Source organism: Salmo trutta, chromosome 16 (genome assembly GCF_901001165.1).
Source record: "Salmo trutta chromosome 16, fSalTru1.1, whole genome shotgun sequence".
NCBI classification, from domain to species: domain Eukaryota; kingdom Metazoa; phylum Chordata; class Actinopteri; order Salmoniformes; family Salmonidae; genus Salmo; species Salmo trutta.
Window position 1 is genome coordinate 32,584,602 of NC_042972.1, and position 142,877 is coordinate 32,727,478.

Here is a 142,877-nt window from a genome sequence, read left to right on the forward strand (position 1 = left end):
GGTCAGGGAGGTGACAAAGAACCTGATGATGGTAACTCAGAGTTCTATAGTTCATCTGTGGAGATGGGAGAACCTTCCAGAATGACAACCATCACTGCAGCACTCCACCAATCAGGCCAGATGGAAGCCACTCCACATTAAAAGACACGACAGCCCACTTGGAGTTTGCCAAAAGGCACCTTAAGACTCTCAGACCATGAGAAACAAGATTCTCTGGTCTGATGAAACCAAGATTGAACTCTTTGGCCTGAATGCCAACCATCACGTCTGAGGAAACCTGGCACCACCCCTACGGTGAAGCATTGTGGTGGCAGCATCATGCTGTGGGGATATTTTTTAACAGCAGGGACTAGGAGACTAGTCAGGATCTAGGCAAAGATGAATGGAGCAAAGTACAGAGAGATCCTTGTTGAAAACCTGCTTCAGAGCTAAGAACCTCAGACCGGGACGAAGGTTCACCTTCCAACATGACAATGACCCTAAGCACAGCCAAGACAACACAGGAGTGGCTTCGGGACAAGTCTCTGAATGTCATTGAGTGGCCCAGCCAGAGGCCGGTCTTGAACCCAATTGAACATCTCTGAAGAGACCTGAATATAGCTGTGCAGCAGAGCTCCCCATCCAACCTGACAGAGCTTGAGAGGATCTGCAGAGAAGAATGGAAGAAACTCCCCAAATACAGGTGTGCCAAGCTTGTAGCGCCATACCCAAGAAGACTTGAGGCTGTAATTGCTGTTAAAGGTGCTTCTTTTTTATTCTAAAGAAACAGTTTTTGCTCTGTCATTATGGGATATTGTGTGTAGATTGATGAGGGAAAAAAAAGAATTATTCACTTTTAGAATAAGGCTGTAACGTAACAAAAATCTGGAAAAAGTCAAGGGGTTTGAATACTTTCCAAATGCACTGTATGTTGTTCTCTAGAGTGCATAAAAACTCTGATGATTTATGCATATGTACTTTGAAGGATGAAGTGTTCTTTTGAAAAGCATATTGATGAGTTTGTTATGAAGCTGAGAATAAAAATGGTCTTCTATAGAAATATAGTAGAAAGCAGATTATTCAGTCGATGTTTCTATCGTCACTGCATTCTCTACCAGAACGTTGGCTGGTCTTCTTTGACGTCACGTAGGTTGATACATTGCTATGTTTTCATTTATAAAGCCCATTAACAAAATGTCCCACTGTACCTAACATCTTTACTAAACTTTAAACATACGAGTTAACACACCCAGTCTCAGGGATGGCTAACTCCGGAAATTCCATTGGTCACTAATGAGTTAGGTAAATCAGCTTTTAGTTTTCTTACACCTTATTTGTGGAACAATCTTCAAAATGTTCTTAAATATGATGTTCTGGTGCCTCTAAGGACAATTCAGAAAGCTGATTAAGGACTTTATTACTGATTCATGTGTTTGTTTTTTATGACCGTGTTTTTCTTTCTGCTTGCATTTTGTATTTATATTGATGTGTGTATTTTCTGTCATTTATGTAATTCAGGGCTCATCTTTAAAAGAGACCTTGGTCTCAGTATGACTCCCTGATAAAATTAATGTTAAAAAAGAGAGGTGGGGGAGAAGGAATGAGTAACAAATGGAGAGATATACACTATATGTACAAAGTATGTGGAAACCCCTTCAAATTAGTCCATTTGGCTATTTCAGCCATACCCGTTGCTGACAGGTCTATAAAATTGAGCACACCGCCTTGCAATCTCCATAGACAAACAGTAGAATGGTCTTACTGAAGAGCTCAGTGACTTTCAACGTGGCACCGTCATAGGATGCCACCTTTCCAACAAGTCAGTTCGTCAGATTTCTGCCCGTAAGAGCTGCCACCGGTCAACTCTAAGTGCTGTTATTGTGAAGTGGAAATGTCTAGGAGCAACAACGGCTCAGCTGCGAAGTGGTAGGCCACACAATGTCACAGAACTGGACCGCTGAGTCCTGAAGCTCGTAAAAATCATTGTCTATCTTCGGTTGCAACACTCACTACCAAATTCCAAACTGCCCCAGGAAGCAACGTCAGCACAACAACTGTTAGTCGGGAGCTTCATGAAATGGGTTTACATGGTTGAGCAGTTACACACAAGCCTAAGATCACCATGCGCAATGCCAAGCGTCGGCTGGAGAGGTGTAAAGCCCTCCCCCATTGGACTCTGGAAACGCGTTCTCTGGAGAGATGAATCACGTTTCACCATCTGGCAGTCCGACAGACAAATCTGGGTTTGGTGGATGCCAGGAGAACGCTACCTGCCCGAATGCATAGTGCCAACTGTAAAGTTTGGTGGAGGAGGAATAATGGTTCGGGCTAGGCCGAAGTTCCGGCCTAGCCCGAACCATTATTCCAGTGAAGGGAAATCTTTATTCCAGTGAAGGGAAATCGAACCATAGTTCCAGTGAAGGGAAATCTTTATTCCAGTGAAGGGAAAGCGAACCATAGTTCCAGTGAAGGGAAATCTTAATGCTACAGCATACAATGACATTCTAGACAATTCTGTGCTTCCAACTTTGTGGCAACAGTTTGGGGAAGGCCCTTTCCTGTTTCAGCATGACAATGCCCCTGTGCGCAAAGTGAGGTCCATACAGAAATGGTTTGTCGAGATCGGTGTGGAAGAACTTGACTGGCCTGCACAGAGACCTGACCTCAACCCCATCGAACACCTTTGGGATGAATTGGAATGCTGACTGCAAGCCAGGTTTAATCACCCAACATCAGTGCCCGACCTCACTACTGCTCTTGTGGCTGAATGGAAGCAAGTCCCCGCAGCAATAATCCAACATCTAGTGGAAAGCCTTCCCAGAAGAGTGGAGGCTGTTATAGCAGCAAAGGGGGACCAACTCTATATTAATACCCATGATTTTGGAATGATGTTCAACGAGCAGGTGTCCACATCATTTTGGTCATGTAGTGTATCTTAGATTACATTCATTATGGCCATGCCAATGGAATAAAATGAGAGTAGTTGGCTAAGTGTTAAGATAGAACCGAACAAGATAAAAGCGATGCAGACCAGAATCACAACTAAAGAGACACAAGCCAGGCACTGGAGCTGTTACAGTAGCAGACAGTGGTGGAAAAAGTGCCCAATTGTCATATTTAAGTAAAAGTAAAGATACCTTAATAGAAAATCACTCAAGTAAAATCCCTTTCAAATACTACTTGAGTAAAAGTAAAAAGTATTTGGTTTTAAATATACTTAAGTATCAAAAGTAAATGTAATTGCTAAAATATACTTAAGTATCAAAAGTATAAATCATTTCAAATTCCTTATAGTAAGCAAACCAGATGCCACACACACTCCAACACTCAGACATAATGAGGTAAAAGGTACAGTATTTCTTTAGGAACGTAGGTGAAGTAAAAAGTTGTCAAAAATATAAATAGTAAAGTGCAGAATTTTTTTAAACTTTAAATACGTCTCCCAGAGGCCAGTCACACGCCCAGTATCCACTCTCTCTGGTTAGCCCCTCGCTGGGCCAGCATATGAGAGCTACAGGAGGCTACCAGGAAAGCACTGACCAAGCCAGCACACCGCGTTGCACGTGTACCTGTATGCCTACAACACACACAGTGCAGACACACACGTTAAGTCCACTCACATGCTCACCAATTATTGGAAATGACGTATGGATACTTGGTACAGAGTGGATTCCTGCCATCCCTTTTCTTCCCACATTTCCATTGTCACTCTTTTTCACTTTTACCCCATTCTGTCTAAAGTTTTTTCATACATGCTGCATCTATAGCTGTTGTTTCTGTCTGAGGAGTGCCTGGTGTTCCTTAGTTGGTTACAACAGTGAAGTGAGAAGAGTGTCTACTAGCTTCTAAAAGTCCTGCTGATTCTGCTGAGATGGACTGCAGGAACATGTGCACCTCCACATATGCCAAATAACAAACAAGTATGCTCCTTATTTTCATTTGAGCTACAGCAGAACACTGAAAGCAGGGGCATTAGTGTATCAGACTACACACAGGGCTGCCCAATTTCGGTCCTGGAGAGCCGAAACACTTCAGTTTTTTTGTTTCTACCTGGTAATTAATTGCATTCACCTGGTGTCCCAGGTCTGAATTAGTCCCTGATTAAGAGGATAAAAAACAGTTTGCCTCCTATCGGCCCTCCAACACCACTTCTTGCAGCATCTGGTCTCCCATCTAGCCCAACCCAGCATAACTTCAGAGGCAAGCCAGCACTGGGATGCAGGGTAATATGGCTGCTGAATAAAAATTGAAGACCAATCATGTGTTCACCAGCCCTGTGAGACATGGTCCTATTAGTCATCCCCCATGGTGATGGTTATTGTCCCTTACACTGTATTGACCTTAAGCAATCTGTCACCAGGGGCTGCCACTGAGGACACAAACCAATACAAAAGGACAGTAATTTATTAATACCTGTAGATACACACCACACCACACGCACCCACACATACAGTACGCATTGAGGCATATAGACATGTCAAGACGTGTTTGTAGCTAAACGTCACAGATGTTACCGCCAACGGAACAGCAGGACACACTGATGTACACTACCGTTCAAATGTTTGGGGTCACTTAGAAATGTCCTTGTTTCCATGAAATCATACATGAAATGAGTTGCAAAATGAATAGGAAATATAGTCAAGACGTTGACAAGGTTATATAAATAATGATTTTTAATTGAAATAATAATTGTGTTCTTTAGTCAAAGAATCCTCCATTTGCAGCAATTACAGCCCCGCAGACCTTTGGCATTCTAGTTGTCAATTTGTTGAGGTAATCTGAAGAGATTTCACCACATGCTTCCTGAAGCACCTCGCACAAGTTGGATTGATGGGCACTTCTTACGTACCATACGGTCAAGCTGCTCCCACAACAGCTCAATAGGATTGAGATGTGGTGACTGTGCTGGCCACTCCATTATAGACAGAATACCAGCTGACTGCTTCTTCCCTAAATAGTTAGGGAAGAAGCATAGTTTGGAGCTGTGCTTTGGGTCACTGTCCTGTTGTAGGAGGAAATTGGCTCCAATTAAGCGCCGTCCACAGGGTATGGCATGGTGTTGCAAAATGGAGTGATAGCCTTCCTTCTTCAAGATCCCTTTTACCCTGTACAAATTTCCCACTTTACCACCACCAAAGCACCCCCAGACCATCACATTGACTCCACCATGCTTGACAGATGGCGTTAAGCACTCCTCCAGCATTTTTTCATTGTTTCTGTGTCTCACGAATGTTCTTCTTTGTGATCTGAACACCTCAAACTTAGATTTGTCTGTCCATAAAACTTTTTTCCAATCTTCCTCTGTCCAGTGTGTGTTCTTTTGCCCATCTTAATCTTTTATTGGCTGGTCTGAGATATGGCTTTTTCTCTGCAACTCTGCCTAGAAGGCCAGCATCCCGGAGTCACCTCTTCACTGTTGACGTTGAGACTGGTGTTTTGCGGGTGCTATTTAATGAAGTTGCCAGTTGAAGACTTGTGAGGCGTCTGTTTCTCAAACTAGACACTCTAATGTACTTGTCCTCTTGCTCAGTTGTGCACTGGGGCATCCCACTTCTCTTTCTATTCTGGTTCCATTTCTCCCATGGAAAAGCCTTCATTTCTCAGAACAAGAATAGACTGATGACTTTCAGAAGAAAGTTCATTCTTTCTGGACATTTTGAGCCTGTAATCGAACCCACAAATGCTGATGCTCTAGATACTCAACTAGTCTAAAGAAGGCCAGTTTTATTGATTCTTTAATCAGAACAACAGTTTTCAGCTGTGCTAACATAATTGCAAAAGGGTTTTCTAATGATCAATTAGCCTTTAAAAATGATAAACTTGGATTTGCTAACACAACGTGCCATTGGAACACAGGAGTGATGGTTGTTGATAATGGGCCTCTGTACGCCTAGTGCTGACTGGAGTACGGTACTACGCTCTGATTTTACACAATAGATCAGTTTCTAAACCTTTTTCATACCAAGCCACCTGGGGCTCCTTTTCTACTTGTTTTCTATTTCCACTAATCCAAGGTTCTTCTTCAATGGCATTGTCTCATCTGAAGTGTTACCAACTGGTATACCAAACAAATAAAAAATAATAATAACAATCCTGAAAAAATACAATCTCAGTCGTATTGTAGAACATTTCTTATTGTGCAGAATTACTTTGCTCAATTGTGATAATTGAACTGAACAAATCAATCCTGTTTTACATGGTTATAAAATGGAAATACATGGCTATGGGAGAGGCAAGAGTGTTGAGGTTCTACATCACTGACACAGTCGAGGTGGGAAGTGTACATACAGCATAGCCAAATACATTTAAACTCAGTTTTTCACAATTCCTGACATTTAATCAGAGAAGAAATTCCCTGTCTTAGGTCAGTTAGGATCACCACTTTATTTTAAGAATGTGAAATGTAAGAAAAATAGTAGACAGAATGATTTATTTCAGCTTTTATTTATTTCATCACATTCCCACTGGGTCAGAAGTTTACATACACTCAATTAGTATTTGGTAGCATTGCTATTAAATTATTTAACTTGGGTCAAACATTTCAGGTATTCTTCCACAAGCTTCCCATAATAAGTTGAGAGAATTTTGGGCCATTCCTCCTGACAGAGCTGGTTTAACTGTGTCAGGTTTGCAGGCCTCCTTGCTCACACGCTTTTTCAGTTCTGCCCACAAATGTTCTATAGGATTGAGGTCAGGGCTTTGTAATGGCCACTCCAATACCTTGACTTTGTTGTCCTTAAGCCATTTTGCCACAACTTTGGAAGTATGCTTGGGGTCATTGTCCATTTGGAAGACCCATTTGCGACCAAGATTGAACTTCCTGACTGATGTCTTGAGATGTTGCTTTAATATATCCACATAATTTTCCTCCCTCATGATGCCATCTATTTTGTGAAGTGCACCAGTCCTTCTTGGAGCAAAGAACCCCCACAACATGATGCTGCCACCCCCGTGCTTCACAGTTGGGATGGTGTTCTTCGGCTTGCAAGCCTCCCCCTTTTTCCTCCAAACATAACGATGGTCATTATGGCCAAGCAGTTCTATTTTTGCTTCATCAGACCAGAGGAAATTTCTCCAAAAAGTACGATTTTTGTCCCCATGTGCAGTTGCAAACTGTAGTCTGGCTTTTTATAGCGGTTTTGGAGCGGTGGCTTCTTCCTTACTGAGCAGCCTTGCAGGTTATGTCGATATAGGACTCGTTTCACTGTGGATATAGATACTTTTGTACCTGTTTCCTCCAGCATTTTCACAAGGTCCTTTGCTGTTGTTCTGGGATTGATTTATACTTTTCACACCAAAGTACGTTCATCTCTAGGAGACAGAACGCGTCTCCTTCCTGAGCGGTATGATGGCTGCGTGGTCCCATGGTGTTTATACTTGCGTACTATTGTTTGTACAGATGAATGTGGTATCTTCAGGCGTTTGGAAACTGATGAACCAGACTTGTGGAGGTCTACAATTATTTTTCTGAGGTCTTTGCTGATTTCTTTTGATTTTCCAATGTCAAGCAAAGAGGAACTGAGTTTGGAGGTAGGCCTTGAAATACATCCACAGGTATACCTCCAATTGACTCAAATGATGTCAATTAGCCTATAAGAAGCTTCTAAAGCCATGCCATCATTTTCTGGAATTTTCCAAGCTGTTTAAAGGCACAGTCAACTTAGTGTATGTAGATTTCTGACCCACTGGAATTGTGATACAGTGAATTATAAGTGAAATAATCTGTTTTTAAACAATTGTTGAAAAAATTACTTGTGTCATGCACAAAGTAGATGTCCTAACCAACTTGCCAAAAATATAGTTTGTTAACAAGAAATTTGTGGAGTGATTGAACAACAAGTTTTAATGACTCCAGCCTAAGTGTATGTAAACTTCCGACTTCAACTGTATATCAGACCAGAAATTCCATAACTGACTGGTTACTTAAAACTTCTCTAGGATAAGTGGGACGCTAGCGTCCAAATTCAAACTACACATGCAATATGTCAAAATAAAGCTTAACTTCTTGTTAATCCAGCCAAGGTGTCAGATTTCAAAAAGGCTTTACGGCAAAAGCATACCATGCAATTATCTGAGGACAGCGCCCAGCACACAAATGCATAACAATCATTTTCAACCAGGCAGGTGGCGACACGAAAGTCAGAAATAGCGCTATAAAAAATGCCTTAACTTTGATGATCTTCTTCTGTTGGCACTCCAATAGGTCCTATTTACATCACAAATGGTCCTTTTGTTCGATAATGTTCTTTTTTATATCCATAAAAACTCAGTTTAGCTGGCGCGCATCAGTCAATAATCCACTCAGTTTCCCTCCGTCAAAATGCATACAAAATTAATCCTAAACGTTACTAATAAACTTTTCCAAACAAGTCAAACAACGTTTAAAATCATTCCTTAGGTATCCTAATACGCAAATAAACGATGAAATTTAAGACGGAGAAATGTTATTGTCTTTTCCGGAGATAAACAACAAAGGACGTGCTTTCTTCCACACGCTTGGAAACACTAAAGCCAAAATGGGAGCCACCTAGAAAAACAAACATTTCCAGGTCATTTTTCTAAAAACCAGCCTGAAACTCTTTTTAAAGACTGTTGACATCTAGTGGAAGCCCTAGGAACTGCAATTTGGGAGGACTTGGGCTTATAATTAAAGTTCTGGCCTTTGAAAACAGTGGTAAACAGAATTTTTTTGGGGGGGGATGGTTTGTCCTCGGGGTTTCGCCTGCCATATCAGTTCTGTTATACTCACAGACATAATTTTAACAGTTTTAGAAACTTTAGAGTGTTTTCTATCTAAATCTACCAATTATATCCATATCCTAGCTTCTGGGCCTGGGAAAAAGGCAGTTTACTTTGGGCACGCTTTTCATCCGGACGTGAAAATACTGCCCCCTATCCCAATGAAGTTTTAAGATACCATTTTTTACAAACATGAGCCAAAATAACTTTGTACATCGACAAGGAATACAATTCTTAACTTAAAGGAAATATATGGATATAAACTAAAATATAGTTATTCAGGTAACTTGCGTTATGATGTTGCCATTTTTAACGAAGACAGTTTCATTTATACAATGTCCCATTTAATTGTGTGGCTCACTGACATAACAAACAAACAAGACATTGATTTGGACCATAGGCACTCCATCCAGCCATCAACATCACACATAGAACCATGGTGACTGACAGATTCTCTGGCTCCACTGCTTTGTGCCCTGCTTTCCTCAAGTCTACATCCGGCACCAATCCAACTCTAGTCTTCACTGACCAGAGGTACTTCAGCGGCACAGTGTCTTGCAGTTAAATGGGCCTCCATCAGTTACAAAATAGAAACGAGTATCTCTACATGTATACTACATATATGTTTTTAGACAATGTGAAATTATGAGAAAACCAAATGATGAATATATTTGCAAACATGTCAAAATTCATGGCAAAATAAAGCAATTGCTCCCCTATTCTACTTGTTCAGATTCCTCCATTCTATGCATTCCTTTCATGTGAAAATATAAGCTGTTTTACACTTGACCGATTGATCAAAACATCTCGCACATGAAACAAAGGCATGATACATCCTTGTAAAAGCAGCATACTTTCACATATACAAACACCCTCTAATCCTGGATTTTACATGGTCTATCTCTCCATGAACCGATCCAGCTGAAATTAGGTTCTCTGAGAAACACATCAACAACTAACGGTGACCTGAATCCCAAGTGGCTTTCTATTGATTGGTTTGTTTAGAGATTATGTGGACCAAACGTCCTCTTGATGGGCGTCTATAGCCCTATACACACCTAGCTGGATACTGCATGCAAAGTCACACCTATGTTTTAGAGCAGGTGGATAGTATGGCAATGCACTAGTGCGTGCCGTGTCTGTGACAGATAGTATAGGAGCTAGATAGAGACAGCAGTACAGACAAGTCCAGAGTAGCATGCTATGGGGAATGTTTGCCCGTGTTGCTGTCAATATGCAACGCATTCCACCTCCAGTGTCACTGCACTCAGGAACAAAACACCTCTCCATCCTCTCTCTCTCTCTGTGTGTGTGTGTGTGTGTGTGTGTGTGTGTGTGTGTGTGTGTGTGTTAGAAAGTGCCATTCAAAGGCAGAATGACCATATATGAGGGATTTGCTGCCATGGCTGTCGGAGATTGGGTGGGACACCGAGTACTAAGGAGAGGCCCTCGCCAGTGGACAGGGTGTGTTGACGACATGGGTGGCGGGGAGGTCCTCATGTTGTCACAGGCAGAGCAGGCGGGAGCCCTCGTCCCCCTCCTGGCCACCTGTCTGGGGGATGCGGGGCAGCATCGCTGAGCGGGTCAGGCCCCAGAAACGAGGAGGGGACAAGTCCGTCTTGGTGGACGTGAACTTCCAGCCCATGTGGGAGCCACAGATCTGACACTGAGCGATCGTCCAGGCATACCTGAGGGAGGGGGGAGGAGCGAGAGAGAGAGGCAGAAATAAATTCCATCAGTCCTTAGGGATTTGTGCAGCATGCCTCACTTCTTATTGTTGACATAAGGCATCTGACACAGAAACGAATACCCTAGTCTTCCAATTCCCCTCATCACACAGTATATGGCATACCAGACAGCATTGCTAATAGAGGCCTGGGGCTTTCTGATGCTCTCATGCACAGATATTACATAGAGAAAGAACACAGACTGTGTCTATTCAATTACAATTCCCTCTCTCATCGCCTCTCCATTTTCTCCTCAGACTAAAGCCCTTACTGGCTGTCACGTAGGAATGGTGGCAGGCCAGGCAAAGGAAGGAAGGCACACAGACAAATCACACCACTCTCATCTTTTCTCTCCCATCTGACACCTGTTCAATTAAGACTTTTCTCAGGGTTCTCTTCCTGACAACAACCTACCATTTGAATAACAATTATCACACAGAAGCACATGCAATTAACAGATGAAAGACACCAATAAACAGCCTAAATCTGTCATGTTGTGTGTCTGTTGCTCTCTCCACAACATGTCTTCTCAGAACAACAGGCTGTAATAGCACGCTTCACCAGAAGAGCAGTGTGGCAGAGAGGTTTCTTCCTCCTCCATAGCTCCCCACAGAGGACTTGAATAAGACTAATCTTGACCAGTGCCAGCCGATGGGGAGGATAAGTGGAGGAAGTTATTGCTGTCATTATTACAGGCTAACACAGGAGTGCTGAGGACTGACGAGTGGCTTTGGTTGAAGATTCCTTACGTAACATAACAGAATCACTGAGAACCCAGGGGAGATCTCCACAGCTCTCCAAATAGTTCAGGCTCTATGTCAATACAGTCAAGCAAGCCTGATGTTACGCATACACGCGCACACACACACCTGGTGTATGTGTATATCTTCACAGAGAGAATGTAAAAAAAAAATACAAATAAAGCTCAATGAATACAAGGCACCTCATATTGGGCTCCCGATACGGCGCAGCGGTCGGAAGTGCTTGAGGCGTCACTACAGACACCCTGGTTCGATTCCAGGCTGTATCAACCGGCAGCGCACAATTGACCCAGCGTTGTCCGCGTTTGGCCGGTGTAGAACGTCATTGTAAATACGAATTTGTTCTTAACTGACTTGCCTAGTTAAATGGTTAAATAAAAAAAATATTTAAAAAATGTATAATAATTTAAAAAAATAAACAAAAACAAACATTGACGACATGATGCAGAAAATGACAAACGATGCAAAAAATGACAGTATACCAAAAACGCTGAGACTTTTGCTTTCAAGTCTTTGGCAATCTCTTAAGGATTGGACTCTTTTTCTCAATTTTTGCCTAAAATGACATACCCAAATCTAACTGCCTGTAGCTCAGGACCTGAAGCAAGGATATGCATATTCTTGATACCATTTCAAAGGAAACACTTTGAAGTTTGTGGAAATTAGAAATTAATGTAGGAGAATATAACACATGAGATCTGGTAAAAGATAATACAAAGAAAAAAACGTTTTACATTTTTTTTTTTTAACCATCATCTTTGAAATGCAAGAGAAAGGCCAAAATGTATTATTCCAGCCCAGACGCAATTTAGATTTTGGCCACTAGAGGGCAGCAGTGTATGCGCAAAGTTTTAGACTGATCCACAAACAATTGCATATCCGTTCAAAATGTTGTATCAAGCCCAAATTGGTTTATTAATACATTTTCAATAGTGCACTCTCCTCAAACAATAGCATGTTATTATTTCACTGTAATAGCTACTGTAAATTGGACAGTGCAGTTAGATTAACAAGAATTTAAGCTTTCTGCCCATATCAGATATGTCTATGTCCTGAGAATTTTTTTTGTTACTTACAACCTCGTGCTAATCACATTAGCCTACACATTAAGCTCAACCATCCCACGGGGGGGACACTGATCCTGTAGATAAAATTATTAACGGACCAAATATGGTATTAATGTGTCCAAGATCACACAACCTGGGTAACGTGACAGGTGTTGATCATTTCTTATATTATTTTCTTATATTATCATTATGAATAATTTCTTATGAACGCCTTAAAAGTACAGTACATTTCAATAGTGTAATGTATGTTTACATCTGTCAGTGTGTATGTGTGTCTGTCACTTGAGAATATAATTTGTGAGTGTAAGGCTGTGGGTGAGTTTGTATAGTGTGGGGAATGGGTTAGTGTACATCTAAATGTGTGAGAGCGAGGGAATGTATGTGTGTGAGGCATGTATAGAGAGGGGTTACCCTGGAAACCAGCTGTGGAGCGTAGACGGCCTGCCGACCAGGTTGAGGTTGCTGGCTTTGTAGACAGTCAGGGTCTCATGGACGTAACCGTGGGAGTTGACATAGGCTGCCATGGGGCCGTACAGAGTCAAGCTGCAGGTGTGTGTGTGTGTGTGTGTGTGAGGGGGGGGAGGGGGGGTAAGAGAGGAGACCAGGGTAGAGATAATGTTTTTATTATCTGAACCACATTGTACAAAAAACTACCGAATTGGGTGTACAAATGACATGCAAATATTAAAGTATACGAATACATTAAACTACAAATATTCTAGAATGACCCAGGTCAAATCAGACTGTGTAGACAGACCGAATGGGACAGTAGCCAGAGAGATGGTTATGAAACTTAGCTAGATGAATGTCAAACAAGAGACACCAACTTGCTTAACCCTTCCTTACGCACGCACGCATACACGCAGTATCCATGCCACTCTGATGACCCCATAGATAAAGTGTTGAGTGTTCAGGGACACTGATGAGAAACTCCAAATTATTTGAGGTTTTATAGATTCAAGTTATTGTTACATTTAATGGGTCTTTGAGACAATCCTTTAAAGATGTAGAAATCCCTCCGCCATTTCTTGGTTGCTAAAATTCTATTTCCTTTTACATTTTTGATTTATTTAACCTGGCAAGTCAGTTAAGAACAAATCTTATTTACAATGATGTCCTAGGAACAGTGTGTTACCTGACTTGGGGCAGAACGAAAGATTTTTACCTTGCAGCTCAGGGATTCCATCTAGCAAAGTTTCGGTTACTGGCCCAACGCTCTAACCAATACGCTACCTGCCGCCCCAAAAACTCTAACAGTTAGCTTAAGCAAGTATATAGTTTAGAGAATCATTGTACCATCTAAACTGCTGTGAAATAGCCTGTGTTGCATGCACGAGCGTTGCAAAATAAATGTATTCAATCATTTCATCCAAACTGCTTCTGCGCGGGTCAACGAGTGTCTGCGTTAAAATAGAACTTGGTCCGATTTTAGACGCCTGACACACTACAAGTCCCTCCTCTCCCATCTCCTCATTGGTTTTTAGGAGCAAATACCAACATGGATGATTGAAAGATGAAGGAGGTCCATACGCCAGTCCAGTTGGTTACAGGAATGCACCTTAAAGTTGGTTGCCAACTGCCATATAAAATCCACAGAAGAAGAGAAGACTAAACAAGGAGAGATTACTAGAAACTAACTCGGTTTCCCCTTTTATCTGTGGACTAATTGTCGGAGTAGAGAACACACTATTTTGCGTGAGTTAAAATGGGTCAAAATTCTACTAATATCCAGCAACAACAAAAAAGGACCTTGTACATTTCAGGTAAAATAACAACCAAATGTTTATATCCCAGGACAAATTAGCTAGCAACAACAAGCTACAGGTGAAGTTTACATACACTTAGGTTGGTGTCATTAAAACTTGTTTTTCAACCACTCCACAAATTTCTTGTTAACAAACTACAGTTTTGGCAAGTCGGTTAGGACATCTACTTTGTGCATGACAAGTCATTTTTGTTTACAGACAGATTATTTCACTTATAATTCACTGTATCACAATTCCAGTGGGTCAGAAGTTTCCATACACTAAGTTGACTGTGCCTTTAAACAGCTTGGAAAAGTCCATAAAATAATGTCATGGCTTTTGAAGCTTCTGATAGGCTAATTGACATCATTTGAGTCAATCGGAGGTGTACCTGTGGACGCATTTCAAGGCCTACCTTCAAACTCAGTTCCTCTTTGATTGATATCATGGGAAAAGAAATCAGCCAAGACCTCAGAAAAAAAATTGTAGACCTCCACAAGTCTGGTTCAACCTTGGGAAAAATGTCCAAATGCCTGAAGGTACCACGTTCATCTGTACAAACAATAGTACACAAGTATAAACACCATTGGACCACGCAGCCATCATACCGCTCAGGAAGGAGACGCATTCTGTCTCCTAGAGATGAACGTACTTTGGTGCAAAAGTGCAAATCAATCCCAGAACAACAATAAAGGACCTTGTGAAGATGCTGGATGAAACAGGTACAAAATTATCTATATCCACAGAGAAACGAGTCCTATATCGACATAACCTGAAAGGCCGCTCAGCAAGGAAGAAGCCACTGCTCCAAAATCTCTATAAAAAAGCCAGACTACAGTTTGCAACTGCCCATGGGGACAAAGATTGTACTTTTTGGAGAAATGTCCTCTGGTCTGATAAAACAAAAATAGAACTGTTTGTCCATAATGACCATTGTTATGTTTGGAGGAAAAAGGGGGAGGCTTGCAACCCGAAGAACACCATCCCAACCGTGAAGCACGGGGGTGGCAGCATCATGTTGTGGGGGTGCTTTGCTGCAGGAAGGACTGGTGCACTTCACAAAATAGATGGCATCATGAGGGAGGAAAATTATGTGGATATATTGAAGCAACATCTCAAGACATCAGTCAGGAAATTAAAGCTTGGTTGCAAATGGGTCTTCCAAATGGACAATAACCCCAAGCATACTTCCAAAGTTGTGGCAAAATGGCTTAAGGACAACAAAGTCAAGGTATTGGAGTGGCCATCACAAAGCCCTGACCTCAATCCTATTAAACATTTGTGGGCAGAACTGAAAAAGCGTGTGCGAGCAAGGAGGCCTGAAAAACCTGATTGAGTTAGGAGGAATGGCCCAAAATTCACCCAACTTATTGTGGGAAGCTTGTGGAAGACTACCCAAAAACGTTTGACCCAAGTTAAACAATTTAAAGGCAATGCTACCAAATACTAATTGAGTGTATGTAAACTTCTGACCCACTGGGAATGTGCCGAAAGAAATAAAAGCTGAAATAAATCATTCTCTCTACTATTATTCATACATTTCACATTCTTAAAATAAAGTGGTGATCCTAACTGACCTAAGACAGGGAATTTTTACTAGGATTAAATGTCAGGAATTGTGAAAAACTGAGTTTAAATGTATTTGGCTAAGATGTATGTAAACTTCAGACTTCAACTGTATCTGCCAACATGAGATTATTCACTACTCCTACTGTCATCCTCTCACAGCGTGAGTCTGTGTGTCTGGTTGGTATAGTTCAGCAAATTAACTTCTAGTCATTAACTGCTGGGTGACAAGAGACCTGGCCGCTCCAGGGGGGTCAAGTGACAAGAAGACAGGGAGGGTGGAGGACAGAAGGGTAGGGGGAGAGGGGTGGATAGTGAGAGGGGCATGGGAGAGGAGTAGAGAGTGGAGGGGAGAGGAGTCGGGGTGGAGGCACAGACTTGTCTGCAATCAAAGGCTTGTCTGCAATACCTCAGTCAAAAGAGACTGAGGGAGGGAGGCGGAGGGAGCAAAGTAGACACATGCAATCCCACTGCCCACACACGATACGAGCTCATTCTGACTCACTGACAACCAGTGTTAGACTTCTCTACAGACACACACACTATTGGGACAGTCTAGATGCATCTCTCCCTCATCTCCTCTCCCTCACCTGAAGATCTCATTCTTGGTGGTGATCTCCGTATCTTGGCACTGCTTGCAACACAGCGAGGTGCACTGTGGGAGAAAACACAACATATGTGACTTCATGTTTAATCCACCAGACTTTTGTAGACGTAACAAACATAATTATAGTTTTTGCCTGTGCTATGAGGTTATGTAACAGTCTATAATTGGCAACCTCAAAAGGGCTAGAGGTGTGTGTACGTGTGTCGGGAGGGGGGCTCGGTGGATCTTCTTTGTAGCCCTCATTCTCCATGCAAAAGCATGGGCTTACATACATCTTAAAATCAGAGTTGGAGCTAGAGAATTATCTCACATATCGATCTATCCAGCAGAGGTGCTACTTCTCCCCCTGATATCCTAGTCATCCACCTTGGTGGAAACGACTTGGGATACACCAACGGGACAGCACTGGTGCGGCAGATGCGCGGATTTAAAGATGGTCATCCAAATGTCTCCCAGGACAACCGTGGTCTTCTCTGATATCTCTCAGGGGAGGAGCTAGATGTTCCAGTGGGATCAGAAGATAACCAAGTACATAGAGAGGGCCCTGCGCCCTGTCAATCAGCTGGTGTACGCATTTTTGGGAACACAATCTGCCACCCTGCCAGTAAGCACTGTGTCCCTGGGATGTACCGTAGGGGTGGAGAGCATCTGACGGATGAGGACAATGACCTACTCCTTGAGAGTTGTTCACTCCAATCTCCACTGGTCTAAGACGGAGAAGGGTGCAATTGCGGCCTGCATGTGGGCATTCCTGCATCTGCAGGAACACGTCTTTTTTCTTCTATTGGTCCAATTTTAAGCTAAGACTCCAGTAAACGGACAGGAGCACTCCAGTACAGTAGGTGGCGTTACTGCAGCATAATGTTGGATGCCAACTGCCGATAAACCCCACAAAAGAAGAGGCGAGGATGACAATGCTGGTAGCTAACTAGCTAGGACAAATGTAAACAGTGTCCTTCATACAGTCTGTCGGGCACTGTTTTCCTGCAGTTCTGTTAATGATGGCGAGGGCAGGTGTTCGGCAAGACTCGCACAGTAGTAAACACACCATAGTCCCTGTCCATTGCCACTCGATAATTGAAAATAAGCACACACCGTGCACGTGTGTTTGGGCCGGTGTGTGTGTTGGGACTAGGAAGGCGGGGTCAAAACTATACATGAAAGAGAAAGGCCAAAATGTCTCCTCCGAGGGGAGAACCCAAGACTTTCAGATTCCATGGTGGTGACGTTAACGCTACAAACCCAGTAATGAATGCATTATCTTGACACTATTTAAACATTTAAATAACTTTTTTTAAATCAAAACTGTTGCTGCTACAAACTTAGTCAGTCCGAATGGTGGCAAGCCTAATGGTAAATTTTTTACGGACGCTGTATTCTCATTCTTATCCGACTCCTACATATTGAGCTAGGTCAGGGCAAGAAAGTATTTTTTTCCTAATGCTAACGACCCTGTTAAAAATCCGGTATTGTGGTTATCGGTAACGGCTGGATGGCTCATGACCAGAGGCGGGGAGTGTGTTCAGTACCTCTAATCATGTTCACTTGCACATTTCCATAGAATTGTGTGTCATATTGGCTTAGATTTGATTGTAGGGAGATGTGAATGTAACATTGAGCTTCAACCAATGCATATACTATTGCGGGTGCTGTCACCCCCACATGAATGTATGGAATCTCTATTTACTACCCCTCACTCGCTCTATCCAGAATGAACAGAGAGAGGGAAGGAAGGGAATTAGGCTTCACATGTTAGTCACATAATTGCTGTTATGTTTCTATTGGCCTAGGGAGCTTTTTTATTCACCACCTGAGGAAGTGGGAATTCAAAACACTTCACTAGATTGCTAACTAAATATGATATTGTTGCTAGATACTTTTTGGAGAAACGTCCTCTGGTCTGATGAAACAAAATATAACGGTTTTGCCATAATGACCATCGTTATGTTTGGAGGAAAAAGGGCTTGCAAGCCGAAGAACACCATGTAGCATCATGTTGTGGGGGTGCTTTGCTGCAGGAGGGACTGGTGCACTTCACAAAATAGATGGCATCATGAGGGAGGAAAATTATGTGAATATATTGAAGCAACATCTTAAGACATCAGTCAGGAAGTTGTTCGCAATTGGGTCTTCCAAATGGACAATGAACCCAAGTGTAACAGTATATTGCTTCCGTCCCTCTCCTCGCCCCTACCTGGGCTTGAACCAGGGACCCTCTGCACATATCAACAACTGCCTCCCACGAAGCATCGTTACCCATCGCTCCACAAAAGCCGCAGCCCTTGCAGAGCAAGGGGAACAACTACTTCAAGGTCTCAGAGCGAGTGACGTCACCGATTGAAATGCTATTGTTGACCAAATAATGTTTTTTAGAATAAGAACACTTTGCAGCAAAATCACAGAAAATTACCAACATCAGCAAAATGCTTCGATAAGAGCAAGGCAATATCAGCGTCTGTAATTTTCGGTTTATCGTTCCAGCTCTAGTAAGAGCGACGATGAGGAGGGAGGGATGGATTAGAGAAGAGGTGCTTTAACACTTGCACAGCTCTCAATGCATGGGAGAGCTCACAAAAGAAGGCAGCATCTCCGACCCACCACCTCAAGAGAGGGGAAATTATCATCACCTTTATAGGTGGTGGCTAAATATAACACTAGCACATTAGAGTAGAGGAAAGAGAGGAGAGAGAGAGACGGGAGTCTGCCACAGAACAACAAATCAAAATCAAATGTATTTATTTATATAGCCCTTCGTATATCAGCTGAAATCTCAGTGCTGTACAGAAACCCAGCCTAAAACCCCAAACAGCAAGCAATGCATGTGAAAGAAGCACGGACAGGGAGGAGTAGGGGTAAGAGGTTAGACCAGATCAGTTGGGGTACAGTGGGTACAGCTGGATGGATTCGTGGTGGGTGTAGGGGTACATATCAAACAGTGTGTGGATAAGGCTCTGTGTGTCTGACAGATGAACAAGTCCTCGCCTGGTTCATGCGTTGAGCAGTGTGCTTGGCCTTTAAATTGTAAGGTTTAGTGACGTTTATTTATGGCTCTGTGTGTGTGCACATGTCTGTGTCTATCTGTGTGTGCTCACCCGGTCCATGATGTCCAGCTCACAGCGCAGCCTCTGGATGGCACTGCCTATCTTCAGCAGCTGGAGCCGGAGGGCATCGTCTATGGGCAAACAGGCTGCCACTCTGTAGGAGAAATCTGATAGGAAGGGGGGATGGGGAGATGGTATGTTACAGTTCAGGATTTAAATCTGTGAGGTTGGAAGAAGTACCTAAAAATATTACAGTTTTGGTGGCAGAAATATACAGTAGCCTTTAGGGCAGGCCAAGGAGTTGTACCTATAGCGTTTGTGGAGAGGGAATCATCCTTCAGGTTCTCATCCCATTCATGGAGCTGTCTCTTCACTCTGTTCATCAGAGTCTCCTGTGGGACAAACACAAGAAACAAGGTTACAAACAGGATGTGTGTCGTAAGTCACTTAACTAGTCAACTATTTTTCTAAAACACATTATGGAATAAATCAGCTCAAATCAAGTTCCATTGGCAATGTTCTGTCTGTGTACACACAGTAGTTACATTGCATTCAGAAAGTATTCAGACCCCTTGACTTTTTCCAAAAAAAATTTACGTTACAGCCTTATTATAAAATGGATGAAATAGTTTTTTCCCCCTCATCAATCTACACACAATACCCCTTAATGACAAAGAAAAACATTTTTGCTAATGTAGAAATAATGTAGAAATATCACATTTACATGAGTATTCAGACCCTTTACTCAGTAGTTTGTTGAAGCACCTTTGGCACCAATTACAGACTCGAGTCTTCTTGGGTATGACGCTACAAGCTTGGCACCTCCGTATTTGGGGAGTTTCTCCGATTTTTCTCTGCAGATCCTTTCAAGCTCTGTCAGGTTGGATGGGGAGCGTCGTTGCACAGCAATTTTGATATTCGGTCGGGTTCAAGTCTACGCTCTGGCTGGGCCACTCAAAGACATTCAGGGACTTGTCCCAAAGCCACTCCTGCATTGTCTAGGCAGTGTCCTTAGGACTGTTGTCCTGTTGGAAGGTGAACCTTCGCCCCAGGCTGAGGCCCTGAGCACTCTGGAGCAGGTTTTCATCAAGGATCACTCTGTACTGCTGCGTTCATCTTTTCCTCTATCCTGACTAGTCTCCCAGTCCATGCTGCTGAAAAACATCCCCACAACATGATGCTGCCCCCACCATGCTTCACCATAGGGATGGTGCAAGGTTTCACTCCAGACGTGACGCTTGGCATTCAGGCCAAAGAGTTCAATCTTGGTTTCATCAGACCAGAGAATCTTGTTTCTCATGGTCAGAGTTTTTAGGTGCCTTTTGGCAAACTCCAACCGGGCTGTCATGTGCCTTTTACTGAGGAGTGGCTTCCGTCTGGCCACTAAACCATAAAGTCCAATTGGTGGAGTGCTGCAGAGATAGTTGTCCTACTGGAAGGTTCTCCCATCTCCACAGATGAACTCTGGAGCTCTGTCAGAGTGACCATCGGGGTCTTTGTCACCTCTTTGACCAAGACCCGCCTCCCCCGATTGCTCAGTTTGGCCAGGGGACCAGGTCTAGGAAGAGTCTTGGTGGTTCCAAACTTCTTCCATTTAAGAATGATGGAGTCCACTGTGTTCTTGGGGACCTTCCATGCTGCAGAAATATTTTGGTACCCTTCCCCAGATCTGTGCCTCGACACAATTCTGTCTCGGAGCTCTAAGGACAATTCCTTCGACCTCATGTCTTGGTTTTTGCTCTGACATGCACTGTCAACTGTGAGACCTTATATAGACAGGTGTGTGCCTTTCCAAATCATGTCCAATTAATTGAATTTACCACAGGTGGACTCCAATCAAGTTGTAAAAACATCAAGGATGATCAATGGAAACAGGATGCACCTGAGCTCAAATTCTAATCTCATAGCAAAGGGTCTGAATACTTATGTAAATAAGGTATTTCAGTTTTTATTTATTTCCAAAAATGTCTAGAAATCTGTTTTTGCTTATCCATTATGGGGTATTGTGAGTAGATTGTAAGAGGGAAAAAAATGAATGTAATCCATTTTAAAATAAGACTGAAACGTAACAAAATGTGTAAAAAGTGAAGGGGCCTGAATACTTTCTGAATGGACTGTATATCTAGCCCTGAGAGGTTAAGATACTAACCTATAGAACAGTGTTGAGTACTCACAGAGTCATAGAGGGCGTAGACCCAGGGAGGCCACGATGTCATGTTGGCACAGTGGAACTTCCTCTGATGAGAACACAGGCAAACACACAGAAAACATCACCTCAGCAGGAGAACATCTTCAATCATATGCATTGTGTTGCACAAACAACACTGGGTTGCCAGGTCACATTCAGGAGGGAGCAACTATATATAGAGGGGACATTTTTCCTTTTCCACATGACAGAGAAGCATGTCTGTTCTAGACAAAACAAGTTTATCTGAACACTCCATAAGATTGGGCCTTCAGTTGAACATGCGTCTCATGTTCCGTGTGTCTCGCCCCTGAAGACTGCCACCTCTACCTCTGCACGTTAAACATCCAAACATCCCCCTAACAAACAATTAACCTTCCCACCGCTCCTATTCTCCACGCCCTGTCACTACCACCACACTCTGTTTGTTAACTTCAAGAGCGTGCGATAACAGACGGTGCATGACTTCACCATCAATAGAAACAACATATACAGACATATAATGTCATATTTTAAAGCAGGGGTTCTCAAACTGGGGTCCACGGAGGTACTGCAGGGGTCCACGGCTAGATCTCTTTTTTTGGACAGTACATTTTTTTTTAAGGAATATTACTAACAGATTAAACAACTTTTGGCCTAGGGATCTGTGGAATAAGTTTAAAGTGTGTCATGCAATACAATGTAATATTATTAACCTACAATGGATGTTCTTACCCCTGGGCAACATGGACCTGGGAGGCTCACAGGGATATTGGTATCCACAGTACTCTGTTCTTAACCCTGGGCAACATGGACCTGGGAGGCTCACAGGGATATTGGTATCCACAGTACTCTGTTCTTACCCCTGGGCAACATGGACCTGGGAGGCTCACAGGGATATTGGTATCCACAGTACTCTGTTCTTACCCCTGGGCAACATGGACCTGGGAGGCTCACAGGGTTGTTGGTATCCACAGTACTCTGTTCTTAACCCTGGGCAACATGGACCTGGGAGGCTCACAGGGATATTGGTATCCACAGTACTCTGTTCTTAACCCAGGGCAACATGGACCTGGGAGGCTCACAGGGATATTGGTATCCACAGTACTCTGTTCTTACACCTGGGCAACATGGACCTGGGAGGCTCACAGGGATATTGGTATCCACAGTACTCTGTTCTTAACCCTGGGCAACATGGACCTGGGAGGCTCACAGGGATATTGGTATCCACAGTACTCTGTTCTTACCCCTGGGCAACATGGGCCTGGGAGGCTCACAGGGATATTGGTATCCACAGTACTCTGTTCTTACCCCTGGGCAACATGGACCTGGGAGGCTCACAGGGATATTGGTATCCACAGTACTCTGTTCTTACCCCTGGGCAACATGGACCTGGGAGGCTCACAGGGATATTGGTATCCACAGTACTCTGTTCTTACCCCTGGGCAACATGGACCTGGGAGGCTCACAGGGATATTGGTATCCACAGTACTCTGTTTTTACCCCTGGGCAACATGGACCTGGGAGGCTCACAGGGATATTGGTATCCACAGTACTCTGTTCTTACCCCTGGGCAACATGGGCCTGGGAGGCTCACAGGGATATTGGTATCCACAGTACTCTGTTCTTACCCCTGGGCAACATGGACCTGGGAGGCTCACAGGGATATTGGTATCCACAGTACTCTGTTCTTACCCCTGGGCAACATGGACCTGGGAGGCTCACAGGGATATTGGTATCCACAGTACTCTGTTCTTACCCCTGGGCAACATGGACCTGGGAGGCTCACAGGGATATTGGTATCCACAGTACTCTGTTTTTACCCCTGGGCAACATGGACCTGGGAGGCTCACAGGGATATTGGTATCCACAGTACTCTGTTCTTACCCCTGGGCAACATGGACCTGGGAGGCTCACAGGGATATTGGTATCCACAGTACTCTGTTCTTACCCCTGGGCAACATGGACCTGGGAGGCTCACAGGGATATTGGTATCCACAGTACTCTGTTCTTACCCCTGGGCAACATGGACCTGGGAGGCTCACAGGGATATTGGTATCCACAGTACTCTGTTCTTACCCCTGGGCAACATGGACCTGGGAGGCTCACAGGGATATTGGTATCCACAGTACTCTGTTCTTACCCCTGGGCAACATGGACCTGGGAGGCTCACAGGGATATTGGTATCCACAGTACTCCACCAATTATACATTTTTCAACCTCACACCAACAACAAAAAAAGTGTTGACATAAATGCACTGTATTTTAAGCTTTGAAATGGCAAAGTTTTCTATCTGCCTCACGGCAATTATTTTAGAATTGCAGGATATTAGCTTTAAAGCTGCAAAAAGAAAACATCTATCTGCCCCATGACAAACTGTTCCTTCCCAGGGGCCGGGCCGTGGTTCGTCCGACCATGCACTGCCAAAGTCATAGTAAAACACCCGTATGCTATTTATCTCACTCGAGTTGTGATATGAGGTGGTCCCTGGTGAATTTGCTATCACAAAAGGGGTCCCCGGCCCCAAAAAGTTTGAGAACCCCTGTTTTAAGATATGTGATGTCTCATTTAAAGCTAGTAGAGTATGTGCAGTATATCATGTGAATAGTGGTACATACACTGACTGTACAAAACATTAGGAACTCTCTCTCCATGACATAGACTGACCAGGTGAAAGCTATGATCCCTTATTGATGTCACCTGTTAAATCTACTTCAATCAGTGTAGATGAAGGGGAGGAGACAAGTTAAAGAAGAATTTATAAGCCTTGAGACAATTGAGACATGGATTGTGTGTGTGCCATTCAGAGGGTGAATGGGCAAGACAAAAGATTTAAGTGCCTTTGAACGGAGTACGGTAGTAGGTGACAGGCGCACCGGTTTGTGTCAAGAACTGCAACACTGCTGGGTTTTTCACACAACAGTTTCCCGTGTGTAGAGAATGGGCCACCACCCAAAGGACATCCAGCCAACTTGACGCAACTGTGGGAAGCATTGGAGTCAACATGGGCCAGCATCCCTGTGAAACGCTTTGGACACCTTGTAGTCCATACCCCGACACATTAAGGCTGTTTTGAGGGCAAAAGGGGGTGCAACTTAATTTTAGGAAGTTGTTCCTAATGTTTTGTACACTCTGTGTATGTGTGAGTGAGAATAGCTCTATGTAAGTGGTGGTAGGTGTGTCTTAGTGAGAGTGGGTAGGTCTGTCTGTGTGTGTCGGACCTGGCGGTAGGTGGCCCACCAGCACTGGGCCTGTCTGCAGCTCTGGGCGGGGGGTCTGAAGGTGGGGTGCATGTGGAGGCGAGACAGGGGCGTGAGCTGCACTGCAGTCAGGGGATCCGGGAGGATCTGCACATTGGCCTGTTTGATCCTGAAAGAGATTAGACAGAGAGAGAATTGGGTGCTAGAGTTCACAGGTAAATACAGACAGTGAATAAACCCATAGGTACATACTACGCATTTAGTTCACAGGTAAATACAGACAGTGAATAAACCCATAGGTACATACTACGCATTTAGTTCACAGGTAAATACAGACAGTGAATAAACCCATAGGTACATACTACGCATTTAGTTCACAGGTAAATACAGACAGTGAATAAACCCATAGGTACATACTACGCATTTAGTTCACAGGTAAATACAGACAGTGAATAAACCCATAGGTACATACTACGCATTTAGACTACAGATCAAAAGCGTCCTTCATGATGACAGGGAGAGAGAGACAGAGAAAGGAGATAGAAAGACAGAAATGACAGAGACAGTCGGCGACAGAGAGAAACACGGAAAGAGACAGAGAGATGTATGACTTGACACCATGAATGGGAAGAGATACCACTTTCCTTCCCCATCAAATGTATCAAAAAAATGTAAATAATGACTGGGCATTTAGTGAGAGATGTGCTCCGAGTAGGCTTGGGTGATATTATGATATCATTGTCTGTCGACTATGATTGACAGCCATTGTCGATGATGATGACATAGCGATGAGACAGACGAAGGTTTCGCATATTTGAACTTCACTGGCACCATGCAGTAAAACATTTAGTGTCGCAGAGCACAGCAGGGCAGCACGCAAGTGACATTCCGAGTAAGTTGACTATTCCTATAGCCTGTTCCAATAAATATGTTATATAGCAAGAGAGGAATGCAGGCCAGAGAGAGCAGAGAATTCACCAAAGCAGCGCAAAATGCCCAGTCAGAAAATACTTTCTCTGTCAGATGCATGGGCATAATGCTATAGTGTGTCTATAGTGTCTTCGGTCCAGCTGTTTTAAAAGAATGTAGCCTATATTCCCTTCTCTCCATTTGATAGCCTTCAGTCATATTGATAGCCTAAGTTTAATAATGTTATGAATGGCTTTCTCCCGGTCAAACAATGAATATAACAGAGTTCTATCTCAAAAGTTCATTGAATGGCATAAGGTAAAAACATAAGGTAGCCAAAGGTCTAATAATGAGAGAACAAACAATATCAATAGCCTATAGAAAAATCGAATGACAAGTTTAAGCTTATTAAAGGTGCACTATCCAGAATTCGCTGCGTCATTTCCTGGTTGCTAAAATTCAAATAGTTTGCCTAATTTCAGTTTATGTGACAAAACAAGCAAGTATTGTGTAGAATCTAAACCGCAGTGAAATATATTTTCAATAACGAAAAGTATTGTATTTTCAGCTTATCTAATCAGTTATTGTTTTCTTGCTCAAGCCGCGCGCAACATCTGTCAAACTCAGACATTTCTCCCAAAACACAGGGATGTCGATTTGCACGGGACTAGCATTATCAAAGGACATTGGAGTTTGGTCGTTAGGCTGTTGGTCGACCGAGATTGTTTTAGTGAAACATCTTTATTTTTACTATTTTCTACATTGTAGAATATGCCAAGAGTGTGCAAACCTGTCATCAAGGCAAAGGGTGGCTTTTTGAAGAATCTCAAATATAAAATCTATTTAGATTTGTTTAACACTCTTTTGGTTACTACATGATTCCATATGTGTTATTTCATAGTTTTGATGTCTTCACAATTATTCTACAATGGAGAATAAGCTCAGACTGAGATGAAGGTTCACCTTCCAACAGGACAACGACCCTAAGCACACAGCCAAGACAACACAGGAGTGGCTTCGGGACAAGTCTCTGAATGTCTTTGAGTGGCCCAGCCAGAGCCCGGACTTGAAACTGATCGGACATCTCTGGGGAGACCTGAAAAAAAGCTGTGCAGCGACGCTCCCCATCCAACCTGACAGAGCTTGAAAGGATCTGCAGAGAAGAATGGGAGAAACTCCCCAAATACAGGTGTGCCAAGCTTGTAGCATCATACCCAAAAAGACCTGAGGCTGTAATCAATGCCAAAGGTGCTTCAACAAAGTACTGAGTAAAAGGTCTGAATACTTATGTAAATGTGATATTTCAGTTTTTTTATTTGTGATACATTTCTAAAAATCTGTTTTTGTTTTGTCATTATGGGGTATTGTGTGTAGAATGATGGGGGAAAAACTATTTAATTAATTTTAGAACAAGGCTGTAACCTAACAAAATGTGGAAAAAGTCAAGGGGTATGAATATTTTAGCACCAGTAGTACATTTACCATTAATTCCTATAATTTTTAATCTACAATGTTTGTTACTTTGGTTACGGTCATTTATTTTAATGCATTCAATATTATTATTCCAGTCTTCCCATTATTATTGTCGGAGTGGACATATTGTTTGCAGAGTGCACAACCTATGCTACACTTGTGAGAAACACGTTTTGGTTTGTTTCATTCCATTTATGAGTTTTGTAAATGTAGTCATTGTCTTTTGTTTGGAGCGCTTCTGTGAATGTTGAGTAAGGACGCGCACGCATAGCAGTGGGCCTATAGGCTACCTGGCCTGCACGCAAATGTAGGAATATAAATGTGCCCATTTGGGGATCTGATTGGCTTAACGCACCATCACTATTGACCTGTGGAGCTTCTGAAAATAAGGTTTTCTTCACCTCAAACAGCAAGCAAACAAAGCCTGTTTTTACATCCATTGAGAATAACAATAGTTTCTCAATGTATTTAAAAAATCTTTCCAGCTCTCTCCCTTTCGATAACCACTCAGCGTGAAAGGGAAAAATGTCATGCTCTGATCCAGTGGAAACATGATAAAATAGGCCTACCTGATTACTTCTTATCAGTGCTTAACTTGGACTGAAATAGGTTCCAGTACTCATTTTGGGTGCTGGTACTGTTTAGATTTATGTACAGGAGCTCCACAATAATTTTTAGCTAATATTCTATAAGAGAAACAGGAGCTCAAGCAGTAGAACATTTGAGGTGATGGTACTCAGCTCCGATGAGCTCCTGCCCAAGTCAAGCACTGCTTCTTATCCCTTGCGCAAATAGCCTACAGCTGTGTCTGTCCCAAGCTCACTGGCATGGAAAACTCTGAGGGCCCAGAATATTTTATACAATGTTGAAAGACACTAAAGTAAGTGCAAAAAATTTGACAACACAATTAACTTTTTGTCTTGAATACAAAGTGTTATGTTTGGGTCAAATAACAACATGACTAAGTACTACTCTCAATATTTTCAAGCATAGTGGTGGCTGCATCATGTTATGGGTATGCTTGTAATCATTAAGGACTATGGAGTTTTTCAGGATAAAAAAAGAAATGGAACTAAGCACAGGCAAAATCCTAGAGGAAAACATGGTTCAGTCTGCCTTCTACCAGACACTGGGAGATTAATTCCCCTTTCAGTAGAACAATAACCTAAAACAGAAGGCCAAATCTACACTGGAGTTGCTTTCCAAGACAGTGAATGTTCCTTAGTGGCCGAATTACAGTTTTGACTTAAATCTACTTGAAAATCTATGGCAAGACCTGAAAATGGTTGTCTAGCAATGATCAACAATCAACTTGACAGAGCTTTAAGAATTTTGAAAAGAATAATGGGCAAATGTTGCACAATCCAGGTGTGGAACGCTCTTAGAGACTTACAGCTGTAATCGCTGCCAAAGGTGCTTCTACAAATTATTGACTCAGAGATGTGAATACTTACGTAAATGAGATATTTCTGTAAACCTTTCCAAAAATATGTTTTCAGTTCATCATTATGGGGTATTGGGTGTAGATGGATTAAATGCATTTATTTCTTAACCATTTTGAATTCAGGCTGTAACACAAGAACATATGGAATAAGTCAAGGTGTATGAATACGTTCTGAAGGCACTGTATGTGCTTTTGTCAGTATATATATTGTTTAAAAGGCTAGTATATTATATCACCTCCCCATAGTGTCTAATATGCTTTTCTACCAAAATGATAAAAATAATGAGTTTGCCATCTTGTGGAATAACATGCAAAATATTTGTTGCTCATTCATACTGTACATAAAGGCCATATCCGAGTAGCCATACTTGCATTCTAAATAGTAGGCTTTAGGGTATGTGAAAATAGAACGTTTTATAGTATGTGACATTTTTTTCATTGAGTATGTTTTAAATGCCTGGATGTCATACTAATTTCAGCTTTTCATCTAGTAGAATTTGCTGCACACTATTGAGGAAGAGAATCGTAGTTTTACACCCACGTGTGTTTGATAACAGCTGATAATCAGAATAAGGGACGCGCTCTACAAAAATGTACAAATGGCGGGGAACAAGTGCGATTGAGCAATAGATGACACCTTCTCAGTATGGATGAGTAGTATGTTGATATTTGTTGCTTAATACATGTGTTTTTATTAAACAGTAAGATCTAGTATGCAGTATTATTTGTACACTGTATGTAGTTTTAGTAAGTAGTAGGCAAGACGGATTTCGGACAAGGACCATCTCTACTTATAAGGCCATGAAGATAATAATGCCTTTATGAAAGTGAGAATGATGATTACATTTAGAGATGAGGCTCAACTGACAGACAGATTGGATAGATTTTGGTCTTCTGTCTATAAGCTGTTTTCCTCATTACTATGCCCAGGTTCTACGAGGTTTCAGGTGGTTCTGTTCAGTAACATTTAGTTCCTCTCACCCATCTGCCTGGGTTCTGATCTCATGGACCTTGAACCGCTGCCGTCCAACTGCCTTCACTTTGACAGTCTCGATGCCGTACTCCTGCTCCTCCCGATAAGCATAGATTTCAGCTGTCGTCCCAAACTCTGCATGCACCTCGCCTGTGTCACTGGAGGGTGAGGTGAGGGGTACAGACAGCCACACACATCTAATTAAGAACACCCTACTGTGATCACACACACGACACCAGTCCAATGCATTCAAATCAGTGGTGTAAAGTACTTAAGTAAATATACTTTAAACTACTAATAAAGTAATTTCTGGGGGTATCTGTACTTTACGATTTATATTTTTGACAACTTTTACTTCACTACATTCCTAAATATAATCATGTAATTTTAACTCCATACATTTTTCCTGACACCCAAAATTATTTGTTACATTTTGACAGGAAAATGGTCCAATTCACACACTTATCAAGAGAACTTCCCTGGTCATTCCTACTGCCTCTGATCTGGTGGACTCACTAAACACAAATGCTTCGTGTTATAGTGTGCCCCTGGCCATTCGTCAATAAAAAATAAATTATGCCGTCTGGTTTGCTTAATATAAGGAATTTGAAATGGTTTATACTTTTACTTTTGATAGATACGTACATTTGAGCAATCCATTTCCTTTTGATAAGTATATTTAAAACCAAATACTTTCACTCAAGTAGTATTTTTACTTCTACTTGAATCATTTTCTATTAAGGTATCTTTACTTACTTATGACAATTGAGTACTTTTTCCACCACTGATTCAAACATGGGACTGTGCATTATCAGGCTGAAACATGAGGTGATGGCGTTGGATGAATGGCATTCAAATTGCCATCGATAAAATGGAATTGTGTTCGTTGTCCGTAGCTTATGCCTGCCCATATCATAACACCACCCCCACCATGGGGTACTCTGTTCACAACATTGACATCAGCAAAGTGCTCAAATTTGTTGATAAAATGTGGGACATGATTGTTTGGTTACGGGACAAAGGGCCAAAATGCAGGGCTGTCCGGCATGTGATCACCCTAAACAGAGCCCATTCCCACTCTCTCCTCCTCCTTCTCTCCCTCCCTTCACTCTATACCTGTGTGCGAGCACAGCAAAGGTGCGGTCTCTCTGGATGATGTTGCGCATCATGCTGACCTCCTGCGGTCTGAAGAGCTGCAGCGGCAGGGTCTGTCCAGGGATAAGCATGACAGCTGTGAATGGAAGCACTGGGATGATCTGGCAGCTGTCGTCATCGTGCACCGTACGTCCATGAAACTCCTCCATGTCTGAACCCAGGTACTGGGAGGGGGGCCGAAGCATTAGTGCAGTGTAGAAAACCAAGAACTGTATACTCAGTGATACAGCTGAACAATACTTTGTAGATGTAAATATGAAACCCACAGCATGTGAAGTTGGAAGACTCGGGTCAAAGTTTATGCTTGGTTTTTCTGCATCCTCTGTCTCCATCTCTTCATTTTCTGTAAGAATAATAGTCAAAGTGGCCATAGGAAAGCAAATATGTACTTTCACTTTTAATTGCCCCATTGCAAAACAATTTCCTGAGTCATTGCGTTGACAATAACCTGTTGGACATGAAGCATTTGGAAGATAATCACCTTTGATCACAGACCAGAAAACCTAGGTTTGGCAAGCTAGTATTAGTAGACTGACATTACTAGCAGCTGGGAATTAAATTACATTAGCATGTATGGTAGCTAGCTAACGAGACATTTTACACAGTTATGTAACAAGCAAGATATATTTTAATGAAACAAGCAATCAATCCGTGAAGATAAAATTAGCTTCACTGCGACAGTGATTGAATGAGCTCATTATGCTGTCACATTAAGTATGGCCTCGTTTCTTTGAATACAATACAGATGCGTTTAAGGTCCTATTACAATAACCAACGTATGCTTCAGTACACTAATCTACCAATGCAATTAAAGACGTTTGTACCGGGTAAGAGTTGTAGCCGATTGCCCATGTTGATATTGTCGCCTCCAACCTGGTCGTCGGCCATAGCCTGTGGTTTTCTATAGCAGGGTAAGCATCCAAAACGACTCACTGTCGGGCCCAAGTGGATGAAGTTAATCTTCCCACAATTATGCATTTTGGGCCTTGGAATTAGTTTAGTGCTAGACATGTTCCCATTAGTTTGGCCCAGAAGTCCACTAGATAAGAGCTCCGAAACCGACTGTTCATTTGATCTAAACCCCTAAGCAATTGTATTTTTTCATAGTACTATTAAATGACATTTGTGCAACTGAACAGGCGCCATTGTTTATATCCATACCCAAGGCATTTCATACTCCACAGCTGTAGATAGTTTGTCAACCTAAGTCAGCTGCAACAGGGTTTCAAGAGTTTCCTCGTGTTCTCATAACATAAGAATTTTACTGTAGGTCTAACACACGTGGTGCATGTGGCTTGAAAGACATGACCAATAAATCAATTAAAAGGGAGCAATGTAGTTAGTAAACCAAAGATTTATTATGGTCTTTACAACAAATCAGCTGTGCAGGGCAGATGGTATAAGGCCAGAATTAAAAACGACTGAAGATTCAATTCTCAAGTCTTCCTCGCCATTCTCCAGTGGTCGTCAGCCAGCAGCCATTTGATGAGTTGAAGACTTGGTAGCCGGGATCTGTCCTTTACACCATTGCAACATTTGCTTCAGACGACCACGTTCAGCTCTTGGCACATCATGGACTGCAGACTTCAGTCACCAGAGAGGGCTTGGAGATCACAGCTGTAGGGTATGGATGGGCCAGTCTACTTAGATCTCTGCCTCATCTTTCGCCTTTTACGCTTCAGCCTACAGACAAGAGTTTCAATGAGTGAACAGCACTACATACCAAACTACTCAGCCATATCAGTTGAGATTGTTAAAGTCCCTACAGTTAACTTTGCACTGATCAAGTCTCCACCTGTACTCAATGAGAAAAAGTGTACACCCAGAATTGAACTCAATGAGCCTGAAATTGTGCTAAGCATGATTCTCAGTCAAACTCAAGTCCAGCCAATCTTGCAGTGTATCAGTTGCTCTGTACACTCAAAGCATCATGTTTGGCTAATGAGAACTTGTACCATTCATATCCAATGTATGAATTAAGGCAATGAATGATTCTTACCTGCGCATACGCTTCTTCCTCCACTGTAAGAAAACAAAAATACAACCTTGTCAAGTGAAAAATTGACATTCAAAACAAGCAAAGTATTTTGTTAACATACTGTTAACAAACAGTGAAGTTAAACATGGCACTGTCCCCACGTTTCATGAGCCAAGAATTAACAAAAAGCTAATTGCTCTCATTTTGTGGACAAATGTTGACATTCGTTGCGAGCATTTCTCCTTCGCCAAAATAATCCACTTGACTGTAGCATATCAAGCCTATTAAACATAATCAAACATGTGGGCGGGCAAGTGCCCCTGTCCAGTCATGTGAATGCCAAAGTTTTGGGCCTACCTCCATAAAACGTGTTGAAATTGTTGCATGCCGCGTTAACATTTATGTTCAGTAACGTTATATATATAACGCAATAGACGAGGCTAACCCTGAGACAGACTATCCTACTAGTACACCAGTTAAGTTATAAAATAAAGGAAGCTAGAGAAAGGTTCGTCTGGCGTTAGCTAGCCACTGACGAGTACTGACAAAGAGCCAAACAAAAACCCGCCAATAAGTTGATATTCATCAATTTACCTTTGCTCTCATCTTGTGGAGATGTGTCTGCAATAAAATATATAATAAAGTTGTTAGATGCAATGGATGCCAACAATTTATTCCACATTCGTTTGGATTCGTTTCGGGATAGCGTACAATAAGACTTACCACTAAAGCGAGGACACCAACTTGAAAGAGGATGTGACGAAGAAAGGGGAGGGGCTTTATAGTGCCAACGCAAAAATAACGTCATATTAACTTGCCCCTTGCTCAGCTCAGTGCTTTCTGGGAGATGTAGGCAGAAACGGTTGAACATAAACTAATATTTTATGTTGGAATTATGCACCTGTGCTCAGGTATGTTTAGTTTGTCTACAACCGTGTAAGTCTATGGGTTCAGTTTGTAATAGAAAGATGTGGCAGACTTAAGCCATAAGACTAACAAAATGGCCACACAAACTATCTATTCCCATAGATTGGAAAGCAGCTGCTGTCATCCCCCTCTTCAAAGGAGGTGACACTCTTGACCCAAATTGCTACAGACCTATATCCATCCTACCCTGCCTTTCTAAGGTCTTCGAAAGCCAAGTCAACAAACAGATTACCGACTATTTCGAATCCCACCGCACCCTCTCCGCTATGCAATCTGGAGCTGGTCATGGGTGCACCTCAGCCACGCTCAAGGTCCTAAACGACATCGTAACCGCCATCGATAAGAAACAATACTGTGCTGCCGTATTCATTGACCTGGCCAAAGCTTTTGACTCTGTTAATCACCACATCCTCATCGGCAGACTTAGTAGCCTTGGTTTCTCAAACGATTGCGTCGCCTGGTTCACCAACTACTTCTCTGACAGAGTTCAGTGTGTCAAATCGGAGGGCCTACTGTCTGGACCTCTGGCAGTCTCCATGGGGGTACGACAGGGTTCAATTCTTGGGCCAACTCTTTTCTCTGTATACATAAATGATGTCGCTCTTGCTGCTGGTGAATCTCTGATCCACCTCTACGCAGACGACACCATTCTGTATACTTCTGGCCCTTCTTTGGACACTGTGTTAACAACCCTCCAGACGAGCTTCAATGCCATTCAACTCTCCTTCCGTGGCCTCCAACTGCTCCTAAACACAAGTAAAACTAAATGCAAGCTCTTCAACCGATCGCTGCCTGCACCTGCCCGCCCATCCAGCATAACTTCTCTGGACGGTTCTAACTTAGAATTTGTGGACAACTACAAATACCTAGGTGTCTGGTTAGACTGTAAACTCTCCTTCCAGACTCACATCAATCATCTCCAATCCAAAGTGAAATCTAGAATTGGCTTCCTATTTCGCAACAAAGCATCCTTCACTCATGCTGCCAAACATACCCTCGTAAAACTGACCATCCTACCAATCCTCGACTTCGGCGATGTCATTTACAAAATAGCCTCCAATACCCTACTCAACAAGCTGGATGCAGTCTATCACAGTGCCATCCGTTTTGTCACCAAAGCCCCATATACAACCCACCACTGCGATCTGTATGCTCTCGTTGGCTGGCCTTCACTTCATAATCGTCGCCAAACACATTGGCTCCAGGTCATCTACAAGACCCTGCTAGGTAAAGTCCCCCCTTATCTCCGCTCACTGGTCACCATAGCAGCACCCACCTGTAGCACGCGCTCCAGCAGGTATATCTCTCTGGTCACCCCTAAAGCCAACTCCTCCTTTGGTCGTCTCTCCTTCCAGTTCTCTGCTGCCAACGACTGGAACGAACTACAAAAATCTCTGAAATTGGAAACACTTATCTCCCTCACTAGCTTTAAGCACCAGCTGTCAGAGCAGCTCACAGATCACTGCACCTGTACATAGCCCATCTATAATTTAGCCCAAACTACTACCTCTTCCCCTACTGTATTTATTTATTTTATTTATTTTGCTCCTTTGCACCATATTATTTATATTTGAACTTTGAACTTTCTTTGCTTTTACCTCCCTTATCTCACATCATTTGCTCACATTGTATATAGTCTTATTTATTTTTTTCTACTGTATTATTGACTGTATGTTGTTTACTCCATGTGTAACTCTGTGTTGTTGTATGTTGTCGAACTGCTTTGCTTTATCTTGGCCAGGTCGCAATTGTAAATGAGAACTTGTTCTCAACTTGCCTACCTGGTTAAATAAAGGTGAAATAAATAAATAAATAAATAAAATCTGCATTGACCCTTCTATTTTATTTAGTAGGTTTGCACTGACTCCATGTACACTTAACTTTATGTAAATAGAGCCAAATATATTTATACATTTAATTTAGTTTAAAAATTGATAAAAGTCACATTGTCCAAAAGATTTACATGGCTATCAAAACATTATGCCAGGGTAAGTCTACATGAAACAGCCCTTATTTTAAAGGTTTCTAAAATCCAGAGAAAACGTTAGTGGAAAAATGACTGGAACAATTTCCATTTGACGCTAGATTTTATGGGTATTGTGACACCTCCACTATGGGGCTCTATTGTAAACAGTATTGTCACTGACCTATATCTTACTTACTTTGTGTACTTATTTCTATTTCTCATGTTTTTTCTTCTACTTGACTTTTTAATGTATTTTTCATAGTAATACTGATACTGATTACTGCATTGTTGGGAAAAAGCAAGCAAAAAATAAATTTTACTGTACTTGTGCACAACTTTAAAAATGTGAAACTTTCCATCCATGTAACTTTCCTTTAAAATCTCATCAAGCAAATCCAACACAGGTTTAAAAATTCTGTGAGCAAGTTATTTTTCACCACACTAAACATCTGCGGTCCTCTTTACAGATATATAATCAGAAAAACTCTGATCATAGTGAAACTGAAGATCCAGGGAACCCGTAGATTATATAGGATTTTCCTCTGTGCCCTATACAGTCCATGAGTTGTGCTCTGATGGTAGAATTGTGTTCCATTTTGTTTCATAGAGCAAAAGCATCAATAGAAGAATAGTGGAAACTACTTTAAAAAATAAATAAAAAAACACACACAAGGCACTGGTATTATAAAGTTTATTGAATGTTTTCTTAATTTTCTGAAAATAAAACAAAAACACAGGGGATATGTATGTTGACTTACATGAAGTCTCTGTGCATGTCTGAGCTGACCAAATTAGGCTACACGGGGAGGTTATTCTGGTGGCTGGCTTCAAAAAATACTTGTATGCAATTACATAAAAAATGTGTGCAAAGTTACCACAGAAAAGTAAGCTAACTAATTACCTGTCACTAAAATCATTCTACTACAACTGTTGTCAATGTAGCTTTGCCAGATAATGATATGATATCTTACTTAGCAGAATAATGGGTTTGCATAAAATATGATTTCATGCAGTTCTGAATGAAGACACTGTTTAAAAGCTCCACTTAAAAGTTTCATATGTTAGTAGATGGTTGATAAAAATTAGGTATCGTTGAAAATAAAAACATATTTCTAAAATTGTTTGACTGAAAACAGCGCACTATTTCCTAAAAAAATCCCCTACCAGGAAAGAAGGGGCTGGCAGTAAATGTAGCAGGGTTCGTTCCCATAAAGTATTCAGGTGTTGGTGCGAGAATTCTGTTCTCTAAATTCTGTGCTCTAACCGTTCAATTCTGTCATGTTTGAATAACTGTAACACTTTAACCAAATAGGATTCTAGGCCAAAAGATTTGAGGGGCTAACTCAGTCTCCTTCATGTACAATGAAAGTACCAAGTCAGCTTATCAGGGTTTGGAATTATTACAAAGTGTGACTGGCACCCCAACATTATTTTACAACAAATATCATCCAGTTTAAATTAATTAAAATAAAACTTGTTTCGTTTACTTTTTTTTTTCAAGTTTATAAAACTTCACCTATAGATGGCAACCATCCTGAAGTCAGGTAGCTACATCACCTAACGATATGATGTAAAAACACTGCTACAAAAGGTTATTTATCCATCAGATTCCAAAAATGTGTTTCCCCAATCTCATATTCCAGTTAAGTATCAACGGCAAATATGCTGTTTACAACAATGTGTTACACAGGTGTGACCCTTATTCAGAATCAACTGAATGATGTGGGACACAAAATTGTATTTTCAACAGATTTGAGATATATCAAATGTATTCAATGGGCCATATGCTAGAAAAGGGCATGAGGGTCAAAAACAGCTAACAGTTGGGGAATATTTAGATTCACTTTTTATGTTTCCATTCTTTGGGGGGGTGTGAGTGTGTGTGTATGCATGTGTCAGGGTGTTGGAAGACAGGTAGCCATCTACTCTGCCGCTTTTTTGCTCTCCTCAGTTGGCTGTCCAGTAGCGGTTTCCACAGTCTTGGAGGCCTAGGAGAGAGGAAGGAGGGCACCGATAAGAATGGAGGGAGCGAAGAGTGTATCGACTTAATTCAGTTTTCATATCAAATACCTTCTTTTTCTTCTTCTTCTGTGTTTTGCGACTAGCTGAGCTCTGCAGTAGAGTCTGAGGGAGAGAGAGGGATTATTTTTTGTCAATCATGAGATTTCTTCTATGGAAGCCACAACAGAGCTGGCCAGTGTGGAAATATACCGGTCAAAACCTCAGATGCCATCTCATAGTTATCTAGTTTAGGCTCTGAGGTGCAAATCCCTGTTCATTAATAGTTATTCATGTAATATGAGCAGTGAAGAGCCTTTCAGGTTGCCTGGGGGCTCTGGGCTGGGATCCTTACTTACCCTAAGCTCTGCGTCCTGCACTTCGTGCTCTGACTTGTAGAGCTCTGGCTCAAAGGGTCCACTGGTGATTCTATGGGGGCCGTTGGCCATCAGCAGCACTGTGAACTTAAACTGGGCCACAAACTCTCCTGAGAGACAGAGTGAGAGATGAGACAGGTAACTCAAAACAGAAGGAAAGTGCACAGAGGATAGGAAAAGACAGATGCAGAGACTCACCCTCCTTCTCGTTGAGCACACTGAAAGGCTGTAGCAGCTCGTGTTTGGCACACTCGACCACGCCCAGGCGGGCTTTGGCCTCATCCTCAAACGCCCTGAGAGGAGAGCAACAGGACAAACCCGTTAGCTGAGGAGGTTTCCAACATACATTCAAAGCACCTGACTCAGCATCAGAGATGGTTGATGATTTTTATTTTTAAATAAGAGTATGGTCTTGGTTATAACATCTCTCTGACACTTCTAATGTGCTTCCATTTGGTGTCCTACCTGAGAGTGAAGGGCATGGCATCGAAGCGTCGCTCCACCTCACTGAAGAACATGCGGGAGGTCTTCATCTTCAGCCCGTACTGCTTACTGGGGTCCCTCTTGTAAATCGTGGTCCTCTGGCCTCCATCCCTGGCCTGGGCATAGGAGCATAGAAACATTGGACAGTCACATTTAGCCAGGTAAGAAATGTAAAGGAAAAAGATTAGTATGGGGCTTCTTAGGACAGTTCATTGGAGCAGTGAACAAAAAAAATAAACATCTCCCTCTCTCTTACCTTCCCTTCACCAGTGCTGATCAGGACATCCACAGCGTAGACCTCGTGCACCTCAAACTCCGCCTTCTCATGGTCCTTCCTGCAGATCGGCATCAACAGTAGCCAATCAGAGCAACTTCCACACAACTCAAAGCTTTCAGTTTTCATTCAGTCTTAGTGTCCTCCTGTCTGTCTTTGTGGTATTGTACTTTGTCAAAGCACTATTCTCCACAATTCTCTGGGGCGGCAGGAATTATTACAAAGTGTGACTGGAGCGGCAGGTAGCCTAGTGGTTAGAGCGTTGGACTAGTAACAAGTAACCGAAAGGTTGTAAGATCGAATCCCCGAGCTGACAAGGTAAAAATATGTCGTTCTGCCCCTGAACAAAGCAGTTAACCCACTGTTCCCTGGTAGGCTATCATTGAAAATAAGAATTTGTTCTTAACTGACTTGCCTAGTTAAATAAAGGTAAAACAAAATAAAAGTGTTCAAGTGCTTGGAAATTAATGTACCTTTGCTGGTCTGTGGGGTTCTGAATGATGGTTTTCTCTCCATCGATGATGTGCTGCTTCAGCTGATGAGATAACATACCTTAAACAGAAAGGTACAAAAAAAAAAACATTGCAACGTTTTTCTCCCTACATTTGACTGTTGTCACACAACAGTAAAGTTCATACGTTAAAGGTCAGATAAAACTGTTGATTCACTATCTTAGACCCATGAACCAGAGTCAACTTAACTAGTAAAGGCACTCACCCTCGATGGCCGTGCATTTGAATGACTGAGCAATCTTGTTCCATGCCTCCGTCACCTTTGAGTTCTGATTGCCAGGCTTGACAAGGCGTAGGGCTGCCTCCGCGCACATGTGAGCTGCATTGATCACATCAGCTTTCTTCCCCGTCACTGGAGCCTCCTACATACACAGAGCAGAGGTGGAAACTTTAAGCCTGTTGCGATGAGGGATCAAAAACCAAGTCATAAGGTCATACAATGTACATACCTTAGTAGCTCCCACAACAAAACTATGAGCTACATTAGAGATGAAGCCGTCAACATGGACTCCAAGATCACTGCAGAAATAAAGGGGGCAGAGATGGAAAGGAAAGGGGGAGATGAAGTCATGAGGACAATAGAAGTGCTTCAGACATTCAGAATTCTTTCTGCCAGGGGTGTGAATACTTATGTAAATTAGATATTTCTGTATTTCATTTTCAATAACTTTGGAAACATTTCTAAAAACATGTTGTAATTATGGGGTATTCGGTGAAAATAGGTGAGAAAAAAATCTATTTAATCAATTTTGAATTCAGGCTGTAACACAAACTGTGGAATAAGTCAAGGAGTATGAATACATTTTGAAGGCACTGTATGTAATTGTGTAAAAGGACTAGATGAGATTATTATTTCAATGTTGTGTTCCCAAAGATCATATGGGAAAGATGTCAACAAAAAATACAAGGTCAGACAAATATGAAAGAATGGAATGTGTGTGATTATATTACGGTGAGTGAGGATATGCTTTGTTACTGGTTTGTTCATGTTCACCTACAACAATACTGCAGGGGGCTCAATGTATCTCAAAGAGAGCAACACTAGCAATTTCATTGTCATGGTGGAAGGACACACACGGGATTTTGTTACAGTAATGAAAAAGGTTACTTTTCAGATTCTAAGAATGGCACAGCCATACAGTACCACAGCATAAGCTGGCATTTAACCATTAGTTGGGTCTTAAACAATATTCCAAACAGTGACATTCTTATATATTGACACAAAACAGGAAAGGTAGGGTCAGACAGATAGATGAAGACAAAGGTGGGCAATTCAACAAGTAAGATGAAGAGGCTTGCTCAACTATGCAATGGCCAAAGTGACAATTGAACACCAATGCCAGATGAACATGACATGTAATCCAATCATTACTTAGAATTTGCCACATGACAGATAGACATAAGGCACACAGACATACAGAGAGACGAGACCTAACAGAAAATACAAGCCAACAGCCAAGCATCAGATGCATGAGAACACAGCCCACAAGATGACAGACGAGAGGGGTACTAGAGACACACAGAGTGATGGGGGCCACGTTACTACAGATGGAGGTTCCTACATTTTGACCAGGTCCCCATCTTTAAGTGTGTAGTCAGGGTCACTCTTCAGGGGAGAGAAGTGGCAAACACAGTTATTGACTGAGACGCTGGTAGGGAAGGCAATGCCTGGAAGAGGGAAGAGAGAACCACCAAATCTTTAATTTAAAATAATCTGTAGTGTTTGTGAGAGAGACCTGACTGATGTCAAATTACGTCCCTATTCTTGCCCCATATCACTCTTCATAGTTCTGTCATCTCACTGGCATATTCAATGACCCATCCCACGTTCAGGCCCATTGTGAATGTGTGGCATGGACACATGCAGACTCCTGCCAGACTGAACTGATCTGGTGATGTTTCTAATTTGGAGACAGTATGACAACACACTGACCCACTCACGAGAACAACCACTGCTTTGAACCACCTGCCCTACATAAACAGCGATGGGAGACAGGGCAAACAGTCTTATCAGTACAGTAAATAGCCCCATTCCTCTTGCACTTCTCACCCATCCTCATCTCCCCTCTATCCCAGCCCCTCACCTTTCTTTAAGTCTTTCTCCTTCCTGAAGACCTTGCCAGTCTCGACCATGATGTGGGCATCTCCCTTCTCACACAGGTTGACGACAGACACCCCTGACTTGGCCGCCTCAATCACCACACGCAGGGCCTCTGGATAACAGACGAGAGGGCAGTCAGGGGACTAGGAGGTGGAGCGGTATCAGACAGATGAGGTCAAAAAGATGAGTGTAGAAGTGAGACCAAAGATGTCATTATTACATTCAATCGCACCATATGCATTCTCCATGAATAAGACTACCCATTATGGTTGTATTATGTCATGATGAATCAGCAGCCATTTAACTAGTTTCAAAGTCGGGTTATGAATCCTAACCTAGGGACTGAGGCCAGTCTCTGAAGTCCATAGCTGGAAACCAGCCAAACATCCAGTGCTAAACATTCAGAAAGTATTCTTACCCCTTGACTTTTTCCACATTTTGTTGTGTTAGAGCATGAATTTTAAAAAAAATATAAAAAATTGAGATTATGTGTCACTGGCCTACACACAATACCCCATAAAGTCAAAGTAGAATTATGTTTTTAGAAAATGGTACAAATTAATTAAAAATGAAAAGCTGAAATGTCTTCAGTCAATAATTACTCAACCCCGTTGTTATGGCAAGCCTAAATAAGTTCAAAGGGAAAAAATGTGTTTAACAAGTCACATAAGGTGCACACTTACTGTGTGTAGTGTTAACCATGATTTTTGAATGACTACCTCATCTCTGTACTTCACACATACAGCACCTATTAATACATTTTTATATGTAACCTTTAACTAGGCAAGTCAGTTGAGAACAAATTCTTATTTACAATGACGGCCTAAACCGTCATAGGTTAGTATTGTGGAGTAACTACAATGTTGTTGATCCATCCTCAGTTGTTTTCTCCTATCACAGCCATTTAACTCTAACGGTTTTAAAAATCACCAATGGCCTCATGGTGAAATCCCTGAGCGGTTTCCTTCCTCTCCGGCAACAGAGTTAGGAAGGACTCCCTGTATCTTTAGTGACTGGGTGTATTGATACACCAGCCAAAGCGTAATTAATAACTTCACCATGCTCAATGCAGTGTCAGCTATTTTTACCCATCTACCAATAGCTGCCCTTCTTTGCGAGGCATTGGAAAACCTCCCTGTTTTTTGTGCTTGAATGTGTGCTTGAAATTCACTACTCGAATGAGGGTCCTTACATGTAATTGTATGTGTGGGGTACAGAGATGGGTTGATCATACATTTTTCTTTAACACAATTATTGCACACAGAGTGAGTCATGCAACATATGATTTGTTAAGCAAATATTTACTCCTGAAATATTCAATACTTAGGCTTGCCATAACAAAGGGGTAGAATAATTATTGACTCAAAACATTTCAGTTTCTTTTTTTATTACATTTGCAAAAGTCTCTAAAAACAAAATTCCACTGACATTGTGGGGTATTGTGTGTAGATCAGTGGCACATGTCAATTTAATCATTTTTAAATTCAGACTGGAACACCAAAATGTGGAAAAAGTCAACGGGTGTGAATACTTTCTGAAGGCACTGTAGCTAACAGTATATCAGTAAGACCTACATTTCAGTTCACTTGGAACAAGTAGCTAACGTTAAATAGCTACCTACCCACACCACCACCCACACAGCTGGCTAACTATCAAACTCTGTTGTTCCAATTAATCTGTTAGTCAGGCAACATAAATGCAGTTATCCCCAAACTATGAACTAGCTAGCTATGACTTATAGAATAGCTAGCCAACTAGCTACATCTAGATAACTAACAAATAAGGTGGTTGGTTAGCTAGCTTGCGTGCTAAACTCGACAGCTAGCTGTCTGATGTGACTGTAGATGATATAACAGTTAACCTACGTTCTTGACAAAATAACCGCGTTAACATTGTTCACAAAACAACGTTAACGTGAAGTCAGCTTGCTAGCACCAACAGTTACAAGACAACTAGGACTGGGCCCCATTTCCATTCCACACGTTTCTAAAACTGCGACTAGCATGTCAAAGCACATGGCTGTTGGACTGTGCCTTCTTAGTCATTGATTGGGCTTGTTCGACATTACAAACGACAGTACATGCGACTGCCAACTGGCTGATGTCCAACATCACCTTGCATCATAAATAACGACTCATTATTATTTGTAGATCAGTCAGTCAGTCACAATTTACCCATGGACATTCACTGTTTTGACGCTCTCGAACAAGGCCATTGGTATGTGCCTACCTGTTATGGTGACTACCACTGTCACTACGGGCTGTGTGTACGAAACGAAAGGCATGCAGAGTAGGTCACCTCATTTCAAGTCCCTCCGATCGGACACTTACGGTTGGCGATGTCACCTCCCATTTTGTACTTAGTGACAACCAAGTCCTCCGCGATGGTCTGTTGTTGTTCTTCGTTGTCAGACATCTTGACAACGGCTCTCTTTACAACACTTTTCCTGATATGTCAAGCTCCAAGACCTATACACACACATCCAAAGCTCTACTCCGCTGCTAAAGCCCAGCCTCCTCGTCCCAGATTCTCCTCCCACCTTCTTCCTACGTAAGAACAAAAAACGTCCCAACAACCATGCCGCCAAAATGAGAAGTGAAGCTTCATGGTTTAGATTGTAGTTTTTAATCCCCTTCTAGTTACTATACATATACACTTAGCACCACATAATAAACTACATTTCACACATTCATCTACATCCACAACATGGGTTGCGTTCCAGGTCGTCTTTTTTTGGATTGGCACTGTGACGGAGCAGCACCTAGCACCAGGTGCTGTTCCGTCACAGTGCCAATCCAAAAAAAGATGAGTACAACATGCGAGTACAACATGCCAAGAAAGGTTCTAATCATTACTGACTCAAGTAGTAAATATTGTGCAAAATGTGGGTGACACATCCTCATCATCATATTCTCCGGTGACTCTGGAGCAGTCGATGCTCTGGAGAAGAGTCCTTTAGATACAGACGGAAAATGATTAGGCGGTTATCGTCAATCCAGACAACACTGATCACTGACTCACTGAGCACGATATACGGAGAGAAACCCCATCCCAACAGGGGGCCTTACTGCCTTTGTCAAGACAAGTTGTTAATTTATAATGTGATAAAATACAAATACCACATGATCATCTGTTTTGAATTAAGTTTGTGTTAATCATGGAAATATCAGCACTGTGCCATTTCTTTTGATGCCCTAAGGGGAGAGGAACATTTGAGTGTCTTACAAGTAGGCTAAACATTTGAAAACATTCTGGTTTATTCGATATTCGAATATGGTCAAAACTGATTTGGTTTCTGAAAAGATAAATGAATGAAGAAGCCCTGAACAGGAGAGCTAGGACAAAATTACAGTAGGTGCATGCACACTGCCCAGGTGAGGAAACGGTCAGCCTCAGGCATGGATTTCAGTACCAGAGTGCATGCTGCGCTTTTAAGCATGGATGTTGTTTCTGGTGTTGAGCTCCAGTAATCCGCTCAAACCAAGTGCAATAAAGATGACATGGAACGTGCCCATTCATTTCTCACTTACCCCAATAAATGGGACTGTCAGAAGAAAACAGCAAGACCAGCACAATAGCACTAAAGATCTAGTATCAACAAACTGAATGAGAACTATGTCCCCCTGATAAATAACAATTATGTACATTCTTCAAAGATTTTTATTATTAAAAAAGCAACAAAAAAAATCACTAAAAGGTAACATTAACATATTCAAAACATGAAAATACAAGAGAAAAAGGACATTGTACAAATACATTTTTTGTTCTTATAAGTAAACACAAATACAAAGCTTGTAATCTGGCCATTTCATTCAGTGCCTCCCTCACTCACAGTGCCTTCCACTTGTAATACAGAAAGAAAACATCCCAAAGCTTATGTTATTATGGATAAAAACATGATCAATGTAAACCTGTAACAGACACATTAAAGATACAAACATAGAGATTCTGGGTTCGAGTCCAGGCTCTGTCGCAGCTGGCCTTTACCGGGAGACCCATGGGGCAGCACACAATTGGCCCAGCGTCGTCTGGGTTAGGGGAGGGTTTGGTCGGCAGGGATGTCCTTGTCCCATCGCGCACTAGCAACTCCTGTGGCGGGCCGGGCGCAGTGCATGCTGACACGGTTGCCAGGTGTACGGTGTTTCCTCCGACACATTGGTACAGCTGGCTTCCGGGTTAAGTGGGCATTGTGTCAAGAAGCAGTGCAGCTTGGTTGGGTTTCGGTGGACGCACAGCTCTCGACCTTCGCCTCTCCCGAGTCTGTACGGGAGTTGCAGCGATGAGACAAGTCTGCAACTACCAGTTGGATACCACGAAATTGGGGAGAAAACGTGGTAAAAAAAAAAACATAAAATAAAATAAATTACATATAGGTATAAACATGCCATACATATTTTTAATAATGGATGGCTTTCTCCCCTCCCCTGGTCCTTCATTGATTTCAATTGGCATGGAAGAGCTACAGAGGCGGCTATCCTCTTCAGTGCCAGCGAGGGAGGTCCACTTCCCTACGTGTTCACAGCATTAAGCTTCAGGAACAACCTGCTCTGCCAATAGTCTGGATTGTCAAAGGAGCAATCTCCGCCACTAGGTTCCCCTACCCCTGCACACACTTTTACAAATGTCCCCATCCCTGTGTGCTGACCCTCCATGCCTCCCACTGCGCCTTCACCTTCTCTCTGCACATTCTCATACTCCACTGGGTCCCCAGCTCCAGGGGCGGCCAGGGAATCCATGTCCTCGTACTCATCCACCTCTCCCTCTCCTCCTCCTTGCATCCTCAGACCCTCCCTGCCTCGCAGAGCCTGCCGCAGCTTGGGCTGCCTGTTAGTGTACTGATAGTCATCCTCTTCTACGTATTCGTCATCCTCCTCTTCCTCCACCTCTCTCTCGCCTCTCATCCGCTGTTTAGGCATAGCCCCAGGATGAGGGACATCTCGTGTTGGGGGATCGTCTGGTCTTTCACTGGCCTCTGGTCCAACACCTCGAATGTCCATGTACTTGTATTCCACATCACCAGAGCCATGTTGCTCTGTGTTGTCTGAATCAGAGTTGAGAGCAGGGAATTCATAGTCCTGGTGTTCTTCATTCTTGGTTTGGCCTCCCCTGTTCTCCCCAGCTGATGTCCTGTACCCCATGCACTTTGAGTACTCTGTGTCCGGCACAGAAGAGCATTGCCTCTTGTTCATCTTCAGCCGCTGTGGGCCATCATCGGAATGTCCAGGTTGCTGCCTGGGGGAGAGATACGTAATGGACGCCTGTTTGTTCATGTACTCATATTCCTCACAGGCACTGTCATGGTCCTCCGAGGGTCCTGATGGGTATGAGGAGACCTTGGATTTCTTCCCGTGAAGCAGAGTGACCTGGGAGCTAAACAGTATGGTCTCTGTGGAGAAGAGTGACAAGATAAAAAGGAGTGAGTAAGGTGATCCAGGGATCTGAAATGATCTGAGTACTCTTGCAATTAATACTGACATTCATATACTCAGAGTTATAACAATGCCATGCAACCATCCCCAAACACATGTCATGCAAAACCATATACACTTTTTATATGGCTTAATGAACATTCATAAATGCAACATGTTCAACAGACAGAAACTCAAAGATAGATGTTTCTATACATATTGTGTGGTATGTTGGTTTGCGTCATCTATCTCTGATATATCACCTCTCTCTGGGCTGTCACCCAGTCCGGGGAGCATGTATCCGCTCTGGTCCTTCTCCCCCTCTGTGTCAGGGGAGGGGGTCTCAGACGGCCCCCCTGACATGCTGTCCCTCTGGGACATGTAGGCACTGTCCTCCCGATGCCGCTTTCTCCGCATGCTGCCAGTCAATAAAAAGTATTCGCTCATCTCCAGCTCCACCACAGTGCCCCGCCCTTCGGAACTCTCTGACATGGTGCGGGCGGAATTGAGGCGAGAGCGGGACGCTGATGGCCACACCATCTATACAGGGGAATGGGGGTATAATGCAATATGAGTGATCAATCCTATAGGATTGATATAGGGTGGAAGAGGTGTTAGCATGTTCACATTTTCATGTACACTACTGTTCAAAAGTTTGAGGTCAATTAGAAATGTCCTTGTTTTTGGAAAGAAAATCTATTTTTTTCTCCATTAAAATAACATCAAATTGATCAGAAATACAGTGTAGACATTGTTAATGTTGTAAATGACTATTGTAGCTGGAAACGGCAGATTTTTAATGGAATATCTACATAGGCGTACAGAGGCCCATTATCAGCAACCATCACTCCTGTGTTCCAATGGCACGTTGTGTTAGCTAATCCAAGTTTATCATTTTAAAAGGCTAATTGATCATTAGAAAACCCTTTTGCAATTATGGCAGTTAGGCAGAGTTGCAAAGAAAAAGCCATGTCTCAGACTGGCCAATAAAAAAAAAAAAGATTAAGATGGGCAAAAGAACACAGACACTGGACAGAGGAACTCTGCCTAGAAGGCCAGCATCCCGGAGTCGCCTCTTCACTGTTGACGTTGAGACTGGTGTTTTGCGGGTACTATTTAATGAAGCTGCAAGTTGAGGACTTGTGAGGCATCTGTTTCTCAAACTAGACACTCTAATGAACTTGTCCTCTTGCTCAGTTGTGCACTGGGGCATCCCACTCCTCTTTCTATTCTGGTTAGAGCCAGTTTGCGCTGTTCTGTGAAGGGAGTAGTACGCAGCGTTGTACAAGATCTTTAATTTCTTGGCAATTTCTCACATGGAATAGCCTTCATTTCTCAGAACAAGAATAGACCGACGAGTTTCAGAAGAAAGGTCTTTGTTTCTGGCCATTTTGAGCCTGTAATCGAACCCACAAATGATAATGCTCCAGATACTCAGATAGTCTAAAGACGGCCAGTTTTATTGCTTCTTTAATCAGAACAACAGTTTTCAGCTGTGCTAACATAATTGCAAAGGGTTTTCTATGCCTTTTAGATCATAAACTTGGATTAGTTAACACAATGTGCCATTGGAACACAGGAGTGATGGTTGCTGATAATGTGCCTCTGTACGCCTATGTAGATACTCCATAAAACAAATCTGCCGTTTCCAGCTACAATAGTCATTTACAACATTAACAATGTCTACACTGTATTTCTGATCAATTTGATGTTATTTTAATGGACAAAAAATGTACTTTTCTTTCCAAAAACAAGGACATTTCTAAGTGACCCCAAACTTTTGAACGGTAGTGTATCTTTGTATGCAAAATGGTCATGGTTCATCTCCAGTGACTGACCTGAGGGTTATCCAGTCCTGGGGTCATAGGCAGGTATCCAGCCTGACTGCTGTGAACACCCTGAGGGGAATACAGAAATGGGACAGGATGGGGATTAGAGGAAAACAGGGTAACCAAAAGGTGGTTCGATCTGCCCATGTTACATAGATACGGGCCAGGGGTTTTCCTAGATAGGTCACATGGTCCGGAAAAACTTGTGGCTCCTTGTATAGTGTATGAATATGGAGAGATGACTAATATGAGCCCTCACCCTGTGACTGTCCATTCCTGAAAGTCTCGAGAGACTCCTGGCCTGTGACCGGTAGAGAGGGGGCGTGCCGTCCTCATCCTGGTCCTCCTGCCCCGCCTCCATGTCATCCAGCTTTGTGTTTCGTTGGTGAGATACATCTGAGGGAGAGTCCGACGGGCTGCATTCCCCCTGGTGGAATGCAACTTCAGTCATCATAATCATCATCATCAAATTCTCCAACAACATCATTATTATCCTCATGAGCTGACATTTGGTTTGGATGAACAAGAGTGTAACTGTCAAGTAAACGGCACAGTCTTTGGACTGTAATGACTGGCATTTGGGAGTGGAAAAGCACATTCTTAGCATATAGATATGTAGGGCTACTGATAACTGATTTCTTAGTTTTGTCCCATGGAATAAATGTTGTGGATCTTAATGTTTTTCCTCATACAATTGCAACAAATAATCTGCTCAGACCCCAACCAAGGAGCATTAAAAGTCATGCTATAAATTCTCAGACAACCCAAAGATTCCTTGATGCCCTTCCAGACTCCCTCTGCCTACCCAAGGACGTCAGAGGACAAAAATCAGTTAACCACTGTCGTGTCTTTGGGTACCATTAAACTGAAGATAGGTTTATCAATTAACTCCCTGTAATTATTATCACGCGATTAAACTGATTAATCGTTTAATTGTAATTAACTAGGAGATCGGGGCACCAAGAAAAATATTCAGATTACAAAGTTATAATTTTCCTAATATAACTTTCCTATATTATTAAAATATAGGCCGATTATCTTCTGGTTTGAATGGTGTATTTTACCTCGCGTCCAGTCTCATTCCAAACGTCGTAAATTGTTGTATCTGCACGAACCCAGTCTTTACTAAAATCATCCATACATCAATTGTCTTCAAATCATTTATTTACTACACTAAGTAATTAACAGAAAACATACAAACAGTAATTATCGTCACAAAGGATTGGTATAGTAATGTGCCCTAATGGCTAACAAGCATGGCTGGTCTGTTAGACAATGGGTCATAAACGGTCAGCTGAGAAGTTACACAGAGTTCATTAATATTAACAATTGACAATTGAAGGCTCACTCATTCGGGAACAATTGCAATCAATATATATTTACGTTCATGTGTCGTCGGGATTCTTGTTGGAGAGTTCTGTTGAGGAGTTTTGTCCGCGTTCTCTCTCTCTCTCTCGGTTAGAATGGATCTTTCAGAGCGACATTCATTAATGTTGTCATAGAATGGATGTTTCGTTGGTCTTCGCGTTCGATGATATAATTTACTTAGCTGCAGACTAATAATTAATATCAAAGACTTGTTCTTATTCTGTCGATATCGATAGTCTAAAAGTTAACCACGTGGTATGGTTCACTTTCAGTAGAGTACTTGGATGATAAAACCTAATGGCCATGGAGTGCAGGCCTGGTCTGGAGAAATGTAAATCAGGGGGTGTTTTATAGTGCCCATAGAACAGGCTTGTCAAATGACGCCTGGTCCTGTCTGTGTCCCTGGGGGCGTGCCTATGACTGAGTTAGACTTGGTTACAGAAATACAATTCTATCACATTAACATCAGTACATAGCATCTCAATGTATTACAAATAGCTTTATCCTTATTAATACATTTTATACAACCATTATGATGCCAGTGTCATCGCTGAGGCTATTATATAAACAGTTTTATGGTAATATGGCTATATTGTCTCTCTATGAAACATGTGGTAGTAGATTCTCCTCTTGGAATTTTTACAACCCTGGGTTGGGGGGAAGGTAGGTTGGGTGATGGTACAAAGGGGAGGGGGTCAACTGTCCTTCCTGTACCCAAAGAGGCCAACATCATGACACCACCTAACCGAGGAACTCAATTTAACCTTGCGCAATACCCTAGATGCAGTTGCACCCCTAAAAATTAAAAACATCTGTCATAAGAAACTAGCTCCCTGGTATACAGAAAATACACGAGCTCTGAAGCAAGCTTCCAGAATATTGGAACGGAAATGGCGCCACACCAAACTGGAAGTCTTCCGACTAGCTTGGAAAGACAGTACCGTGCAGTATCGAAGAGCCCTCACTGCTGCTCGATCATCCTATTTTTCCAACTTAATTGAGGAAAATAAGAACAATCCGAAATTTCTTTTTGATACTGTCGCAAAGCTAACTAAAAAGCAGCATTCACAAATGGAGGAAGGCTTTCACTTCAGCAGTAATACATTTATGAACTTCTTTGAGGAAAATATCATGATCATTAGAAAGCAAATTACGGACTCCTCTTTAAATCTGGGTATTCCTCCAAAGCTCCATTGTCCTGAGTCTGCACAACTCTGCCAGGACCTAGGATCAAGGGAGATACTAAAGTGTTTTAGTACTATATCTCTTCACACAATGATGAAAATAATCATGGCCTCCAAACCCTCAAGCTGCATACTGGACCCTATTCCAACTAAACTACTGAAAGAGCTGCTTCCTGTGCTTGGCCCTCCTATGTTGAACATAATAAACGGCTCTCTATCCACCGGATGTGTACCAACCTCACTAAAAGTGGCAGTAATAAAGCCTCTCTTGAAAAAGCCGAATCTTGACCCAGAAATTATAAAAAACTATCGGCCTATATCGAATCTTCCATTCCTCTCAAATTTTTTTGAAAAAGCTGTTGCACAGCAACTCACTACCTTCCTGAAGACAAACAATGTATACGAAACGCTTCAGTCTGGTTTTAGACCCCATCATAGCACTGAGACTGCACTTGTGAAGGTGGTAAATGACCTTTTAATGACGTCAGACCGAGGCTCTGCATCTGTCCTCGTGCTCCTAGATCTTAGTGCCGCTTTTGATACCATCGATCACCACATTCTTTTGGAGAGATTGGAAACCCAAATTGGTCTACATGGACAAGTTCTGGCCTGGTTTAGATCGTATCTGTCGGAAAGATATCAGTTTGTCTCTGTGAATGGTTTGTCCTCTGACAAATCAATTGTAAATTTCGGTGTTCCTCAAGGTTCCGTTTTAGGACCACTATTGTTTTCACTATATATTTTACCTCTTGGGGATGTCATTCGAAAACATAATGTTAAATTTCACTGCTATGCAGACGACACACAGCTGTACATTTCAATGAAACATGGTGAAGCCCCAAAATTGCCCTCGCTAGAAGCCTGTGTTTCAGACATAAGGAAGTGGATGGCTGCAAACTTTCTACTTTTAAACTCGAACAAAACAGAGATGCTTGTTCTAGGTCCCAAGAAACAAAGAGATCTTCTGTTGAATCTGACAATTAATCTGGATGGTTGTACAGTCGTCTCAAATAAAACTGTGAAGGACCTCGGCGTTACTCTGGACCCTGATCTCTCTTTTGAAGAACATATCAAGACTGTTTCAAGGACAGCTTTTTTCCATCTACGTAACATTGCAAAAATCAGAAACATTCTGTCCAAAAATGACGCAGAAAAATTAATCCATGCTTTTGTTACTTCTAGGCTAGACTACTGCAATACTCTACTTTCCGGCTACCCGGATAAAGCACTAAACAAACTTCAGTTAGTGCTAAATACGGCTGCTAGAATCCTGACTAGAACCCAAAAATGTGATCATATTACTCCAGTGCTAGCCTCCCTACACTGGCTTCCTGTTAAGGCAAGGGCTGATTTCAAGGTTTTACTGCTAACCTACAAAGCATTACATGGGCTTGCTCCTACCCATCTTTCCGATTTGGTCCTACCGTACATACCTACACGTACGCTACGGTCACAAGACGCAGGCCTCCTAATTGTCCCTAGAATTTCTAAGCAAACGGCTGGAGGTAGGGCTTTCTCCTATAGAGCTCCATTTTTATGGAATGGTCTGCCTACCCATGTGAGAGACGCAGACTCAGTCTCAACCTTTAAGTCTTTATTGAAGACTTATCTCTTCAGTAGGTCCTATGATTAAGTATAGTCTGGCCCAGGAGTGTGAAGGTGAACGGAAAGGCTGGAGCAACGAACCGCCCTTGCTGTCTCTGCCTTGCCGGTTCCCCTCTTTCCACTGGGATTCTCTGCCTCTAACCCTATTACAGGGGCTGAGTCACTGACTTACTGGTGTTCTTCCATGCCGTCCATGTGAGGGGTGCGTCACTTGAGTGGGTTGAGTCACTGACGTGGTCTTCCTGTCTGGGTTGGCGCCCCCCCCCCCCCCCCCCTTGGGTTGTGCCATGGCGGAGATCTTTGTGGGCTATACTCTGCCTTGTCTTCGGACGGTAAGTTGGTGGTTGTAGACATCCCTCTAGTGGTGTGGGGGCTGTGCTTTGGCAAAGTGGGTGGGGTTATATCCTGCCTGTTTGGCCCTGTCCGGGGGTATCATCGGATGGGGCCACAGTGTCTTCTGATCCCTCCTGTCTCAGCCTCCAGTATTTATGCTGCAGTAGTTTATGTGTCGGGGGGCTAGGGTCAGTCTGTTACATCTGGAGTATTCTCTTGTCTTATACGGTGTCCTGTGTGAATTGAAATATGCTCTCTCTAATTCTCTCTTTCTCTCTTTCTTTCTTTCTCTCGGAAGACCTGAGCCCTAGGACCATGCCTCGGGACTACCTGGCATGATGACTCCTTGCTGTCCCCAGTCCACCTGGCCATGCTGCTGCTCCAGTTTCAACTGTTCTGCCTGCGGCTACGGAACCCTGACCTGTTCACCGGACGTGCTTGTTGCACCCTCGACAACTACTATGATTATTATTATTTGACCATGCTGGTCATTTATGAACATTTTAACAGCTTGACCATGTTCTGTTATAATATCCACCCGGCACAGCCAGAAGAGGACTGGCCACACCTCATAGCCTGGTTCCTCTCTAGGTTTCTTCCTAGGTTTTTGGCCTTTCTAGGGAGTTTTTCCTAGTGAGTTTTTCCTAGCCACCGTACTTCTTTCACATGCATTGCTTGCTGTTTGGGGTTTTAGGCTGGGTTTCTGTACAGCACTTTGAGATTTCAGCTGATATCGAAGGGCTATATAAATAAATTTGATTTGATTTCTCCCAAAGATGGCATTTTGTCTTACCTTGATCACAAGGTACCTCGGCGGGTCCCTGGCCATTCTGGTAAACTCATTGGCCAGTTCCTTGAAGGTGGGACGGACATTCTCGTCAATCATCCAGCCTGTAAATTATAATAATGCCACGTGAGTCCCATTGAAAATAAAGTGCCAGTTGTTTGTGCATTCTTTATCAACTATACTTTCAGATCAAAACTAATTATTTCAATGTAATACATCCAGTGTACTCTAAGGACACGTGGGTGAGGACATGTGCAGCACAGTTCTGGACATATTGTAGCCTGTTTAGGCACTTGGCAGATGCGCCAACAAAAATGGTGTTAGAATAGTCCAGACGGGATGAAATAAAGGCGTGTATGAGTCGCTCAGCTGCAGGTTGTGATCGCATAAGTCTTAACCTGGCAATGTTCCGTAAATGGACATTTTAAACTTTGGTCATACTCTTGATGTGGGCATCAAACGAGAGCTGACTGTCAAATATCACACCCAGGATGTCAACCTGACTGGAGGGGAAGACCTTGACACCATCAATATTGAGGCTGAAGCTGCTGATGATAGTGCAAGTGCCAATCAGGACGACCTCTGTCTTTTTGCAGTTTAACTGCAGGAAGCTCAACTCCATCCATGCCTCGATGTCCTGCAGGCAGCTGACCAGAAGTGCAGTGGGCATTGGAAGTAGGGGTGCTGAATTAAAAAATATATATTAATAAAAAACCCTTCTAATTTAGTGTACCCTGCGTGCACAACCCATGTGGAATTCTGGGTCTCTGGCAGCGTTTCAAACTGCCGATCTGAGGTCATGAACACCGAGTTAATCTCAGCCTATGCTGCCCTTCAGTCCCTTGACATTTTGGCCCTGACGGAGACATGGATCACCCCAGGGAACCCTGCTACTCCAGCTGCTCTTTCTTTATCTGACTATGTTTTCTCTCATAGTCCAAGAGCATCTGGTCATCACGGTGGTGTCACAGGTCTACTAATTTCTCCTAAGTGGAGATTTTCCATCTCCTCATTTGAATTCCATAATGTCACTGTCACTTGTCCACTCAAGCTTAACATTATTGTAATCCATTGCCCACCAGGTGCCCTTGGAAAGTTCCTCAATGAGCTTGACACCTTGATAAGCTAATTTCCTGACGATGGCTCACCGCTCTTCGTACTTGGCAACTTCAACCTCCCAACGTCTGCCTTCGATTAATTTCTTTCCAACTCTGTTTTCGTTTCTCTTTCCTCCAACCCTAACCACAGCCCCTACCCAGATGGTCATGCGCCATCGCAATCCTTACTCTCTCTCTCCAACTACTCTCTCCTCTTCTATCCTATAATCTCTCCATTCTGCTAAATCCTTCTCCCTCCTGTCTCCTGATTCTGCCTCTTCATCCCTACTCTCCTCCCTTTCCACATCCTATGACTTGCGCTGTCCCCTTTCCTCCCGGCTGGCTCTGCCCTCACCTCCTGTTCCGTGGCTGAGTGACTCATTGCGAGCTTACAGGACAGGGCTGCGGGCAGCTGAGCGAAAATGGAGGAAACTTAACTAATCCTTTCACTCCCTCCTCTCTACCTTCTCTTCCTCTGTATTCACTGCTAAAGCCACTTTCTACCACTCTACATTTCAAGCTTCTGCCTCTATCCCTAGGAAACTCTTTTCTACCTTATTCTTCCTGCTTAATCCACTACCCCATCCCTCCTCTTTCTCTGTAGACGACTTTGTCAACCACTTTGAGAAAAAGGTTGACAACAACAACTAATCATTCACTCAGCCTATTGAGTCCACTGATCTCACTCACACAGAACTACCCTACAAGGTGACGTGGAGAGGATCTGTGTCTGCACCACGTAGTCTCACTAAAGGTGTCCCCCAGGCCTCGGTTCTAGGCCCGCTCCTCTTCTCTCTATACACCAAGTCACCAGCTCCGTCATATCCTCACATGGTGTCTCCTATCATTGCTATGAGGATGACACTCAACTAATTTTCTCCTTCCCCCCTTCTGACACCCAGGTGGCGACGCGCATCTCTGTGTGCCTGGCAGATATCTCAACTTGGATGTCGGCCTACCACAGGCTCAATCTCAACAAGACGGAACTGCTCTTCCTCCCGAGGAAAGTCTCCCCGCTCAAAGACCTCTCCATCAAGGTTTACAACTCCACAGTGTCGCCATCACAGTGCAAAGAACCTTGGCGTGACCCTGGACAACCCCCTGTCATTCTCTGCAAACATCCAAGCATTGACCTGCTCCTGCGGGTTCATGCTCTACAACATCCATAGAGTACGACCCTACCTCACACATAAGCGCCACAGGTCCTAATCCAGGCACTTGTCCTCTCCTGTCTAGACTACTGAAACTCACTGTTGTCTGGGCTCCCTGCTTGTGCTATCAAACCCCTGCAGAACGCTGCAGCCTGCCTGGTTTTCAACCTTCCCAAGTTCTCTCATATCACCCCACTCCTACACACACTCCACTGGCTTGCAGTTGAAGCTCACATCCACTACAAGACCATGGTACTTGCCTACGGAACAGCAAGAGGAACTGCCCCTCCCACCTTCAGGCTATGCTCAAACCCTACACCCCAACCTGAGCACGCCATTCTACCACCTCAGGTCTCTTGGGAAGCTCCGGCTCAGCTGAGTCCAAGCTCCTCTCTGTCCTGGCTTCCCCCTGAAGCTAGGACAACAGAGTCCCTGCCCATTTTCAAAAAACATCTGAAACCCTACCTCTTAAAACAGTATCTTAAATAATCGTCCTCCTCACCTCGAACCCCCCCCCCCCCCAAAAAAATACATAAAAATTAAATAAACTTAACCAGCACTAGCACTTGAGGTACCCCCTGTCTGACTACAACTGTGTGTGACCTACTAGGACCAATGGCTACAAACTTGTAGCGATCAGTGAGATAGGACCTGAACAAGTTCAGGACAGTGTCTGACAGGCCAAGGGGCTTCTCCATGCAGTTCAGCAGGATGGTGTGGCTGACCGTGTTGAGTGCTGCACCGAGGTCCAGCAGTATGAGGATGCTGGCAGCCCCAGAGTCAGCATTCATGAGCAGGTCATTAGTGGCCATTACCATGGCAGTCTCAGTGCTGTGTCTAGCTCTGAAACCCAACTGGAAGGGCTCAAGTAGGTTGTGAGTGGCCAGATGGTTTTGGAGTTGGCCAGAAACAGCTTACTCAGGAAGGGCAGGTTGGAAATAGGCCTGTAGTTCTGTAGGTTGTCAGGGTCAGATCCAAGCTTTTTAAGTACTGGTGTGACTGCGGCCAGTTTGAGCTGAGGAGGGACACATCCAGTGATAAGAAACTTGTTGATCATTTCTGTGAAGAAAGGCTCCAGAGCAGGTAAGCAGGTCGTCACAAGGGAGGTGGTGATAGGGTCAAGTGAGCAAGTGGTGGGCTTCATTGTCCTAACCAGCTGACTTCATCAGCTGCAGTGACTGTGGTGAAGGTGGAGAACCTTGACTCAGGGAGGGTAGGACTCAGTAGCTCAACTACCGGGGCTGGAGAGGGCAGGATGGTGTTATTCATGTTTTACATTTTGCTTTGGAAGAAGCCCAGGTATTGATTGCACCTTTCTGGGGAGGCTGAGGTAGAAGAATTGTTCACAGGTTGGAGGAGCTTGCTCACAATAGATAACAGCACCCGGGAGTTACCACTGTTTCTTCGGCAGAGTGGGTAGAGGGAAAGCTAGGTATATTGGTATTGAGGGTGAAGGAGAGAGGGTGGTCACTCACACTTGACCATGACCATGTAGACATCTATGGTGCAGATGGCTGGCTGGGAAAGACGCTCGCCCTTCTCCAGAAGGTCTGGCACTTCCTGTGGACGTATCGCCGAGTAGGGCTCCGCCCCGTATGACATCATCTCCCACACTGTCACTCCTGCAAGACGGAGAAATATAATAGACAGTATAAAATTATGGTAACTCAACATATACATACACACAAGTACTTTGAACTTTCTTACCGTTGATATAAAAGTCTATAAAAGCACATGAAACCAACACACAAACACACACACAGTGACTCACCATAGCTCCAGACATCACTTTGATGTGTGTATCTGCGGAACAAGATGCTCTCCAGAGCCATCCATTTAATGGCCGTCTGTGGTGAGAGAGACAAGACAGGGAACTATGTCACCATGAATTACACCGAGTTCAAAGCCTGTGGCCACTGGAAAAAAACATATATTAGTTAGTGTTCATGGCAGCAATACAAAACACGTATAGAAACAGGGCATTTATCTAGTCAACATCTCACTTAAGACAAATGACAGCAGATGCTTCTAGACAATTTTGAGCAGAAGATAAATAATAGGCTGAGACATTATCCATGTCTAGTTTTTCCATGTGACCTAACGAGGAAGTCAACACACTTTCACCTCATTGTAGAAGTACTTTTTGTCATCGGGGTAGAGCAGATCTGTTATGCCGTAGTCAGAGATCTGGACCATGTAGTCACTCTTCAGGAGCACGTTACGGGCTGCCAGGTTTCTGTGGACCATCATGTGTTCCTCCAGATAGTACATACCCTGACAGGGGAGAGCACACACACACACACACACACCTCGGTTACATACACAATCCCACACACACCTTTATCACATACACTTCTGTCATATACAGTGCCTTCAGAAAGTATTCACACACACTTGACATTTTACAAATGTTGTTAAGTTACAAAAGTGGGATTAAAATGTATTTAATTGTCCTTTCTTTTGACAACGATCGACACACAATCCTCTGTAATGTCAAAGTGGAAGAAAAATTCAATGATTAGAATTACCTATGGCAGCGGTTACAGCTGTGAGTGTTTCTGGATAAGACCCTAAGAGCTTTCAATACCTGGATTGTACAATATTTGCAATAAATAAATTCTTCAAGCTCTGTCAAGTTGGTAGTTGATCATTGCTAGACAGCCATTTTGAAGTCTTGCCATAGATTTTCAATCCGATTTAAGTAACTGTTGCTAGGCCACTCAGGAACATTCAATGTTGTCTTGGTAAGCAACTTCAGTATATATTTGACCTTGTGTTTCAGGTTATTGTCCTGCTGAAATGTGAATTTGTCACCCAATGTCTGGTGTAAAGCAGACTGAACCAGGATTTACTCTAGTATTTTGCCTGTGCTTAGCTCTTATCTGTTTTATTTTATCCTAAATAACTCCTTAGTCCTAGTCCTAGTCCCTAGTTTATCAATAAATACAGCATACCATTAAAAACGATTGACATTTTTCGCAATCACGTAATACTAACATACATTATTCCTCTGAAGCATACTCATAACATGATGCAGCCACCATCATGCTTGAAAATATGATGAGTGGTACTCAGTGATATTGTGTTGGATTTTCCCGAAACATAAAACACTTTGTATTCAGGACAAAAAGTTAATTTCTTTGCCCCATTTTTTGCAGCATTACTTTAGTGCCTTATTGCAAACAGGATGCATGTTTTGGAATATTTTTTATTCTATACAAGCTTCCTTCTTTTCACTCTGTCATTTAGGTTAGTATTGTGGAGTAACAACAATGTTATTGATCCTTCCTTAGTTACTGGCGTGATTGGGAGTCCCAAAGGGCAGTGCACAATTGGCCCAGCATCGCCTGGGTTTGGCCGTTGTAGGCCGTCATTATAAAAAATAATTTCTTCTTAACTGACTTGCCTAGTTAAATAAAGGTTAAATATATGTTTTTATCACAGCCATTTAACTCTGTAACAGTTTTAAAATCACCATTGGCCTCATAGTGAAATCCCAGAGCCGTTTCCTTCCTCTCCGGCAACTGAGTTATGAAGGACGCCTGAATTTTTGTAGTGACTGGGTGTATTGATACACCATCTAAAGCGTAATTGATTTAAAAACAAATTGTTGCCCTTCTTTGCAAGGCATTGGAAAACCTCCCTCTTCTTTGTGGTTGAATCTGTGCTTAAAGCGTAATTGATTTAAAAACAAATTGTTGCCCTTCTTTGCGAGGCATTGGAAAACCTCCCTCTTCTTTGTGGTTGAATCTGTGCTTAAAATGTACTTTGACTGAGGGAACTTAGAGATAATTGTATGTGTGGCGTACAGAGATGGGGTAGTCATTAAAAAATCATGTCCATGCAACTTATTATGTGACTTCTTAAGCACATTTTTACTCCTGTACGTTTTTATGCTTGCCATAACAAAGAGGTTGAATACTTATTGACCCAAGACATATCAGCTTTTCACTTTTAATTAATTTGTAAAACATTCAGGCTGTAACACAACAAAATATGGAAAAGGTCAAGGGGTGTGAATACTTTCTGATGGCACTGTACATAATCACTCACCCGCTCACCCAACCAACCAACCAACCAAACACACACGGTATCTCACCTTGGCAATCTGCACACACCAGTTGAGCAGCCTCTGTGGGTCCAGGCTATCCCTGTGGTGCCTGATGTGCTCCAGTAAGGACCCCTGATTGCTTAGCTGGGTGACCAGCTGGAGACTAGCACCTGGACAGACACCTAAGAGCCTGACGATGTACTGGTGGTCCAAGCTACCCATCACCAACATGTGCTGCAGGGGTTATCATCAAAACATCTAACAGCATTAATAAGAGTTAATTTTTTTCTCAGAGATTCAGTGTTTAATAGTTACATGTACAGGGTTGCAGGTGTGATTGCAGGGCAAAATGAAAATCTTAGGCCTCGAGCTCCAACATGCAGAACTAAGTGAAATAAAATAATGAAATGGTAATAAAAAACAACAATATCAATATAAATAGCACTATATACAGTACAAGTCAAAAGTTTGGACACACCTACTCATTCAAGGGTTTTTCTTTATTTTTACTATTTTATACATTGTAGAATAGACATAAAAAAATAGACATCAAAACTATGAAATAACTCATGGAATCATGTAGTAACCAAAAATGTGTTAAACAAATAAAAATATATTGAATATTTTATATTCTTCAAAGTAGCTACCCTTTGCCTTGATGACAGCTTTGCATACTCTTGGAATTCTCTCAACCAGCTTCATGAGGTAGTCACCTGGAATGCATTTCAATTAACAGGTGTGCCAACCTCTTTGGGATAGGGGGCGGTATTTTCACGTCCGGATGAAAAGCATGCCCAAAGTAAACTGCCTGCTACTCAGGCCCAGAAGCTAGGATATGCATATAATTGGTAGATGTGGATAGAAAACACTCTAAAGTTTTGAAAATTGTTAAAATAATGTCTGTGAGTATAACAGAACTTATTTGGCAGGCGAAACTGTGAGGACAAACCATCCAGGCATTTTTTTGTTGTTGAGGTGACTGTTTTCAATTGGTTTTCTATGGGAACCTAGATTTCTGTAGCACTTGGTTGCAGTTCCTATTGCTTACACTAGATGTCAACAGTCTTTAGAAATTGGTTGATGTTTTTCTTTAGAGAAATGAAGAAGTACGGCTCTTCAGAACGAGGGTCCAGCCTAGTGCTCTCTACTGTTTTGATGCGCGCTCCAGGTCACTGTCAAGGGGTGTACTAGAGGCAAAGTCAGAGCAGAGTAATGATAACAGGCACACTTTTATTTTTGTTCCAAAACAAGAGCACTACATAAATCAAATGCGCTCAAAACATGGAACATAACAAAAGTAAGGCGCGTAACAAAACACCACAATAACATGAAACAATTACACACAAATACATGATGGGAAACAGAGGGTTAAATACAAGTAGATTGATTGGGGAAATGAAAACCAGGTGTGTATGAAACAAGACAAGACCAATGGACATATGAAAAATGGAGCGGCAATGGCTAGAAAACCGGTGACGCCGAACGCCGCCCAAACAAGGAGAGGAGCCGACTTCGGCGGAAGTTGTGACAGTCACGCGCTTCACGTTGTTTTTATCCAGTATTGAACACAGTTTATCCCGTCTTAAATTTGATCAATTATTTACGTTTTAAAATACCTAAAGTTGGATTAGGAAAGTTGTTTGAAATGTTTGGTCAGCGTTTACAGGTAACTTATTAGATATTTTGTAGTCATGCAGGGCGAACCGGTGTTTTTCTGAATCAAACGCGCCAAATAAATTGACATTTTGGAGATATAACGACGGAATTAATCGAACAAAAGGACCATTTGTGATGTTTATGGGACATACTGGAGTGCCAACAGAAGAAGTTATTCAAAGGTAAGACATGAATTGTATCGTTATTTCTGAGTTTTGTGTCGCGCCTGGCGGGTTGAAATGTGATTGTCATGTGTTTGTTTGATGGGGTGCTGTCCTCAGATAATTGCATGGTTTGCTTTCGCCGTAAAGACTTTTTGAAATCTGACACGCTAGATTAACGAGAAGTTAAGCTTTAATTTGGTGTATTGCACTTGTGAATGTATGAAAGTTAAATATTTCTTTTTTTTATTTCTTTTTATTTTGAGCTCTGCAATTTCACCGGATGTTGTCGAAACGTTCCACTAGCGGAACCCCTAGCCATAACAGGTTTTAAAAATTCATTTGTGGAATGAGTAGGTGTGTCCAAACTTTTGACTGGTAATAACATACATATTAACAACTGCAACAGTGATGTATGTCGGTGGGGTGCAGCAAGAGTCAAGATAAGTGGGTATTAGGTCAGTATGCTTTAAGGGGCAGAGGTTCTTGAGAGTGGGCATGTGAGAGTGTTTTCTTACCTCTGTGATCTCATGGAAGGTATTTTGCCCCATTCGATCATGAATAGTCTTTATGGCCACGGGGATCTTCACTGAGTCTCCCTCAGGAATCCAAATGCCCTGAGAAATATGGAGGAAAAGAGAGGGGGAGAGGGGTTACCTCACAATGAAATGAAGACAAGTAAGGTAAGTAGCACAATACATGTAGGGCCTACGGGAAAATCAGAGAGGTGCAGGGTGATGATGATAATAGGGGCTTTAAGAGGGTGACGGTTAATGATGTAAACACCTTGTGGACGGAGCCAAACACACCGGTGCCCAGTAGCTTGATCTTACGGAGTTCCGTGACCTTCAGGATCCTGGCATGAACTTTGACCACTTTCTCACCAGGGTCCAAAGGCTCAAAACTCTACAGACACATACACGTCATGCACACAATTAATATCAACACATATCAAGACAATAGACTACACATGCACATACTCTTATTAAGAGATCCTAATTCTCTCTCGCTCTGGCTCTCTCTCAGACACACACACACATACACACTCCCCTCCCACCTCACCTCGCCACTCTCCAGGTATCTCCTCATGGCTCTCTTGCGCCGGATGGCAAGACCTCGGCGGTACAGAACACTCATCACAAAGATGGAGAAGCCCACTATCACTGCTGCCAAAACTCCCAAAACAATTCCTGTAATGGATTGGCTGGAAAGAGACACATGTATCAGCCAATCAGCACCTGATATACAATAATGAATAATGCTACATTCTAGACTAAACAAAATTTACAGTGAGGATAAATCAGGTTGTCAGTCACAGGTAGAAAAAATATAGAAACTACACTCACCTATCAGTTAATCTGGTGGAGTCCAAACAGTCCCCAATTCCTGGGCCTGAGCAACTGAAAACACAGAGCAGAGAGATATTTAACACACACACACACACACACACACACACACACACTAGCCCCATTCTCTAACTCGTCTCTCACCCCTGGGTGCAGTTGAGGTGGCAGGGCTCACAGCGTCTCTGCTGGTTGGGGTATTTAAAGATGAGACCCTTCTCCCCCATCACTCCTTCAGGGCATGAGGACACACAGTGAGGACCGTCCCTCAGACTGGCACACACCACACACTCATTAGCTCCCTGCCGAGAGAAAGTGAGAGAGTGAGAAAGAAAGAGAGCGAGCAAGCAAGAGAGGGGGAGAGAGCGGTAGAGGGGGATAGAGAGATGGAGACAGTTGACAATATCTTTGTAATTGTGGTCCAAAATATTATCCACAAGGTGGCAGTGAAGCACTACATTTTGGATGTACTTTGAGAGACACTTTTCAACTGATCACTCTGAGCTCATAGAACCGTCTTTTTAAGATGCTTTGAGAGAGGTCTATGGGCAGATGTCAGAGGTGAGCATACCAGTCCTATGCAGGTGGGCTGTCCCTCCTGGACCTCACACTCCGAGTGACAGGGCATACACTCGCCCTTCGGACTTGTAAACTCACGCCCCTTCCTGGAGAAAAGCAGAGATTGAGATTGAAAAGTAGGTTAAACACATAGTCACGTACACACATTGAGACATACTGACAAATCTACATTATAATAAAAATGCATTGTTTTGAATGAGTACTGACCCGGTGAGAAATCTGCACTGATTGACACAGGTTCCCCCCCGGCTGTAGTTCTTACAGGATAGACACTGGTCCGGCCCAGGACCCCAACACCCCTCCGACGAACACAGAGGGTCACACACGTGCCCCTCCGCAACTACACACACACACAAAAAATATGCAAAAAAAACTATTAGTAATTCACTAGTGTACCCGCAAAACAATTAAATTTACTTAATGATTTTGAAGACTTCACCCAATCTCTCTCCTCTATCCCCCGTCTCACCACATTGGCTCTGGGGTCGGTTGTCCTTGACGTCGATGTTCTTCTGGTGGCGCTGTGGGCGGGAGCTACTACTGAAGTGGCGTGTCCAGTTGACGGTGTGCTGGTAGCATAACTTCCTGTTTCCTGTGATGTAGACGCCGCCGTCATTGATGCTCTGCAGTGAGCGCAGCCCCAGGTAGGTCAGTGACGGGATACGCATTACCAGCAGGGCGTAGCCCCTGAAGAAGAGGGAGGAGGGAAGAACGCAGGAGGAGGAAGAGGAGCAAGGTAGAGGGATAGGGTGATGACAGAAAGAGGGAGAGCCAAGAGAGAGAGAACCATTAAGGTGGAGGGAATGGAGGATATTTCAGAAAAAAATATGTACAAATGTATATTGGTGCTGGGAACATGAATCAAGTCAGGACAGAGAAGTAAATGAATCCCGCATATGGCATTGCTGCTCCCAAACATGAATTAATTGTCTACATGTAGACAGAAAATGTGTGTGTTGTTATTATGTAGGGAATTCATATGCTATTGTGGTAGAGACTCCTAATACCCAATGTGGTCATCAGTGGAGACTGCTCACGGGAGGAAGGGGAGGCCATCCTCCTCAGTGAATTTCATAAACATTTAAAATGTAAAACATTAAAAAAGTTAAGATAAAACTATAGTAAATAAAATGACATGTCACCAAATAACAGGTTAAAACACACAATTTTGAAAAGAAGGCCTATAGTAGCCTCAACAGCACTCTGTAGAGTAGCACCATGGTGTTGCCGTAGGACAGCTAGCTTCCGTCCTCCTCTGGGTACATTGACTTCAATACAAAACCTAGGAGGCTCATGGTTCTCTCCCCCTTCCATAGACTTACACAGTAATTATGACAACTTCCGGAAGACGTCCTCAAACCTATCAGACCTCTTGCAGCATGAACCGACATGTTGTCTACCCAATCAAAGGATCAGAGAATGAATCTAGTACTGAAAGCATAAACTACAGCTAGCTAGCACTGCAGTGTATAAAATGTGGTGAGTAGAGACAGAAAGACAATAGTTGAACAGTTTTGAACAAATTACTTTCTTCCAAAATGAAGGAGAAGCAAGAGAGCAATAGAGAGAGAGAGAGAGAGAGAGAGTCATTTTTTTCACTTTCAGTTTCACTTACTTAGCTAGCAAATGCAGCTAGCTAGTTTAGCCTACTGAAACACCCTGCTCAAACAGAGGGATGCTATGTTAGCTAGCTGGCTATGACTTTCCCACACAACATTGGAGCTCTTCCAAGTCAAGTTAAGCTTTTGGTTTTACTAATTTATTGCCACCAGGGCTTGCCGGTGTAACTGCTTACTGACTGTACACTAACTTTACTGTATGATTTTAGCGGGTTTACTAACACGTTAGTTATTTTAGCTATGCTGACTATGACGTTACTTTAGTTTATGGTGACAACGATGTGGGCTGTTTGTAGAGGTTTGGCTTGGAAAGGTTTTTTCGCCTGGTCGCATACAGATGATTTGTTGTGCATTGAAGTCCACAAGCAAAGGGAAGAGCAGGAATACAATGTGGCTGTTATGAGAATGAACTCTGTTACGCGTGATCAGGGGTGTAATCATTCTGTAGATTCTGTTGAAAAACGTTTCTTAAACGTAAGCAAACGGAACATAACGGGGATAAACATACCTAAATTTGTCCAATAGAAACTCTCGTTTGCAGCTGTTGGACTAATGATCACAGCCTATATCAGCTAGATGCAGGCAAGAGTGTGTAAGGCGATATTGAATGTCACTGTCTGTCACCTCAAATTTGTCTCTCGACCTGTGTGCACCTACGTTGTGAACTTTCATTCATAGGCTAGGATGTAGCAACCTCATGATGGGTATATGGAAAATTAGAGGATCATGTAGTAGCCTACTCCTATCACTGTTACATTGAACTGGGTGAATGGAATATGAATGAGAGTCATCCAATATGCTGTAATAGAAATAAGGCCATGCTCATGAAAAGAAAATCGTCCTCCCTCATCCACTGGTGGTCATAAGGTATGATCAAGTTCAGAATACAATCATGAGGATTATACCTCAACCTACACTAAAATCTCCCACCCACCACCAGCTGAGACACTTCTGATACAGTTCAAGACAACTCGTAACCAATTCAGAGGATTTTTGTTTTGTTTAGCATTGTCTGAGTATGATGTTGTTTTATCAGTTCACACAGTATCAGGAAGATTAGTAGTCAGGTAGATTAGTAAAACAACTGTCACACACACTACTGGACTTTTTAGAGTGCCCTCCGCTGATGGAACAAACGAGAGAGAGAGAGAGAGAGAGAGAGAGAGAGAGAGAGAGAGAGAGAGAGAGAGAGAGGAGAGAGAGAGAGAGAAGGGGATGAGAAATGGGGTGAAAGGGGATGAGAGATAAAATGGTGACAAGACACACAAGACACAACAGGTTAGTCTATGCATGCATGTCTACAATGCAGTTAAGCACAGATGGAGATGGGTTCAGTGGACACATACTGTAGAAAGTGAAAGAGATATTTCTTAAGTGCAGAGAGACAAAGACACAAGTCTAATGTCAGAGAGTGAGAAAGACAGAGATAGATGGTCACCTGTAGAGGGTTCTTCCTTGTATGGTTGCCAAGTTAGAGAACACCGACAGGTCAGTCAGAGTTTCAGGCCACGACTGGATACTCAGAACGTCTAGCAACCGCAGAAAGTGTTAAAACACAGAACACCTTCCAAACACAAATATATATCGCTCACACTGCTGCCACTAAACAGACACATGCATTTGAAACTTCAACACACACATATATACACACACACACACACACCTGTGATCTCTCTCACAGTTCTGAAGATCTTCAGTTTCTCTGGGTCCAAAGCTGTGATGTTGTTGTAGGGATCACTGTGTATAGAAGATCATCCAACAGAACAAGTGAGGTCCATTGAAAAGTGAACACAAGTTGACATTACTGTGCCATTTTGAATATGTATACAGTACCAGTCAAAAGTTTGGACACACCAACTCATTCCAAGGTTTTTCTTTATTTTTACTATTTTCTACATTGTAGAATAATACTGAAGACATCAAAACTATGAAATAACACATATGGAATCATGTAGTAACCAAAAAAGTGTTAAACAAATGAAAATATATTTTATATTTGAGATTTTTCAAAGTAGCCACCCTTTGTCTTAATGACAGCTGTGCACACTCTTGGCATTCTCTCAACCAGCTTCACCTGGAATGCTTTTCCAACATTCTTGAAGGAGTTCCCACATATGCTGAGCACTTGTTGGCTGCTTTTCCTTCACTCTGCGGTCCAACTCATCCCAAACCATCTCAATTGGGTTGAGGTCGGGTGGTTTTGGAGGCCCGGTCATCTGATGCAGCACTCCATCACTCTCCTTCTTGGTCAAATAACCCTTACACAGCATGGAGGTGTGTTGGGTCATTGTCCTGTTGAAAAACAAATGATAGTCCCACTAAGCCCAAACCAGACGGGATGGCATATCGCTGCAGAATGCTGTGGTAGCCATGCTAGTTAAGTGTGCCTTTAATTCTAAATAAATCACTGACAGTGTCACCAGCAAAGCACCCCCACAGTATCACACATCGTTATCCATGCTTCACGGTGAGAACCACACATGCGGATATCATCCATTCAGCTACTCTGCATCTCACAAAGACCTGGCGGTTGGAACCAAAAATCTCAAATTTGAACTCAGTCTCTCAGATTTTCACCCACCTAATGTCCATTGCTCGTGTTTCTTTGACCAAGCAAGTCTCTTCTTATTATTGGTGTCCTTTAGTAGTGGTTTCTTTGCAGCAATTTGACCATGAAGGCCTGATTCACGCAGTCTCCTCTGAACAGTTGATGCTGAGATGTGTCTGTTACTTGCACTCAGTGAAGCATTTATTTGGGCTGCAATTTCTGAGGCTGGTAACTAATGAACTTATCCTCTGCAGGTATTCCTTTCCTGTGGGGGTTCTCATGAGAGCCAGTTTCATCATAGCGCTTGATGGTTTTTGCAACTGCACTTAAAGAAACTTTCAAAGTTCTTCACATTTTCAGCATTGACTGACCTTCATGTCTTAAAGTAATGATGCACTGTCATTTTTTCTTTACTTATTTGAGTTGTTCTTGCCATAACATGGACTTGGTCTTTTACCAAATAGGGCTATCTTCTGTATTACCACCCCTACCTTGTCACAACACAACTGATGGCACCGGAGGGGATGGCTCCCGTTTTATTGGCTGTTAACCAACTGTGTAATTATTATTTTTTCCCCGTGTTGTTTGTAAGTTATTTTGTACATAATGTTGCTGCCACCTTACCTTCTCTTATGACAGAAAATTGTTCTGATGTCCAGAAACTGCGATTACTCACCTCGAATTGGACGAAGAATTATTCTTTAATGAGTCGGACGGGAAGGATATACTCCAAACGCCCTCATCCCCGTCATTCGCTGGAGAAAGAAACTGAGATTTTGCGGAAAGAGATTGGGGTGCGACGAGTGGCTAATCTGCCTTTGCCATCCGTACTGCTAGCCAACGTTCAATCGCTGGAAAATCATTGGGATGAACTGAAAGCACGTATATCCTACCAACGGGACATAAAAAACTGTAATATCTGACGTAGGTTATACAGTCTATCGGTAGGATAGAACAGCAGCCTCTAGTAACACACGGGGTGTGGACCTATGCATATTTGTAAACAAAAGCTGGTGCGCGATATCTAAGAAAGTCTCAAGGTTTTGCACGCCTGATGTAGAGTATGTCATGATGAGCTGTAGACCACACCTTCTACCTAGAGAGTTTTCATCTGTATTTTTCGTAGCTGTCTACATACCACCACAGACTGATGCTGGCACTAAAACCGCACTCAATGAGCTGTATATGTCACACCCTGATCTGTTTCATCTGTCCTTGTGATTGTCTCCACCCCCCTCCAGGTGTCGCCCATCTTCCCCATTATCCTCTGTGCATTTATACCTGTGTTCTCTCTTGGTCTGTTGCCAGTTCGTCTTGTTTGTCAAGTCAATCAGCGTTTTTCTCAGCTCCTGCTTTTCCCCATTCTCTCTTTTTCTCGCCCTCCTGGTTTTGACCCTTGCCTGTCCGGACTCTGAGCCCGCCTGCTTGACCACTCTGCCTGCCCCTGACCCTGCTTGCCGTCCTGTACCTTTGCCCCTACTCTGGATTACCAACCTCTGCCTGACCTGAGCCTGCCTGCCGTTCTGTACCTTTGCCCCACCACTCTGGATTATCGACCCCTGCCTGCCTTGACCTGTTGTTTGCCTGCCCCTGTTGCTGTAATAAACATTTTTACTTCAACACAGTCTGAATTTGTGTACTTACCTGAAAAGTTGTAGTATACCGCCATAAGCAAACAGGAAAACACTCATCCAGAGGTGGCGCACCTAGTGGCCAGGGACTTTAATGCAGTGAAACTTAAATCAGTTTTACCTAACTTCTATCAGCATGTTAAATGTGCAACTAGAGGGAAAACAACTCATGACCACCTTTACTCCACACACAGAGTGCAAAGCTCTCCCTCGCCCTCTATTCGGCAAATCTGACCACAAATCTATCCTCCTGATTCCTGCTTTCAAGCAAAAATGAAAGCAGGAAGCACCAGGGACTCGGTCTTTAAAAAACTGGTCAAATGAAGCAGATGCTAAACTACAGGACTGTTTTGCGGAGTACACCACATCAGTCACTGGCTTCAGTAAGTGCATCGATGACGTCATCCCCACAGTGACTGTAAGTACATATCCGAATCAGAAGCCATGGCTTATAGGCAACATTCGCACGAGCTAAAGGGTAGAGCTGCCGCTTTCAAGGAGCGGGACTCTAACCCGGAAGCTTATAAGAAATCCCGTTATGCCCTCTGACGAACCATCAAACAGGCAAAGCGTCAATACAGGACTAAGATTGAATCATACTACACCAGCTCCGACGCTTTTCGGACGTGGCAGGGCTTGCAAACTATTACAGACTACAAAGGGAAGCACAGCCAAGAGCTGCCCAGTGATACGAGTCTACCAGATGAGCTGAATAACATGAATGAGAGCATCAGTTGTTCCAGACGACTGTGTGATCACGCTCTCCGCAGCCGATGTGAGTAAGACCTTTAACCTCTTCGCTATAGGGGGCAGTATTTTCACGGCCGAATGAAAAATATACCCAAATTAAACGGCCTACTTCTCGGACCCAGAGTCAAATATTTGCATATTATTCATAGATTTGGATAGAAAACACTCTGAAGTTTCTAAAACTGTTTGAATGGTGTCTGTGAGTATAACAGAACTCATATGGCCGGTAAAAACCTGAGAAGATTCCAAGCAGGAAGTGGCCTGTCTGCGAATTTGTAGTTCTTCTTTCTAGTCCCTTTCAAAACTACAGTATATGTGGGGTTACGTAGCACTTTCTAAGGCTTCCATTGGCTCTCTAAAGCCTTCAGAAAGCGGATTGAGGCGTCTGTTGTCTCTGGGCAGAGTATAGTAGCACAGTTTGTCAGTGGTCTGCCTGGTGACTAAGAGATTGGATGTGCGCGGTCCCGTGACCATGCTGTTTTTTCTTTTCCTCTTTGAATGAATACACTATTGTCCGGTTGGAATATTATCGCTATTTTACGAGAAAAATACCATAAAAATTGATTTTAAACAGCGTTTGACATGCTTCTAAGTACGGTAAAGGAACATTTAAAAAAAAAATTGTCTTGATATGCGCTCGCGCGTTACCCTTTGGATAGTGACCTGAACGCACAAACAAAACGGAGGTATTTGGACATAACTATGGATTATTTGGAACAAAAACAACATTTCTTGTGGAAGTAGCAGTCCTGGAAGTGCATTCTGACGAAGATCAGCAAAGGTAATACAATTTTTCTAATAGTAATTCTGAGTTTAGTGTGCCCCAAAGTTGGCAGGTGTCAAAATAGCTAGCCGTGATGGCTGAGCTATGTACTCAGAATATTGCAAAATGTGCTTTCGCCGAAAAGCTATTTTAAAATCTGACATAGCGATTGCATAAAGGAGTTCTGTATCTATAATTCTTAAAATAATTGTTATGTATTTTGTCAACGTTTATGATGAGTAATTTAGTAAATTCACCGGAAGTTTTGGGTGGGAATGCATGTTCTGAACATCACATGCCAATGTAAAAAGCTGTTTTTGGATATAAATATGAACTTGATTGAACAAAACATGCATGTATTGTATAACATAATGTCCTAGGAGTGTCATCTGATGAAGATCAAAGGTTAGTGCTTCATTTAGCTGTGTTTTGGGTTTGTGACATATATGCTTGCTTGGAAAATGGCTGTGTGATTGTTTTTGGCTATGTACTCTCCTAACATAATCTAATGTTTTGCTTTTGCTGTAAAGCCTTTTTGAAATCGGACAATGTGGTTAGATTAATGAGAGTCTTGTCTTTAAAATGGTGTAAAATAGTCGTATGTTTGAAAAATTGAAATTATTGCATTTGAGGGTTTTGTATTTCGCGCCACGTTCTTCCATTGGATATTGGCGAGGCGTTCCGCTAGCGGAACATCTAGATGCAACATTAAACAGGTCAACATTCACAAGACAGCAGGGCCAGACGGATTACCAGGACGCGTACCCCGAGCATGCGCTGACCAACTGGCAAGTGTCTTCACTGACATTTTCATCCTCTCCCTGTCTGAGTCTGTAATACCAACATGTTTCAAGTAGACCACCATAGTCCCTGTGCCCAAGAAAACGAAGGTAACCTGCCTAAATGACTACCGACCCGTAGTACTCACGCCGGTAGCCATGAAGTGCTTTGAAAGGCTGCTCATGGCTCACAGCAACACCATTATCCCAGAAACCCTAGACCCACTCTAATTTGCATACCACCCAAACAGATCCACAGATGATGCAATCTCTATTGCACTCCACACTGCCCTTTCACACCTGGACAAAAGGAACACCTATGTGAGAAAGCTATTCATTGACCACAGCTTAGCGTTCAACACCATAGTGCCCTCAAAACTCATCACTAAGCTAAGGACCCTGGGACTAAACACCTCACTCTGCAACTGGATCGTGGACTTCCTGACGGGCCCCCCCAGGTGGTAAGGGTAGGTAACAAGACATCCGCCATGCTGATTCTGAACATGTGGGCCCCTCAGGGGTATGTGCTCAGTCCCCTCCTGTACTCAATATTCACTCATGACTGCACGGCCAGGCACAATTCCAACACGATCATTAAGTTTGCAGATGACACAACAGTGGTAGGCCTGATCACCGACAATGATGAGACAGCCTATAGGGGAGGAGGTCAGAGGCCTGACCGTGTGGTGCAAGGACAACAACCTCTCCCTAAATATGATCCAGACAAAAGAGATGATTGTGTACTACAGGAAAAGGAGGACCGAACACATCCCCATTATCATCGACGGGGCTGTAGTGGAGCAGGTTGAGAGCTTCAAGTTCCTTGACGTCCACATCACCAACAAACGAACATGGTCCAAGCACACCAAGACAGTCGTGAAGAGGGCATGACAAAACCTATTCCCCCTCAGGAGACTGAAATGATTTGGCATGGGTCCTCAGATCCTCAAAAGGTTTTACAGCTGCACCATCGAGAGCATTCTGATGGAATGTATCACTGCCTGGTATGGCAACTGCTCGGCCTCCAACCGCAAGGCACTACAGAGGGTAGTGCGTATGGCCCAGTACATCACAGGGGCCAAGCTTCCTGCCATCCAAGATCTCTATACCAGGCGATGTCAGAGGAAGGCCCTAAAAATTGTCAAAGACTCCAGCCACCTTAGTCATAGACTTTTCTCTTTGCTACCGCACGGCAAGCAGTACAGGAGCACCAAGTCTAGGTCCAAGAAGCTTCTAAACAGCTTCTACCCCCAAGCCATAAGACTCCTGAACATTAATCAAATGGCTACCCAGGCTATTTGCATTGCCCCCACCCTCTTCTACGCTGCTGCTACTTTCGGTTATTATCTATACATAGTCACTTTAATAACTTTACCTACATGTACAGATTACCTCAGTTACCTCGACACCGGTGTCCCTGCACATTGACTCTGTACCTGTACCCCCTGTATATAGCCCCACTATTGTTATTTACTGCTGCTCTTTAATTATTTGTTATTCTTCGGGAATTTTCTTAAAACTGTATTGCTGGTTAAGGGCTTGTAAGTAAGCATTTCACTGTGCGGTCCACACCTGTTGTATTCGGTGCATGTGACACAATTTGATTTGATTTTGATTTGATTGCCTCAAACGCATGAAGAAGGAAAGAAATTCCACAAATGAACTTTTAACAAGGCACACCTGTTAATTGAAATGCATTCCAGGTGACTACCTCATGAAGTTGGTTGAGAGAATGCCAAGAGTGTGCAAAGCTGTCATCAAGGCAAAGGGTGGCTACTTTGAAGAATCTAAAATCGAACATATATTATGATTTGTTTAACACTTTTTTGGTTACTACATGATTCCATATGTGTTATTTCATAGTTTTGATGTCTTCACTATTATTCTACAATGTAGAAAATAGTAAAAAAATTAAGAAAAACCCTTGAATGAGTAGATTTACTGGTACTTAACTTTTTACTGGTACTGTATATATTTCAGTATTTTGTATGTTTATTGGATAGAAAGAGCTAGAGCTGAAAGGTAGGAGAAAGAGTGCTGTAAAAACATTGGGCCAGATTGGAACCTATGCTGGTAGCAATACATCGTACAGGTTCTCCAGAGGCAGCTAGACTACCCCAAGCCATGCCATTTTGATGGAATATTGCTGCTGTCACTCACCCTTTAATCCCGGTGACCAGGAAGTGCAGGCTACCCTGGATCTTGGTGCAGTTGATGAAACTGTCAATGTTCTGAGAGTCCACTGTCTGTCTGGAGGCTGTGCCTGTTCCTTGACAAGCTAGAGATTTGAGGAGAGGAGAGGAGAGGAGAGGAGAAGAGAGGAGAGAAAATAATTAATAAAGCCAAAGTTTCACAACATGAGTCATAAGGGCATGTTGCTGGAGTAGAAGACTCTCTATAAAGCAATGATAGTTGAAGGGTGTATATGTGGGCACCGGACAGCCGGGTACCTTTGGGACAGAGGCCTCCACAAGGCTCACACCTCTTCACTCCTTTCTTCTCCATCTCCGTCTTATAAGAAGGGCAGCTGCTCACACACGAGCTCCCGTCCACCACAAAATGAGCTGAGGAGGAATGTAATGTGAGAGAGAAAGAGTGGGGCAGAGGGACAGGTAAAGGGAGAAAACCAAATCATTAAAATCCACAGGGAAATCCACAGGAAGATTGGACCATGCTAGAAAATTGATAGATTGAATGAGGACAATGAGTGAGACATGATGGTCATGGTTATGGCCAGGAGTTGACCAATGAGGGGAAGTGGGTAGAGCATGCTGTGTGTGGACTCACTGGGGCACTGGGCCACACAGATGGAACTGTACTGGTACTTGGCGCTGGGGTTGGGCTCCAGTTTGAAGGTGTGCTTGTTGTAGATGAGGGTCTGGGGACACTGGGGCACACAGGAGCCTGAGTTGTTGAAGTTACGGCAGGCCTGGATAGAGAAAATACACAGTTATATGATACTGTATGCATTGCTTAGTAGTATAGTTTTAACCCATTAATTTCTATGCAATGACTATCAGAACTACTTTTAAGACTTCTTTGCGGTGGGTTTGTGTGTATAGCAAACTCACAAAGCAGTCGGTGTCCAGGGGTCCGGTGCAACCTCCTGCACACTCCATATGACAGCACTCACTAGGACTCCTCCCAAAGCAGCGGCCATTACACTGAGGGGCACACACTGTCTTCGTCACTGGGGGGGTAGGGGGGAGGGGGGCAGAGAGAGAGAGATAGAGAGTACTTTGAGCCAAGCAAACTGACTGAGCTGGGTTGTAGGACATTACATCAGAGCGAAGCTATCTAGTGTTGTCAGAAAATGAGAGCCAGGGGTCAAAAGTGACTCACAGCTCTGGCAGGTGTCATTCCTGGGCCCCCAACATGGACCTCCGCATGCCTCATCACATGGCTCTGAAAAACATGTCAGAAATGTTAGAAAACATAAAAGCTACATCACACAAAACCAAAGAAGAAGGCCAGCCTCCCGGAGTTGCCTCTTCACTGTTGAGACTGGTGTTTTACGGGTACAATTTGATGAAGCTGCCAGTTGAGGACTTGTGAGGCATCTGTTTCTCAAACTAGACACTCTAATGTACTTGTCCTCTTGCTCAGTTGTGCACCGGGGCCTCCCACTCCTCTTTCTATTCTGGTTAGAGTCAGTTTGCGTTGTTCTGTGAAGGGAGTAGTACACAGCGTTGTACCAGATCTTCAGTTCTTGGCAATTTCTTGCATGGAATAGCCTTCCTTTCTCAGAACAAGAATAGACTGATGAGTTTCAGAAGAAAGTTCATTGTTTCTGGCCATTTTGAGCCTGTAATCGAACCCACAAATGCTGATGCTACAGATACTCAACTAGTCTGAAGAAGGCCAGTTTTATTGCTTCTTTAATCAGAACAACAGTTTTCAGCTGTGCTAACATAATTGCAAAAGGGTTTTCTAACGATCAATTAGCCTTTTAAAATGATAAACTTGGATTAGCTAACACGACGTGCTATTGGAACACAGGAGTGATGGTTGCTGATAATGGGCCTCTGCACGCCTACGTAGATATTCCATAAAACAATCTGCCGTTTCCAGCTACAATAGTCATTTACAACATTAACAATGTCTACACTGTATTTCTGATCAATTTGATGTTATTTTAATGAACAAAAAAATTTGCTTTTCTTTCAAAAACAATGACATTTCTAAGTGACCCCAAACTTTTGAAAGGTAGTGTATATAGTAGCAGTCCTAGCACTAATCTGAATACATATCATTTCTGTGAGTACTACCATCTACCTCCTGCTATACTCACGTTCAGGCCCGTTCTCGTTGATGATGACTTCAGAGTCTCCATCCTTCACTATGTCCAGCCAGTTCACCTGAGGGGTGTAGCTCAGGAACTTATTCTGAATGATCTGCACCCCTCCCTCCAGTATCTCTGTGGAACACACACACACACACACACAAAGGAAGACGCACAATTAGTTTAACAGGCCAGAACACGTTGGTGACTAACCAAATCAAAACGGGCACAAATTTGTATTTTTCTATCCCCAGTGCCTCCTCTCATCTCTCATGCTACAGTTGGGAATTGAAATTTGAATTTCATTGCACTTCCTGAATTGACTGGAATTGACCCCAATCCTGCTACTGAAGTTCGTATGGTAGTTGGCATGTGGACCATGATAACCATGTTGCTGTTCATGATGATGATGTGTATCACTTAAAGACTTATCTTCATCACAATGATCATTTTTTGTGTGTGTGTTTTTGTGTGTGTGTGTGTGTGTGTGTGTGTGTGTGTGTGTGTGTGTGTGTGTGTGTGTGTGTGTGTGTGTGTGTGTGTGTGTGTGTGTTTGTGTGTGTGTGTGTGTGTGTGTGTACCTGTGAGGTGTGTGAGGCCCAGCTCCTTCAGTCCGTGTTGGCCGTCCTTTTGGTAGTTGACGAGGACAGCCAGAGCAAAGCGATCCTCGTACAGAGTGGTGCCTCTTATGACACGGAGCTGGTCCAGCGGCAGCCGGCTGAACTGGTTAATGGCTATGAGGATGTAGCCCGTCACTTCTCTAATAGACTACGGGGGAGGAGAGGTCAGGGAAGAAGGAAAGAGGAAAAGAGAAAGAGTAAAGAAAAAGGTGTTACTGTAGACGGAAACAGGATACGGATATGTTCCTCATTGTTGATCTTGGAGAGCTGCAGTGTGAGCAGGCATTTGTCACCTGACTCAATTGAATCAACTACACATCAAGACCTGGATTTGCTCAATCAGGTGTGTGAGAACTGGGCTGGGGAAAAAAGCCTGCATGCAAATATCCCTCTCGTATGCAGAGTAAAGAACATTTATGTAGCGCAGTGGTTCCCAAACCTTTTATAGTCCCGTACCCCTTCAAACATTCAACCTCCAGCTGCGTACCCCCTCTAGCACCAGGGTCAGCGCACTCTCATATGTTGTTTTTTGCCATCATTGTAAGCCTGCCACACACACACTATACGATACATTTATTAAACATAAGAATGAGTGGGAGTTTTTGTCACAATCCGGCTCGTAGGAAGTGACAAAGAGCTCTTATAGGACCAAGGCACAAATAATATTGTAATAATAATCAATAATTTTGCTCTTTATTTAGCCATCTTACATATAAAACCTTATTTGTTCATCAACAACTGTGAATAACTCACCACAGGTTAATGAGAAGGGGGTGCTAGAAAGGATGCACATAACTCTGCAATGTTGGGTTGTATTGGAGAGAGTCTCAGTCTTAAATCATTTTCCACACACAGTCTGTGCCTGTATTTAGTTTTCATGCTAGTGAAGGCCAAGAATCCATTCTCACATAGGTATGTGGTTGCAAAGGGCATCAGTGTCTTAACAGCGCAATTTGCCAAGGCAAGAAACTCTGAGCGCAGCCCTATCCATAAATCTAGCAGTGACTTCAGATGAAATACAATTTTCACAGAACCGCTTGTTGCAATTTCGATGAGGCTCTCTTGTTCAGATATCGGTAAGTGGACTGGAGGCAGGGCATGAAAGGGATAATGAATCCAGTTGTTTGTGTCGTCCGTTTCGGGAAAGTACCTGCGTAACTCACTCAGGTGCTTTGCTATATCACATTTGACATTGTCCGTAAGCTTGAGTTCATTTGCACACAAAAAATCATACAGTGATGGAAAGACCTGTGTGATGTCCTTGTTAATGCAGACAGAAAAGAGCTCCAACTTCTTAATCATAGCCTCAATTTTGTCCCGCACATTGAATATAGTTACAGAGTGTCCCTGTAATCCTAGATTCAGATCATTCAGGCGAGAAAAAACATCACCCAGATAGGCCAGTCGTGTGAGAAACTCATCATCATGCAAGCGGGTAGACAAGTTAAAATTATGGTCAGTAAGAAAACTTTTAGCTCGTTTCTCAATTTAAAAAAAAAAACATGTCAATTCTTTGCCACTTGATAACCAGGCACTTCTGTATGTTGTAAAAGCGTTACATGGTCGCTGTCGATATCATTGCATAATGCAGAAAATACACAAGAGTTCAGGGGCCTTGCTTTAACAAAGTTAACCATTTTCACTGTAGTGTCCAAAACATCTTTCAAGCTGTCATGCATTCCTTTGGCAGCAAGAGCCTCTCGGTGGATGCTGCAGTGTACCCAAGTGGTGTCGGGAGCAACTGCTTGCACGCGCTTTACCACTCCACTATGTCTCCCTGTCATGGCTTTTGCGCCATCAGTATAGATACCAACACATCTTGACCACCAAAGTCCATTTGATGTCACAAAGCTGTCCAGTACCTTAAAAACATCCCCTCATGTTGTCCTGGTTTCCAGTGGTTTGCAGAAGAAGATGTCTTCCTTAATTTACCCAGAGGTGAAAGAAAAGCACACCTATTTAGGCGAGGTGCTGGCTAGCAGAGTAGAACACTTAAAAATTAAAGAAGAGCCGCACACTCTAGGAGCTCAGATGCAATAATTTAATAACCTAATAACCAACGTTTCGACAGACAAGCTGTATTCATCAGGGTATAATTCCTTAATTGACCCCCCATAAACGTAACGGACATATACTAGGAGCTGTGCCAGGACCGCCACGTCTGTTGAATCATCCAGCTGTAACACATATAATTCACTGGCTTGTATGTGAAGCAGTAATTGTTTCAAAACATCTCCTGCCATGTCACTGATGCTCGTGAAACAGTGTTGTTTGATGGAGGCATTGTCTGTATAGTTTTTTGGCCTTCTCCCCCAGCATTGTCCCAGCCATATCCGCGGCAACAAGAAGAATTAAGTCCTCTACAATAGTATGGGGCTTGCCTGTCCTAGCCACTCGGTAGCTCACCATATAAGATGCTTCTAGCCCCTTCTTATTAATGGTATCTGTTGCTTTTATACATGTCTTACTACTCGAAAGTCTTTATTCTCTCTCAAAAAACTAATGTGGCTTATTTTTTCAATTGTCATGTTTCGTTTCTAAATGTCTGCGCAAGAGTGAAGGTTTCCCACGAGAGAGTAACGGTTAATGTGATTGGATGTTAATTATTTGACTAGGCTACCTGTATTTGACATTGTGTTGTTATTTCGCTGAACACTAGAAGGTTTAATTTTATTTTTGGTAGTGAAACGAGGCTACTCGGGCGAGAAAAAAACCTCACCCAAATGTATAGCCCCGTTGGAAAATATAAATGTACTGTTTGAAAATGTGAAGAATTGTTTTTATTTTTTTATATATATTTTTTAAAATGTGAATCACATTTTTATTTCGCGTATCCCCGACGGCATTGCGTACACGTGCCCCAGTTTGGGAATACCTGATGTAGCGGATCATGTACTGCATGGTAGCCTGACATCTTAATTCTAAAATTCAACAACTTTGACTATAACATCACAACAGCCCTCTTATTCTCTCACTCATCAATTGTTTCCATGACAGCCGTAACATTAGCTAACTACAGTACAGATGTGGGATCTTAATTTGATCACCCTGTTGCAGGAGAACTTTCCTGAAATGCAGGACATGTAAAACTTATAGTGTATTTGAGGTTTAAAAAGGCTTTTGAATGTATCAACTCCTACAAAAAAATGTCCATTAATTATAATCCACATAATATTTCACATTTCCTGTTGGAGCAGGATACTTTTCCTGCTGTACCAAACTGGCTAAAATTAAGATCCTACACCTGTGCCATGACAGTTAAACTAGTTACAGGCAGAGCCATATACAGTATATGGCTCTGTTTACGGATAACTAACTGGTTTTCATGGCTTTGTGTTAAGTTACCATGGCTGTGTGATCAGTTACCATGGCCGCGCAACAGTGCTAAAGGTTTCAACAGGGTAATGTAAGAGGACTCATTGTGTACAGGAGACAGTGACATCATCCACAAGAGACACACAATGATACAATCTCTGTGTTGTTCTCTGTGCCCCAGAGGGAAGTGTGGCCTGGCATGTCTGATTGTGTTTAGTGTTGGCATTATATATATATAGACTTCTATGGACTGGAGTAGATTATACATACTCCTGATGCAACACACACACACACACACACACACACACACACACACACACACACACACACACACACACACACACACACACACACACACACACACACACACACACACACACACACACACACACACACACACACATATAAACACCTGTTGCCATTCATCCACCTGTTCATCCCCTCACCTGTAGAAAGGTGAAGTCCCTCCAGTGTTCCATCATGGTGATCTCCAGGTTACCCATGACGATCTCACAGCCACTGTACATCTCCTTCATTAGCGTGTACTGCGTCTGTGAACTTCCTGTCACGCTTAGTGCATTTTGGGTGCCGGAGCATATCACTGGGGGAAAGATGGGTAAAGACAGTTCTTCAGTTTTAAGGACTTAAATTCAAAACTCTAGCCTATGTTGTTGTTGTTGTTGTACTGATGCATTTTGTGTAGTTTTGATGTAACACATCAGGTCACAACTTACATTCAAACTCTGACTATGACTAATACATGTTAGTGCTAGGAATAATAAATAACTTGTTCACGCTCCCTTCTCATTCCCTTTAGGCTAGTGCTACATATAATACAGTGACTGACTGTCTCTGGGGCAGACCTACAAGTCCTTGTTTATTGTGGACTGTAGGAGTCCAGTCCTTTTCCCTTTCAACGTCATTGGAACTGAGACTGTTTTGCTAATCAAATCTTAGCCAGATGTCCAAAGAGAGAGAGAGAAAAAGTGAAAGAGGGAGAGAGGAAGGAAGAGAGGCTAACTCTGGATAATAACATGCGTTTATTTAATTGTACAGTGAGGGAAAAAAGTATTTGATCCCCTGCTGATTTTGTACATTTGCCCACTGACAAAGAAATGATCAGTCTATAATTTTAATGGTAGGTTTATTTGAACAGTGAGAGACAGAATAACAACAACAAAAAATCCAGAAAAACTCATGTCAAAAATGTTATAAAATGATTTGCATTTTAATGAGGGAAATAAGTATTTGACCCCCTCTCAATCAGAAAGATTTCTGGCTCCCAGGTGTCTTTTATACAGGTAAAGGGAGTGCTCCTAATCTCAGCTTGTTACCTGTATAAAAGACACCTGTCCACAGAAGCAATCAATCAATAAGATTCCAAACTCTCCACCATGGCCAAGACCAAAGAGCTCTCCAAGGATTTCAGGGACAAGATTGTAGACCTACACAAGGCTGGAATGGGCTACAAGACCATCGCCAAGCAGCTTGGTGAGAAGGTGACAACAGTTAGTGCGATTATTCGGAAGAAACACAAAAGAACTGCAAGATCTCACCTCATGGAGTTGCAATGATCATGAGAACGGTGAGGAATCAGCCCAGAACTACACGGGAGGATCTTGTCAATGATCTCAAGGCAGCTGGGACCATAGTCACCAAGAAAACAATTGGTAACACACTACGCCGTGAAGGACTGAAATCCTGCAGCGCCCGCAAGGTCCCCCTGCTCAAGAAAGCACATATACATGCCCGTCTGAAGTTTGCCAATGAACATCTGAATGATTCAGAGGACAACTGGGTGAAAGTGTTGTGGTCAGATGAGACCAAAATGGAGCTCTTTGGCATCAACTCAACTCGCCGTGTTTGGAGGAGGAGGAATGCTGCCTATGACCCCAAGAACACCATCCCCACCATCAAACATGGAGGTGGAAACATTATGCTTTGGGGGTGTTGTTCTGCTAAGGAGACAGGACAACTTCACCGCATCAAAGGGATGATGGACGGGGCCATGTACCGTAAAATCTTGGGTGAGAACCTCCTTCACTCAGCCAGGGCATTGAAAATGGGTCGTGGATGGGTATTCCAGCATGACAATGACCCAAAACACACGGCCAAGGCAACAAAGGAGTGGCTCAAGAAGAAGCACATTAAGGTCCTGGAGTGGCCTAGCCAGTCTCCAGACCTTAATCCCATAGAAAATCTGTGGAGGGAGCTGAAGGTTCGAGTTGCCAAACGTCAGCCTCGAAACCTTAATGACTTGGAGAAGATCTGCAAAGAGGAGTGGGACAAAATCCCTCCTGAGATGTGTGCAAACCTGGTGGCCAACTACAAGAAACGTCTGACCTCTGTGATTGCCAACAAGGGTTTTGCCACCAAGTACTAAGTCATGTTTTGCAGAGGGGTCAAATACTTATTTCCCTTATTAAAATGCAAATCATTTTAGAACATTTTTGACATGCGTTTTTCTGGATTTTTTTGTTGTTATTCTGTCTCTCACTGTTCAAATAAACCTACCATTAAAATTATAGACTGATCATTTCTTTGTCCGTGGGAAAACGTACAAAATCAGCAGGGGATCAATTACTTTTTTCCCTCACTGTAGTTGCTGTTGCTGTTCCATTAATATTTTTCTGTATATATCAGTAAGTTATTTATTCACAGATTCACAGATAGATATGTCTCTAAGAACAAGATATACTGTGTTGGGTTTGATGGGACATTGACCTTTAACTAACTAGAGGTACTGTAAATAGACCATGTTGTCAAGTTAATTTGCTATTTTTACATGTTGTCTATGTGCTGTGTTCCTGTGCTCTCACAATTATCTGAAATAAATGTTCAGCATTAAATCTGGAGACTGTGAGTCACACAGACATGAGCTAGGAGAGTGTTAACAAGTACTAGTTAATTCGCTTCACACAGGAAATAACAATCAGTAAAAGCTAGCAGGTGATTCTGGAGAGAGTAGCATAGTGTGTGATAACAGTCCAATGAGCAGGCCCAGACATCATAAAGCAGAGATAGTAGACACTTTATTGTGTTTGTGAAGGAGAGAGAGAGAGAGCGAGAGAGAGACGAAGGACAGGGGTTAAAATAGTGTTAGGTTCAGAGTGAAATTATAGTTTCTTAAGGCTCATCACAATATTTCCCTGTGAATGGATGTTAGAGACAGAGAGGGGGGGGGGGGGGGTCACAGGTGCTGACTCTAGTCTGAGGAATGTGAACACACACAGAGCCAGACAGTGTACACTGACTCTACCTTGTTAGAGGGTCAAGGGACATTCCTGAACACTAACTTAGCAGCGTGCTACATTAGACCAGTGCTCTTCTATCCTGGTCCTGGACACCCACAGGGTTGCACATTTTTGCTATAGCCCTGCATTTGCATACATGTGCAACCTGCATTGTGAGGTTGCATGAGAGTAATAAACATGTAAAAAAACAAGGATCAGAAATTCTTATATAATGAATCACCAACTAGATCCAAGGTGTACAAGTTACAGTCAAGCACAGTGTACTGTAGGAGTTCTGTTCAGCTCAAATTGGATCATGGACTTTGTGCAATGTATACACATTTGGTCATTGGAAACCCATTAGACTGTAATTATGTTCTTATGTGTACATTTCCCAATAAGAACCATGTTATCACTACCCCACCTAGGTTAAGCGCTGGGAGAAGCCTGAGCTGGGTGACTGCTATCAGTAGATGGCTTAAAGCTGTTGACACTCAACCAGTTCAATTGCCTGTTGAGAAATAGTCCTGTGCACATGCACATGTACACCCAGGCACACACAATCACGAAAGTATACAATCACCACACAAACACTAATGTGTATGCAAGCACAATAATTGAACACAAAGAAATGAAGAATCCATGTATACCAGGTCATCAGATGAAAAAGAACACACATACAAAATGTTCCATCACAGTAATTGACATTAACACACACACAAATACACAGACAGGCAGAGCAACATACATGTTCAAATATTGTTGCTGGAGAAGTGAAGAATCTGATTGGGCTGAGTAGGTGGGTTTCGCTGGTATTGAGATACTTTCAGTATTTGCAGATGGCAGACAGAGAGAGATGGAGAGGGGTGGAAGAGTTCACAGAAAACTCACACACAGTAACCTAACATGCTTGGAAACATTACTGCCATAGACAGTAACCTAACTTGCTTGGAAACATTACTGCCATAGACAGTAACCTAACACGCTAGAAAACATTACTGCCATAGACAGTAACCTAACACGTTTGAAAACTGCCATAGACAGTAAACAAACACGTTTGAAAACATTACTGCCATAGCCAGTAGCCTAACACTCTAGAAACATTACTCAGTCCTGGATTAGTTTTAGTTGTAATTTTTATTCATGTTTCCAATGTTTCAACACTCAAAAAGTGGAGTGGAAAGAAAAGGGAAGAAAAGAAAGACAAGAAAGAAAAGAGGGAGGAGGAGATAAACACGTTTTATAAAGTGATATAAACGGTGGATGAGGTAAACAGAAACTTGGCTCGGGACACCAAGAGATTACCGCATACCTTAGAGGTCTATTCACTCACATGCCTCACTGAGATGTATGTTTTTTATTGCTTTGGTACTATTTTCACAAGTATATGCTGAATTTTAAAAACTCTTAGTACAAAACTCCCAAACTAGTGACACTTGTAACGCAGCCAGTCTTAAATTAAAAACCTTTCATTGTGCATTGATTTTGTTTGTAAACATCTTTCACCACACAACCATTGATCCAAAATATAAGTTTACTGTGAAATATAATGAGTATGGTATTGATATTGTATTACAGCACTGTACGAGCTAGAAAAACAAGCATTTCGCTACACCTGCTGTAACATCTGCTAATCTTTGTACGCGACCAAAAAACTTTGATTTGTTACATAATAGTCATCATCATAGTAGTACATTCGAGTATATATCATACTTTTTATGTTTGGTATTTTGGAATTTTGGTCCACAGAAAACATGAAACATGACATAATACAGAACATTAATAAACAAGAACAGCTCAAGGACAGAACAACATGAATTAAAAAAAGGCACACGTAGCCTACATATCAATGCATACACATAAACTATCTAGGTCAAATAGGGGAGAGGCGTTGTGCCGTGAGGTGTTGCTGCATCTGTTTTTTGAAACCAGGTTTGCTGTTCATTTGAGCAATAAGAGATGGTAGGGAGTTCCATGCAATAATAGCTCAATAAAAACTGTATGCTTTCTCTAATTTGTTCTGGATTTGTGGACTGGGAAAAGACCTCTGGTGGCATGTCTGGTGGGGTAAGTGTGTGTGTCAGAGCTGTGTGTAAATTGACTATGCAAACAATTTGGAATTTTCAACACATTAATACTTCTTATAAAAAAGAAGAAGCGATGCAGTCAGTCTCTCCTCAACTCTTAGCCAAGAGAGACTGGCATGCATAGTATTTATATTAGCCCTCTGATTACAATGAAGAGCAAGACATGCCGCTCTGTTCTGGGCCAGCTGCAGCTTAACTACGTCTTTTCTTGCAGCCCTCGACCACACGGCTGCACAATAATCAAGATAAAAGAAAACTAGAGCCTGCAGGACTTGCTTTTTTACAGACAGACCTCTCCCTATCTTTACAACCATTGAATCTATGTTTTGACCATGACAGTTCACAATTACATTTTAGTCATAAGCAGACACTCTTCTCCAGAAAGACTTACAGTAGTGAGTGGATACATTTTTGCACTTTACGTTACTGGTACAATCAACGGTAAAACCAAGTAATTTGGTATTCTCAACTTGTTCAACAGCCACACCATTCATTACCAGACACAGCTGAGTTATAAAACTTAGGGAATGATTTGTACCAAATACAATGCTCTTAGTTTTAGAGACGTTCAGGACCAGTTTACTACTGGCCACCCCTTCCAAAACAGACTGCAACTTTTTGTTAAGGGTTTCAGTGACTTCATTAGCCATTGCGTATATGCTGATGCGTATATGGTTGAATCATCAGCATACATAGACACACATGCTTTGTTTTCTGCCAGTGGCAGATCATTGTTAGAGATAGAAAAGAGTAGAGGGCCTAGACAGCTGCCCTGCGGTACACCACACTTTACATTTTTGACATTAGAGAAGCTTCCATTAAAGAAAATCCTCTGTTCTATTAGATAGATAGCTCTGAACTCACGATATGGCAGATGTTGAAAAGCCATAACACATACGTTTTCTCAACAACAGGTTATGGTCAATAATGTCAAAGGCTGCACTGAAATCAAACAGGACAGCTCCCACAATGTTATTATTATCAATTTCTTTCAACCAATCATCGGACATTTGTGTCAGTGCAGTACATGTTGAGTGCCCTTCTCTATAAGCATTCTGAAAGTCTGTTGTATTGTATTTGTATTTGGTCAAACACAATTTTTTCCAACAGTTTGAAACCTTAATGACTTGGAGAAGATCTGCAAAGAGGAGTGGGACAAAATCCCTCCTGAGATGTGTGCAAACCTGGTGGCCAACTACAATAAATGTCTGACCTCTGTGATTGCCAACAAGGGTTTTGCCACCAAGTACTAAGTCATGTTTTGCAGAGAGGTCAAATACTTATTTCCCTCATTAAAATGCAAATAATTTTCTAACATTTTTGACATGCGTTTTTCTTGATTTTTTTGTTGTTATTCTGTCTCTCACTGTTCAAATAAACCAACCATTAAAATGATTGACTGTCAGTGGGCAAACGTACAAAATCAGCAGGGGATAAAATACTTTTTTCCCTCACTGTACATAATTTCTCAATTTGCAGTAATTCAGCCAGTCAGATGTACAGCCAGACTTATTAGCCACTCTTTTTGCCCCATCTCTTTCAAGCATGTGTTTTTCAATTCCTCATCAATCCATGGAGCCTTACCAGTTCTAACAGTCAGTTTCTTAACAGGTGCATGTTTATTAATAATTGGAAGAATACATTTTATGAATTCATCGAGTGCAGTGTCTGGATGCTCCTTATTAATCACATTAGACCAACAAATATTTTTAACATCATCCACATAAGAGTAACAGCAAAATATGTTGTATAATATCTTATACACTATTTTAGGCCCAGCTTTCGGGAACTTTGTTTTTCCTGGATATAGCCACTGTATTTTGATCACTGTATCCAATGGGTATGGATACAGCTTTAGAACAAAGTCCTACAGTATTAGCAAAAATGTGATCACTACATGTGGATGATCTTGTTTCTGTAGTATTTGTAAACACCCTGGTAGATTAATAACCTGAACCAGATTCCAGGCACTGATTACAGTGAGGCTTGTACTTTACAGACATGTATTTTAATTATGTAGTTCTCAAAATAATATGAGCATTGCATTGTAAAAGACAATGACTTAATATGAACATGTATTGCAATGTGAAACATGTATTTCTAGATGAAACACTGATTAAGTTTGGTGAAAAAGTGAGTGTAGGATTTTGCACTTAGAGTTTTGAAAGAACTGCCCTTTTGATGATCTGTTTTGAGTTTCGTACTAAGAGTTGTGAAAATGTACCACTTACTGGTGAAAATTACATCAGTGATGAAAAAAAACGGTACTATTGTTCTCTTCCCACAGGGTATTATTTGTGATAGATGAAAATGGTAAATATTCACTGTAAGGGGTACAACTACCTGTGTTGCGAAGGGAACACTAGTGTTGACATTGAAAAGTTCAGGGGTTACACAATAACATGCCTCACTAACAGGTGCGACAACATTTTTTTGTGACGTATCCGTAAATAAGAACAGGTGTCCCTCTAGTGAAGCAGTAAACACTGAGAGGATTACCTGTAAGGCACAAATTGTTTTGTGTGGGTAGTTATTGTGCAATAACAAAGAAGGAAATTAAATCAAAGCTATAAATACATTTTGGAACTATTTAAATAATAATAATAATATTGCGATATATCGTCAAAAATAATATCCTGATATATAACTGTATCGGTTTTTCCCCCATCACAGGAAATAACCAAGCTTTCCTACCTCTCTATTTCACAGACCTGACACCAACATCTGCAGTATAAAACCTGAACAGGTAAATTGTTTGTTTTTTATTAACCAAAAATAATGCACATTCTACAAGGGTGTGCATCATAATTCAATTAAGGTCTTTACCAGAAATCACAAAATGATCAATCATTGAAAATACATTTGTGTAATATAACAAGAATGAAATGATTCAGATAAATATGCTACAGTCACAAACATCTGAGCATTAGAATAGTCATGCCAGGAATGTCAAACCTCAACACTCACACACACACACACACACACACACACACACACACACACACACACACACACACAGAGACAAACACACACACACACACACACACACACACAGACAAACACACACAGACAAACACACACACACACTTACACACACAGTTCCAGGTGATAGAAACAAGCTTGAAGAGATTGAGGAAAATCCAAACTTCAGAGATGCCTGAGAAAGTGTTGTGATAGGTATATTTTTATGACATGGCAGTTATCGTTATCTCTGAACCCTGATATGAGTTTATGGCACACAGGGCCTTGTAATCTTGAGCTCTGTGCCACATCCCCGATGGTTAAGACAACAAAGCACTACCTGACCAGTGCCCATGGTCACATATAGGACAATGAATCAACCAGTCCATCAATCAAATGATATTTCATTAAATTTGACTGGAGCCAACCTGTTATATATAGGACCAGCTGTCCCTCAGTAAATAAATTGTGAGTCTTTTAACATGCAGATTCAACTCTGGTCCATTGTGTAATAAACAATTTATTAACATGTAAAAAAAAAAAATGATCCATGCAACATTTACCAGTAATGAATGAATTGTTTACCAGATATTGATGAGGAGTTATAGATCTCTAGAGAATACATTGAAATAAGGATAGTGTGTTATGCAGAGGAAAACTAGTATTGATTTGATGCTGATCAAAATCTACATTAAATCTATTTGTACTGTTGTGTGACATGTACAGTATGAGTCTATTTACTTCAGCTTTTTATCCTCCAATGACTGTCACCTGATGGGGATCACCCTGACCTGTTGTTTACATTGTTTTCCTCCTGCAATGCACCACCTTATTTACCTACAGCCGGATGACATAAGTACATAGGCAAAGTTCAGCCAGTGTTTGTGGTTGTTTGTGATTCGAATCACAACACCTCACTCTGACATGGAGGCTATACACACTCACACCTGACCCACTATGAATACCAGGTGAATAAACTGCACAGATTAGGAAGTATTTACCAGGAACACTTTTGAGGTGCAAAGTGAGAAAGACACAAAAGAACAGAAAGTAAACATTGTTTTCTTAGACATTTATAAGGAGGAGCTGCTGGTCCTTAACAACTTGCATGGCAAGCGATAACACAGACACAGCTGACACAAACACATACAAACACACTGTTTCGAAAGTCGGCTAACTTAAGTCGACTAACACACAGCAAACAGGTTCAGCACATATGGAAACGGGTTTTGTCTCGAGGGTCAGATTCACAGCACTGATTTAGGTGAAGACAAGTGATGCCATATTGACTATTTTATGTACACAACTCTGTGGGATTGGTCCCTCCTAAAAAAACACAAACCACATTGGGATTATTGACAAAATAATAGGCAACTTTCTTGAGGCGTAAATGAGGTATCCCACAGAATGAGACACTTTGGGCCAATTCCCAAATGACACCTCATTTTCATAATAGGTTTTTTAAACAGAAATTTGGGCACTGTCGGGGGAATAGGAAATTATTTGAGAGAAAGTCTAACCAATTTGACGGCGAGCCCAATAGAGGCACGAAACTTACCTTCTTGAGTTTGAGCGCAGGTGAGCTGGAGCCATGGTAGCGCGACGCACAGCGCGAGCACCTTCCGGAGTCCCCTCATTCCGACAGTTGACACAATTTATTAAACATTACGAGCTGGTAGAGATGTACAATATCGACTACCCTCGACGGTTTCCTGCCTGCTCATGAATTGTTAGTCGAATAAATCATTTAAATGTAAACATGTATCCCCTGCTATGTACAGTATCTCATAGAGAACAGGCAAAGTAAATAAATTCGGATTGAAGAGTCCCCAATCTTGAACGTTTTCTTTGCAGCAGAAGGCTAATCAGCAGATTCGAATTTATTAAAAGAATCCTTTAATTTACAGAAAAACTAAACGTAAAAAGCCGACTCGTAGGCCTATTGACAAAAATATAGGCTAGGATTGGGAGAGTGTATATCTGTTTGGAACAGAGTTTACAATCTTTCAACCTCTCTGATGTGTAAAATCATCGGTAGTCACTGATTGGACAAGAGATTGTCGTTGAACCAACCAGAGACAAATGCGCCGTCTGCAGGCTACTCCACAACTGTCTTCGTAGCAGGTTAGGAGAATGTACGCAGCAGGCAAGGATAATTAACATAACAGGTTAGGAGACTGGGGTTAAGGTTGGGAAATTGCTCTCCTAACCTGCTACGAAAATCACTTTGTATCGAAGTGTCCCGAATTAATCATTATTGAACCTATTCATCATGCTTTTTTTTATTCGCCTATATTAATCGTATTGGTCATGTCAATATGAAAAATACAAATCATTTTCGTATCATCTTTCTGATTTCTGTAATGTCTTTTGGATATCCTTCCATAATTATATACATAAAGTATTTGAAAAAATAAATTGTAGACATTCTTGTAGCCCTACCAATTAATTATGATTAACAACACTACACACAATTGACTCAACATCGTTTGGTATTCCTGGCTTATCGCAGGGCTAATGTAAGTCCACCATTGATAAATGTCTGCTTGTTGAGAGTTACATTGGTGACAAGCCCCGCTGTTCTCCGTGAATGGCGGAATTGTACCTAGGTAGCGTGGACTGGTCACTCTTTCTTTGAAAGGGGCTGGACCAGCGCTATCAGAATGACAGCATTGTCCACGGGTCAAATTTACTTCTCAACCCTACAAGCCCGTGCACAGAGGGGGCAAACATTCTTGCATTCTCTCGTGTGCGTCACTGAAACATTGTTTTTCTCAGTACATCAAATGAATTCAACTATTTAAATGTTGGTATTCTGTGACAGACAGTGATGAACTGATGATTATCCTAGTAGAGGACCTGCATATGAATATACTGTTTATATGTCATCATGATGGTTGTCGATTGAACAATGACTCAGAATAGTTCACACACACGCACACACAAAAATAAAAACACACACACACAGAGGGAGAGAGACAGACATGTCTGTCTGAGTGGATGAGCCAGCTTAACAACTGCTCTCTTGAAACTGGCTCTGCCTGTAACTCCAGTCTGTGTGAGTGTGTCTGTCAGTGATTGAACAGACAGGCACTAATTAAAATCTTTGAGTGTATTGACGCACCCATGTGTCAAGCTAATGAACATAATTTAAAAAATCCCTATCAAAATCCATTAGTTTAAACTAGAGAAATTGGTCTGCGTCTCACATCCGCCAATGTCACCCTTATGCATCTGCCCTGGAAAGTGGCAGAGGTACAGCTGTTTGTCAGACCAGGAGACATCCCAAAAATTGGTCTTCTCACGAAAACATCTGTAGTGTCCCAACATTTTGGGCTACAAACTAATGACCACTCTATGGAAAGAAGAGACTCACGAACATGATGGTGTTCTCCATTTTGCTCTACTACCCCCACAAGTGTCTCAGGAGTTATCTGAACATAACCCATACAAATGAATAGAAGTACGGAGGTAGTTTTCTGCCAACAAAAACAAGGGGTTAAATATGTGTCCAAAAAAAATCCTGCGCTTTCTTATATCTCCTAGATAATAGGACAGACACTTCAAAACCTTATTCCTTATGATTTGTTTTTTTACTGTTTTTTGTCATTTATGAATGTGTTAATCAATGCGTTTCTATGGGCTATAATATTTCATTCAATATTTTATCAAATCATTTTTTTTAATATATTTTTTTGATACGTAAAAGGTTCCTAAAATTCCAAATCATATAGTTAAATGATCCATGGTATGATCATCTTGAAACAATTCCATATGTTAGTTTAGTAGAACCACCCTCCAAAACACCCCAAAATGTTCTTATTTGTGCCATTGCCATAAACCTACTGTTATGCAATGTTAAAACAAATAGTAAATATCTCACTATAGCCAGAGGTTCTACCAGGAAGATCTTCTCAAAGATCTTATAATTTCGAAAAAGGACCTCTTGTTTCATCTTGGTTAACACTGAGGTATGGGGTCAAATACAATAAACAAAGATAGAGTTAAACACAAGCATGTAGGGGTTGTTTTACAATATCTTCATTCAGCTAGACAAAAGTTGCCTGCATGTTAGGCCAGGCAATGAAACATTTCATAGGCATATGGCAATAACATTTTTGTAATGCGTTCGCCAGTGAGCTGTGCTGGTGAAGACTGACCTCATCTGGCCAACATGAAAACATGCACAGGTTTATTACAGAAATTACTTCATGTGATTATGTCCTGGCTCTAGGCAAGATGTGATGGAGCACTCCATACCAGTGGATCCCAACTCTGGTCCTTGAGTACCCCCAACAGCACACATTTTTGCCCCGGACGAACATACCTGATTCAACTCATTCAGGACCTGATGATTAGTTGAATCGGTTGTGCTTGTCCAGAGCTACAATAACAATGTGAATTGTTGGGGGTACTGGAGAACCGGAGATGGGATCTAGTGCAGATAGAGGGCCATAGCCAATAATACTCTGATTGTTGACTGTATGTCATCTACTTTAGTTTCATCTAATGTCACCACATCTGTCACATACAGTGGGGAGAACAAGTATTTAATACACTGCCGATTTTGCAGGTTTTCATACTTACAAAGCATGTAGAGGTCTGTAATTTTTATCATAGGTACACTTCAACTGTGAGAGACGGAATCTAAAACAAAAATCCAGAAAATGACATTGTATGATTTTTAAGTAATTAATTTGCATTTTATTGCATGACATAAGTATTTGATCACCTACCAACTAGTAAGAATTCCGGCTTGACAGAATACAATCAGAGGGAGGTTTGAGGTCAGGTATTGTTCTAGTAATGTGATGAATATTCTCAATGCATTCCATTTATACTGTCATTAGCTTTAAGTGTTAACAACATACTGTATCTGACAGGTCAAAATAGAATACAACACCTGAAAAATACAAAGTGAAATGGTTTCACCCTGCTTATTTGTAAGTAACAAACTGTGCAAATAATTAAATATATTAAATGAGCATGTCAAATAAATTGATAGTCATGCTATTGTTATTTTTTTTACATCCGTTATTAGACAGTGGCAACGATGATGATTATGAACATGGTATTTTGCCTGCTAATGCCTGCAATGCAGTGAAGAAAATGATATGACAACAATAACGTCTAATGTAACTGGCCCTTCTAACAGTACAACTGGCCCCAGCTTGGCCCCACCCCAGTTGAAATGGTCTAGAACCGCCACTGCAGTGGACTCATCGAGGAGGAGGCTGAAACGCTGGTCACCCACATCTGCGACCAACTTTTTCAGAAAATATGGTGCTAGAACACCATTAATCATTTATGTGCACGTTGTCCTGTGCATTTTGAAGTGGGTAGCAGCAGTGGAGTCTGAGAAAGCAGCTCTACATGCTTCTCCAATGTGATCACATTATAAGGCTTTGCCTTTTGAGTATGTTTTTGAGTTGTCATGTGTTTTTTTAGATCACGAAGTTTGGCATAGAAATCAGCCTTACAATACAGGCAGTATACCCGTGTATCATCTCTAATAAACAGCTTCAACCAGCCTTTGAATTCAGGGTTTGATTCCCACTCCTTTCTGTATTTTTGAGTGTACAGTTTAGACTGAGACATGATGAGCTAGACAGCTAGATGTTTATCTTATGTCACAGAGAAGCAAACACACATTGGACAAGATGAGTAAGTGACTGAGGCTGTGTGAGTCAAATGCAGTGATTTATTTTTGTGCAGTGATTTATTTTAGACAAAGAACATTTTACATTTACATCCCGCCCTGAATGTAAGCCAGGACGGGATCAGCCAGCGGCGGCTTCCCGCATGCGCGATTCATTTGCAGTCTGGACGCGGAGGGGTGAACATCTCCTGCTCTGACTTCAGCGCGAGGACTGGGCCGCCTGTGAGTGCTTTGTGACGGGGGTTGGGCCCACGGCAGCACCCGCTGCTCGTTGAGATGAGTAAGAACGATACGTGTTTTCACGTCAGAGTCTCCAAAAGCCTCCAATAACACCAGAAAAAGTCGCTAGATTTGTCGCTAGAGGGGTATGAATACTTGCTAAATATAGCGACAAAATCGCTAAGTTGGCAACACTGGACTCGCCTGTCCTTTCTTCTGTGGGGTTTGTTTATTGGTGGTTTCCATCCAATTTAATGGTGCATTACCGCCACCTACTGTACTGGAGCGCCCCCGCCTCCAGACTGTGTACGGGAGTCCTATTTTAAAAATGGACCCATAGAAGTATATATAGAGGGGTTCCTGCCAATGCCCAAATGCAGGAACGCCGCAATTGCCGGCCACAATTGCACCCTTCTCTTTTAAAGAGCTGTATTTTAGCCAATGATTCATAAATACACTAGATTACTAATATGGGGTGCTGTGTTGAAACCAACGTGTCTCCATCTTGTAAAAAATATTTTGGAAGCTATAGAAATGCATTTATTAGTGTCTACATTCGTTTTTGCCACGTGTTATATTACAGACACCTTAATGAATATTATTAAATTATATTGTGAACTAAACAAAAAATAAATACAATTCTTAAGCTATACATTTTGAGATTTCTAACATTACTATTCCCAATACAACAACAAAAATGCTTTAACACATGTACTTTTGTCCTTAACATTTCATTGAAATACTGTGGAGGGCTGCTTATATTTTCTTAATCTGTGCCACTCCATTTAGTATGAATTGTTACTTTATGTTAGGTTACATTAGTCTATGTAAATTCAGGACACTGAAATTAGTATGTTATGTTTGGTCTGACATTAGATTACTTAAGGCAAAAACGAAAGAAGCGTGGTTGGATATATAATGCGAAAATATAGCATCCCAAAGGTTCGAATCTCATCACAGACAACTATAGCATTTTAGCTAATTAGCAACTTTGCAATTACTTACTACTTTTTACCTACATTGCAACTACTTAACATGGTAGCTAACCCTTTAACCTAACTCCTAGCCCTAACCTTAATGCCTAACGTAGCATATCATATTAAAGCAGTCAAACGTAGCATATCATACTAAAGTAGTCTAACAAATTGTCATACTAAATGATCAAGACGTAAGATACTATACGTCTTGCAATTCATATGTAATTGTAAGACCGCTACAACATTGGTTGGCCAATGTAATGTAACATATCACACTAAATGGAGGTGCTGGACTTTTGTAAAATATAATACGTTTTGCTCTGAGACCAGGTTGCACTGGGGAGTGCCAATATGGCGGACCGATGGCTTCAAAGCCTCAATGGTCAACCATAACATCAACAATCTAGGGTTTATATACACATAATTGAGTCCAGCTGGCACACAGGTCAGTACAGATGGTGGTGACTGTCATGTGAGGTATGGAAAGTAAACAAACAAGCTATAGCGCTAATCAGATACAGCACAACTGGCAGCAACCATGGGAACCCCCATGATCTGAGGTTTCAGATCGCGATGAAAGTAGCCTGGTCCTAGGCCAGTTGAAAGGATATATCCTAACTGCTGAGGCTTTTATCAGACTCACAACTGCCCTCAACCGACACGAAGAATGTAACTGCACCGTTACCCATCAGCAAGGGACTTCTGGGTTGCTGGCGGAATGTTTAAGGCGGGCACTTCGGCGACCCAGGTGTTTTAGGACAACGTCCGTGGTTCGGCTGCCCCGTTATCGCCATAGCCTAATATAACAACACATCATCCTTAACCGGCCTCTAGCCTGCTTTACCTTCGATAGTCAATCGTCGGCACGTGCATGCTCTACAGCTTCACTGAAGTTAGTTGGATAGTTTTTCCAAAAGGTCGGATTTACAATGAAAGCCAAGATTGGGGTCATCCTAGTCATGCTCGCTGCTTTCGTTTATGTTGCAGCACAGGATGCTGAAGCCGAGGAAAATGTTGTGGAAGAGTTATTGGTGGAAACCTTGGTGAGTTCTGTCTGTTTTCGCCAACGCAGCGATAGGAAAGTGGCGACTCTTGCACGAGCCGAATACAATAATGCATTGCAACATTCAGACCAAATTGAAACAATGTAGGCCTATCAGCTTGTTATTAAGGTATCGCTTATTTTATGTAATAAAACGATGTCTTATTTTGAATGCAAATATTACTTGATTTTATTTCCCCCCCTTCATAAGGTGAAACCCGAAACTTGCTCTATAATGTCAGAAATGGGAGACACGCTACAAATCCACTATACGGTAAGAAAAAAAGTGTAAATTAATGGCCTAACTAACATTTTCAATTTCAAAGGTAGGCTAGGCAACGCCCTGTTTGACATCAGACCTAGCCTACATGCTTATTGAGACAACTGTCGATTTTTATGAAATCTGGTCAAAAGTGTTCTCTGCAATTGAAGTGGTGCTGATTCATTGCACCTCGATACGATCTTGCCTATGTGGCACGGTGTGAAGCAGCAAGTTCGTTTCACTAAAGACTGGGGAAATTCGTGTGCCAGTCAAATAAAAGCAACTTTCAGTTTTGCATTACACTTAGTTTGTAATCATATCTGGGATGGCTAGTAAATTGCGTGTTTTACCCCATGTGCAATGGACACGTTTTCCGCATGCCAAACATTCTACTCGGTAGTGTGATGGGGGAGCTGGAACACGTCAGCACTCCTGCTCATTACCAGATTGCTATAACATGTGGTTTGATAAGTAAAATACCAAACCAGGCGTTGTAAGATCTGTCATGCCTCAGCAATGTCTGAGCAGGAGAACATGACCAAACCAGAAAGGATGAGGCATAACTGGGTCTAAAATCTGTCTTCAGCAGTAGGTGGCGTTTTCTAATCTTAACCACACTGCTAATCTTACATTAAAACCAAAAAGCACATTTTTTTCATTTTTACGATAAAGCCAATTTTGACTGTGGCTGTTAACTAGTGAAAACCGTTGTGCGGGTTGTTCACATGCGTGTCTGCCATCTCATTGGCTAGAATGGTCCCACGTGATGTCATTAAAACGACGAGGTCATTGATTCAACCAGTGTGCCCAGTGCAGCCACTCCTGTAAAGAAAGTTGAACAGTCTGTCAAGTGTTTCACATTTTAATGTGACTTGAACAGGATATGCATCTTAACCATCTAGATTAGAATCACAGCTTGCGTGCAAAATCTCTTAACATGCACCTACCATATTGTTCCAATGCTCTGAACAGGGTAAACTGCTGGCAGATGGCAAGGTGATTGACTCATCACTGTCCCGGGACCCCCTTGTTGTTGTGTTGGGAAAGAGGACCGTTATCCCTGGTAAAATCACAACCATTCAAAAAGAGTTTTAGACAATATATTGATCACATAAAACAGGAACACTAGCTTAAGTTAACAGTACTATAAACTGGGTGGTTCTAGCCCTGAGTGCTGATTGCCTGACAGCTGTGGTATATCAGACCGTATACCACGGGTATAACATTTATTTTTACTGTTCTAATTACGTTGGTAACCAGTTCATAATAACAATAATGCACCTGGGGGGTTTGTGGTATGTGGCCAATATCCACTAAGGGCTGTATCCAGCCCTTAGTGGTATATTGTCCATATACCACACCCCCTCGTGCCTTATTGCTTAAATATACCTTCAAATATAGCTCACACTTGCAGTGCAGTGTTTATTGCATCATTCACTGTGATACTGTATCTCCAACAGGTCTGGAACAGAGCTTGGTTGGAGTTTGTGAAGGGTAAGTAAACAGTCAAGGTCTGCCAATACAACATTGAAGTGGACTACATTAATTTAGAACCACTTCCACTAGGAATTCAATATGACTTGGCTAAGCAAGGACAATTAGTTTCAAATATAGATATTACCACTATGTGAAGCAATCAAAGATCCTGTCTCAAATTACTTTGGTAAAATGTCACAAATAGTGGATGACATGAAAATCTATGAGAATAACCTCGGTCTGTCTTATGGTTCTCTAGACAAAAAATCAAGACCACTATTCCACCACACCTTGCCTATGGAAAGAGAGGATACCCTCCCACCATCCCAGGTACTTAACCACATCTGCATATACACACAATAATAAATACGGCAATAAATGTCTCACTTTTAACTGTCTAGCTAGTTCAGCACCTTTTCAAAGGTCTGGCTGAGCACAGCAACACACACAACTCAGTAGTTGATCCTCTCTCACTCTTCTTCCCTGTGTCCTGTTAGCTGATGCTGCTCTAGAGTTTGAAGTGGAGGTGATGTCACTGATCCAGGCAACACCATGGCAGAAGATGGTGAACGATGTCTTCCCCCTAGTGTGTCTGGGTCTGGTTCCCACTCTGCTGGGCATGGTGGGCCTCTACCTCTATAACAAGGCCAATGCCCAGCGGCCAGGCAAGAAGAAGGCCAAGAAGAGCAAGAATAAATAAAGGAAACTCAGAACTATTTAAATAATAAAATGTAAAAACAACAAGGGAACGCTGTTATTATCGGATGGAATAGTCCTCTTTTATTTGATGGATATTGTAAGACACCTGGTAGAATGAATTTACACACAAATAGAATAAGGAATTGAGTTCTGTCAGGAGTGCATTCTGGCAGTTTGAAGTTAGTTACTCCTAGTCAGTGTACAACTTAAACCCCTTTTGAAGTTAATCTAGGAGTGATGGTGTGTGACGTGAGCCTGTTATTGTGTCTACAGCGTGCGCTGCACAACATGTGCTGCCTCAATGACAGTGTGGCGTTTGCGTTGGGCGTCAGCAGTGGGTTGAACGGCGAGGGTGGGCCGTGACACCATCAGCAGGGGGTTGCGATGTCGGAGGATCTCGTCGCTAACGGAGATGCCATCCAGATACTGGCGCAGTACGATCCGCAGTTGCTGGTTCTCCTGGGTCAGAGCTCCTCTCTCCCGTTCCAAACACAACCGTTCCAGCAGAACCTTGTTATAACGCTGCCAGAACCGCTCCAGAACCAGGTAGTCCAGCATGGCCTGAGCACACCAGGTTACAAATGAAGTTAGGTGGGAGTCAAAGATCAGATCAGTGTGTGTATAATACAGTACTACCAATACCTGTGCCAGCTCCTCAGATGGAGGCTCCATAGCATTAGCTCTCTCCTGGCTCTCTTCCTCAGCAGTGAGAGATGAGGTGTAGAAGGGCAGGACTTTCTCATGTTCTGTCTCCAGTTTACGACACATCTCAGCCAGACGCAGCAGCCTCTCCCCCTGATCCATAACATCACAGGACAGGGTGTGAGAATTCATAGGAAGTGAATGTCAGTCAGTACACATGCATAAGTGTGCTGTCAATGTATGCCTATGTAAGTCAAAGCGTGTGTATGTCTGGCTGCTAAACGTATATACTGTATGTGGCCACATGCATTAACGTTAGCACCTTAGTGATGATGCCCTGTAGGTTCTTGGCAGCGGCGTTGCTGTGCACAGTGAGGTTGGTGAGCTGGTCCCTCTCGGCTGCACGGGCACGGCTCAGCTGGGCCTTGAGCTGGCGAGCCTGCAGGGTCACCTCCTCCCTGGCCGCCCTCAGGCCCCTTGCTGCCCCCTCACTCTCCTTCTGGCTGGAGTTCAGCCTAGAGCGCAGAGCAGAGATAGAGTCCTGGAGGGGAGACACACACATACAGTGGGAAACGAGCACTCATGCTGACATACAGAGGGCATGCATGAATACTGTATTCAAATAAAGTTAATACAATCACATAACAGATGAGCAATATAAGCATTCTATTTTCATATGGTAGAATGTTGCAGAGTAGTCCTCTTGACCCTGTATTCTACATAGGATGAATTCAGACCCGAGTTACGCGCCTGTAAATGGTACTTAATTCCCTTTTATGCATTTTTCTCTATGCGTATTCTGACCTTGATCTTAAGTATGGGGAAATGCATGTGACAGCCAGATATTAGTTTGGGGAGGTGATCACAGAAATGGAGGTGTCAGAGGTGTGTCTACAGATACGTCTATTCTGACCTTGACTTAATTCCCTCATAATTCCAACACCTTTACTCGTGAGGAAACCATGAATAAGGTCAAGCAACCTGTCGGTTCCAAGTGGAAAAACATCTTTATTTTTACCCGATAGTAATAACGCCATTCTCCACGCACTGTCATTTATAAATTGATAAAGAGCTAGGTAAATGAGTAATCCATTTGGATAAGGGGATTGTAAATATAAATAATTGTTTTAGATCTATTTTAACTTATGGAGACAAATTTGAAATCAGTAATATGGCTGCAAACTGAAAAGCTTATCAACATGACAGGTATTTATGCCCCTTTCCCACAGTGAAGTACGAAATGTTGTGCCGCTGTGCATAATTTAAATCGTATGGCCTTAACTTTTAAGGATAAATCTTGGAGATGCAAAGCCGAGCAGAATGACAGTCATGCCAGATTGTACCTTTGTGCGCTCTAGAATGTTTTAATCATATTCCCCAACTTTTCCTGTTTCCTACAATTTTCTATTGGTAGCGACCATAAGTAATAACCACACATATTTAACTGTCAATTTAGGGTTAATTCCCTTCCTATCATTCCATTGTTTGATTTTGCCGACCTTTATTTGTTTCCTCTGTAAACGCTGTCCTGTCCATGTGGTTGTTGCGGAGGGTCGCTAGCAGTAGTAAATCATTTTTAATTACAAATTGTCCAATAATTTGGGACATGTAGCCTATTTGAATCATTATGGAACGCAGACAAAATGTGGCAGTTTAAACCTGGAGCCTGGCACACGGTTCACGACAACTGGACTGTTGTCATCACAATACTCACTGATGATGGAACTAAGGTAGATTTATATGACTACACTTTTCTCCCCTTCCAATATTTCATGGATTGAACAATTGAATATAGCAACTTTCAGGATGAACCAAACCTATGTATTTTTGATTAATCAATATACGTTGTGCATAAAGGCACTCCAAACCAGTTTTTTAAATGTATTAATTAGGTAGATTCATAAATACTTTCCTAAACCTAAATAATCAACAGATTTTTATATCTACTAAACGGAGACTAATATGATTAACATATTTTGATGGCTTTCTTCATTGATCTCTAATACTCTGAACCCGTTCTCTCGATATATTCTAGTGAGTCTTGAGAAAATGATAATTAAAAGGTACACCGTATTTAAAGGGATGGCTTTTGATAAATGTACTGAAAACTCCATGAGAAAATCTGTTGGCCAACAAGTGGGAGGGTTTTCAGCAGTTTAATTAAATGTATTCAGTGCGCATATTGGAGGCACACCCAAAGAGTTTGTTGCGCACCTGCATACGGTAAGTCTGAATACCAAATACTGAGAAGTGTTTCAATCAAAACATGTTAAAAAGGCATAGATTTCCTAAGTCTGAATCGGCCCCCATTGGAAAAGTAGTCTCTGTAGCCCTACACTGACCTGCATCTTCTGCAGCCTCCTCATCTGCGTGTCGATCTCCTGGGCACTGCGCTGGTCGCGGGTCCTCAACGACTCAAAGGCGATGTGACGGTCCTCTGTAGCCTCATTGTAGCTGCGTAGGGCATGTTGGAACTGACGCCACAGGCCCTCCACCGTCCCCTCTAACTGGATCCTCAACGCATGCTTCTCCTCTATGTTCTAATGGGAGAGGGAAAGGAGATCACAGATCACAGACAGGGAATGTAAGCCAGCTCACACAATATCCCCTAACAGCTGGTTCAAGGCTTGTTTTGTTCTGTTGTTCATAATGATTAAGGTTAAAGGGATACTTCGGGATTTTGGCAATGAGGCCCTTTATCTACTTCCCCAAATGATGAACTCAGATGAACTCATGGATACCATTTTTTATGTCTGTGTCCAGTATGAAGGAAGTTAGAGGTAGTTTTGCAAGCCAATGCTAACTAGTGTTAGCCCAATGGCTGGAAGTCTATGGGTATCTGCTAGCATGCTAAAGAGGTGAGATTATCCTAGACCAATTGTGAGGATCTGCAAATGGAGAGAGGGGAAATGAAAGAGGCCCACCAGAGGGAAAAACAACTCTGATGCTGGTTGTCTGAGCCAGCCCCTACCCTGTTCTTGATGTCGTCTCTGGTGCTCTGGTAGTCCTGGCGAGCCTCCCCATCTACCTCCATGTAGAACTGCTCCATGGCAAAGGTCACATCCTCCAGGTAAGCACACTCCTGCTGGTGCTGGGACAGGATCTGCTCCCTGGGAAACACACACACACATTTAAGTTATTTAGCAGACACTCTTATCCAGAGTGATTTATAGTTAGTGCATTCATCTTAAGACAGCTAGGTGAGACAACCACATATCTTAGTCATAGTAAGTAAAATTTTCCACAATAAAGAAGCTATCAACAAAGTGCGAGTGGTAGTTCACAAAAGGCAAAGGTTTTTTTTTGGGGGGGGGGGGTGCTGTGGAATTATTTAAGATACACTCTCTCACACACACAACAGGAGGCTGCTGAGGGGAGGACTGCTCATAACAATGGCTGGAATGGTGTGTAATGGCTGGAATGGACTGAATGGAATGGTATCAAACACATGGAAATGATGTGTTCCACACCATTCCATTTACTCCATTACATCCATTACTATGAGCCTGTCCTCCCCAATTAAGGTGCCACCAGTCGCTTGTGACACACACACAGCTGTCAATTCACATACAACACAGAGCATCACTATCTAGTAAATATAAAACTTGCATCAAGGTTAGAAAAGCTTTTCAATTAAATAGTTTAGTGCAGCATAATTCAGTTATATTAATTGTTGTGCAGAACTGTGTATAGTGTCTCTGTCTATTAGAGAACTGGACGGATAGGTATCTGTCATGGTGTGTGTGAGAAGGTTTTACACACACCTCTCAGAATTGAATTCGTAGCTAAGCCCCTCCAGGCCGCTGTTCCACTGCTGCTCCAGGGATGCCAGCCTACCCTTCTGCAGGGCCAGCAGACAGTCCACACACTCCAGGTGAGAGCGCAGGGCCTGGGCTGACTGCTGCTCTGCCTCACTCAGGTCACACACCAAACACTACAGCAGAGAGAAAGAAAAAGAGACTGTCACACCACAGGCGGCCGGTGATACCTACATTTGGGAGTACGTAATGGCTGGAACAGAATTCATGGAATGGTTTCGAAGACATCAAGCACATGGTTTCCATGTGTTTGATACCACTCCATTCCAGCCATTATTATGAGCCATCCTCCCCTCAGTAGCCTTCTGTGTGTGTGTCTCTCTCTCTCTCACACACACACACACACACACACACACACACACACACACACACACACACACACACACACACACACACACACACACACACACACACACACACACACACACACACACACCAAGAAGAAGTCTCTCACAGATGTTTGTGGAAATAAATAAATACCTAACCTTGATGACACTGTCCTTCCGGTCCAGCACCCTCTCAAAGGTCTGGCTGAGCACAGCAATGTCACTGCGCAGTTCAGCTGCCCGTGTCTGGCGGAGAACTGCTCGCCACTGCTGCGTCAACTTGTGTAGGTTCACTGCACTGTTGCGCTCCTCCTTCTGCAGCTTATCCTGGTTGCATTACGGGTAGAGATGATGGGGACAGTACTTAGAGGTCATGCAAGGACATTTTGAGAATAGAATAGGGTTAACAAGTTGCATCAGGCTGTGTGACTATTCATTGGGTTACATTCTTTAACGTACCTTGAGAAATTGAGTTAGCATGTCTTCCTTCCTTTTGGCCATTTCATCCTCTGCCTGGGCCCTCTGCTGCATGTACAAGAGTCTCTCTTCCTCTGTCATCCCTGCCTGCTTCCCTGCTCCCCCCTTTTTTGCACCCTTCTTTGGCATGGTTCCTCTCTCAAGCTCCACCTGGGGTGCTGTTTTGGTGTCACTCGGCCCACTTCACTCTCTTCATTCAGAATGGGAAGCCAAGATTAAAGAGGTAAGACAGACCTACTTTTAAAAAATGAGCAACCCACACAAAACAGCCTAAACATTTAATTAACATCAAGTTGGTTGGCAATGTCCAATAACCAAGCAAAAGCATAGTAAAAACCTCATGACCAATGTCTAGCTAATTTAACCATTCATTCTATGACGCAATTTCGCACTGTGATATGGTCTTGTCCAGAGCCTCCCATGTCCATGCAGTTTACAAACAACTCGTAAATGTATTTGCTACAACTAACATGATGCGATGTCTTACCTGTGTGAATTCTAGAGATATGATAGCGAGATCTCCACAAAATGAGTTTGTGTTTGGTCTCCTAGCAACATTCTAGGAGTTAAACCCACCCAGGGGGCGCGCCAGACTGCACATACCGCGCCGCCAATGTGCCAAAAATAAAGTGCTAGGAAAATTTGTATCGACAAAGCAATCATTATCAATGAATGAATGAACAATATCATAAAATCAATTAATTTAGTAACTTGTGATAATGTGCAAAGTAGGTTTATCAATACCCAGCTGCAGAAACGATGCATTATGCAAATAAGCAAGCGTAATGCGAATTAACATAATGGCAAATGTGCCCTTTCTTGGGAGACATTTCTCGCTGTCCAGGACAGACAGGAACACGAAACGCATGCTTTTACTCTCTAGCAAATTTAAATAATTTACAATTAGCATTGAAAGAAAAGTATTGGAATGCCGAAGCGAAGCGCCAGTCAATTTGCAACATCAACAGAGAAACTTCGATTGTACAAACAAATGTTTATAAATTGCGGATTAATGGAAATGCATAATGGTAAATGTTACTAGCAAAGATGCCACATATCCTTCCGCAGAAAAATAGTATTGTTATTTTGTAGAACTAAAATAAGTAAACATTTGATTTATTTGATAATAGCATAATTATGCAAACTATATATTAAAACAAATACATATGAGTGCTTTCTGTGTCGTTCACAACATCCAGGGTGCTAGAGAGATATAATTCGGTCGGCACCCAGCCCTCAGGTCCTCCTGTTCAAAATGGTGAGTGCTTTGCTGAATTGTCCATGATTTTGAAAACTAATACATTTTCTAAAAACTGTCATTGTTGTGAAATGTACGGTCGGCACCCATGCTTCCGGTCCAGTTCGTTTATATTCTGATGCAGAAAAAATGGAACGTATTCGCCTTATTCTGGAACGTCACAGCGAGTTCGTTGCAATTGTGTTTCTATTTCCGGCAACATTCGCGTGACGCTAGCGCATGCAAAAGTTGTACTTTCCGTTGAGAGCTTGAAAGTTTTACACTGACAGAACCGCACAAAATCTTAAAATCCACTCGTAAAACGTGCGGGTGTTGGTCAGGCAGTCATCAGTGACAGGTAACGTTAAGCCAAACGCTTGAGCAGTTTGCATTCTCTCATTTTGTGTCTCGCTCTTGTAGCTAAGCAGTCTCATAATAGCACAATTTATTTCCTCTACAACTCAATAAAAATACATATACTTAATTATTATGTTTATTACATATTATTAGGAGCGTCCATGCAGTGTGGTGTTTTGTTATTAATTGTCCATTGACTTGTTTAACAAGCCATACTGATTTTTTTACAGATGACACAACAGGTTCAGGTTTTCACCAAATTGAAAATGGGGATTGGCCAACACGAATAGAAGGAATGGATATGCCTTCAGAAAAGGATGCCCAAACCCAATGGGAAGACCCATCTCTAAGTGATCACAACTTCAGCTCAGGTGATCATATAAAGCCCACTACCTGTGAGGCAGGGACACAGTGCCCAGCAGCACCTCTCTACAAAACCCTGCTGAGGAATGAAGCACTCTGTTGACTGCATACAGGCTTGTCTCTTGCTGCCTTTTCTACCCTCTTGGTGGAACATCTCCTACCCTTTTACAAAGGCAGCTTTCAATTAGACCTGACAGATCAACTTCTGATGAAGCTGAAGCTCAACTTGCTGCAGCAGTACCTAGCAGAAAGGTTTAGTGTTTCCCAGAGTATTGTCAGTTGAGTGATTAGTTATTGGATTGACATGATGGAAGAGAGTCTGAGGGAGTACATTCCATGGTTGCCAAGGGAGACCATCCGTGCTACAATGCCACAATGTTTTAAGGACCATTACCAAGGAACAACCTGGATTATCGACTGCTCCGAAATTGCTTTACAGAATGCAAGAATCTGGATTCAAGGGGGGAGTCGTTCAACCATTACTACGCCCAGAACACTATCAAGTAAAACTAAACTATAAACACTATCGCCAAACCCACTGGCTCCAGGTCATCTACAAGACCCTGCTTGGTAAAGTCCCACCTTATCTCTGCTCGCTGGTCACCATAGCTGCACCCACCCGTAGCACGCATTCCAGCAGGTATATCTCACTTGTCACCCCCAAAGCCAAGTCCTCCTTTGGCCGCCTCTTCTTCCAGTTCTCTGCTGCCAATGACTGGAACGAACTACAAAAATCTCTGAAACTGGAAACACATCTCCCTCACTAGCTTTAAGCACCAGCTGTCAGAGCAGCTCACAGATCACTGCACCTGTACATAGCCCATCTATAAATAGCCCAAACTACCCCTTCCCCTACTGTATTTATTTATTTATTTATTTATTTATTTTGCTCCTTTGCACCCCAGTATTTCTACTTTGCACACTCATCTACTGTCAAATCTACCATTCCATTGTTTTAATTGCTATATTGTATTTACTTCTCCACCATGGCCTATTTATTGCCTTTACTGCCCTTATCTCACCTCATTTGCTCACAGTGTATATAGACTTATTTTTCTACTGTATTATTGACTGTATGTTTGTTTTACTCCATGTGTAACTCTGTGTTTATATGTGTCGAACTGCTTTGCTTTATCTTGGCCAGGTCGCAGTTGTAAATGAGAACTTGTTCTCAACTTGCCAACCTGGTTAAATAAAGGATAAATAAATAAAAAAGTACGTGGTGGTCATTGCACCTTGTGGTCTGGTGATGCTCATCCCCTCAGCATATCGAGGTAGATGTAGCAACAAATATATAACGTTGGATTCTAGGTTTCTGGAGAACCTCTGTCCAGATGATGAGGTCATGGCTGACCGGGGCTTCACAATCCGTGATCTGGTACATGAGAGGAAGGTCAAATGAGCAATTCCAGCCTTCACAAAAAGAGGCTGTCAGTGGAGGACACCACATGTACAAGATGGATAGCCAACGTGAGGGTTCATGTGGAACGCGTAATTAAACGACTCAAACGGTTTAGAATCATCTCACAGATAGTGCCAATCAACCTCTCATCTAAAATGGACAAAATACTTTGAATCTGTACTGCCCTGTGTAACCTGTGTGGTGACATCATTCATGAATCAACTGACCAGTCAAAGGCAATTCACAGGGTCGATTTCCCAATATGAATTAAAGTTGTCTAAAGTTACGTTAAATAAATTTCAATTGATTATATAACAACTCAACTTAACTATTTGTTTTACATACTCATTAATATTAATAAAAAACAAAGCCATAAAAATAGTTTCCACAGTACTGTGACTGTTGATGCATTAAGTCAAGCTTTTTAATTGAATATTGTATAACTGTGGACCAGCTAGCTAACTAGATTGCTAATTTGCCGGTACGGTATGTACTGTAGTTGGTTAGCTAGTTTCTTGCACATTCTGGCAAAGACCACTGCACTAATAGGAAACTCGTAGGCAACAGTTATAATAAACATTTTCTCTTTTGATATGCTGAATAAGGCTTAAGTTGAGGAAACTGAACTTGAGCTTGCTTGAAACATGGGTTTTGTTTTGGTTGACCAAGAGTCGGTATATCGCAGGTTGGTTCTTTGTATGCACTGTATGTTGGTGCTTAACAAATTATTCTACCTATATTAATTATACTGAAATTACTGACGCAGCATTTGTGACATTTTTAGATCAGTTGATTGAGCCTTGCTAATGGGAGTAGCTAATTGGCTGAAATGAACCTACACAAAGGACTAGAGTTGAGGAACACTTGTGAATAACTCGACAGTGAGTCTCTGCTGATGTTTCAAGACATTCATTATGCCTTTGTTTATAGACTAAGAAGAGACGGAACTGCGGTCATGCCAAGAAGGGCTGTGGGCATGTGCAGCCTATCCGCTGCACAAGGACAAGGCCATAAAAAAAGTTTGTCATCAGGAACATTGTTGAGGCTGCTGCCGTCAGGGATATCTCAGAGGCTAGCGTGTTTGAATGTGAGTAGATTGTTGAATGGTCTGAGGGTAATTAGTCATGTGATGCTATTAGGCACACTGTTGGTCCCCAGGACCAGCATTGAATGGCACTGGAGCATGTATTTTGCTCAATTAGATCTACCAGATCCTTGGTTTATTACACTTCATACTCAAACATCCTTTCTTCTGGCAAGCCTGTTTTGCCCAAGCTCTATGTGAAACTGCACTACTGCGTGAGCTGTGCCATCCACTGTAAGGTGGTCAGGAACCTCTCCACAGAGGCCAGGAAGGACCGCACACCACCATCCTGCTTCAGGCCCAGTTGTGAGTACTCCAAGCTCTGCCATGGCAATTAAATGGTGATCATGAGTGTCAAACTCATTCCATGGAGGGCTGAATATGTGCTAGTTTTCTTTATTTCCTTTCAGTTTGTCCAATTAAGACCTAGACAACCAAATAGTCAGTGACCGTAATGGATCAATCAAGTACAAGGGAATGAGTTTGACACCTGTGGCCTGCACAAGTCCTCATGTCTGGGATATCTGCTTGGATTGAGAGAATCCTCAGTCAAATACAGAAACTGACATTTCCATTCTTGCTTTTCCTCTAACATTGGCTGTTATTGCATGATGTGATTGCATGATGTGATTGTGGAATACTGTTCTGATGGAATGTGTTCTCTTTCTACAGGGTGGCCCACCCAGAGTTTCTCCACGGCCCATGTAAAACAGATTGGAATATATTTTTCACTTGCAAAACATTTATATACATCTTTATAAATGTGAATGTCTTATCATTGTAGAAAATATCAGCCAGTCAAGTGTATTTATTTGGAATAGTCTCCTTCATTACAGTACAAAATGTACAGTAGTTTAATCTTAATACACAAATACTTAATTACATTATGGTACAGTTAAAGCGAATTCACACCATTCACAGGGGCAAGAGTAAAGGTCCCAGAGCAGATAGTCAAGTCAAAGGGAACACAAACACAGTGCAATCAAGAAACCTTGACAAGGAAAGGAACGTTGAAACAAAGGCAAAAACAAGCACACATCAGTAACAAAATATTTTTCTCTGAAGCTGGGGTGACTTAAGGGGAAATACAATGTACGCTTTACTCATTTGTACTTTAGATTTTTGTGAAAACTTTTAAGGTTTAGCAGACCGCATTGTTACCACATGCACCAGGTTTTAAAAGTATAAAGGCAATCCAGTGTAGTACACCAAAGAATAAAATCCAGGATCACCTCCTTTACTTTTTTTTTCCAAGGATTTGCTTAACTTCTTGTCAAAATGGATTTCATGTAAGAGAAACTGCACTGGTCATTGCCAGGGAAAGTATGAGACATCCTGTCCTATTATCCTTGTCTGGTTAGGTTAACTGAATTGGCATTTTCACACTTACCAAAGCCCAGACATCTCTGCTAGTATTTCCGTTGACAAGCTCTTTAATATAGCTCTGTTAGAACAAGCCATCTATCTACTCTGGGACAGGCAGAATTCATTCTTATAAAGACCCGTAATATCATGCATAGATCATGCCATCTCAAACCTGGATCTTTGGCAGTTAATGTCCATTATTGTGTACATGCCATTTGGTTTACAGAACAAACTGTTTTTGCATCATAACACAGATGAGTGAAGTCGCAGACACATTTGTAAATGGAAGCTATTGTGAGATGAGTCAGAAGCTAGAGTTTTGTGCTGTGCCATCAGCCTGATTTGTGGAACGACAAGGTCATGTCTATGTAGCTAGGTGTCGGATTGGTGACTGATGTGAAACAGCTACAATTAACACTCATTAAAGTTTTTTCCCCCCTAATATCTGTTACATACATTTGTTACTTCTTATTGAGATTGACCATGGACCAAGTGTTCTGTCCTCAAATCTATGTTGAGCCAACATCCTCAAACAGTGAACCTCAGGGAGTAAGGCACAATAGACCGATTTTTAAAGAGAAACAACAGATCTGGAGAGAGATCCTGCCCTTCGAATTAGTGTGAAACGATGCACAACTTCCATATCAGTTCAATAATCAAACCATTTTTTATTTACCTTCTAAATATTATCTACTTTGAAGAGTAATTACATATCCGTTCATAAGGCATTACATTTAGAACAGCAGTACAGATTAACATTAATGCAACTATGCCCTGTAATTCAGCACAATGTAAGTGCTATGAAATAGTTTAAGATCTTTTCTGATATTTTCTTGTACTCCACTTCAAAGCCACATTCCTTTTTTTTGTTGGTAAAATGTATTAAAATATCAAATAGTGAAGATACAGAGCTGTCGCTGTCAAAACATAAAAGGTCAAATTAACCACCAAAAAAATTAACATTCACCAAACCTTTATCCCCAAGAGGCAATTATGAGGTAAAGTGTCATTTATTTTTAAAAGAAATCCAATGGCAGATTTTCCAGTCTGTCATACTTCATCTGTGTCATAAGTAGGGCCAGTAGTTTTGCTTGACCATAGAAAACTCTGGGGCCCTAATCAAGAGCTATACACCCCACAGGCTTCCAAGTTCATTCACTGTGAAGACCAAGAGATTAGGTAAACGAGTAAGGCAACTGCCAAAACCAATCAGGACCTAACTGATCCCTTACCCTCACTCTCCTAATCTCTCAATGGAAGTGCTTTTTTAAATTCACAAGTGCGTATTCATCAAGTTCCTTTGAGCAAAGCATTGTTGTGGAAAATAAAATACAAACTATACATCTTGGTAGTCAAAGTTGACCAAAGGGATCTAAATGAGTCATGATTCCAAGGAAAATGTTTACCAACATCAGTGCTCTATAAAAACAAGTCCAATGAGAAAAAAGGAAAATCAATGAACAAGAATATGCATTTCAACGTCACTTCGGAAGAACCACGTTCTCAATCTCAACCACCGAGGACTGTGAACAACCACACACACTACTCATTTATGACACACTACTCATTTACACCTTAGCAGCAGGTGACAATCTTGTGGACATGTACTTATCAACTGAATATTTTAAAATCTTTTATATGCCCGAATGCTTTTTTAAACATGTTTATTTCCTTTTTGGACAATGTAATACAATTTACATCATGATTAGGCTACTTAAGAAATGAGTGACTGTGCAAATCAAAGTGACTAGTGAAGGGCAATCTAGAATTCAGCATGGGCAGACAGGATATTTCATGTTATATCGTCAAAATAACTACATCTTCTCATCCAAAGATATATGTTGGCAAGACATGGCTGTTAATACATGTCCCCCAGGTCAACGTCATGAAAGGCACAGTACAATGAATATACAATTGTTTTAGGTCTCACTTGTAAATAATAATCATGTTTAGGTTTGTTTCGTAGTACACAAAGCAGTGGGATATCAAGGACCTAAAATGGCCAAAAATCTTATCCCCACCCTTTGTTGACATCAACTCCAAAATAGTGGCAGTGGCTCTCTTCTTTTGTGGAATGAGTTTTAAAAACGTTTTATTTCTTTCAACATGCTGCACAGAGAAAGGGGCAGGCCATAAATGTAATCTTCTATAAAATAATTTATATTGAACTATCTCGGCAGGTATCTCAGTGCAACAAAAGCAATTAAAGGAAAGAAAAACATACTGCACCCCATTCCACGACATTCACACTGCTAAAAGCCTAAAACTCTCATTTAACTTAACTTCCAAAATAACAAACATACACACCTATACACAAACTGAAATTGGAAAGTGCACTCCTCATTGAGGCCAACCCCTCAAATCTCTTCTGAACATTTAACTTGGGATCCTGGGTCCGGTCTGCACCGCAACTTATTAAAATAAATGAACAACAGTGATATATACCATCTATACACAATCTTAAACAACACTGTCTGCCACACCCCCAGGGACTAGGTGTGTTACGGAATGGAATAGATCCGTTAAGTGCTTTTCAAATAGAGCTTTGACAAATTCCAAGGAAGCCTGACTGTTCTTGTTTTTATCTTGGTTAAAATATTGATTAAAGTGCAGTAGACGAAACAACTCAAAATGTCACATAAATCACATTGTCCAGATGGTAGCATCGCTGTTTTGTGCACCCAGTTTTTACCAGGATAAATAAGAGAGGAAAGGTAGACCACAGCAGAGAAAGGCACTTTGAGGATAAAAAAAAGTGCATTCACTCCCTTTACTTCAGAATAAAATCTTTTTGAAAGTGCATTTTCTCATTAAGAATTCATGCATTTTGAAAAGTGCATTCAGAGTGGTGAGGATTCTTTTTCCTTTAAGTGATGCAATTGACCTAATGTGCCTATTTGAAGTCAAGGTTTATGTGTTAACAGTATCAACGCCTTTGCACAAATAATTTACTAAAAGCAGTTTCGTACTACCCCTACCCCCTATTGTGATGCAGACCAAACCCAAGCAGGCCCTTCTCTCAGAGTAAAAAACAAACAAAACCTAAGTACAGAGGCCCACCTAGCCATCCCTCAGCCTAGCAGGTGCTCCCCGCGGACAATGTGCGAGGAGAACTCGTAGCGGTCCTGGCTGCGGTGGCCACAGATGTTGCACTCAAAGGGCTGGCGGAAGCCGTGGCAGCCCATGTGGATGGTGAACATGACATGGTCCAGGAAGAGCACGCGGCAGTGCTCGCAGCGGAAGGAGCGCAACACGTGCCCCTCTCCGTCCACCACCTGAAACGCCTCCCTGGATGTGGGGGAGCCTGGGGCCGGGGGGATGGCAGAGTTGCCATCCTCTTCCCTCTCCCTGGCGTGGCTTGGGCTGTGTCTGTCCCTACCCCTGTGGTGCAGTAGGGGCGGAGGAGGTGGGTGGTGGTTGGAGTGGAGGTGGTGATTGTTGTTGTGGAGAGGCAGGGCAGGCGTCACATTGCTTAACACTTCGTCCGGCATGCTCTCAGTGTCTGTGGAGTCCTGGCAAACGTTGCTAGGCGAAGGGGCGTGGCTGCGGCCAAGAGGTAGGTCCTCGTGACCCTCTGCAGCCTCCCTGCCCCCCACTCCTGTGGACCCTAGGCCAGCCCCCATGCAGTCCAGCCCCGGCCCCAGCGGCGCCATGGGGGTGTGAGCCGAGCTGATGACTGGCCGGAGCTCTGACAGACAGGAGGGGTGAGGGGGTGGCAGCCATAGGGGTCGGAGGCCTTCAGATCCACCAGCTCCTGGCACCCCCAGGTAGCCTCCTCCCAGGCCGGTGTAGTGTGGCTGGTCCAGACCGTGGTGTGTCTCCCCGTCCTTGTCAAAGGCGGTGCTGAGCTCGTAAGGCGTGTCAGGTAGACTGTGGCGCAAGTGCTTCTGTCCTGCAGGGCAGATAGAAGGCAGGGAATCACACTGTACCACAACTCAGAGAAACTAGTGATGTGAAGGTAGGTAAAAAAAAAATAATATTGTTTTTTTTTTAAAACAGACACCTGATCTCATCAATGATGTTGTACCCTTTGTGTTACCTGTATGCGTGTGTGAGTGGTGTCTTTGCTCATCCCACCCCTTTACACATTCCAACTAAGTGCTGACCTACAAATTTCTGTGGTGTGGATCTCTTGCGTTTGGTGATGCTGTTGGCCAGCCGATCGATGAACGTAATCTTGTCTGAGGAAGGTTGCAGCAGGGTGTCAGGCATGAACTCCAGGTCCCTCAGCTCCTCTACTATAGAAGACATGATCACACCATAGATAAAAGCAGTAACATGCAGTGTTTGTGTATGTATGAATGTGATTTAAATGTCATCAAGGCTCTATAGGTTGCTCTGTGTGCGTGTGTGAGAGTTTGTTCGCCACTACCTTGAGTGTGAGCACTGGCTGGCTTCTGTGTCTCCAGGCTCTGCAGGTAGCTGTGGCAGCATTCGCGGTGCTCTTCCAGGGTGCTCTGCTGCTTGTAGCTGCGTCCACAGTAACTACACTTATAGGGCTTTCCCACTGTGGGAGACGACACTGGGGACAAAGTAAACATACCGTAAATACAGTACATACAGAATATGTGTGTACTTTGCTCAGGAGCTGACAGGCTCAACTCAGACCCTCTTTTCATCACCCAAGTGTGTGCGATAATGTGTGTACAGTATGTGTATCCCTCTCACCTGAGTGAGTGCGGACGTGGCCGGTGAGAGCGTCCCGTCTGCGGCACGCATAGCTGCAGAAGGGACATTTAAAGGGCTTCTCCCCTGAGTGCAGCTTAATGTGACGCAGCAGGTTCCCCTTCTGGGTAAAGGAGGCCCCACACTGATTGCACTGGAATGGCCGCTCACCTGGAGGAGGCACATACCCGTTTACACATCCCGACTCCGTACAAACCAAATTTCAAACCAGTTTGAGTAATTTGAAATCAGTTTCACTCCCAGTCACGTGCCCAAATCACAATGTCAACCTGGTTTCGGGGCAGATTTGCTCCGCAAACTAATCTTATAAAGGACTAATCACTCAATTAATTGGTCAGTCACCTGTGTGGCTGCGTTTGTGCACCATGAGGACATTGGGCCCAATGCAGATCATCCCACAGACGTCACACTTGAGTTTCCCATTGGGCAGCCGTATGGCACCTCCTGGTGACATGGGCTCCGGACTGGCCAGCTCCCTGTAGCCGCCTCCTGCCTCTCCTCCCTGCTCAGAATCATCCTCCTCCACCTTGTCCCCTTTCTCATCCTCTGGCCCTGTGCCACGGCCCACCTCCTCGTCACTGTACAGTTCCACTTTGATGGAGTTGGCTGGAGAGAGACAGTGAATAGACCAGGAGAAGGATATATGATGAGAGCAGAGACACGGCTGTGCTTGCTAAAGTAGAATAAAAACATCTGAGCCACAAAACCAACTACCATACTCTCCCTTGGGAATAATAAAGTTCACTACTTCTACAACAAAGGAATTGACTAATTGGAACTGACCACTAAGAGAACGGCTGGGGGAAGTGTGCTGGCTATTGGGGGTGCTCACTGTGCGGCCTCCAATGGCCCCAGAAAACTCCCTTGAAGATTCTCCACTGCCTGCAGTCCACACACACAGACAGACACACACCACACAGGCCTACTGACAGTCCATTCAGTCATCTCAATAATGTCACAACCATAAGGTCAGTAAGTCAGCTAATACAAAGGACTGTCCATGCCCTGCCCTCCATACCTGACATGTAGGGATGGCCATTGCAGTCGTCATCCATTCTAACACCAGCTAACCGAAGGAAAAAACAAAGAGGTAGAGAAGAGCCTCTAAATTATCAGTTGTTCTTCTGTACACACATTCACAGTTCCAGGAAATGCATAGTAGATGAAAATTCCTGAAGTGCAACTGGCCCTCATTGAGCCAAGCCCAGCAATTTCAGGGGACATGAAATGGAGCTAGAGACAATGGCCTTTTGTTGAACACTTAGCTATCAATTTCTTCAAGACTGTGGACTAGGCCTATACTGTCTGTAATTTAGGATAGTTGGTTGGTAGAGCTAGATTGCAATACAAGCAAATATGCTACCAGCCAAGTACATAACAATTAAAGACTAACTGGGCAAAACCAAGATACATTTGGCTAAGTTTATGTACAGAAGAAAGTCACTAACACTCAGTCAATGTGTATCGAAACATCTAGTTAGCTACTTTACTTGCTTACAGTGTGACAGCCTAAAAAGCTAGTTACTTTTATAGATACATTGGTTATGCAAGTTATTTTAACCACCAAACAGACTTTATTCGTGCTTGTAACGTTACTGTACATAGTTAGCTAACGTTACCTAGCTATTTGTTCATTTGGTGGGGGTTGTAAGCTGTACTACGTTAGCAAAAATAATATTTGGTTAGCACAGATGAAAGGGTTAGCTAGCTAGTTATGCTATTCGACGTTAGTCAGATGGCTCATTTAGTTGGCTAGTTTGAGCTCAGCGACCACTAGCTAGTTGTCTGGCCAGCCTGCCAACTGATAAAGTTGTTAACGAACGTTACTACTGTAATTAGCCAATTGCTTTCAGATACCTAACGTTTGCTAGCTAGCTACCGGAATCAGAAAGACCGACAGTGACAGTTCGCTATAACAAAAACAAAATAGTAAAGAACATAAAATATTACTCAATGGTGCCTAGCTAAATCATATCGAATGCAAACATTGTAGATATGTTTACTCTCAATTCCACGTTTTAGCATGGCTGGCTGGCTAGTTACATTAATAATGTTTCTTAAGCGGTTGCTATGGTACCCACCGCCCAGAAACATTCACTATTCCTACAGCTAATCATTTAGCTAGCCTATCTGGCTGATGGCATCGTCAGCTATACACTTAATTAAAAGCATTTAAACAAACCATCTGTAGAAACAGCATCTACACAAATATTTTTTTGAAAATCTTCCTTACCTGTCACGATAGGCCTCGATTCTGTGATTTTATTTTTCTGGTTCTCTGCTTGTTTTCTCTTGCGGCGACAGCATCTCCCGGCAGCATTTACCTCAAATCCTAAACAATTTCCGGGATACAGACCGGTTTAATCCAACTCCCATGGATTCTCATCAACAGAATGTCGTGTATCGAGTTTGTGGCTCCGCTAAAGACTGCCATCTTCCCAAACTGACCCACGTGTTGCACATTACATGGCACATAGGACCTAGTACCTACATAGTCCAGCTTTTTCATTCAGAGGAAAAGATGGTCGTTTTTTATTCCCTGTAGGCTGTCTATCTTTCATGCAATGATTTGTTGCACACTCTTGGCAATTCCCTTTTCACCAGTGTTGTATTTTTACGAAACTGGGCTGCCCTTGTATTCATCAAAGATAGTTCCATTTAGGCTGCAGCCCACTAGAAGTCTAATTTTTGTTAACCTAAAGATGTTGATGAGTGGAGGATTTATGAAAATCAAGTGGTTGGGAAAAAGTAGTAAAATCGTTTGAAGGATAAAATATCAATCATAAGACTGCGAAAGAGTCGGGTACAGTCACTGATCATGTCTAATAATGCAGATTGACTTCAAACATTTATACTGACCTGGGTGAAAATCAAGCTCAATCACATATTTGTATTCCTAAAACTAGAACTTTGGCAGTGGTAGTAATGTTAAAGGCAGTATACGAAACAGTTTAGATCGGCTGTTTACTTATCTGCCACAGGGTGGCACTACTGCTGTACAGTGTGTGTGTGTGTGTGTGTGTGTGTTTCTGTGTCCAAAAGAGAAAATGTGATTGCATGGTACATCCAAATAAGGCCATGCAGAGCCTGAGAACTATCAGAATAGGTTCCGTTGATTTAACTGCATGATATCAGTTGAAATGTGGCATTCTGGTGTCTCTTGATGCATCTTGATTCTTGACTCTTGATTGTGTTATTGACTGTACGTTTGTTTATTCCATGTGTAACTCTGTGTTGTTTGTGTCGCACTGCTTTGCTTTATCTTGGCCACGTCGCAGTTGTAAATGAGAACTTGTTTTCAACTGGCCTACCTGGTTAAATAAAGGTGAAATAAATGTTAAAAAGTCTCTCACATACAGTGCATTCGGAAAGTGTTTTTCCACATTTTACGTTATAGCCTTATTCTAAATGGATTAAATAGTTTTTTCCCCCTCATCAATCTACACACAATATCCCATAATGACCAAGCAGAAACAGATTATTAGAATTTTTTGCAAATGTATATGACATTTACATAAGTATTCAGACCCTTTGCTCAGCACTTTGTTGAAGCACCTTTGGCAGCGATTACAGCCTCGAGTCTTCTTGGATATGACACTACAAGCTAGGCACACCTGTATTTGGAGAGTTTCTCCTATTCTTCTCTGCAGATTCTCTCAAACTCTGTCAGGTTGGATGGGGAGCGTTGCTGCACAGCTATTTTCAGGTTTCTCCAGACATGTTAGATCGGGTTAAAGTCCAGGCTCTGGCTGGGCCACTCAAGCAATTCAAAGACTTGTCCCAAAGGTGAACACCTTTGCCCCAGTCTGAGGTCCCGAGCACACTGGAGCAGCTTTTCATCAAGGATCTCTCTGTATTTTGCGCTGTTCGTCTTTCCCTCAATCCTGACTAGTCTCACAGTCCCTGCCGCTGAAAAACATCTCCACAGCATGATGCTGGCACTATGCTTGACCATAGCGATGGTGCCAGGTTTCCTCCAGACGCAACAATAATAACGCTTGGTATTCAGGCCAAAGAGTTCAATCTTGGTTTCATCAGACCAGAGAATCTTATTTCTCATGGTCTGAGAGTACTTTAGGTGCCCTTTGGTAAACTCCAAGCGGGCTGTCATGTGCTTTTTTACTAAGGAGTGGCTTCTGTCTAGCCACTCTACCATAAAGGCCTGATTGGTGGAGTGCTGCAGAGATGGTTGTCCTTCTGGAAGGTTCTCCCATCTACACAGAGGAACTCTGGAGCTCTGTCAGAGTGACCATCGGGTTCTTGGTCATCTCCCTGACCAAGGCCCTTCTCCCCCGATTGATCAGTTTTGCAGGGTGGCCAGCTCTAGGGAGAGTCTCGATGGTTCCAAACTTCTTCCATTTAAGAATGATGGAGGCCACTTTGTTCTTGGGGACCTTCAATGCTGCAGACATTTTTTGGTACCCTTCCCCAGATCTGTGCCTCGACACAATTCTGTCTCGGAGCTCTAAGGACAATTCCTTCAACCTCATGGCTTGGTTTTTTTCTCTGACATGCACTGTCAACTGTGGGACATAATATCTAGACAGGTGTGTGCCTTTCCAAATCATGTCCAACCAATTTAATTTACCACAGGTGGACTCCAATCTGTGACACACTGATCTGTTTCACCTGTGTTTGTGCTTGTCACCACACCCCTCCAGGTGTTGCCCATCTTCCCCATTATCCCCAGTGTATTTATACCTGTGTTCTCGGTTTGTCTGTTGCCAGTTCGTTTTGTCCGTCAAGCCTAAAAGTGGTTTTCCCCTTGCTCCTGTCTTTTTCTATAGTTCCTGTTTACTAGTTTTCCCGGGTTTGACCATTCTGCCTGCCCTGACCCTGAGCCTGCCTGCCGTTCTATACCTTGTCACACCGCCCTGGATTATTGACCTCTGCCTGCCCTGTTCCTGAGACTGCCTGCCGTTCTGTACCTTTTGACTCTGATTTGGATTATTGACCTCTGCCTGCCCTTGACCTGTCGTTTTGCCTGTCCCTATTCTAGTAATAAACTTTTGTTACTTCGACACTGTCTGCATCTGGGTCTTCCCTAAAACGTGATACAATCAAGTTGTAGAAACATTTCAATGGAAACAGGATGCACCTGAGCTCAATTTCGAGTCTCATAGCAAAGGGTCTGAATACTTATGTAAATAAGCTATTTCTATATATTTTTTTGTTATTTGCAAAAAAAATGTAAAAAAATGTTTTTGTTTTGTCATTATGGGGTATTGTGTGTAGACTGATGAAACATTTAAAAAATATATATTTTAGAATAAGAACGTAACAAAATGTGGAAAAGGGGAATACTTTCCGAATGCACTGTATTAGATTAAATTATTATGCTCCGAGCTCCAACAGTGCAGGTCAAAAAAGGGAATGAATGAGACAATAATAAAATATACAAATTACAATAATAATATATACACGTTTACAACTGTAGCAATGATACGCTACATATTCGTCGCCAAACCCACTGGCTCCAGGTCATCTATAAGTCTTTGCTAAGTAAAGCCCCGCCTTATCTCAGCTCACTGGTCACCATAGCAACACCCACCCGTAGTACGTGCTCCAGCAGGTATATTTCACTGGTCATCCCCAAAGCCAACACTTCCTTTGGCCACCTTTCCTTCCAGTTCTCTGCTGCCAATGACTGGAACGAATTGCAAAAATCACTGAAGCTGGAGACATATCTCCCTCTCTAACTTTAAGCATCAGCTGTCAGAGCAGCTTACCGATCACTGTACCTGTACTCAGCCAATCTGTAAATAGCACACCCAACTACCTCATCCCCATATTGTTATTTATCTTATTTCTCTTTTGCACCCCAGTATCTCTACTGGCACATCTATCACTCCAGTGTTAATGCTAAATTGTAGTTATTTCGCCTCTATGGCGTATTTATTGCCTTACCTCCCTAATCTTCTACATTTGCACTCACTGTACATAGATTTTTCTATTGTGTTATTGACTGTACGTTTGTTTACGTGTAACTCTATGTTGTTGTTTTTATTGCACTGCTTTGCTTTATCTTGGCCAGGTCGCAGTTGTAAATGAGAACTTGTTCTCAACTGGCCTACCTAGTTAAATAAAGGTGATAAATAAATAAATAATCCGATGGGGGGGCAGGGTAAGTGTCTGTTGGAAGGGGGCGGAAGAACATTCATAGGGGGAGCGGCAGGAAGTTCGGGGGACAGGGGGAGGAGGTAACTACCTAGTGGCTATTCAGCAGTCTGATGGTCTGGGAGTAGACGCTATTGGCCAGTCTGAACATTTTTGCCATGATACTCGTATACTGCCCGCGTCTGAGTGATGGAAATGGGGAGAACAGGCCGTGGCTCGGGTGGCTGAGGTCCTTGATGATCTTCTTGGCCTTCCTGCGACACTTGGTGTTGTACGTGTCCTGGAAGACAGGCAGTGAGCACCCAATAGTGTGTTCGGCTGAGCGTACCACCCTCTGTAGGGCCCTGCTGTCAGTGGTGGTGGAGTTGCCGTCCCAGGCCGTGATGCAGCCTGACAGTATGTTCTCGATGGTGCTCCTGTAAAACTCTGTGAGGGTCCTTGGGGACAGGCCAAATTTCTTCAGCCTGAAGAGTCGCTGCCGTGCCTTCTTCACCACTTTAATTTTTTGACCGCCTCCAAGGCCTTGATGGACAATGACCCAACACACCTCCAGGCTGTGTAAAGGCTATTTGACCAAGAAGGAGAGTGATGAAGTGCTGCATCAGATGACCTGGCCTCCAGTCACCCGACCTCAACCCAATTGAGATGGTTTGGGATGAGTTGGACAGCAGAGTGAAGGAAAAGCCACCAACAAGTGCTCAGCATATGTGGGAACTCCTTCAAGACAGTTGGAAAAGCATTCCAGGTGAAGCTGGTTGAGAGAATGCCAAGAGTGTGCAAAGCTGTCATCAAGGCAAGGGTGGCTTCTTTGAAGAATCTCAAATATACAATCTATTTTGATTTGTTGAACACTTATTTGGTTACTACATGATTCCATGTGTGTTATTTCATAGTTTTGATGTCTTCACTATTATTCTACAATGTAGAATTGGACAGCCAGTGAAAAATGCGCTCTTTCTTTATTTAACTAGGCAAGTGTGTTAAGAACAAATTCTTACTTACAATGACGGCTTACCAAAAGGCAAAATGCCTCCTAAATATAGGACAAAACACAAATCGCCACATAAAGAGACACCGAAGACAACATAGCAAGGCAGCAACACATGACAACACAACACAGCATGGTACAAACATTATTGGGCACAGACAACAGCACGACGAGAAGGTAGAGACAACAATACATCACGCAAATCAGCCACAACTGTCAGTAAGAGTGTCCATGATTGAGTCTTTGACTGAAAAGATTGAGAAACAACTGTCCAGTATGAGTGTTTATTGCAGCTCGTTCCAGTCGCTTGGTGCAGCGATCTGAAAAGAGGAAAGACCCAGGGATGTGTGTGCTTTGGGGACCTTTAACAGAAAGTGACTGGCAGATTGGGTGTTGTATGTGGAGGATGAGGGCTGCAGTAGATATCTCAGATAGGGAGGAGTGAGGCCTAAGAGGGTTTTATAAATAAGCATCAACCAGTGGGTCTTGCGACAGTTATACAGAGAACCAGTTTTCAGAGTATAGAGTGCAGTGATGTATAAGGAACATTGGTGGCCGAATGGTAATGCCCATCTAGCCGCTCGAGAGCACCCTTACCTGCCGATCTATAAATTACGTCTCCGTAATCTAGCATTGGTAGGATGGCCTGAGCTCTTGCAACAGCTGCATATTACTGATCCCAGCCTATGGAATTAAAGTTTGAGTTCCTCCCTTCTCAACTTACCCTTGGCATTGTGTTCCATACTGTCAAAAACAAGTTTATTTAAGACGACCAAGAGTGGGGCTTTTCTTTTCTTCATGAAAAATGACCATCTAGTTTTTCACATGCTAATACTGTTAGCCCTTTTCGGTAGTGCTCAAAATATGTCATTCCGAGAGCAGCATTTATTTTTCAACTCAAAGCAACGAGCCCAATCAGTCCTCCATGGCAACAAAATAAAAAACAATAGATTCAGATAATTAGTACTTCGTTTTAGGGTTATGCTCAGGTAAAAAATATTTGGCTAATCTATATATACAAGTCCAATTCTTGAAGATCAAGGGATATTCAATTAATTGGAATGACTGGAAATCTGACTGACTTTTTATTTTTTTTAAATGTAAAGATACAGTCTAAACGTATTATTATCTGTAGTAGAAAGCGATGGGTTATACGAATCCTAGATAAATAACACAGAAAGTAAAATGCAACATCCATTTGTGGAGGTTGGGCTAGTCTAATACTGACTTGTATCATGTGTGACCTGGCTGTTATGGCCAGCAGTAAACTCTAACATTGATTTATCCTGCAATAGATGTTGTTTAATTGGTAATATTCAATTTTGTCTTCTTCTAATGCCTCTTAAGCAGGTTGACGTTTATTGGAATGAGTCTTGTCCTTGAAGCAGAACTGAGCGATTTCTGCTAGATGGGCCAGCTACAAAGTCAAAATTGGCTATATTGTAAACATTAATGATTTTTTTCCTTCTTTTTGGTCTTAATTTAAGGTAAGGGTTAGGCATCAGGGTTAGCAGTGTGGTTAAGGTTAGGGTTACCACTATCATGACACCAAATGTATTTGCTGGATCCCTTTTGTCTTCTTCTAATTAAATAATCCAAAAGTAACTGAAAGAAATCAGATTATGTTACTGAATTTGGGTCATCCAAAAATTACATGGATGATTACAATTTTGGACAGGTAGGCTCACTAATAACTGTAATGGATTACATTTAGAAAGTAACGCACCCAACCATGCTTCTTAATATGAATGTTGTTGTTGCTTGTTTGAAAAATTAAAGAAGAGCCGCACACTCTAGGAGCTCAGATACAATAATTGAATAACCTAATATCCAACGTTTCGACAGACAAGCTGTCCTCATCAGGGTTGTTGCTTGTTTGCCCAGTAAGATAGAAATCTGAATTTCTTACCTTTTTAAATCAGCTCTCTCTCTAAGGTGCAAGTGCCTTCATACGGATGATGTATTTTTTTTATCATGTTTGTCATTCATATGTGTCTAGTCCTTGTAATTTATTGAGGATGCTGATTGATGAAATCATTTCCCAAATTGGGATCATTAAAGTATGCCAACTACTCTACTCTCTCTACTTTCTAGATAGGCCCAAGGCTGCCAACTTTCAGAGATAGCTTGGTGTGGGATTTCCTGTATCCATCGGTGATGATCGTGTACAGATTGTCTTTCATCTTCATCACCAGTACATTTTTGATGTGTGGTGCGACAGCTTTGTTGATTATACAGGTGGTCTTTGTGCGGGCACACTTGTAGTCTTTAGCAATCTGGGAATCAATGAAACACTCCTTGAACAGAGGCCCCAGGTGATTTGCCACCTCCATCGGCACATTGTGCTCAACCAATGACAAGGCCACCTTAACCTTTGCCCTCCTTGTCTGCAACAAAAAATGGTTATTTGTAGTAGATTTAACAGTGTTACATGTGTTCATGTTACATTCTGTTTTTTTTTTCCAGATGTTGCCCATCCAGTGCAGTCTTAAGCTCTACACTCCCCCTGATTTACACTGATAGTGTACCTTGGCTTCTTGTGTAGACATCCCACCAACAGAAGTGGCTACCGAGACAGAAAACCAGGCAATGTCACTTGCAGACTGCAGAACCTTATGTTTCTCCTGGTGGCCCTGGCTCTTAATATGTCTGATAACATCTGTAATGTCTTGGTTAGAACATGTGTTCTCCTGTCGACATATTGAACACCAATAATGCATGCTCATGGTTCCATTATATACAAATGGCCATTTGGCTGTCCACTCATTTTTAAACATGGACTTATACTTGGCAGCTACACTTAGGGCTCTTTGCTTTTTGACCACTTATTTTCTTGCTGCCGTCTCTGGCTGGGTCTGCTGTATTGTCTCTCTGTCATCCTTTCTCTCTAGCTGCTCTAAAGGATAGGGCCCAGTTCTCTCTCTGGCTTCTCTGAACGATTGCTGGTGCCTTTTTTGTTGTTGTGGGCTGATCTTTTGCTGCCCACATTGAAATGAATGTTCTCTTCCCTGCCACTTTAGATAACATCCTTAAAACAGAGATTGACTGCATTAGCTAAACTCCAATCTGGTTTGATTGTTTGATGTAATTTATGAGATTGATTCAATCTCTAAAAATCAATAGTTACAAGCCAGCTACCTGATGCAATTCATCACCACCATCATCATTTCTCAAAGGAGAGAGGGATGACTGACTGTGTTCCCCAATATCCAAAGTAAACAAATGGGGGATGGTTTTACACTTTTTAGGAGGAACTTGAGACTCTTTGTCAAGCCAGCATTAGCTAAGCTAACCTACCTACTGTAGCTAAGTTTTCCATAAATAAAATAACATAAACCTAACAGCCTGCCTCACATTGTAATTTATGTCAATTATAAAAAATACTAAAATATACAAAACATATAAAAAATTAATAAATAAAATCAAAATGAAAATAATACATAATAAATACATTCAAAAATTATGTCAATGATAACGCGGACTGCATTGCTTACCTAAATTACTTTGTTCTTTCTTTGAATTGAACTCTCTCTGGGGACTTGTCTTAAGTTGTAAAATGACGGGAGTCCGAGAGCTGCTGAACACTAAATTCTGTCAGTGAAGCTCGATGACAATGCACGAGCGCAGTCTGTATCAACTTTTACCGTAGTGTGGCTACGAGTAGGAGGGGCTTTCTTTGGGCTTGCAGCAGACGCCCATAAGTAATGGCGAAATACCGCCTTCATATTCATACCTGCACACAATTCATTAAAAATAAAGCACACAAAAAAACAACACTTTTTGGGGATTCCAGCATGAGATAAGAGGTGTAGCGTGAGCGCGTGTTTTCAGAGTCAATTGCAGCCGGAAGCCCGGAAGCGACGAGTGAACTCTGGGTAGTGGTCCCTAGCCGAATCTGGACCCTCCCAGACTGCGTTGGCCCATTCCGGGCTCTCCCAGTAAGACAGGAGACGAGGACGCTGACTCTCTCCTCTCCCGAGGGAGTAGGGTGAACAGTCGCCAGGTAAAGTTCTAACTGAAGCAGGAACCCCTTACACCCGGCAGCCGACCCATCGTATTCCCTCGGGAGAGAGAGTTTAATTCCACTGGTGCTGGACGTCATCGGTGATGGTGGTGGCGCAGGTTGTAGAGCAGCTGATGGTGGTGTAGGGAGAACGAGAACCCAAACTGAAAATACACACTAAATAACCCCCCACTAATGACAGACACGAAACAGGTGCGGGATAGACAGACAAAACCAAAAGACACAGAAACATAGATCGGTGGCAGCTAATAGGCCGGCGACAATGACCGCCGAGCGCCGCCCGACCGAGGAGGGGCGCCACCTTCGTTGGATACTGTGACAGTACCCCTCCCCTGACGCCGGCCTCGGGGACGGCCCGGAGGGTGAGGCGCCGGCCAATCCGGACGGCGACGGTGGAATTCCTGCAGCATAGGTGGATCCAGAACGTCCACTGCCGGAACCCAGCACCTCTCCTCCGGACCGTACCCCTCCCAGTCCACGAGGTACTGCAGGCCCCCTACCCGACGTCGGGAGTCCAGGATGGCTCTGACTGTGTACCCCGGGGCCCCCCCGATGTCCAGGGGGGGCGGGGGGACCTCCAGCACCTCATCGTCCTGCAGCGGACCAGCTACCACCGGCCTGAGGAGAGACACATGAAACGAGGGGTTAATGCGGTAATATGAAGGGAGTTGTAACCTGTAACACACCTCGTTTATCCTCCTCAGGACTTTGAACGGCCCCACAAACCGCGGACCCAGCTTCCAGCAGGGCAGGCGGAGGGGCAGGTTCCGGGTCGAGAGCCAGACTTTGTCCCCCGTGTTAAACACGGGGGCTTCACTGCGGTGGCGGTCAGCGCTCTCTTTGTGTCGTTCACCAGCCCTCCTTAGACACTCCTGGACCGCATTCCAGGTCTCCTGAGAGCGCTTCACCCATGCCTCCACCGCAGGAGCCTCCGTCTGGCTCTGTTGCCATGGCACCAGGACCGGCTGATACCCCAATACAACCTGGAAGGGTGACAGGCTAGTAGAGGAGTGGCGCTGAGAGTTCTGGGCCATCTCGGCCCATGGTACGAACTGCGCCCACTCCCCTGGCCGGTCCCGGCAATACGACCGCAGGAACCTGCCCACATCCTGGTTAATGCGCTCTACCTGCCCATTACTCTCGGGGTGGAAACCCGAGGTCAGGCTGACCGAGACCCCCAGCCTCTCCATAAACGATCTCCACACCCTGGACGTGAACTGGGGACCCCGATCAGATACGATGTACTCGGGCACCCCATAGTGCCGGAAGACATGGGTGAACAGGGCCTTGGGTGAACCGGGCAAAGGGAGCAGATGGCAGGACTTAGAGAACCGGTCCACAACGACCAGGATCGCAGTGTTCCCCTGGGACGGCGGGAGATCCGTGAGGAAATCCACCGAGAGGTGAGACCAAGGCCGTTGTGGAACGGGGAGGGGCTGTAATTTCCCTCGAGGCAGGTGTCTAGGAGCCTTGCACTGGGCGCATACCGAACAGGAAGAGACATAACGCCGAACATCCTCAACCAAGGTGGGCCACCAGTACCTCCCCTTCAGGCCCCGCTCTGTCCGTTCCACCCCAGGATGACCCGAGGAGGGTAGAGTGTGGGACCATCGGATCAGGCGATCGCGAACACCAAGCGGAATGTATTTCAGGCCCACGGGACACTGAGGTGGAGTGGGTTCTGACCGACCCGCCCGCTCGATGTCCGCATCCACCTCCCATACCACCGGTGCCACCAGACAGGAGGCGGGGAGTATGGGAGTAGGATCGATGGTCCGCTCCTCGGTGTCGTAGAGACGCGACAGTGCGTCAGCCTTCCGGTTCCGGGAACCTGGAATGTACGAGAGGGTAAAGTGAAACCTCGTAAAGAACATGGCCCACCTTGCCTGATGGGGATTAAGCCTCCTCGCTGCCCGGATATACTCCAGGTTATGGTGGTCGGTCCAGATGAGAAAAGGGTGACGTGCCCCCTCAAGCCAATGTCTCCACACCGTCAAAGCCCTGACCACGGCTAACAGCTCCCGGTCCCCCACATCATAGTTGCACTCCGCCGGGCTCAGCTTCTTGGAAAAGAATGCACATGGGCGGAGCTTCAGAGGAACGCCCGAGTGCTGCGATAGCACAGCTCCTACCCCAGCCTCGGACGCGTCCACCTCCACTATGAATGGCAAAGAGGGATCCGGATGCGCCAGGACAGGAGCGTTGGTAAACAGCACCTTCAGACGATGGAAGGCTCTGTCCGCCTCTGCTGACCATCGTAGCCGCACCGGACCCCCCTTCATCAGTGAGGTAATGGGAGCCGCCACCTGGCCAAAACCCTGGATAAACCTCCGATAATAATTAGCGAACCCCAAGAACCGCTGCACCTCCTTCACAGTGGTTGGGGTTGGCCAATTACGCACAGCCGTAACGCGGTCACATTCCACCACCACCCCCGAGGTGGAAATGCGGTATCCCAGAAAAGAGACGGCTCGTTTGGAGAACTCACATTTCTCAGCCTTGACGTATAGGTTATGCTCCAGCAACCGCCCAAGCACTTTACGCACCAGGGACACATGCTCGGCGCGTGTGGCGGAGTAGACCAGGATGTCATCGATGTACACCACCACACCCTGCCCGAGCATGTCCCTAAGGACCTCGTCCACAAAGGATTGGAAGACAGCGGGAGCGTTCTTTAACCCATACGGCATGACGAGGTACTCATAATGGCCCGATGTGGTACTAAATGCGGTTTTCCACTCGTCTCCATCTCGGATACGCACCAGGTTATACTCGCTCCTGATATCTAATTTCGTGAAGAAGCGCGCCCCGTGAAATGACTCCACTGCCGTAGCAATGAGAGGTAGCGGGTAACTGAAACCCACTGTGATAGCATTTAGACCTCTATAGTCAATGCACAGGCGCAGACCTCCCTCCTTCTTCTTCACGAAAAAAAAACTCGAGGAGACGGGGGACTTAGATGGCCGAATGTATCCCTGTCTCAAGGATTCAGTGACGTATGTATCCATAGCCGCTGTCTCCTCCTGAGACAGAGGATACACGTGACTCCTAGGAAGGACCGCGTCGGCCTGGAGGTTTATCACACAATCCCCTCGTCGATGGGGGGGTAATAGAGTCGCCTTCGTCTTACTGAAGGCGATAGCCAAATCGGCATACTCTGAGGGAATGTGCACGGTGGAGACTTGGTCTGGACTCTCCACCGTAGTCGCACCGATGGAAACTCCTATGCACCTACCTGAGCACTCCCTCGACCACCCCGTAAGAGCCCTCTGCCTCCACGAAATCTGAGGGTTGTGAGTGGCTAGCCAGGGGATTCCCAGTACCACTGGAAACGCCGGGGAGTCAATGAGGAACAGACTGATATGTTCCTCATGACCCCCCCACTTCTGCATAACCAGTGGCACTGTGACCTCCCCTACTTGGCCTGACCCTAGCGGTCGACTATCTAGGGCGTGCACGGGGAAGGGGTGGTCCAGCTGAACCAGGGGAATCCCTAACCTCTGAGCTAACCCACGGTCCATAAAACTCCCAGCTGCACCTGAATCGACTAGTGCCCTATACTGGAAGTGAGGGGAAAAATCAGGAAAACAAACGGAGGTGTACATGTGGTCGACAGGGGGCTCTGGGTGTGGCTGGTGCGGACTCACCTGGGGGGTCGAAGTAGTGCTCTGCCTGCCCTCCGAACTCCCGGGTGGACCTCTCCAGCACCGGTCCACAGTGTGTCCTCTGCGCCCACAGCGGGTGCAGGAGAGACCCCCCCCTCCGGTCCTCCTCGACGCAGCCCCCCCTATCTCCATGGGCTGTGGAGCAGGAGGACTGGGAGGCGGAACGAACAGGCCCCGACTGGAACGTCCCCTGGCAGCCAGTAGGTTGTCCAATCTAATGGACAAATACACCAGTTGGTCTAGGGTGGAGGTGTTGTCCCTACAATCCAGCTCCCGGCGGACGTCCTCGCGAAGACTACACCTATAGTGGTCTATCAGGGCCCGCTCGTTCCACCCCGATCCAGCGGCGAGAGTCCGGAATTCCAGGGCGAAATCCTGAGTGCTCCTCGTCTCCTGTCTCAGATGAAATAGCCGCTCACCTGCCGCCCTGCCCTCCGGGGGATGATCTAAAACCACCCGGAAGCGGCGGGTGAACTCAGGGTAGTCGCCCCGAGCCGAGTCTGGACCATCCCAGACCGCATTGGCCCATTCCAGGGCTCGACCCGTGAGACACGAGACAAGGACGCTCACCCTCTCTTCGTTGGAGGGGGGGGGGCGGACGGTCGCCAGGTACAGTTCCAACTTGAGCAAGAACCCCTTGCACCCAGCGGCCGTCCCATCGAACTCCCTGGGAGGTGTGATCTGGATACCGCCGGCGCCCGCTTCAGTGGGTGTGGGTAGGGGCGCAGGGTGAGGGACCGAACCTGGTCTGGCTGGTGAAGCACCTCTCTCCCAGCTCTCCAACCGGGCCAACACCTGGTCCATGGCCGAGCCTAGGCGGTGGAGGAGGCTGGCGTGTTGAGAGACCTGCTCAGCCATGGACGGTGCTTCTGCTCCTGCTGACTCCATGAAGGTGCGGGATTCTGTCACGGAATTCTAGGACCAGTGGAGATGCGGAATCAGGCGCAGGAGACAGAGGGCCGGAGCAACAGTGTTTTAATGCCACGGGAAACAAAACACAATAGCCGAAAGGCACAGGGCGCTTAATAAAGTCCGCCAGGGAAAACACATTCCCAAAATAAACACGAGGAAAAAGCGCACGGGGCGCAGCCTGGCAATAAATCTGACACAGGCCACACACACAACTGTCCTGAGTGGACAATAAATAATCCCGCACGAGAACCCAAACTGAAAATACACACTAAATAACCCCCCACTAATGATAGACACGAAACAGGTGCGGGATAGACAGACAAAACCAAAAGACACAGAAACATAGATCGGTGGCAGCTAATAGGCCGGCGACAACGACCGCCGAGCGCCGCCCGACCGAGGAGGGGCGCCACCTTCGTTTGATACTGTGACACTTATATCCACAACAACTTCAGCTCTGTGTACTTCTCTAGATATCGCTGTCTTTTCATCTCTCTCTCTCCCTTTTTGCCTATTGCTCTCTTGCACTTATTACCTTTTGTGTATTATTCAAAAGATTTATTCTGCTGTGTCATCTTGTGAACTTAATTTCCCTTCTTTCTGTTGTCCTCTAATGGAATGTTTAGGAATGAAGGAGATGTCTGCATGGTGTCAAAGAATAAGAGTAAATCAGTTGACCGTAATTAAAGTACATTAACTCTACTTCAATGCATATGGCCAATTCTACTATATAACTATTTTTAGTATATCATTGTCATTTACATATTTGTATCACAACCTTATGTAATAAGGACATTTTATTGTTGGATTGAAAAGTTGGACAAGAGTCTTTTATGAAGAGAAGAGCAACAAACACTGGAAACAATGACCTGGAACTTAAGACCAAGTTAAACTGTGATGTGTGTGTTTGAGAAAGACTGTGTGTGTTTGAGTGCGTGCGTGCATGCGTGGATCTGTCCGTCAGTGTACATTCATTTTTTGCGCAGCGTGTTGGGTACATGCATGGAGATTTTTATCCAATATTTTACCAAGTTCCTTTCATTTTGTAAATTACGTTTTTCAATTATGAGTTTGTGTCCATAGATTTATGTTGACCTCAAGTGAATGTTCATATGTTATTGTCTCACAGGGTTAAAAACACTCCTCAACCTCTCCTGAATCATACAAATGTCAAAATGTGTTGTCATTTCAATGCCAGAACAGTCAGCTACTGCATGTTTATTTGTCTGTATGTCTTGTTAAACTATTCTTTACGATGATGTATGATTGTTAGCTATCTATAAATGTGAACTCAGGTTAAAAGTATATGAAGATTGTTTAAAACTGTGAATATCTAAACTGAAGAGAGTTTTATAAGGACTCCTCTACTGGAACAATAAATGTTTTTTTCAGTCTGTTTCTTACACCATTGCTGCTTGTTTTGATTTGAGCATAGCATACCCACTGAGAAAATATATTGATTTGGCAACCCTGTTTCACTCCAATCTGTAAGGCTGCCTGAAGTTTTTAGAGCCTCAAAAGTAGGTGCGTCTTTAGACAAATCCCTTCTCCCACAACATCTGTTATGTGTCTAAGTACCAAATGGTATGGTAAAGATAAGTCTGTCATCATTTTAAATAGTTTCTTAAAGATAGTTTCACAAAGATGGCATAAGTGTACTCAACCTAACAACTTTTTAAGCAGCTATTTAACAGATTTTGATTTTGTTGTGAAGTGATCACTTTCCACACAACAAGGACCACCGTACACATTCATGGTTGATAGGGATTGAGCCATAAAATAAGCATAGGCCTATTTAAAACTGATAAAAGGTTCTCTGTGTGGTCCTCTGTAGCTCAATTGGTACAGCTGGTGCTTGCAACGCCAGGGTAGTGGGTTAGATTCCAGTGCTTGACTTGGGCGGAAGCTCACCAGAGCTGAGTAGCGGCACATCAAATGTTCTACTGCTTAAGCTCCTGATCCTGTTATAGAATATTATCTCAAACGTATTGTGGAACTCCTGCACCTAAATATAAACAGTACCAACACCCAAAATGAGTACCGGCACCTATTTCAGTCCAAGTCAAGTATTGGGGACCGCCCATACTTATAATATATGTACGCGTGAATGTAAATCGCTTTGGGTAAAAGCGTCTGCTAAATGGCACATATTATTATTTATAAAAAAAATAATGTTTCTGTAAAAGGATGTATATGTTAATATTGTATGGTCATTGAGCATTTAATAATAAAAACTGCTGAACGTGTTTTGCTATATGAATGTGAATTTCTCTCACAGGCGTTTGCATATAACTAAATCAGGGTGAGAGTGACCTCTGCTGTACAAAATAGGGCACCCTCATGTCAAGCTCTGACGTGAGGGTATCAAGCGCATGAAGCGAGACGGTGGATGGTGGTTGGAAGAGCGCGCTTGTTTGAAATGGAAAAGCGTTGCGGTAGCTTTTTATAAAGAAGAACATCAAGACGAAGCAGCTGCTTTATAAGTGGGATGTACTGTTGAGCGCTACATCCCGAGGGGTTCTTGCTGATTGTACGGAGATTGTGACAGCCGGTTAAATGGCGTCCCTTGAGAAGACAATAACAAGATGTATGTCAGGAGAAGTACAGTATTATCATAAGGAGACCATCACTTGGAATATGGAGGGAAAAAGAGAGGCAGATTATGTCGAAGAGAGAGAGGGAGGAAGAGGGTGAGCTTGAGTCATTAAAAAGTGAGATGGTTTGTTAAAGAAGAATGGTAGAAAGTGTAAACAGAGTGAGCTGAAATAGGAGGAGAAATGGAAGTGAATGAGGGCGAAGTATCTGAGGTGGTAAATGTGGTGAAGTTCTCGAAGCCTGAGGCTTGCACCGAGGGTCAAGATAAAGATGAATCTGTGACAACAGGAGTGAAGATTTTGGAAAAAGTGGATCCTTGGCTTTTGGCTGATCCATGTGTGCTTTCAGGGTGGGTGAAAACAGAGTTGGGTACTGTGGAATCAGTGAGGGTAAGCAGAAGTGGTCTTGTGATAATTGTTTGTGTTTCTGCTGGTCAGAGGGAGAAGGCGTTCTGCGATAAACGAATGGGGGCAAGAAATGGGGATTGTTTTGTTCTCAAGAAAAGGGTGGCATTGAAAGGTGTGCTTACTGGGGTAGCAGTAAATGTAAAAGTTGACCAACTGAAGGGGAAGATTCCCGGTGTTTGTGATGCTCATTGTTTGGTAGGACGCAGACAGGGTGGCGTGAGTGGTGAAACAGAAGAGTCAATGTCTGTTCTTTTGAGATTTAATGTTGAGTCTTTTCCCAATAAAGTGATATTAGGATATATAACTTATCCTGTACGAGCTTTTGTGCCGAATACATTATGTTGTTTCAGGTGTCAAGCTTATGGGCATGTGGCAGCAGTGTGTAGGAGGGAGGTTCCTAGGTGTGAGAAGTGTGCAGAAGGGCATGAGACAAAGGAATGTGTATCATTGGGGAAAGTAGTGGTATGTGTTAATTGTAGGGGTGCCCATGGGGCTGGCAATCAGAAATGTCCCGTGCGAGAGAGGCAGGTTGAGGTTTTCAGGGTTAGAGCAGTGCAGAAGTTGTCATATGATGAGGCAGTGAAGAAAGTAGAGGACACACCAAGACAGTCGTGAAGAGGGCACGATAAAACCTTTTCCCTCTCAGGAGACTGAAAAGATTTGGCATGGGTCCCCAGATCCTCAAAAGGAGGATAGTGCTACAGAGGGTAGTGCGTACGGCCCAGTACATGACTGGGGCCAAGCTTCTTGCCATCCAGGAGGACCTATATAATAGGCGGTGTCAGAGGAAAGCCCATAAATTGTCAGAGACTCCAGTCACCCAAGTCATAGACTGTTTTCTCTGCTACCGCACGGCAAGCTGTACCGGAGCTGTACTTAACAGCTTCTACCCCCAAGCCATAAGACTGCTGAACAATTAATCAAATGTCCACTGGACTAATTACACTGAACCCCCATTTGTTTTGTACACTGCTGCTACTCGCTGTTTATTATCTATGCATAGTCACTTTACCCCCACCTACATGTACAAATTACCTCAACTAACCTATACCCCCGCACACTGACTCAGTACCGGTACCCCTGTATATAGCCTCTTTATTGTTTTTTATTGTGTTACTTTTTATAATTTTTAACTTTAGATGATTTAGTAAATATTTTCTTAACTCTTATTGAACTGCACTGTTGTAAGCATTTCACGGTAAGGTCTACACTTGTTGTATTCAGCGCATGTGACAAATAAAGTTTGATTTGATTTGATTTGAAGATGAGTCAAGGGGTAGGGGTCCTGGGAGGAGTGGTGTGAGTCGTAGATCTGGGGCCAGCACAGAAAAAAATGTATGATATGTATGAAATTGTATGAAATGTATGCATTCACTACTGTAAGTCGCTCTGGATAAGAGCGTCTGCTAAATGACTAAAATGTAAAAAAAAAAATCTGTACCAGTAAAGAGGGAAATGCCAACAAGTGATATGTTTCAGTAAGATTGGATTTTTTGGCATTTATAGCAATGGTTATCAACTGTACTGCAGGGATGGAACGTATGTTGCAGAAAATTGAGGTTGTGCGAATTTGGGTGTACGAGACTATACATCAGAAGAGTTACAGGGTGTCTTAAGTGGTGGTGTCCCTTCCTTTGAAGTTGTTGGCCTGAGGTAGGACTAAATAGATGTAAATAGTGGAGTAGGGTAGTGTTATTTTTATTTTTTTGTGAGTGTTGTGTTAGATGGTAGGGTATTTGTTTATTTATTTATTCAAAGTATTAGGGAGTTGTACTCCAGTCGAGTAGGTGGCGGTAATGCAACATTTACTGGATGCCAACCGCCGTTGAACCTAATCGAAGAAGAAGCACAAGCTCTGACGTATGTCGTTTTACGACGGTGTGCTTTACCAGTTTCCGATAGTGTTACTCGGGAAGCGCAACTCTTGTGAATAAACCTTTTTGGTTTCCTGTTTTAAGTTCTGAAAACGAATATTTTGATAATTTCAAACTAATTATCGCCATACATAACTATATCGATAACCGATATAGTGCAAGTATCAGTCGAAATACGTGTTCTATCAGCTTCAGTTCAGTTCTGAAGTTGCAACGCGAAGCCCGGCGGCTTTGAAAAGTTTGTTGTTGTCACGTGACACGAATGTGGCGATAAAGTTTTTGTTTGTTTATTAAAACGACCATAGATACAAAAACAACATTACATATTACGTTACTATTTTAAAACAATGCCTCAACCAAAATACAGGAAGATTGCTGTGATTGGGTACAGATCTGTTGGTGAGTGAAATAAGAAGCTAAGTTACTTAGCTAGCCTTTGTTTTTGTTTTTATAGCTAACGTTGCTGCTAGATGGTTAGTTAGCAATAGCGTAGCTATGATAAAAATAAAAGCTAGCTAGATTCTAGTACCAAAACAGAATCGAGCACATAAGATAATGTCATAGCTCTGTAATTGTGAATTATGTAGTGTGTTAATGTATAAACGTTGTAGTTGATAAGCTTCTACTCACTCTAGTCACCATGCCAAAGTTGTGTGCTAACAACTTAAGCCAAGTTCCACGATGTGTTAACGCGGCCAACAAACGTTACTAACGTTAGCTCATAGACCTAGCTAGCTAGATAATTTCATTGTGAAACCGCTGTAGTCATAGCTAACACAGCCAATCACGTTGTATAACTGTTGTTCAGAGTCAGGTAACAAATGGTCATTTTGTTTTCCTATGATTTTGGAAATTGCTGCTTATCGGCCACAACAATGCAATTTGTCTCTCTCTACAGGAAAGTCTTCTCTCACAATACAGTTCGTGGAAGGACAGTTTGTAGATTCATATGACCCTACCATTGAAAACAGTAAGTATTTTTATTTCGTTTTTTCGTTGGATCAGTTTTGTTATTCTAAGTTAGTGCAGCCACTATTAAGGTGTCATTGAGGGTCAAATAATATGCATGGGTGAAAAGCAGAACATATGATCCTTTCTATGATCATGCTATGTCCAGCAATTACCATGTGCTCACCTTATGTGGTATAGCCTGGGCTTGACAACATCCTCTTCAACTCTTTCCAGCCTTCAACAAAATGGTGTCTGTCAACGGTCAAGATTTCAATCTTCAGTTGGTCGATACTGCTGGTCAGGTATGTATGCTTTACATTACTCATCTTCTTTCTTTACCTCTGTTTCTCAGCTCTCTGAAATAACACAAAATAAATGTTCTGGTGATCAGTGACCATTTGTGCCGATGCAACATGTAAAATGGTTGGGATATGAAGGAAAACAACAGACGATATTCTTTTCAGAAGCACTTGTCTGTCCTTGTGTGTTTTCTCTTTAACCGATTTCTCGCCTTATCTCTACAGGACGAGTACTCTATTTTCCCTCAGTCTCATTCAATGGACATCCATGGTTATGTCTTGGTCTACGCAGTAACCTCCATGAAAAGGTGAGTAGTCACAGGTACATTTAATTCGCAGTTCATCCTTTGTGCTGGCCCTCTGATATTGTGACTCTACTGTGTGTATAGATAGTTGTCTGTCCATCAATACACACTGGTAACCTGTCTCTTTTTGTCTTTCACTTTTTGCAGTTTTGAAGTTGTTCAGGTTCTTCATGACAAGCTGCTAGATATGGTTGGGAAAATACAGTAAGTTAACCGAAGTTATAAAAGGTTGGTGATGCTGCTTTTGATGATCTGTTTGTCTTAAGAAATCGGCTTTCCAAGTACATTTTTTTAATTTTTATTTATGTGTGTTCTTTTAGGGTGCCAACTGTTCTTGTTGGAAATAAAAAAGATCTCCACATGGAAAGGTAAACCTACTTGAGCTGAATGAAGGAGGAGAGCATTGGTGCTCCCACTCACATGCATAGCTGGTACATTATGTATAGAACCATGCCACTACCATCCCATTTTAAAAACTGGTATATGGTTTCACCTTGGTTTTCAAACTGAGGTCTTGGACCTTGTGGTCATATAGGTACATTCATACTACCATTACATCATGCTCAGTGTGTCCCTCCTCCCCTCAGGGTGATCAAGCCAGAGGAAGGGAAGAAGCTGGCCCACTCATGGGGAGCAGCATTCATGGAGTCTTCTGCCAAGGAAAACGAGGTAGACAAAGATATCTTCTCTGTAGACAGAGCTACTCATAAAAAAATGGTCTATTCAAAGGCATGAACTTATTTATTGATTGTTTTTCTACATTCAACTCTATGCATTGCAGACCGCTGTAGAGGTATTCAAGCGGATCATTCTGGAGATGGAGAGGGCGGATGGGAACGTTCCTTCAGAGGATAAAAAGTGTGCCGTGATGTAAGAGGGTCTCACCAGGACAGCAGTAAGCTCATTGGATGAAGCCAGGGGAGACAACGTCACCAGCCTGCCAATCATGACTTCCCTAGCACCAAGGAGCCGCAGTCGAAATGTGGCCACTTTATAATTCAACAGTGTTTTACACAAAGGCACCCAATCACACTCAAGGCTGACTAAAAAGAACTCTGACAGGTGTCACACAAGGGTTTCATTGTCAGTTTTACTGAAAAAACCTTGTACATAAGTTTGGTTGGCATAAACCAAACCTCATGAAAATACCAAATGTAATGTAAGAGCCACAAGCCCAAACTTCACAACAAAAAACAGCTCCCTGATAATTGCAATCAAATAGCTAGCCATCTATCAACAGATGGAGCGGTGACTGGTTAGTGTCCCCAACTCTCACTGGCTAGCTTCACCCTGTACATAATAAGGGCTGACCTTGATGCCTAAAAAACATGCCTGACTTTTTTTTCTCAGGTCATTGTTTGGAAAGTCACTATAATTCACAACTGATTAATGTATTGGTTACAGTATCTAGGAATGAGTTCTCTTTCACACAAGATGTGTATTGCAGAAATACATTTCATCTAGCATTGGTCTTGGCTAACATTTTTTCACTGTAAAGCTTTCAGCAAGTCAACTTCAGGTTACACTTCACTCTTGAACTGTAAATCATGTCTTTTAGGAAACATGCCAATTTGTATTTTCTAGAATACAGTTTTATGTTCTTCTGGTTGGCAGATTGGTCTTCGCTCCTTTCCGCTATGATCTACCATCTGACTTTAATAATTAAGCTGTAATTATCCAGTGGATGAGGCACCCTTGAATGATGTTTCGAAAAGAATGGAATGAATCTGTTATATAAAAACGTTGTGGCCTTTTGATCCCAGAGAACTAGGATCCTAGACACAGGTTTGATAGTGTTGTTAGTTATATTCTGAGATAATACAAGTGTGTTCATTCAGCAGCATATTGAACGAAATGTCTGCATATAATTATACTATAATTAAGAAGATGGAGTTGCAGTTTTGGTATTCACTGATAATTCCTTACCACTGTGGACTGTTAACCAGTTCATGGGGACCACAGGATCTGCTGGTTTAGTTTCCGTTTTGGGGTTTTGATTCCAGAAGTGATGTAGGGCTCGATCAAGCCAAGCAAGGACGCCTTATGACACATTATCACTTATGAATTTATGTTGTGTCGGGGACTCCTAGCGGACACAGTGCTCACCATAACCTGATTTGCGTGTCCACAAAAGAGCAATTCGATGCACAATGGTTTTTACTGACATTACTTACATTTATCCAGACGGTCCACCCCCTAGTGTCTATTATTTGTTGTTTAGATTTTTTTTATAGAGTGCTTCTCTTTGAATAAGTAGTAGATTGATTATGCAGTCTAAGGCTGAGTTTACACAGGCAGCCCAATTCTAAACTTTTTTTCACTACTTGGTCCTCTGACCAATCAGATTTGTGCTGAAAAAGATCTGATGTGATTGGTCAAAATATCAGATTTGGTCTGCCTGTGTAAACTCAGCCTAAGAGGAGCTGGTGTTGCTGTGTCTTGTGCCTTACCCTTCAATCCCCCGCTTTACCCCCCCCCCCCCCACCTGTTTCCCTACCTGACTCAAGGTCCTCTAGGTTTTTTTCCCTTCACTGTTGACTTGACCCGATGGGGAAAACAAGGTGCACAACACGCACCTGAACACCAATACCCCCACATTGGTTAGTGTTAGCTCAGAAATATTGCTGTAAACTGTTTTGTATATATAAATCTTTTACTCCTTTAAAAGTCTTTTTTTTTATTGATTAGTTGTGTTATGGCTGCTCAATAACTGTCTGCAGCTAAGAATTTGAATTCCATCTCTGAAACAGAAACATGCAGCCACTATAATATCACACCACTTGGAGACAAATCTGTTAGTAAATGAGTAATTATTTATTTGACAAAACCGAATTATGATGCTTACAATTATGCAGATGTATTTTTTAATTACCCCTGTACTAAGCCTAAGCCGTCATTAATGGTCTTTACTGACTTTACACAAAAAAATATGAACTGATCATGAGGGGCCGCAGTGGCTTGTGGGTCTGCGTACCCACATCCATACCCACGCATGCAGTCAACTGATTTATGGAATCAATCAATTTGTGCAGTTAAGCTAACTCTTAATTGCATTACCAGTAGCCAGGGATGGCCCTAACCTTTTGGGGGTCCTTAGCGAGATTTGGTTGGGGTTCCCCCCACCTCGCGGGCAAAGCATTTTACTGGCCCCTGTCTTGACAGCGGAGAGAAAAATGTAGGTTTTAAAGTACATTTCTTGCAATTCTAAACATTTTGCTATGGGGCAGAGAAAAACAATGTGCAGTTTAACAGCACATTTTCTGCAATTCTATCAGTTTTGCCATGGGGTGGAGAGACACTTTTGCAGTTTTAACACTAGCGGTGTGTGGGTAAAATCAGTGGGGAAGCCAGGAAAAAAAATGCCATGTTACATCTGTCCGGTGAAGTCCATTATGTGTTATGATAATTGCGTTTTTTGCTCTATAACCTGTTAGTTGTTGGGCTCCCGAGTGGCGCAGCGGTCTAAGGCGTCACTACAGACCCTAGTTCGATTCCAGGCTATATCACAACCGGCCGTGATTAGGAGTCCCATAGGGCAGCGCACAATTGGCCCAGCGTCGTCCGGGTTAGGGTTTGGCCGGGGTAGGTCGTCATTGTAAATAATAATTTGTTCCTAACTGACTTGCCTAATTAAATAAAGGTTAAATATATATATAGAATTTCAAAAAAAAATAGTTGGTCCCCCTTTGCTGCTATAACAGCCTCCACTCTTCTGGGAAGGCTTTCCACTAGATGCTGGAACATTGCTGCAGGGACTTTCTTCCATTCAGCCACAAGAGCATTAGTGAGGTCGGCACTGATGTTGGGCGAGTAGGCCTGGCTCGCAGTCGGCGTTCCATTTCATCCCGAAGGTGTTTGATGGGGTTGAGGTCAGGGCTCTGTGCAAGCCTTCCACACCGATCTCGACAAACCATTTCTGTATGGACCTCACTTTGTGCACGGGGGCATTGTCATGTTGAAACAGGAAAGGGCCTTCCCCAAACTGTTGCCACAAAGTTGGAAGCACAGAATCGTCTAGAATGTCATTGTATGCTGAAGCATTAATATTTCCCTTCACTGGAACTAAGGGGCCTAGCCCAAACCATGAAAAAATAGCCCCAGGACATTACTTCTCCTCCACCAATCTTTACAGTTGGTACTATGCATTCGGGCAGGTAGCATTCTCCTGGCATCTGCCATACCCAGATTCGTCCTGTCGGACTGCCAGACGATGAAGCGTTATTCATCACTCTGGGAAGCGCGTTTCCACTGCTCCAGAGTCGAATGGCGGTGAGCTTTACACCACTTGGCATTTCGCATGGTGATCTTAGGCTTGTGAACTCGGTAGTGAGTGTTGAAACCGAGGACAGACGATTTTTACGCGCAATGTGCTACAGCACTCGGTGGTCCTGTTCTGTGCGCTTGTGGGGCCTAGCACTTCACGGCAGAGCCGTTGTTGCTCCTAGACGTTTCCACTTCACAATAACAGCACCTACAGTTGGCCCGGGGCAGCTCTAGTAGAGCAGAAATGTTACAAACTGACTTGTTGGAAACGTGGCATCCTATGATGCAGCCACGTTGAAAGTCACTGAGCGCTTCAGTAAGGCCATTCTTGATAAAAATTATTTATTTTTTTAACCCTTTTTCTCCCCAATTTCATGATATCCAGTCTTGTCTCCCCTATGGACTCAGGAAAGGTGAAGGTCAAGAGCCATGCTTCTTGACACACTGCTCGCTGAACCCGGAAGCCAACCCCACCAATGTGTCGGAGGAAACACCGTCCAGCTGGCGACCGAAGTCAGCTTGCAGGCGCCCAGCCCGCCACAAGGAATCGCTAGAGCGTGATGGGACAAGGAAATCCCGAACGGCCAAATCCTCTCCTAGCCCGGACGACGCCTCGTGTGTCTCCCGGTCACGGCCAGCTGTGAAACAGCCTAGGATCGGTCTGTAGTGACGCCTTAAGCATTAGACCACTGCACCACTGCCTTATAGACCACTGCACCACTCGGGAAGCCAGCAAGGCCGTTCTACTGTCAATGTTTGTCTGTGGAGATTGCATGGCTGTGTCCTCGATTTTATACACCTGTCAGCAATGGGTGTGGCTGAAATAGCCGTATCCACTAATTTGAAGGGGGTGTCCACATAATTTTACATATATAGTGTATATAAGCCTAAAGCCGAGACAATAAGACGACACTGGCAGAATAAATTCAACCACACCTGTGTTTCATCACACAACCAGAGAGCAACATCTGTCTGGTGAAGTCCACAAAGCATATTGTGTGTAATGAACAGTTACATGACCTACAGAATGGTCAAGCAAGTTAATGTTTCCAAAATTTTCGGACTACTAAATAACAATTAATTTAGAACCACGGAGAGTTAGGCTACCGCAAGTCAAAGAAAACAGAAGCTGCCTCCACTATTCCAGCACCATTTCAACTTTAACATTTCAACATCATCAAATCACCTATGCAGAATACAGAACCACTAAAATATACCCAAAACGATTTAGTCCAATCAATGTAAGCTAAACATTATGTGGCTGTCCATGGTACTGATTTGTGTGTGTAGAAAAAACATGAAAAAACATGTTGATTCACCCTACTTGTAGAGAAACGCCAATGTGTATGATTGTTACACAGTACATGCTTTTAGTTTTTGTTGTCCTAGGCTACCTGGCTAAAATGCTTGCATGCTAGCCAAACTTCCTTTCATGGGCAATGATGAGACCACTAGTTAACATTAGCCTACTACATCTAGCTACATATTGAACATCCATCCTCTCAGGCAAGGGGTGCACAATGTATGTGAATGGTTAGATCAGACGCGGCGTTATAATCATTGGCCAGTACGGAGTATTATGTCAAACCACAAGTACAAATCCCTATCTCCATCCATGGCTAATTTAGGAAAGGGACAATTTTAGCTAGCTAGCTAGCCACCGGAGGACAACAACACAATGAGATGCAACAATTCAAGTTTTTTCTGTAAATGACGTTTGGTTTTTGATGTGATGTGATTGCTGTGAAGCCAAATCCAAACTGGCTTCCCTTAACACTTTTTTATTGGGTGCACCAGGACCATTCATAGTTGGGCTCGCTCAGTTTAGGTTTAGCCCAATGCTGATTGGCTATTATTTTATACTTTTTTTTAATCAAGGGAGGCCAAATGCTCGATGGCTTCCCTTTCATCTAATGCTACGGGCGGCAACGATGTCTTACTATTTTTTACCAGACAGCATCAGATAGATGGACTACACATACAGAGGGGCACTGTTTCGCTCGCTCGGATGCTTTTTCCAGTGAGATACATTCAGTCTCTTGTGAATTGAAGGAAAATTATGAAACACAGAGATGAAAG

The 142,877-nt window shown here is 42.9% G+C and overlaps 7 protein-coding genes and 2 long non-coding RNA genes across 15 annotated transcripts; 3 read left to right on the plus strand and 6 right to left on the minus strand.

The window, feature by feature from the left end:
- Positions 1-9,781: 9,781 nt before the first annotated feature.
- LOC115150563 (protein cereblon-like) lies at positions 9,782-31,637 on the minus strand. Its single transcript, XM_029693996.1, has 11 exons — positions 31,376-31,637; positions 30,818-30,894; positions 30,513-30,715; positions 29,405-29,554; positions 24,619-24,766; positions 21,407-21,469; positions 19,540-19,624; positions 19,284-19,399; positions 16,175-16,239; positions 12,685-12,816; positions 9,782-10,406 (listed from the first exon to the last, which is right to left on the minus strand). The coding sequence occupies exons 1-11, from the start codon at positions 31,560-31,562 to the stop codon at positions 10,223-10,225; spliced, it is 1,410 nt and encodes a 469-aa protein (XP_029549856.1). The 5' UTR covers positions 31,563-31,637; the 3' UTR covers positions 9,782-10,222.
- Positions 31,638-31,887: 250 nt separating this feature from the next.
- On the minus strand, positions 31,888-33,330 carry LOC115150565 (uncharacterized). The gene is made up of 4 exons (XR_003867125.1): positions 33,253-33,330; positions 33,124-33,150; positions 32,551-32,573; positions 31,888-32,234 (listed from the first exon to the last, which is right to left on the minus strand). It is a non-coding gene; the product is annotated as an uncharacterized LOC115150565 (long non-coding RNA).
- Positions 33,331-36,098: 2,768 nt separating this feature from the next.
- Positions 36,099-43,694, minus strand: LOC115150564 (proliferation-associated protein 2G4). Its single transcript, XM_029693997.1, has 12 exons — positions 43,498-43,694; positions 41,151-41,279; positions 40,629-40,734; positions 39,516-39,585; positions 39,272-39,428; positions 39,028-39,106; positions 38,537-38,615; positions 38,263-38,396; positions 37,996-38,090; positions 37,780-37,907; positions 37,493-37,546; positions 36,099-37,410 (listed from the first exon to the last, which is right to left on the minus strand). Exons 1-12 carry the CDS (start codon positions 43,580-43,582, stop codon positions 37,345-37,347), a joined length of 1,182 nt encoding a protein of 393 aa, XP_029549857.1. The 5' UTR covers positions 43,583-43,694; the 3' UTR covers positions 36,099-37,344.
- A 1,762-nt stretch (positions 43,695-45,456) lies between these two features.
- On the minus strand, positions 45,457-90,393 carry LOC115150566 (receptor tyrosine-protein kinase erbB-3). Of its 3 annotated transcripts, none has more exons than XM_029693998.1 (28): positions 89,866-90,381; positions 80,473-80,627; positions 76,673-76,859; positions 76,101-76,226; positions 75,152-75,214; positions 74,881-74,999; positions 74,597-74,738; positions 74,260-74,373; positions 73,970-74,087; positions 67,002-67,075; positions 66,777-66,867; positions 64,189-64,406; positions 63,927-64,059; positions 63,712-63,805; positions 63,288-63,442; positions 63,144-63,197; positions 62,860-63,001; positions 62,584-62,703; positions 62,316-62,414; positions 60,029-60,214; positions 58,048-58,203; positions 57,701-57,776; positions 57,405-57,551; positions 53,688-53,785; positions 48,664-48,831; positions 48,414-48,473; positions 46,839-47,115; positions 45,457-46,553 (listed from the first exon to the last, which is right to left on the minus strand). In XM_029693998.1, exons 1-28 carry the CDS (start codon positions 89,942-89,944, stop codon positions 45,676-45,678), a joined length of 4,329 nt encoding a protein of 1,442 aa, XP_029549858.1. In that variant the 5' UTR covers positions 89,945-90,381; the 3' UTR covers positions 45,457-45,675. The 3 variants fall into 3 exon arrangements, with proteins under 3 accessions (XP_029549858.1, XP_029549859.1, XP_029549860.1); XM_029693999.1 differs by having other exon boundaries at positions 58,054-58,203; positions 89,866-90,380; XM_029694000.1 differs by lacking the exon at positions 45,457-46,553 and having other exon boundaries at positions 46,980-47,115; positions 48,664-48,845; positions 89,866-90,393.
- A 5,294-nt stretch (positions 90,394-95,687) lies between these two features.
- Positions 95,688-98,683, plus strand: LOC115150570 (peptidyl-prolyl cis-trans isomerase FKBP11). Its single transcript, XM_029694006.1, has 6 exons — positions 95,688-96,205; positions 96,416-96,478; positions 97,439-97,529; positions 97,927-97,960; positions 98,202-98,272; positions 98,440-98,683. Exons 1-6 carry the CDS (start codon positions 96,092-96,094, stop codon positions 98,640-98,642), a joined length of 576 nt encoding a protein of 191 aa, XP_029549866.1. The 5' UTR covers positions 95,688-96,091; the 3' UTR covers positions 98,643-98,683.
- A 19-nt stretch (positions 98,684-98,702) lies between these two features.
- drc2 (dynein regulatory complex subunit 2) lies at positions 98,703-105,354 on the minus strand. Of its 3 annotated transcripts, none has more exons than XM_029694003.1 (9): positions 105,069-105,354; positions 103,887-104,094; positions 103,587-103,754; positions 103,048-103,217; positions 102,255-102,393; positions 101,626-101,823; positions 99,606-99,824; positions 99,284-99,436; positions 98,703-99,202 (listed from the first exon to the last, which is right to left on the minus strand). In XM_029694003.1, the coding sequence occupies exons 2-9, from the start codon at positions 104,031-104,033 to the stop codon at positions 98,909-98,911; spliced, it is 1,488 nt and encodes a 495-aa protein (XP_029549863.1). In that variant the 5' UTR covers positions 104,034-104,094; positions 105,069-105,354; the 3' UTR covers positions 98,703-98,908. The 3 variants fall into 3 exon arrangements, with proteins under 3 accessions (XP_029549863.1, XP_029549865.1, XP_029549864.1); XM_029694005.1 differs by lacking the exon at positions 105,069-105,354 and adding an exon at positions 104,392-104,767; XM_029694004.1 differs by lacking the exon at positions 105,069-105,354 and having other exon boundaries at positions 103,887-104,767.
- LOC115150571 (uncharacterized) lies at positions 104,766-109,102 on the plus strand. 2 transcript variants are annotated; one of them, XR_003867128.1, is made up of 4 exons: positions 104,842-104,932; positions 105,104-105,162; positions 108,194-108,653; positions 109,020-109,102. It is a non-coding gene; the product is annotated as an uncharacterized LOC115150571 (long non-coding RNA). The 2 variants fall into 2 exon arrangements; XR_003867127.1 differs by lacking the exons at positions 108,194-108,653; positions 109,020-109,102 and adding an exon at positions 105,729-106,158 and having other exon boundaries at positions 104,766-104,932.
- A 38-nt stretch (positions 109,103-109,140) lies between these two features.
- LOC115150567 (zinc finger protein Eos) lies at positions 109,141-116,936 on the minus strand. 2 transcript variants are annotated; one of them, XM_029694001.1, is made up of 8 exons: positions 116,632-116,934; positions 115,417-115,464; positions 115,182-115,280; positions 114,741-115,004; positions 114,381-114,548; positions 114,085-114,234; positions 113,819-113,950; positions 109,141-113,604 (listed from the first exon to the last, which is right to left on the minus strand). In XM_029694001.1, exons 2-8 carry the CDS (start codon positions 115,451-115,453, stop codon positions 112,784-112,786), a joined length of 1,671 nt encoding a protein of 556 aa, XP_029549861.1. In that variant the 5' UTR covers positions 115,454-115,464; positions 116,632-116,934; the 3' UTR covers positions 109,141-112,783. The 2 variants fall into 2 exon arrangements, with proteins under 2 accessions (XP_029549861.1, XP_029549862.1); XM_029694002.1 differs by lacking the exon at positions 115,182-115,280 and having other exon boundaries at positions 116,632-116,936.
- An 18,059-nt stretch (positions 116,937-134,995) lies between these two features.
- Positions 134,996-139,202, plus strand: LOC115150574 (GTP-binding protein Rheb). Its single transcript, XM_029694009.1, has 8 exons — positions 134,996-135,379; positions 135,879-135,950; positions 136,166-136,233; positions 136,456-136,538; positions 136,683-136,739; positions 136,856-136,903; positions 137,123-137,204; positions 137,317-139,202. The coding sequence occupies exons 1-8, from the start codon at positions 135,328-135,330 to the stop codon at positions 137,407-137,409; spliced, it is 555 nt and encodes a 184-aa protein (XP_029549869.1). The 5' UTR covers positions 134,996-135,327; the 3' UTR covers positions 137,410-139,202.
- Positions 139,203-142,877: the final 3,675 nt, after the last annotated feature.

What these genes read in the sequence shown, in the direction of transcription:
- LOC115150563 (XM_029693996.1), bottom strand. Translation starts at nt 31,562, where the DNA reads ATGTCTAGCACTAAACTAATTCCAAGGCCCAAAATGCATAATTGTGGG. An exon ending in TCTACGCCCTCTATGACTCT is followed by an intron (nt 19,625 to 21,406) that starts GTGAGTACTCAA and finishes TTTGTCCCACAG; the next exon opens with GAGACTCTGATGAACAGAGT. An exon ending in CCTCTCCACAAACGCTATAG is followed by an intron (nt 19,400 to 19,539) that starts GTACAACTCCTT and finishes CCTTCCTATCAG; the next exon opens with ATTTCTCCTACAGAGTGGCA.
- LOC115150564 (XM_029693997.1), bottom strand. Translation starts at nt 43,582, where the DNA reads ATGTCTGACAACGAAGAACAACAACAGACCATCGCGGAGGACTTGGTT. An exon ending in GGGAGGTGACATCGCCAACC is followed by an intron (nt 41,280 to 43,497) that starts GTAAGTGTCCGA and finishes TCTGTTATCCAG; the next exon opens with AGGCCCTGCGTGTGGTGATT. An exon ending in TGCAGGACGCAGAGCTTAGG is followed by an intron (nt 37,547 to 37,779) that starts GTAAGTAAGGAT and finishes TCTCTCCCTCAG; the next exon opens with ACTCTACTGCAGAGCTCAGC.
- LOC115150566 (XM_029693998.1), bottom strand. Translation starts at nt 89,944, where the DNA reads ATGAGGGGACTCCGGAAGGTGCTCGCGCTGTGCGTCGCGCTACCATGG. An exon ending in GAATGACACCTGCCAGAGCT is followed by an intron (nt 75,000 to 75,151) that starts GTGAGTCACTTT and finishes CTACCCCCCCAG; the next exon opens with TGACGAAGACAGTGTGTGCC. An exon ending in CGAGGTACCTTGTGATCAAG is followed by an intron (nt 48,832 to 53,687) that starts GTAAGACAAAAT and finishes GCATTCCACCAG; the next exon opens with GGGGAATGCAGCCCGTCGGA.
- LOC115150570 (XM_029694006.1), top strand. Translation starts at nt 96,092, where the DNA reads ATGAAAGCCAAGATTGGGGTCATCCTAGTCATGCTCGCTGCTTTCGTT. An exon ending in AAAGAGGACCGTTATCCCTG is followed by an intron (nt 97,530 to 97,926) that starts GTAAAATCACAA and finishes TATCTCCAACAG; the next exon opens with GTCTGGAACAGAGCTTGGTT. An exon ending in ATACCCTCCCACCATCCCAG is followed by an intron (nt 98,273 to 98,439) that starts GTACTTAACCAC and finishes GTGTCCTGTTAG; the next exon opens with CTGATGCTGCTCTAGAGTTT.
- drc2 (XM_029694003.1), bottom strand. Translation starts at nt 104,033, where the DNA reads ATGCCAAAGAAGGGTGCAAAAAAGGGGGGAGCAGGGAAGCAGGCAGGG. An exon ending in GAGACGACATCAAGAACAGG is followed by an intron (nt 101,824 to 102,254) that starts GTAGGGGCTGGC and finishes CTCTCCCATTAG; the next exon opens with AACATAGAGGAGAAGCATGC. An exon ending in TACAGGGCATCATCACTAAG is followed by an intron (nt 99,437 to 99,605) that starts GTGCTAACGTTA and finishes GTTATGGATCAG; the next exon opens with GGGGAGAGGCTGCTGCGTCT.
- LOC115150567 (XM_029694001.1), bottom strand. Translation starts at nt 115,453, where the DNA reads ATGGATGACGACTGCAATGGCCATCCCTACATGTCAG. An exon ending in AGCCAGTGCTCACACTCAAG is followed by an intron (nt 113,951 to 114,084) that starts GTAGTGGCGAAC and finishes TGTCTTCTATAG; the next exon opens with TAGAGGAGCTGAGGGACCTG. An exon ending in CACACCACAGAAATTTGTAG is followed by an intron (nt 113,605 to 113,818) that starts GTCAGCACTTAG and finishes TCTGCCCTGCAG; the next exon opens with GACAGAAGCACTTGCGCCAC.
- LOC115150574 (XM_029694009.1), top strand. Translation starts at nt 135,328, where the DNA reads ATGCCTCAACCAAAATACAGGAAGATTGCTGTGATTGGGTACAGATCT. An exon ending in GATTGGGTACAGATCTGTTG is followed by an intron (nt 135,380 to 135,878) that starts GTGAGTGAAATA and finishes CTCTCTCTACAG; the next exon opens with GAAAGTCTTCTCTCACAATA. An exon ending in GATATGGTTGGGAAAATACA is followed by an intron (nt 136,740 to 136,855) that starts GTAAGTTAACCG and finishes GTGTTCTTTTAG; the next exon opens with GGTGCCAACTGTTCTTGTTG.